At 44.5% G+C, this 144,179-nt stretch overlaps 1 protein-coding gene across 1 annotated transcript; it reads left to right on the top strand.

Annotated features, from left to right (window-relative positions):
- The first annotated feature begins 88,921 nt into the window (after positions 1 to 88,921).
- On the top strand, positions 88,922 to 142,354 carry LOC143975440 (uncharacterized). Its single transcript, XM_077477838.1, has 12 exons — positions 88,922 to 89,124; positions 100,882 to 100,936; positions 102,527 to 102,672; positions 108,793 to 108,946; positions 111,409 to 111,578; positions 116,982 to 117,135; positions 118,571 to 118,740; positions 125,443 to 125,593; positions 126,066 to 126,110; positions 129,258 to 129,393; positions 137,880 to 138,037; positions 141,223 to 142,354. Exons 2-12 carry the CDS (start codon positions 100,921 to 100,923, stop codon positions 141,243 to 141,245), a joined length of 1,323 nt encoding a protein of 440 aa, XP_077333964.1. The 5' UTR covers positions 88,922 to 89,124; positions 100,882 to 100,920; the 3' UTR covers positions 141,246 to 142,354.
- Positions 142,355 to 144,179: the final 1,825 nt, after the last annotated feature.

Here is a 144,179-nt window from a genome sequence, read left to right as displayed (position 1 = left end):
CCATGAGTCGGTTTGAGCGGTTCAATTGCCAACAATGGGGTGCGACTTGTCATGCGACAAATTGCACCAGTGTTAACGAGGGTTTAGTGTCACTTTAACGCTGTATGTTAAGACTGGCAACATTGTAGCAAACTGTGATAATGATTATCAGTGCTGCTGTGCTGAATGGTTGAAAGTTGTTGCAACTAAAGCAGAGCAGAACTTAATTCTGTATGTAGAGAAGACCAGCGACTTTGCAGCAACCTGTGATGAGGATTGCGGGTGCAGCTATGCTTAATGGACAACGGCTCCTACAACTTAGAAATCAGTGCAGTGGCTTGGCATTTAGGTGAATAGTAAAATTAACATGACTGCAATGATTTCCATTGAGGAATACGGAGAGTGATATTCTGGATGGAAGCGCTGATTGCCAAGTTTGATCGGAATAGGGTAGAAGTGGAAGCAGTAAGTGGCAGTGCCGACTGACACTTTCTTTAATGCTTGTGTTTTGATTGGATGAAGTGAAGGATCTATCTGGATGAAGTTGCCTTATTAAATGTTATTTTATGTGTATGTATGCGTGATTACATTTTCTGGAATGTGCGCTAAGTAGGTTGAAATCTATGCATGTGCTGTTGATGTGTTTTTGCAATGCATTTTCTGGCTCATTTTGCATTTTTCATGTGTTCTTAATGCATTTTGCGATTTTTGCAAAGAATTGATTTTGCTAGGAGGAGGTGTCTGTTATCATGAAGGAAAATATATGAAAATAGCATGTACATATTTGTACTAGGGTGGGAATTGGGTGACGTCAGTAGATCCGGCACCTTATCCCTGATTTAGTAAAGTACAAATATAGGGTAAGAGCTAGGGATTATAACGGTGCCCAGCATATAATGACAAACGATATTATTTATAGTATAAAATTACTTTTTATTACATAAAACCATCAAACATAGCAAGTCATAGGTGCATAAAATGCAGAGTATGCAATTGGTCAATACTGGCCAAGGTATCCATGTAACAGCAATTACTGGTAGCGATCCCGTGTTTCACCAAACAATGGCTTCTTCAGGGGATATGTAATTGCCAGTATGCGATATTGGCTCTAATGACAATAAATACCGAGTAACAGTTAACGCAGAAAATTATCACAAAATGTACATAACCATCAACCACATATTAAAGAGGGAGTCCGGCAAATTTTTTTTTTAAAGTCAGCAGCTACAAATACTGCAGCTGCTGACTTTTAAAAAAACGGGCACTTACCTTTCCTGGGGTCCAGCGATGTCTGCAGCCAAGGTCGAGCAATTGTTTGGCTCTCGGCTGCTGTCGGCGCCATTCTCGGTGAGGGAATCAGGAAGTGAAGCGCTGCGGATTCCCTACTGCGCATGCGCGAGCTGCACAGTGCAATGGGAATGGTCCGTGCTGTCTCTGGGACCCGTGTGTGTCCCAGCAAACGGGACAGGAAGAGGCACAGACTCCCATGGGAGGCAAATACCTGTCTTAGGCCGCGTACACACGCGGGGACCGTTCGCCCAACTTTGTCCGCTGAACAGTGTTTCGGCGGACAGTCCGCCCGTGTGTGGGCTTTCAGCGGACAGTTTCAGCGAACAGTCTGCTGAACAAAGTTTTTCGGAAATCCCGAAAAACTGTCCGCTGAAACTTGGTTTCAGCGAACAGTCCCCTCGTGTGTAGGCTTGTTCGTCAAACTAAGTTCCGCACATGCTCAGAAAGGATTTACACGCCGAAAGTTGTAATGCAGTGTATAGGACGTCGTATTTTCCGTCCCGTCGTACGTGCCGTTCACGTCATCGCGCACGGTTTCAGCAAACTGTTCGTTCGTCGTGTGTGGGCAAGTCCGTCCATGCTAATTTTGAGCGGACTGTTTGCTGAAACTGTTTGACGGACAAAGTTGAGCGAACAGTCCCCGCGTGTGTACGCGGCCTTAGAGGGTTCCAAAAAGCGGAGGTTCCATTTTTGAGTGAACCTCCGCTTTAAGTACTATATTGATCATATGGCATAGTACTTAATATGTGCTTGATTGTTATGTACATTTTGTGATAATTTGCTGGGTTACCTGTTTGTTTCTCTGTATTTATTGTCATTCAAGACATTATCGCATACTGGAAATTACATATGCCCCTGAAGAAGCCATTGCTTAGTGAAACATGTAGGGATCGCTACCAGTAATTGCCGTTACATGGCTACATCGGCCAGTATTGACCAATTGCATACTCTGTATTTTGTGCACCTATAGCCCCATACACACTATCAGATTTTCTGCAGATTTTTTTTTCCTTCAGATTCACTAAAAGCATATAATATGATGTCAAACCTTAGGAGTTTCAATTTGTATGTAATCATGCAGGTCCTTGCACTACATGGTTTTGGTAAATCTGAAGACAAAAATCAGCAGAGAATCTGATAGTGTGTATGGGGCTTATGACTTGCTATGTTTGATGGTTTTATGTAATAAAAAGTAATTTTATACTATAAATAATATAGTTTGTTATTATATGTTGGGCACCATTAAAATCCCTAACTCCTACCCTATATTTAAGCATGTACATGTGTTTTTCACATGTTTTTTGATGCAATTCCATTGAATTCTATGGAGCCAAAAACACACTGTGCTGCATGTAGAAAAAAATGCATAGCAGGAAACTGCATAGATGGGAACAAGGAAGGGACCCACAGGAAATACGATTAAATGGATTGTAGTGCGTTTCTGTGGCTCTGTAAACTCACAAAAAAATGCATAGATGTGAACCTAGCCTAAGGGGTTTATCTTCTCCATTTTATAAGGATTTTGGTCAGTTTTGTTTGATTTTTCAGACAGCTGAATTAGATGTGTGTGTATCGGTACCCCTGAACTTGTCAGACATAATCACTGGGGTAGGCATAGTGTTGGTAGAGCCTGTTGCCATTACTGATAAAATAGTCACTATGTGACTATTATGTATGTTGTACAACAGAGCCCTCTGCTGGGCAAAAATATTACTAATGCCAAAAGTCTCAGAATTACAGTGGATGTAAAGGCAGGATATTTCTTTTAGTTCATTCCCTGCATTCAGGCCCCTTTCATACTTGTACAGCCTGAAAGTCACGTGACTTTACCACGCTGCTTTCATGCAACTTTGGTGTAACTTTGACGCAACTTAAAGCAATGCCTGTGTAATCTTAAGGTCTGGACCTCAAGTCACATAAAAGTCAGACCAAACAGTGGCGGATGATGTGGGGGGGGGGGGATTGTTAGGCAAACAACCCCCCCCCCCCCGGGCTGCCAGTGGAGCAGCAGTAGCACAACTGCCTCTACCCCCATATGACACGGCACTAACACCCCCAGAAACCCCCACCCGCTGACTTCCTGTCAGTCCTTACCTGGATGCAGGTGGTGAGGGCATGCAGCCATCTTCCAGCGTAGTCACCCCTGTCCTTAAGCGATGTGGGTTCAGGGAAAGCTGCTCCAGTGTCCTCTCCTGGAGCAGCTTCCGTGGTGTGTCTCCTCTCTGCTCCTCCCAGCGCTAGGCATTCAATAGGATTGCCTGACGTTTTAACCAATCAGGAAATGGGTTTCATACCCGCTTCCCAATCGGCCGAGAGAAGCATCAGTGTTGTAACAGCGAATATTCATTCGCTGTTGCAACTAACCAGGGTGGGCTTCCTTCGCATTCTCTCCAGCTCAAGCCCACCCTATTTTGAAGCCTATTAGAGCCTCTGGTTCTAATCAGGTGCTTCAAAAAAAAACCCTGGGTGCTGCAATTCATGCTCCCAGTGCCCTGAAAGGGGCTGGACGTGTGAATAGGGGGTGGCCGCAGCGGCCGTTGATAGATTTGTGCTATGCATGAAGGGGGCAGCGCCAGGGGCGCCCCTAATGGACGGGTCTCCACTGGGACCAAAGTAGTGCAAGGACTATTTTGAAGTTGCTGCAACTTGAAGTCGCACAGATATGAACAGTACTCATTGGAAATCATGGGATGCGACTTGCCATGCGACTTTGCAGTCCCAAGTCGCAGCACAAGTTGCATTAGTGTAAAGGAAGCCTAAGGTAAAAAATGTCCCACAGGTTCTATCACCCCCTCACCTCCCTAAATACTTACCTGATTCCTATTTTGATCCAGAGCTGTGCCCATCTGCAGAGGTTCTCTCCTCTCTCCTCACAGGATATGGAGGCAGAAACGGGAGTCATTGACTCCTGAGGCTGTGAATCAAATCCTGATAGGAAGGAGCAGGGGGCATGGCTGAGTCGCTCTGCATGTGTCACTGGACACATACAGCCCAGCTCGGAAACAAGCCCACAGGTGAGCCCCCATAGGAAGCAGTTCGCTGCCCATCAGTGCAGCCTCATCAGCGCACATCATGAAGAAGAAAAATTACTTATTTGCAAAATGTTATAACAGAAACTAAGAAAAATAGTTTTTTGTCTTTTTTTTTTTAATCTGTATTTTTTTTGTTTGTTTAGCAAAAAACATGGTGATTAAATACCACCAAAGGAAAGTTCTATTTGTGTGAAAATTTTTTATAAAAATGTTATTTGGGTAAAGTGTTGCATGACCGCTCAATTGTCATTCAAAGTGTGAGAGCGCTGAAAGATGAAAATTGGCCTGGGCAGGAAGGGGGTGAAGGTGGCTGGTATTGAAGTGGTTTAAAAGAAAAGTAAAGGATTTTATTTATTTTTTTCAATATATACTTACCTAGGTGGATGCTGCATCTGTGCCCCGGCAACCTCTGTCATAGCTCTCTGCTCTGCCCTCTCCTTCCTCACTGGACAGCTCAGCTGTGGAGGAGGGGAGCGGCCGTCTCAGACTCTTGGCGGGTCACTGAGAGGCTGAGCCAGGTGTCAGACTAGGCCCCTGGCAGATCCAGACTCCATTGTCGGGATGACGGATTGATTTCTGTGATGTCAGCAGAGAGCGGACTTCAGGAGTGCCAATCGAATTGCACTCCTGTGACCCATAGGAGAAGTACAGCCAAACGACCTCATGCTATACTTCTCCTTTAATAATGGTCTTCTGGTCAGTGAATTCCCATACTTCCCAACTTTTTGAGATGGAAACAAGGAACACCTATTAGCAAAAGTATGTAGGCATAGGACACCCCTCCGTCACGCCCCCTTAAAGGAGAATTATATAATAAAAAAAATATTTGTTAGACCCACAAGTACTTTATTATACCACTAAGATTCCTTTATATTGGCTTTTGAAATTTATAAATGCAGCAATGTAGAAATAGGATGAAAGGTTGAGCACTGGGAAATACTCAAACACAGGTTGGACTTGATGGACTTGTGTCTTTTTTCAACCTCACCTACTATGTAACTATAGGAAAGATAAAACGTACATTTTATATACAACTATATGGATCAGACCATAATGAGGCACAAATGAGGAGGAAGGAGGGACAGAGGGAATTTGTTCCAAATCAGGGACAGTCCCTCAAAATCAGGGACAGTTGGGAGCTATGCATTTGGGAATAAAATATAGTGTAGCGCTCTAATAATCAAACTAAAGTGAACTAAACATGATGCAAGTCAAAAATGGGCAATGTACCCCAATACATTCAGTGATATAATGAAATATAAATTTATAAACATAAATAATAGTCCATGCATATAAGTAGTTGAATGTCTGTGAGGGTCAAATATTCAAAAAAAGTAAAAAAAAAAACTTCATACTGATATTCAAACGGTGACTGGGATGTGTGGCTAAAGCGAAGGGAGCCACCACCGATAAAAAGAAGGCTTACTGTAACGTTTGAACCCAAATGAACATACGCTCAGTGGGTCAAACGAGCTATGTTGTATGAACAACAATGGTAGATGGACTCTTTATTTCTCCAAATCACTAGACCAGGGATACCCGACTGTCCACAAGATGGAAGATGTCCTTACAAGGTGGTTTCATGGGAAACAATGGTCAAACATCCATGGAAATGGTGAGGGTGGTTATAAAGCAGGAGAACAAGAAGGGACACATAGCATAATTCCGTTTAAAATAGCAAATATATTTAATGAAGCTAGAATATTTACATTGTGTAGGTAAAACAATCACTTTTTATAAAATCAAATGGCGGCAGTGGAGTCCTTACCGAAGCGTTTCGTCTCCATAGACATTGTCTGGCGTGTCCCTCCACTGCAGCCCTCCAGATATATATAGATAATGTGACCCCAATCACGAGAGCCAAGCCCCCAATGTGTTTCTGACTGTTCTGAGAGTTGCTTCCGATTTTGGTCAAAATGGCAGACTGATGTGCGTTCCACGCCTCTATCTCAGAAAAGAATGCTGAACTTTATGTTTTAACATGGCCTAAAAAACACATGACGGCGTGTGGATCCCGCGAGCCGGGAGTGTGTCAGACCTTGTTGCGGTGGAACGCAATGCTGACCACCTGTCGCACTAAGAGGCGCCGCGTGACGTAATATCAAGTGCGAGTGGTTGGGGAGCTATGGATTTCCTAACACTGCCAACCCAACAGGAAATGGAGACAGATATGGGGTAAATATTGTGCTGGCCCAGATAGAAGCTAAGAGTGTGTGTAATCAAGACCATGTACATTCCAACTATTTCAAATCTTTTAACATGGAACTGCACTAATACATTGTTTAGCTTGAGAACAGAAAAAAAAAGTACTAAGTCTTTTGACATCCACGGCATTTGGTCCAGCAGGGAGCTCTGGCATACATTGTATTCAATAGTTTAGCAATATTTAAGATAAACCGTTCTGTCATTGTGTTGGAGCAGGCAAATATTCTATACATAGCATATCTTATTCATTTTGGGTAAAATAGAAATCAGAACTAACCTTTTACTAAATTAAAACAGTGAGAGTCTACTGCATTAGTGAGATAACTTACCTGTAATGAAGCACTGTATGTGCCACGATTTGCAGACTGCTGAGCTCTGTAGAAATCTTCACTGCAGGACTGCCCTGTCCTCTTCCTGCTGCTGACCTTCCAGCACTGTGGGGGTTAGCAGCATTGGGTCTTCAGGCTCAGCTACATTAAAGACCACTCCAACACTGCATCATTCACTTCATTCAGTGAATGGACACACATAATATATACATATATATATATATATATATATATATATATATATATATATATACACACACCATAGTTGCCACCATTATCAAAAGATTTATAGTGACACTTTTTTTGTCTCATAATTAGGAGCGGGGTATTTATTTGTAGGCGTGGTGTAGTGGGGAGTGAAATGGTGAAAAATTGGCATGGTTTAAACAAAATATTGGGCGTGGCGTTAGAGTCTGAGATGAACGAGGGATAGAGGGAGAAAGAAAGAGAGAAAAGGAGAAAGAGGGAGGGGGGAGAAAGAGATAAGGAGAGAAGGAGAGAGAAGGAAGGAAAGAAAGAGGAAAAAGAGATGGAGGGACTGTCAGAAACTATGAACCAGACCGAGACAGAAGTACAATTAAATCACACTTGTTTATAAATAAAAAATAAAAGGTAAATAGAGTCAGCGTAGTCAAAGCATAGCCAGAGTCCAGTAACTGGATCGAGTAGTCAGCCAGTCCAGAGTTCAATAACCAGATCGGGTAATCAGCCAGACCAGAAGTCAGGGATCCAAATGGAGCAACAGCAAGCATGATAAGGAGCCAGAAGGGATATCAGCAAGCCAGTCTTTAAACAGAACCGCAGGAGATGGCTTCTTGTGATGTGACCAAGGCGAAGGCAGAGATGAAGTGAGCTGGACAGCTTTAAGTAGGCAGGTCAGCAGAGCAGAATCAGGAACAGCTGGTAACTGTGGAGAGAGATGAGAGCTGGCAATTAGCCAACAGCTGAGCAGCCAGCCCAGAGAAGGAAGGGCTAAGCCAGCCCTGACAGTGACAGCAGGCCCAGATCCTACACTCCAATAGCAATGTGTGTGTAGCAGCCTCCTGGGCCTCTAGAGGCCTGATGGTGACCTCCAGAGTCAGGGAGAGCTGAAATCCAGAGTCAGGGAGAGCTGACATCCATCCTCAAGCATCACCCCCGCTAACCCACTGGGTCCCTGGCTTGGCACTTGCTGAAGCTTTCCCACTTATTCACTGTCCCTGGCTGGTGAGAAGATTTCTTTAAGCTTACTCACAGTAGTCATTGCTAATAAGGTGGATGGTCCCTTAATGGCAAATGCTTCCTCTTTACCACTGACCACGACTGGTTCCCCATCCGGCTGAACCTCTGTAACTCGGTTGGACTCCAATCCTGCAGTCCCAACTATACGCTGCTTCCTGGATAGGCCTCAGGCAGCCTAGCAGCCAGGTGTCCCCGGGATAGGCCGCAGGCTTCTGGCCTAGCAACCCGGGACGACATAGCACATCCACCCAAACAGCCATCCAGGTGGCACAGAACACTAATCACCTGACTCCAACCAAATAAATTGGCTCTCCCAGCAGGCCAAGGGACTAAAGAACCCCCCGCCAATTGGCTGAGACACCCCATCCATTAATGATCTGACCTTGCTATGCCCTTGTTCATTGTCACCAGCAACAGTGCCACCCAGTGAAAGAAGAGAAAAGAGTGCAGCAACCTCAGAATTAGAGAGGGATCAGTGAATCGTCTAACAATTAACCAGAACATTTACTATCTGGTAGTCTAAATTTGTGAGCAACCCTGCCTAACCAACAGAGCGCTATATGTGTATTCCAGAAAGTTTAACAATTAACAGATAAAGATATGTCAAACACCTGGTGCTAGAGCTTCAATCATCATGACACCATGGTTGATATGGTGTCAGGATGATTGAAGCGCATTATTTCTATTATTACATTGTAATATAAAATTAAATAGTTCAACTCATCAAAATGCAGAATCAGTGGGAGCCCTGAGCATGTCACTTGCCACGTCGCCTGCCACCATATACAGCTTCACTTACCACGTCACCTGACATCATATGCAGCTTGTCACTTGCCCCATTGCCTGACACCAGATGCAGCTTGTGACTTGCCACATCGACTACCATCAGAGGCGGATTGTCACTTGCCATGTCACATGCCGCCAGATGCAACTTGTCACCTGCCACGTCACTTGCCAACAGATGTAACACGTCACTTGTCATCAGATGCAGCTTATCACTAGATCAGCATGTAAAAAGATGCAGCTTGTCACCAGATCAGAATGTCACCATAGTTACATAGTAGGTTACATAGTAGGTGAGGTTGAAAAAAGTCCATCAAGTCCAACCTATGTGTGTGATTATATGTCAGTATTACATTATATATCCCTGTATGTTGTGGTCGTTCAGGTGTTTATCTAATAGTTTCTTGAAGCTATCAATGCCCCCTGCTGAGATCACCGCCTGTGGAAGGGAATTCCACATCCTAACCGCTCTTATAGTAAAGAACCCTTTACGTAGTTTACTGTTAAACCTACTTTCTTCTAATTTTAATGAGTGGCCACGAGTCTTGTTAAACTCCCTTCCGCAAAAAAGTTTTATCCCTATTGTGGGGTCACCAGTACGGTATTTATAAATTGAAATCATATCCCCTCTCTTCTCCAGAGAGAATAAGTTCAGTGCTCGCAACATTTCCTCATAATTAATATCCTCCAGACCCTTTATTAGCTTTGTTGCCCTTCTTTGTACTCGCTCCATTTCCAGTACATCCTTCCTGACGACTGGTGCCCAGAACTGGACAGCATATTCCAGGTGCGGCCAGACCAGAGTCTTGTAGAGTGGGAGAATTATCGTTTTATCTCTAGAGTTGACCCCTTTTTAATGCATGCTAATATTCTGTTTGCTTTGTTAGTAGCAGCTTGGCATTAAATGCCATTGCTGAGCCTATCATCTACTAGGACCCCCAGGTCCTTTTCCATCCTAGATTATCCCAGAGGTTCTCCCCCAGTGAGCAGATTGCATTCATATTTTTGCCACCCAAATGCATTATTTTAAATTTTTCTACATCGAACCTCATTTGCCATGTAGTTGCCACCCAATTAATTTGTTCAGATATTTTTGCAAGGTTTTCACATCCTGCAGAGAAGTTATTGCCCTGTTTAGCTTAGTATCATCTGCAAATACAGCGATTGAACTGTTTACCCCATCCTCCAGGTCGTTTATGAACAGATGCCGCTTGTCACCAGATCAGCTTGTCATCATATGCAGCTTGTCACCAGATCAGCATGTCACCAGATGTAGCTTGTCATCAGATCAGCATGTCACCAGATCAGCATGTCACTAGGGGCCGGCACTGGTGATTTGATCTCGGCCGCCATTTTACAGAGAAGATCAGCTCTCGAGGGGAAGAAAAAAGAGGTGGAGTCCTGGTGGCAACGAAAGCAGCTGCCAATAGAAATGGAGCTGCTGCCAACCCCCTGCCCCGCGGCCTTTCCCACAACAGGTCTGAGACAGGCAGCAGGCCGTGGGGTGGGGGGTTAGTGGCAGCTCCATTTCTATTGGCAGCCACCTGGGCCCCACTTCTTGTTTCTTCCCCTCGGCCTCCACGAGAGCTGGGCTTCTGTAAAATGGCAGCAGAGAAAATGTCCTGGGAAAATTGGAACTGTTGGCAAGTATCATATACTGTGTGAGTGTGTGTATACAGTTTGTATATTCAGTATCTCACAAAAGTGAGTACCCCCCTCACATTTTTGTAAATATTTTATTATATCTTTTCATGTGACAACACTGAAGAAATTACACTTTGCTACAATGTAAAGCAGTGAGTGCACTGGGGAGCTACAATTCATTGAGGGAACCATGAATGCCAACATTTACTGTGACATACATGTGAAGCAGAGCATGATCCCCTCCTTTCAGAGACTGGGCCGCAGGGCAGTATTCCAACATGATAACAACCCCAAACACACCTCCAAGATGACCACTGCCTTGCCAAAGAAGCTGAGGGTAAAGGTGATGGACTGGCCAAGCATGTCTCCAGACCTAAACCCTATTGAGCATCTGTGGGGCATCCTCAAACAGAAGGTGGAGGAGCGCAAGGTCTCTAACATCCACCAGCTCCGTGATGTCATCATGGAGGAGTGGAAGAGGACTCCAGTGGCAACCTGTGAAGCTCTGGTGAACTCCATGTCCAAGAGGATTAAGGCAGTGCTGGAAAATAATGGTAACCACACAAAATATTGACATTTTGGGTCCAATTTGGACATTTTTACTTAGGGGTGTACTCACTTTTGTTGTCAGCGGTTTAGAAATGAATGGTTGTGTGTTGAGTTATTTTGAGGATACAGAAAATTTACACTGTTATACAAGCTGCTTTAAAGTCCCAAACCCCCCTCTTTTTGCTGGGATCTAGCCTCGGTCCTGATGCAAGCAGTGAGTTGGTGCGTGAGATGAGTTATGCAAGTAACAAAATGCCTTCAAAGGTGGGTGTCAGTCTGAGGTGGTGGATGTTCCACTTTAAGACACTAAAAGAGAACAAATAACAGAATTTCAAAGTTAAAGCAGAACTCCAGGGGAAAAAAAACACAATGCATGGGTTAACTGTTTGTTTTGTCCAAGGGCCCACAGGCTATATTTAATCCTCCAGAATACAGCGCTTACCTACATCCAGCGGTGGAGTGTTCCTGCAGTCCTCACATCCAGAGCTGGTTTCAAGGAGCAGTTTTGCCAACCTCCCAAACTGAAATTTACTGGCAAGATGTCAAAAATTTATTGACGGCTACATTTTTTTTTCTGACAAAAACCTCATTGAATTTAATGAGCGAGCCAAATTTTTTACTGACACTTCAAACAAGTACATAAAATGACAATTTTCAGTGGAAAACATTGCAAATATCAATATTTAATTTGCGAACATACAGCTAGTGCTATTGGAATGTGTTTAAGGTATAACAAAATGCAAAAAACATTTCTCCATTTACATGAAGGTCAGGTTAAAATAACCCAACGCAGCATTGGAATTGCAAGGGAGAACTGTGCGGACCCAGATGCAAAGGAGACTCTGCTGTAAAGGGAAATTCTGATGTAAGGGGGCCTCCGGTCACTAGACCCACCACCATAAGAAAAATTCACAGAGCTCCCCTTAACATCAGACTCTACAAAGTTTCCCATTACATCACAGTCCACAAAATGTCTCCCTTGCATCAGAGTCCATAGAGTTCTCCGTTACATCAGAGTCCATAGAGTTCTCCGTTACATCAGAGTACGCACGGTTCCCCCTTACAGTGTTCATGCACCCAAAAATTGTATATCCTGTGTGTAATTTTCCATATATTTTTACAGGAAAACACAACTACATTAAAATTGTGTTTATCAGTTTTAATGGTCATCACACTGCAGGGCAGGGCTGGCGAAAACTCAGCTGCAAAATAAAATAAATTGTCTGCATTTTAAAAAAAAATATTTTTTAAAGATGTTAATGGAATCAGATTTTCCCTGCTCACTAAGGTGGATGTATCATCAAAGGTAATCTAAATCATTCAAATGAAAGGGACAGTCTCTTGAAAATGGTGGATTTACCATACACACTTAGACCCCATTCACACCTAAGCATTTTGTAGCTTGTCGCCTGAAGCTACAAAACGCTGGAGGGGAAAAAATACATTATTCTCAATGTAGATGGTTCACATCTCCACTCCAAGTCGCCTGAAGCCCTACGCCTGAAGCTCAAACAAGTTCCGGACCCTTTTTTGTCACGCGAATCGGGCTGATTTGGGCGTTTCCATTCCCATAGAAACTAATGGAAACGCTCGATTCGAGCGTTTAGCGCGACAACGAGCGTTTCTATGGGCGTTTTGACGCTGTATCTGCTCAAGAAAAAATATAATTTACATAATTTAAATAAGGAAATGACATTGCGGCCCTTTGCCAGCGTTCTAGCGGCCGCTAGCAGGGCAGTTTTAACCCCGCTAGCGGCCGAAAAGGGTTAATGCAGCGGTGCTTTGCATGCGATTTTAACCCTTTTTCGGCCGCTAGCGGGGGTTAAAACCGCCCTGCTAGCGGCCGCTAGAACGCTGGCAAAAGGTCGCAATCGCACACAAAGCACCGCTGCAGGGACCCTTTGCCAGCGTTCTAGCAGCGGCGCTTTGCCGGTGGTATAGCCACGCTGGCCCATTGATTTCAATGAGTAGGAGCGGTATTCACCGCTCCAAAGATGCTGCTAGCAGGACTTTTTTTACCGTCCTGCTAGTGCCCCGCTCCAGCACTCCTGCTTTCACAGGGCAGTGAAAGGAGTCGCTTTTTCAGGTGCTATACCGGCTCCTTTCTCTCAATTGTGAAAGCCGGAGGGCTTTCACACTGGAGCAGTGCGCTAGCTAGTGAATACACTGCTCCTTCACTGCTTCTGCCTGAACAATGCCACAGTGTGTAAGGGGACTATGCATGGGAGTATGAGTATAGTATTAGCAGAATGTCATAAATACATGATGACACACTCTGACCCCTAGTGGATATTGGAAGGATACTGCACAAAAAAATATATATATTTCTAAAAAAAAACATGGGACTTCTTGTCAATAAATCAAGCATTTTTAATAATAAATCAGTACAGCATAGTATATACAATGGTCGTATTTAAAAAGAACTAAAGTTTATTAGATTGCCTCAAGCTGCCATGGGACCTGTCCTGCTGGTGACATGAAGTAGGAGGTAAATTGATCCCTGACCTGTGTCCCTTGTCTGCTTCCACGAACACCGGTCCAATGAGCCCTTTCCATGTTCTCATGGACTGGGTCCTCAAAGTCAAATCCATCCCGCTGGCGAACAAAATTGTGCAAGGCACATGCAGCTTTGACAACACAAACTGCATTTTGCATGTTGAGAACAATCGGAGTGTGCAGTACCCGCCATTTGTTGGCCAATATGCCAAATGCACATTCGACAACGCGACGTGCTCGTGTTAGTCTATGATTGAACACACTCCTATGTTCAGTCAGGTTGTGCCCCGAGTAAGGCCGTAGAAGATGCTCACTCAGAGCAAAGGCCTCATCTCCAACAAAAACACTGGGTATGGGAGGGCCATTTGTGCCAGGGAGTGGCCTGTTTTCTGGAAGGTCCAGAGAATTGTTGCGCAGCAGGTGTCCAAATGATGAATGTGAGAAAATAGCAGAGTCAGCGCTGCTACCATATGATCCAATGTCAATGTAGCTGAAGCAATAATTGGCATCAGCCACTGCCATTAAAACAAAAGAAAAATATTTCTTATAATTGAAATACTGGCTTCCACTACCCATGGGCTTTACGATGCGAATATGTTTCCCATCGATGGCTCCAACACAGTTGGTGAAGTTGCAGCGTTGCCAGAAAACATCCGAGATCCTTGACCAATCTTCCGCTGTCGGTTTTTTGAATACAATATCCTTTAGTATGTCGTAAATAGCAGAGCAAGTGTCACGAATTATGTAGCTTGCTGTGGATTTTCCAACACGAAAGACATAGTGTATGCTCGCTAAAGATTGTCCGGTTGCTAGGTACCTACAAAGAAATAAACATATATATTTGAATGTGTTTTTTAACAGTTAAACTGCTCAAAATAAAGTGGAAGAGTATACGTGATGCCTACACTCGACATCTAAGACTGCAAAGGGAATTTAGGAGTGGATCTGGGGCATGTGCTCCGAGAGATTATCTGCATGCAAAAGAAATGGAATTCCTTCGGCCATTGCTGGCTTTGGGGCGGTAAGCTATCATCTGTGTACGAATGTCATTAAACAAAATTTAAAGAGAAAGTTATAATAATTCAATTCTATTTTCAGGACTAAAAACTGCTGGGAGGACAGTAATCCAAATGGGGTTTTGGACACAGATGCTAGTCAGCAAGCAAGCCAAGCATCAGGTGATCAAAGTCAGCAAGCAAGCCAAGCGTCAAGTGATCAAAGTCAGCAAGCAAGCCAAGCATCAAGTGATCAAGGAGGCCGAGATCTGGAGAGCCAATTGTCGACTCCAGCACGGTCTACATCTGAGACACATGTGCGAGATGAGGCGTCCCCACTATCCATTTCTGCTCGTGTACCTGCTAGAGCAATAAGAAGGAAGGCTCCTGATCCTGACTTCAACCGCATGCTGGACATTATGACCAGTATGTCAGAAAAAATTTGCAGCAACAGGTCTCATGTGCAGGTTTCTGCAAGATGTCTGGAAGGTCTGGTGGAGAAGGTACCATCAGAACTCCAGGCAGACATGTTGGCAGGTACAGTACGCTATATTGCGACTTTTATACCACCAACCCCCACATATAGGTCCTCAAAGCCTCCGCCACCTTATGGTCCCTATGCAAACCCCCCCCCCGCCCCATCTGCCAGCACCACCATCCTCTCATTACCTTCCTCTGCCAACACCACCACCTTCAAATTACTTTCCTCTGCCAACACCACCACCACCTTCTAATTGGCAGCAAAATGAGAATCCCTCTACCTCCAACTGGTCACAATATGGCCATGCAATGAATGTGGTGAATACACCCAATGAGGGAGTCAACTCCTCCCAAACATACCATCGCCTCTAATTTTTTTTTTTTTTTTTTGATTCATGAGCTACGTTAGCTCTATTTCTTTGTTGAGCTGTATATGTGCAAAACGCACAAACGAACAGAAAAAGTTATAACAGAAAAAGTTATATTTCAGTAATATTTTAAATAAAAAAAATAAAGTTTTTATTTGGCTTTAAAAATGTGTGATTGGTGTTTTTTTTAGGCATATAAAAAATTATTCATATTAGGTTCTTCATTAAAGTGGTTGTATACTCATTTTTGGGACTTTTACCTACAGGAATGCCTATAATAAGGTTTACCTGTAGGTAAAAAAAATATCTCCTAAACCTGTATGGTTTAGGAGATATTCCCCTCGGTATGCGCTGCTGACTGCAGCAGTGCATGCGCACAAGGGGATTCTCAGCCTGAAAATCCGGCAGTGGCTGGCCGGCCGGAATGAAATCTCCCGCGCGCATGCGTGGGAGTGACGATATCATGGCTCCAGCCACTCACAGCGCCAGAGCCGCGATACCCGGAAGAAACGCCGAGGGAGCATGTCAGCTCCCTCGGCGTGGATCGGGCTAGATGTCGGGGCCTCGTTCTAAGGTGAGTATTTCATAATGAGCTAGTATGCGGTGCATACTAGCTCATTATGCCTTTTGCTTTGCAGGGGTAAAAAAAAAAAAGCGGGTTTACTACCGCTTTAATCTCAGTTAAGCCCCAAACCAATTTGCAGCCAAAGAACCAGGCCCCTTTTTGTGATTCGGCACTGCGGCGCTACAATTGCGCGGACGTGCAACGTGGCTCCAAAACAAAATTTATGTCGTTTATAGGGGATAGTTTTATAGCATTTTTATCTTTTTTTTTTTTCTTTAATGGCGGCAATCAGCGATTTTTATTGTAACTGCGACATTTTTGCAGACACATCGGACATTTTTAACACATTTTTGGACACTGGCAGGAAGGTGTTAACCACTAGGGGGCAGTGTAGGTGTTATGTATGACGTTATGTGTTTTTTTATTTTAGTGGGCGTGGCCTGGCATGTGACATCACTGATTGTCTCATCGTCACTCATCTTTATAGTAGATATGGCGCAGGGAGCACAATGCTGAACCGGAAGTACATTAAAGTACAGTACTCAGGAAGCAGATGAAAAATATTTTTCCTATTGGCTGAAAAAAAAACGCCGAAGTTAAAAAACGCCGGAAAACGCTGTATGCAAATGCACATTGTCGCGCGAATACGCGCGACAAATCGCCGGTAAAAACGCTCAAACACGCTACGCTCAGGTGTGAATGCAGCCTAAAGCCGTGTACACACGGGCGGACTGTCTGGCCAACTTAGTCCGTCGAAACACATTTCAGCGGACAGTCCGCTCGTGTGTGGGCTTCAGCGGACTTTTTCAGCGTGCAGTCTGGCGGACTAAGTATTTCGGAATTTCCGTAATATTGTCCGTCCAACTTTGGTTTCAGGGGACAATCCGCTCGTGAGTAGGCTAGTTCGACGGACTAAGAATGGCGCATGCTCAGAAAGGATTTACACGGCGAAAGGTTGCATTGCTGTGTATTGGACTTCCTATTTCTAGTCCCGTCGTACGTGCTGTACACGTCATCGCGCAAGCTTTCGACGGACTGTTGTTCATCCGTGTGTGGTCAAGTCCGTTCATTCGAAAGTAGGACGGACTGTCCGTCGGATTGTCTGACAGACTAAGTTGGCCATACAGTCCGCCCGTGTGTACGCGGCTTTATACTTTCTTCTTTAAAAAAAAAAGTCACTTTTTGGAGAGAACTTTTTTAAAACAACAACCATTTTAATGCATTGGCTTTTATGAATTTTAAATAAATGGTGCCATCTAGTGGTAGAAAGGAGCACTATCTATCTATCCATCCATCCACATAAGTATTATAAAAGGAAGACAATGTGCTCCTTTTCACCCTCCAATTCAACTTCTACCTCTGCTGTTGTACAGGTTAAAGGTGGGGGGCATTCTGGTGATTCTATGGCATCGGCTTAGCCAAGAAGAACGTGGCATGCAGACATTGTAAGCCTCTTGGCAGGCCAGCTGTTGGCTCTTCCAGATTGGCCAAATTTGCCGTTACCGGGTCCCATCTCATATTCTGAGTGATTAGCGGTGGGAAGCAGAGGGTGAGTGGATGCTCCAGTCTCCCTTTGGAAGTGGTGCAGATGCTGTGATGTGGGTGATGCTACGCTGCCCCTGGGTGTAATCGCTCCCAGTTTCAGGCTCAGATTTCCACTAGTATAGACATAAAGGTTCCCTAGTTGTGGGACTTTATAGGCACTTCAAAAACATAACAGATACATTGATAAAAACAGATATTTATTATGAATCATCAATAAAAGACAATAAACATTAAATATACATGATATGAACAACTGAAAATACACCAACTGAAACAGCAAGATGAGGATACAATCTGGTGTCCTCCACCTGATGCATTTCAGAGACTATGTGGCTCCATCGTCAGGGTATAAGAGGTAACCTTGTAGTTGTTCAATGGTGTTTCAAAGAACATTTCATGTTTGGTTTAAAAACAGAGTCTCAGAACTTTCTGCCTTTTCACCCCAACCTTGGAGGTAACAAAAGTTTTACTGGATAAAAGAGCCAACCGTAAAGAGGAGCATCCAAAAAGTGCTACGCTCAACCTGGAAACACCAGAGGGCACTGAGGCCTGGCAAACAGGGTCCTGCACCTATTTACCCATTTTGGAATGGCAGACCTCACATTGAGTAGTACTATGAGTATGGGCTGGCTTTAGACAGCACAAATAAAACCTTTATGGAGGACACATCATAATGGATGCTCCTCTTTACAATTGGCTATTCTATCCAATACAACATATGTTACCTCCAAGGTTGGGTGGAAAGGCAGAAAGTTCTGAGACTGTTTTTAAACCAAACGTGGAAGGTTCTTTGATACACCAATGAATGACTACAAGGGTACCTCTTATACTCCTGATAAAGGAGCCACATAGTCTCTGAAACTTGCCGTGTGGAGGATACCCGATTGTATCATCATCTTGCTGTTTCAGTTTTGGTGTATTTTCTGTTGTTAATATCATGTATATTTCATGATTCTTGTCTTTTACTGATGATTCATAATAAATATCTGTTTTTATTAATGTATCTGTTATGTGTTTGAAGTGCCTATAAAGTCCCACAACTGAGGAACCTCTAGGGAATATTTATATTTGTATTTAGGGATGTGGCCAGGGCTGGACTTACCATTGGGCTTAAATGGGGTCAAGCCCATGGGCCCCACCCAATAGGGGCCCGGCGGGCCTGCGAGAGGACCCGAGAGCCGCTGTAACAACATATTCGGCGACCCATTGCAGTTTGCTGCGGAAGTGATGTTCCGTCGCCGCCATCTTGCTACACCCCACACTCCTCCATAGTAAGAATACACCAAGAAGGGGTAAAGCAGACATGTTGTTACACCCACCGGAGTTTTGCATTTTAGACGTATTTATAACATTAAAGTTAGTATATAGTGAAATTACGGGACTTAGAACTCCGCCTGGTTAGATGTTGAATTTTAAAAGCAGAGAACTTCTGTCAGATTAGCAAACCTGTGAGATGAGCAGAGTTGCCGCTGCTTTTAAAATTCAAGATCTAAGTAGTCAGACTGAGTTCTCAGTCCTGTATTTCACTATATAAACTGACTTTACTGTTATAAATACGTGTAAAATGCAAGACTCTGGTGGGTGTAACAAGATGTCCGCTTTCCCCCTTCTTAGTGTATCCTTCCTGTGAAAGAGTGTGGGGTGTACCAAAATGGCGGCGATGGAACGTCACTTCCGTAGTAAACTGCAATGTTTTTTTTCCCTTAAAATTCCCTCCTAAACTAGGGATGCATGTTATACGCCGATAAATATGGTAATGTATAGAAGGTAGGGCCCGAAAGTGACTCAAGCCCAGGGGCCCCCACCACCCTAAGTCCTGCCCTGGATGTGGCACACTCTGGAGTCTAATCACGATACCCCCATAGCTCTCCTGCTGGCCGGTGAATATCCAGACAGAGGTGCTCTCTCTCTCTCTCTCTCTCTCTCTCACTCCCTCAGTGTCAAGAGGAAGAACTTTCCAGTTTAGGTTAAAAAATTATCTCTGCACTCCTCTGACTGCCCAGTGCCTATCGGGATCTGTAGTGTAAAGAGTCTATTTACCCAATTATATGGCTGTCGTCTCAAACTACGACCGCTCAGCACTCTGCATAGAAGTCTATGGGCTTGCTTGGCTTTAGCTCTCCTCCTGCTGGTGCAGCATAACATCAGTATCTCAGTAGAGGGAGAGAAGAATAAAAGTCAATCCCATCTCCTTCTCCATTATGCTGTAGCCCAGCATCTGGTTTCATGTGCCATTGGTAAAAAAATAAAAAAAATGCTGCTCTCCAATTCCCAAAACAGATGGCCTAAATCACAAGATCTCTGGCTACCAATCAATACAACGCAAAGTCTATTGTTTCTGTTGATCAAAAGAGGCTGGCCCCTTGTACCTAGATAATTACATAGAAGACTATATATCCTCTTTCATAGCCGAAGGCAACATCAACAGAGACAAAAGACGCCTCCTATGTTCTGTTTTTAAGATTTTCTCTGTTTCTAAAGTGTGCAGGATCTAATAATGCCAGCTACTGGTCACCAACCACAACTTATTATTTGCAAGATAAAATTACAGGAAGCTCAGGAGCAAAGTCCAGAGTGCAGCCTGATGACAACACAGACCTGGAGATTGAATGAGACAAGGAGAAGGACAGCCGGGAGCAGGGCTGGTGCAAGGATTTTTTGACAGCTTGGCAAAACCTAATTTTGCCACCCCGGTTGGCTCCACCCATGACTCCACCCCCTTTCCCCTGCCCATGTGACAGAAGGCGCCACTATACAGGAAGCATCGGCTCTGCTTTCTCAAGTGCTGGCTCCAGTGCTGCGCTGCACCTCTAATTACACTACCAGAGTTAGTTACATACTGCAGCCTGCAGAGCATGCAGACGTGGAGGGAAACCAGCAGCTGGGCGCCCCTAGGCAGCAGTGCGCCCTAGGCGGCTGCCTAGTTAGCCTAGTGGTAGCACCGGCCCTGGCCAGGAGGGACACATAGGTAGCTACACCTATTCACATGACGCAGTAATGCTGTTCTGTTATATACTGTATGTCTGTATTTATAGCATATGTAAATAAGAGACCAAATCAGATTTCAGTTTAATTGAGCTACATAAATTGTGGGTGCATCACAGCAAAAAGCGTACTAAGCCGTGGTTCACACCTATGCAGTTTGTTTTTGTTTTTTTTAATATTCCTTTATTTAACAAAAAGTTGCATTTTCAAACATGTACAAAAATAATGCATAACAAGGTCACATGAATAGACAAACTTGCAAAATCGGTTGTAATGCAGTAAGCATTAGGTACAATAAGCATTAAGTACAGCATCAATGAGCGCAGTTTTCTATTGATCTGTTTTTGCAGTGCATTTTGGGTTTTTGCACACGTGGGTTTTTCACGCACTTTTTGATGCGTTTTGCTTTTTTTTGGCCAATTTGTTGTTGTGCAGATTGAAAAATTTAAACCAATGCACTACATGTTTTTTTGCAGCTTCTCCATCAAAGTCTATTGAACCAAATACGCACAGTTTTGCATTTAAAAAAGTCTCTGACCCTTTCCAAAATAGCAGTGACTGAAAAAAAAGCATAGATATTAATGAGTCCCATTGGAAACCATGCTAAATGGACTGTAGTGTGTTTCTGCAAAAAGTATGAAAAAACACATAGGCATTAACTAGGCCAAGTAAAAAACATGTCCCCTGCCAGCATGCAGTCAGCAAATCTCTTGTTTCCTGATATTAGAAATTAAGGATGAGCTCAGGCGTGTTCGCAACCCGCGCTGCGGGAAGTCGGCACTACACATCGCTAATCGCATGCAGTGAGACATTTTCCCAATCGAGGAATGTCTCACTGCCTGTGATTAGCTCAGTGCTGACTTCCTGGCAGGCTCTGCACGTGCAGGTTGTGAACACACCTGAGCTCATCCTTATTAGAGATCTTCAGTTCTGATTTATCCAAAAGCTTTTCAAGTATTGTAGGAGCACATGTAAGCTAAAACTGGCCATAGATATGTATCACTGACCCCCGAAGGAGCTGCTGGTTTTATTGGGCTTACCGTTACCTTCTTGAATGCTTCTCTGTCTAGGGGTTCCTGTAGTAGATGGCCCAAAGAAATGTGGAAACTGACACTGAATCTCCTTTTGGGTTATTTATTTGAAGCAGAAACAGAGTCTCACAGGCTAGGGTAGAGGGTTAGGAATAAGTTCAGGTACTTTGGACTGCAAAAATAGAAAGTCTCTTATAGAAAAAAATCCAGAGAATAGCAACCACTTCACAGCTGGATTTTACAACCCCCGTATAGACCTCCTCTCACTAGGCCTAGCAGCCGGCAGGGTGCTAAGGAAAGTCTCTTCCACAGACTTGAGCGTATCAATACTTGAGGGCTTCCCGCTGAATGTAAATAAAAAAACTTGGCGGCTAAAAAAAAAAACGAGAGAAGAAAAAATCCATACCAGACCCTTATCCGAGCATGGAACCCGGCAGGTCAGGAAAGGGAGGGGATGAGTGAGCGGGCAACATCCATAGATGTGAATCGAGACTTAGCCCTGGTTCACACCTATGCATGTTGCAGTTTGCATATTCCAGGTGCATTTTGCTTTTTTCAATACATGTTTTTGATTCATTGAAGTCTATAGAACCAAAAACCAGAAAAAAAGTCCATGGTCCTTTCCATAAAATGCTCAGATGTGAATTTGCCCCATAGGAAACCATGTTAAATGGACTGTAGTGTGTTTCTGCAAAACTGAAAATGCACTAAAAAATGCACGAGTGTGAACCAGGCCTAAAAGTGTGCCTGGATGGATTGAGGCGTTGTGTGGTCTGAGCAGCAGTAGGGGTTGGCGCAGCTGGCAGAAAAAATTTCAGCACACTGCAGCACCGATCACTGTCCAGCCCAGCGGTACCCAGAGCTCTCCCCAGACCAGCTCACATGCTCTTGATTCAAGCCATGGAATCCTCCATTAAAGGGGTTGTAAACCTTCATGCATCCTATGCATTAAGGTGCAAAAACAACTGGCAGTGACCGGCCCCCCAGCCCCCCCCCCCATTTTACTTACCTGAGCCCTGAAACTTGACTCGACGGGGTCATGTTGTCTCTCTGCCCAGGGTTCTCGGCTTCTGATTGTATAGATTGATAGCAGCGCAGCCATTGGCTCCCAATGCGGGGCGGGGCCGAGGCATACATTCGACGGCTATGGACGCCGAATGCTGCACTCGGGAGCGCGCCCACAAGGTAACCCCCTCAGGGGAGCGCTTCTCCTAGGGTGTTATCTGGGAACCCCAGAAGAGCAGGATCGGGGCCACTCTGTGCAAAACGAGCTGCACAGTGGAGGTGTAATATGTTTGTTATTTAAAAAAAAAAAAACTTACAATCACTTTAAGGTGAATTGCTAAAATATATTTGTAGAAAAAGCTGGGCTAGTGTCAGCAATACTAGAATTGTGAAACTTCCTGTCTGTCAGTCTGCAATCAGTGCAGTATCCAGCAACTCTGATGAGATCACAAACCACGACAGCGTCTCTACTTCCCAGGAGAAAGAAAATCTTTATTGGACATTTACTGATTGTTACGTGTTTTGCTTGCTTGCAAAGAAGGTGAGAGTCTGCATGAATTCATTTCCAAGCCTGTTATCAGTTACAATTATTTTTTAATGGCAATTAGAATATCTAAAAAATCTCTGCAGTGACTATAAATGTATAAATGATTTTGGGATATCTGTATGTAGCTGCTAATATGTTACAAGAATGTATATATTCACTTCAGTCCCTGCCTCAAGGAGCTTACAATATAATGTCCCTAATGCTGGCCATACACGGTTAGAAAATTGTTTGAAAAAGCGATCGATATGCTCGATCATTCGAATCTCAAAACATTAGTGGGCTAATTTCAATAATCGAAATGCAAATATTTTTGCAAAAAAAAAACGAACCGTCATGTTGGATTTCTTTAGTCTACTCGAAACGATTGTTTTTTGAAACATTAGTAGTGGAATCAATCGAAAAGAGTTTGAAAAATCGACAGTGAATGCGCATCTTAAAATGTAACCACAAATCGATCGAAAGGAAAACCTACCGTTTGTGTGGTTATTGATTGATATTTTGTTGATAATTGGGGAGACATCTATTGCTACAATGAGGCGTTATTGTATGCATGTACGAAAGATTTTTTTTCATTCCTAGTTTTCTAACTGTGTACGGCCAGCATTACTCACATACTAGGGCCAATTTAGACAGAAGCCAATTAACCTATCGGCATGTCTTAAGATTGCGGGAGGAAACCCACGCAGGCACAGGGAGAACAAGCAAACTCCAGGCAGATAGTGTTGTGGTTATTATGATTCAAACCGATAACCCTAGTGCTGCTAGGTGGAAATGCTAACTACTTAGCCACTGTGCTGTTGATCAGTGTATTCTGACAGTGGGGAGGCCCACTATCAAAATACAATGGCATGTGGTGGGGGGGGGGGGGGTTCCTATTGGATAGAAATCGATTGGTAGACTTCTCTCAAACAGTCTTTCTTTCGATCAGTGGCCAAAGCCAAATGGCTGCAGCCACTGATCAGTGTATTCTGATAGCGGGAAGTCCCACTGCCACAATACAATAGCACAGAGGGGAGGATTCCTCCATCCACCTCACCTGTGTGGATAGGAAGAATACCTTCATTTTTATTAATTTTTTCCACCCACCTGCTGGACAATAAGAAAACTAACTGTGTGTGTTCCCCTTTAGACATATACCCCAGAGGCAGGGGCATATTTTCCTTCCAGTGACAACACCAAAACGCAGGCATTTTTCCTCACACTCACTTTCTTCACTGTTACCCCAATCTATTACTGCAGGGTAGAATGTCTACTGCCTTTAAATTCATATGTTATATATGTTTTGATGAGGCTTGTTGCATGTGTCGCCAAAAATGGCATCCTGCCCCCTACGCCATCTGTAGGGGGGGCGCAGTTTAACATCCTCACCCTAGGCACTAGATAGGGTTGCCACCTTTTCTTGAAGCCAAACCCGAACACTTTAGCGGAATAAGGCAATTTTTATTCATAGTAAACATTTTGGAATTATAAAAGAAAGTGAACAGTGGGTGTAGCCAAATTGCTCTTGCTGACAACATTGCCCCGCCCTTCAGTGATGTAGAACCTGCCCCCCGGAAAGCCACCCACAGCTCATATACGGCAACAGATTTGTGTGTGACTATCTCAGTCACTTGGGGAGCAACAGCCTGATCTGAATATTGTGTCTGGGTTTCAGGCAGACTGAAACCCGAAAAACATGATTCAAAACCCGGACTGTCCGGGTGAATCCTGGACAGGTGGCAACTAGAGCTGCACGATTCTGGCTAAAATGAGAATCACAATTTTTTTGCTTAAAAGATAGATCACGATTCTCTTGGCGTAACATCATCTTTCACATTAAAACAAAAAAAATGGTGCTAACTTTACTGTTTCATTTTTTTATTTTTATTGAAGTGTATGTTTTCCAAAAAAATTGCATTTGAAAGACCACTGGGCAAATGCAGTGTGACATAAAATATTGCAGCAATTGCCATTTTAGGGTCTCTGCTAAATATATATATATATATATATATATATATATATATATATATATATATATACATATAGAGTGCGGGTTCCAAGTAATTTTCTAGCAAAAAATATTGATTTTAACTTAAGAAAGAAGTGTCAGAAAAAGATTTAGACTTTAAGTGGTTAAACTTCCTGCATTTACATGTGGTTGAAAGCTTGGCAGACTGCCCAGATTATTTGTTTACACAAGAAGTTCTATCCCTTTGATCTGAAAAGTAAGTTAGTTACAATGTTTCAAGTTCTAAACTTGGCAGATTGGCCAGGATGTTTTCTTTTGACAGCTGAGATAATCTCTCCACTTGTTTATATGATAGCCTACTCTCAGGTCAGGAGGGTGAATCGAGATCCAGATTTTTTAACAATTAATCGTGCAGCTCTAGTGGCAACCCTAGCACTGGATGACCCTGTCCCACCACTGCCAGAAAGTATTCCAGGAGTTGAATTTGGGTAGGCACATTTTCATGGACCAGACTGAACTTGTGCACCTGACCCTAATGCCAACCATATTGTTATACAGATTGGACACTGGCACCCAAGCATGGGAGAGTGGGTTAGCTACCTAATCTGGCTTATTATGTTTGATAATGTAAACTGTTGTTTACTTGTTTGCATGTTAAAGTTATTTATGAGGAGGCAACTAATCTTTTATTGGAGTTCATAAATATGTGTTAGGTCTATAGTCCAATCTTAAAGCGGGAGTCCCGCAAAATTTTTTTTAAAAGTCTGCAGCTACAAATGATGCAGCTGCTGACTTAAAATAAGGACACTCACCTGTCCCAGGGTCCAGTGATGTCGTCACCCGAGGTATCTGCACCCCGTCCCCCCTGAAAGGTGCCAAATGGGACACCGGAGGGGGGGAGGGCTCCAAAAAACGGAGGTTCAATTTTTGTGTGAACCTCCGCTTTAATACTGTGAAATTTTGCATGTGCTAGTTGCAACTTGTTGAGTCTTAGTTGAGGGCATAGTATATTTATGTGGGTAGGAGCAGAGCTGGGAGAAGGGGTGGGTAGGAGGGGCGGCTGCCATGGTCTCAAAAGTTAATTGCAGGGAGGTGGGCACCCTGACAACCCTGAGGGAAGGGGCAGGAGCAGTTTGGCATCTTTCTCTGAGTGCTGGGTAGCCTTGTCCCAGCACTTGGTAGGAGTATAGGCAGGTGCCTAAAATGTTATGTGATGTTGCATTTTAAGGGTTAATTACATAGTTACATAGTAGGTGAGGTTGAAAAAAGACACAAGTCCATCAAGTCCAACCTATGTCTGTGATTCTATGTCAGTATTACATTGTATATCTCTGTATGTTGTGGTCGTTCAGGTCATTATCTAATAGTTTCTTGAAACTATCGATGCCCCCCGCTGAGACCACCGCCTGTGGAAAGGGAATTCCACATCCTTGCCGCTCTTACAGTAAAGAACCCTCTACGTAGTTTAAGGTTAAACCTCTTTTCTTCTAATTTTAATGAGTGGCCACAAGTCTTGTTAAACTCCCTTCTACGAAAAAGTTTTTTCCCTATTGTGGGGTCACCTGTACGGTATTTGTAAATTGAAATCATATCCCCTCTCAAGCATCTCTTCTCCAGAGAGAATAAGTTCAGTGCTCGCAACCTTTCCTCATAACTAATATCCTCCAGACCCTTTATTAGCTTTGTTGCCCTTCATTGTACTCACTCCATTTCCAGTACATCCTTCCTGAGGACTGGTGCCCAGAACTGGAGAGCATATTCCAGGTGCGGACAGACCAGAGTCTTGTAGAGTGGGAGAATTATCATTTTATCTCTGGAGTTGATCCCCTTTTTAATGCATGCCAATATTCTGTTTGCTTTTTTAGCAGCAGTTTGGCATTGCATACCATTGCTGAGCCTATCATCTACTAGGACCCCCAGGTTCTTTTCATCCTAGATTCCCCCAGAGGTTCTCCCCCCAGTGAGTAGATTGCATTCATATTTTTGCCACCCAAATGCATTAGTTTACATTTTTCTACATTAAACCTCATTTGTCATGTAGTTGCCCACCCCATTAATTTGTTCAGATCTTCTTGCAAGGTTTCCACCTCCTGTGGAGAAATTATTGCCCTGCTTAGCTTAGTATCGTCTGCAAATACAGAGATTGAACTGTTTACCCCATCCTCCAGGTCTTGGTGACCATGGCGTTAATGGTGAACGGTGGAGCGTCAGCCTGAGGTTGTGTCACTTAGGGGGTATGTAGGAGAGAGAAAGTTATTCCCTGGGGCTTTTTCCATGGGAGGCAAGAGAAAGACCACACATCTCATTGGCCATAGTTTGGCCCCTCTAAAGCCTCAAGGACAGTAAACTGGCCCTTTGATCAGAGACCCCTGTGTTGGAGTGAAAAAATGTTTATGTAGCAGTATGCCCCTTCACCCCCTTTATACTTACCCGATCCCTCACTCGATCTAGTGCTATGCCTGTTTGTATCAGCTCTCTCCCTTCTCCTAGCTCTCACATGCTTGGCTGGGAGCAGCAGGAGCCATTGGCAGTCAAATCCTGTGATGAGGGAGCAGGAGACGGGGCCGTGCCGCACTGTCTGTGTCTATGGAAGAGGGACCCGAGAAGAGGAGGAGGGTCAGGCTGCTCTGTGCCATTCCATGGCAAAGAGCAGGGAAATACAAATCAGTTTATTTAAAAAAAAAATAGCATTTACAAACACTTTAGAGTGTTACTAAACCCACAACAGTAAAATCAATCTGTTAATGCAGTAAAGCGTGCTTGTTATACTCACTGTGGATCCTAAGGAGTTAATCTTCCACATTGTGTAAAAAGGGATGTTTAATCGTGTCTTCTCTGATCCTCCCCTTCTTCCATTGTCCCCTGATCATTTTCTGATAACAGAGTCTATAAAGTCAGGCTGCACATGCTCAGTTTGGTGTGTATTGCTAAACAGTTTTTTTCTTTTTCTTTGGAGAGTGCATGTGATCAGCACAGGGCCAATCAGCACTGTCTACATAGAGCAGGGATATGCAATTAGCGGACCTCCAGCTGTTGCAAAACTACAAGTCCCATCATGCCTCTGCCTCTGGGTGTCATGCTTGTGGCTATCAGAGTCTTGTAGTTCTGCAACAGCTGGAGGTCCACTAATTGCATATCCCTGACATAGAGGGTCAGGGGTCTTGCAGTCTCATCGGAGATCAGAAAACTCCTCCTACATGATTTAACCAGTACTTGGCTGGACACTCATAGAAGTCAAAAGACTATATACTGGTGATGAGAAAAGATCATTTAGCAGTTTATACTGTATTTAGTAAAATAATGTAATTTCTATGTTCTGTGTTACTGTGAGAGACCAGATATAGTGAATGGATTTAATAACACTTTAAAAGAGTTGTAAAGACAAAATATTTTTTATCTTCCTACATTATCTGCATGAAGATAAAAATCCTTCTGTATGCAGCAGCCCCCCAGCACCCCTTAATACTTACCTGAGCCCCATCTCTGTCAATTCCCTTGAGTCCCATGGCTCTCGGACACTCTTCCTCCTGATTGGCTGAGGCACAGCAGTGGTACAATTGGCTCCCGTGGCTGTCAATCAAAGTCAGTTCACCAATCAGGAGAGAGAGAGGGTGGGGCCGAACATCAGCTCCGTGTCTGAACGGACACACGGAGCTGCAGCTCAGCTCGGGTGCCCCATAGCAAGCTGCTTGCTGTGGGGGCCAGGTGCAGCAAGGAGGGACCCAAGAAGAGGAGGATTCAGACTGCTCTGTGCAAAACCAACTGCACAGAGCAGGTAAGTATAACATGTTTGCTATTTTTTTTTTTTAACAAGACTTTACAGTCACTTTAAGTAAAGAGTGGTTACTTTTCCTGCTTTGACCTCAATCTGTCACTTTGCCTACTAGACAAATTAGGAGTTTGAGATAATAAATATTAGACATGTGCAATTCGTTTGCAAATTCATTTTTGGACAAAATTCATTAATTCGGAAATATTCTAATTAACGAAACCCCATTTAACGCATTTTTCAGAGATTCAGAAATTTGAAAATTCGTAAATCTGAAATAATTAACTAGCTAATAATAACTAACTATTAAATTATAGGTATAGGAATTTCCTTTCAAATTTGGCTGTTAGTGAATGTAATGAACACAAATTTATCCAAAGTTAAAAATGATCCAAAATAACGAATGATGCTTAGATTGTTAGATTCCATTCATGTTAGATTCCATTAATTTAGATGCAGCATTCGTTATTTCGGTTAATTTGTAACTTTGGATTAATTTGTATTCGTTACGTTCACTAACAGCCAAATTTGAAAGGAAGTTCCAATACCTATAATTTAACAGTTAGTTATTATTTCTGATTTCCAAATTTATTCGAAATAACAAATTTCGATCATAACGAATCACCCGAAAAACAAACAAAAAAACAAATAAAACAAACAAACAAATTTTTTGGCAGTGCACATGTCTATTAAGAGCATCAAAACTTACAAAAAAGCTATTCCATATGCATTAGATGGGGCATGCCAAGTCAGAGTTTTTTAGAATGGTGTTTCTATAAACGCTGATGACTATCAGTGCAAAAATGATATGTTTACAATGTTTTTTTTTTTGTTTTTTGTTTTTTTAAAGCCTGTGGGGTGCAAAACACACTCAAAAACTTCACCCGGTGCATAAAAAATGCACACACATAAAGAGTTGACACAAAAAAGTGCAGACGGGTACACAAGCCCTCTGAATCCCCCGGAGCGTTAGGCTCCACACAGAGACAAGGACACTTAAAACTTGGTCTTTCTGGCCGAAACTAGGCAGACCCCATTCTTTGGAAGGTCTGCCGAAACAGACCCACCCAAATACTAGGTGAGGCTCCCCCAAAGGGAGACCCCAACCCTAAGGAAGAGGGTGAACTAAGCCAGAAGGCCATGTCCACCCCCTCCCCAGACTTTCAGGACAGGCCCTGGGACCTGTGACTCTACTCATCACGGCAAACAGTGAAAGTGACAAACAAAGACGTGACACACACAATAAAATAAATAAATACAGTGAGGAAGGGATAGTGAAGAGGAGAGTGAAAAGGTGGCCATTGTGTGAAACAATGACCAGGCCCTCCGGCCAGGAATAAAAAATTCCTCTGGTCCCAGCCAAAAGGCCCGGCCCAAAAGGCAGGTGCTAAAAAAGCGTGCTATTGGTGCAGTGACCATGGTGCCCAAAATCAATGTAACCCACACTCACAGTGATCTTAAGGCACCCCTGGTCTGCCACTCCAGGGGAACATACTCCAACGGCTTTTAAGACCGCCCTGACCCACAGTCCAGACCACAGCAGCCCCCACCCCAGGCAGGAAGGCATGAAGATCAGGAAGCTTGGTGAGAACCCTTTGCCATCAGGCTCCACCGTCGCTCCCATCACTCCTACCTAATTACATTCGGGAAGTACTAACCGCTCCTCTCCCACAGCAGAGAGAGGAGCCGGTATTACCTCCTGAAAGACTGTCCAGGGCTAGAACTACCGTAATCCAGGCCAGAAGGCCCGCACCTCTTCTGGAAGAAGCGATCAGCCAGGAAATGGTCAGAAGGATTGTGCAGCCGGAGGACTGTGGGGATCTCCCACTGAGACGCAGCTTGTATATGAATAGCCGGCCGATGTCAAAGTCCCACCTCTGGACTGGCATTGGACCAGTATGCCGATCCTCACGATTCCTCCCTGGTGCACTGCTGGGCACGGATGACTGATGAGGCTGCACTTTTGGGCAATGATAGGCTGCACATATGGGCAATGATGAGACTGCATGATAGGCTGCACTCGTGGGCACTGATAGGCTGCACTAATGGGCACTGGTATACTGCACTGGTGGGCACTGATAGGCTGCACTGATGGGCACAGATACACTTCACTGATAGGCAGGGATATGCTGCACTGATGGGCACAGATATGCTTTATGTTAATATTGTTAAAGTTGTTGTTAATGTTCCTTTTTGGAACTTAATTCTGCATAAAATATTTAACAGTGTAATTTCATGAGATCATTTAGGAAGGTATGTTTAGGGGCGGACTTAGGGCGGGGCAGGGTAGGGGTTGGGTGGGGTAACTGGTGGCAAGCCACTCTTAAGGCCTGGCTAGTGACTTGAAATTTTGAGCCCTATACTAAATGCCCTGCTGAATATATGTTATTCATCCTATTACAGACAAAGCGCAAATGCCTAGTGCATTACCCAATGTTTCTTAACCATTTAAAGACCGCCCACCACATATATACTGCGGCGGGGTGGCTCTATTGCGTGAAACAATGTACCTGTACTATTGTATGTATTGGGGAGCCAATCAGCAGGTCCAGCGAGCCGAATGATCGCCGGCCACCCGCGATCGCTCCACAGAGGCAGAACGGGGACCTGCCTATGTAAACAAGGAAGATCCCCATTTTGACAGGGAAGTACACAGAGATCTTTTCTTCCTAGTAAGCAGGAACACAAATCTCTTTTCTTACGGTCATTCCATCCCCCACACAGTTAGAAAACACTTTGAACTCCCCCGATGTTAACCCCTTCCCTGCCAGGGTCATTTATACAGTAATAGTGCACTTTTTTTTAGCACTTATTGTATTGGTGTCACTGGTCCCCAAAAAGTGTCACTTAGTGTCAGATTTGTCCGCAGCTATGTCACAGTCTTGCTAAAAATCGCTGATCACCGCCATTACCAGTAAAAACAATAAAAGTCTATAAATCTATCCCATAGTTTGTAGACGCTATAACTTTTTGCACAAACCAATCAATATACGCTTTTTGGGATTTTTTACATGTTGTTTATTTCTCAAAATTGTCGGTCTTTATTTATAGCGCAAAAAATAAAAACCACAGAGGTAATCAAATGCGACCAAAAGAAAGCTCTTTGAAATACTTAGGCATCTGGGTGCATTCCAAAATAGAGGAATATTTGAACTATAATTTGACCCCTATATTAGACAAGTTTGGGATATAGAGTAGGATTTGGACCAAATTACCTGTCTGTCTGTCTGTGGTGGGACAAGCAAATTTAATAAAAAATGTATTTATATGTTTTGCATAATGCACCCCTTAAAGTGAAAAATGATTAAAATTCCTAAAAAAATTAAAAATAAAACATTTGGAAAAAAATTTTTTTAACTCACCTCCAAATGCCTGTTGCTAGGGGGTCCCTTGTAGTCTGCCTCCTTTAGGGCCTAGGTGACATCACTTGGCACAGGAAGGGCTCGGCACAGGAAGGGCTTAGCTCTGCCCCCTCCCTCCTGTCAGTCATCTGGGACATGTGACAGGTCCCAGATAACTGCGCGGCCAATCACGCTTGGCAATATCCACAAGACCAGATTCTTTCGGTAACTTCAGTCCTTCCAGGCTCTTGTTAAGAAAACCAACCCGTACGTGGTGTTCTTCTAAAGAGTCCTCCTCTGGAATGCTCAAAGTACAATGGGTCTCTCCCGAACCGGAGACGGCACCCAACCACCTCAGAATCCTCCTTTAGTTTCCTTGCCCTGGGCCAGCCAGCCAGCCCAGAGGCATTAAAGTCGGGTGGATCCACACCCCAGGCCATAGCCTTCCTGGGGGCTGGTCAGGAGGACCAGGACCATGTAATCAGCACATCATACTGGACCGGAACCCTGAACCACGTGACGCCCGCATCTTAAATACCCTCTCCCAGAGGGCACAGCGAGAGGGCCTGTCACGTACCTTACAGCAGAGTCAGACTGCTGGGGGTGGCCTCTAGCACGGTTCCGGTCTCCACACCCCTGGAAGTGGGAACAGGGAGTGTGGAGGCAGCGAAAGGGTGCAGGTGCCTGCGGCTTAGAGATGAAGACCTGAAGATACTGGGTCCTCCCGGATGAAGAGGCATAGGCCGGTCACTGGTGGAATACAGTGGGAGCCAAGCAGGTGTGAGGAAGACACTGCACGTCAGGAACAGGCTAGGTTGGCAACTGGCTGGCAACGAGGTACAGAAACAAAAGGCAGGTGCGTAGTCAGGGACGAGCAAGGGGTCTGGTAACGTGCTGGCAGTGAGGTACAAAATCAGGAAGCAAGCCAAAGTAGGAAGTCCAAGCCGAGGTCAGAAATAGTCCAGGAAACAGTAAACAGGGATGATCCGAAAGAATAGTCGAGCAAGCCGGTAGTCAGGAACAAGGTCACAGGTACAAGAACGATCAGGTATTCCAGGGACAAGCTGAAGACGATCCAGCACTGGTATCAAGTCAGGATCCTGTTTATATAGGGCGAGATGTGCCCGGATTGGTGGACGTGGTCGTGTGTGCGTGAGTACGTGCATACGTTCGGTTGGTGCGAGTGCGTCCACGTGTTCGTATTGGCGTGCGTCAGTTCGTACCGGAACTCGCACGTATCTGACGGGGACACGCGCATGGTCCTTGGGACGAAAGTGAACCGCTGCTACATGGGGACGGACATTCATATGGTGAGTTCTCTGACAGGGCCACTCCCACTGACCTGGCTCAGAGAGAGAGAGAGTAATTTAAACACCTGACCAGACCATAGTTCCACGCCTGCCACCAGAGACAGTGCCCCCTGTGGCCAGGCTGAACATCACACAGTCCAATCAGACTGATACAGAAGTCAAATTTAGACAAATAATACTTAAACCTAACTGCAGTTGAAAAACGCATAGTGCGTGCTCTTCAGGAACCTGCCGCTACATATACATCTTAGCAACTCAAATGCAAGAAGTTGCAGGATGGGGATTGATAAACTGGGCAGATCCTGTTCAATCAATGCTTTTGAGTAGATAATTTCGCTACAATTTAATAACCCAAATAGAATCCGGGTCCTTTGTATATGCTACTCAAAGCCCTTCTCTACTACTCATTTACAAAGTTTGGCAGGAAGTGAGGCATATTATACAATATGAGAACATATCAACATATGCATCAATATGGGGAAATACAAGCTATCTAGAATTATGTAAATTAGAGGGGTTTGAGTCTTGGCCCGCACTGGGAATCCATTATATCGCACATTTATATAAAGATAATATCTTTAGAACATTTCAGGATCTCCAGCTGGTGTACCCACTACTCTCTCATGCTTTTTTCAGTATTTACAGTTGTGACACGCTACACAGTCTTAATTTAAAGATAAAAACCTATACAGAATATGCCACTTATAGATATATTTGCTACCTCACGGGTTAGAAAGGGCCTTATTTCTTTTATATATAGCCACTTGATTGGACAATACCAGAGGAAAGCTGCCTACCCGGGTAGAAGGGCTTGGGAAAAAGATCTGGGTGCACTGCCAGGTGAAATATAGGGGGATGTATTAGAACAAGTACCCATGGTGTCTGTATCACCCCAACAAAGATTATCTCAGCTATTTATAAACAATAGATCATATAGGACTCCACTTAAACTGTATCAGTGGGGTAAGTGTGATACATTGAACTGCCCGAGATGCTCGCGATCCCCTGCAGATTTACTGCATATGTTGTGGAAATATCCTAAATTATTTAGATATTGGCAAAGCTTGGTAGACACCAATAATGGTATTTATCAAACCCGCATAGAAATGGACCCTAAGGTATGTATACTGGGCTATTTAACCACTTGCCAACCAGCCGACATCATAATACTCGTTCCCCCAAATTGCTGAAGCTGTACATCGGCTCCTTTAAGAGCCATAGCAGGCATGCACACGGGCGGGGGACCTGATGCGCATGGCCAGCGGCCGCGATATCTGCCAGGCCACCCGCGATCATGGGAAAGAGAGCCAGAACGGGAATCTGTGTATGTAAATAGACAGATCCCTGTTTTGACAGGGGAGGAGAGGGGGATCTGCTGTTCCTAGTGATTAAAAACAGCGATCTCTCTCCTCCTCCAGTCAGTTCCATCCCCCCACAGTTAGAAACACCTCCCCGGGAACACTTTTTACCCCTTTATCGCCCCCTAGTGTTAAGCCCTTCCCTGCCATTGTAATTTACACAGTAATCTGTGCATTTTTTATAGCACTGGTCGCTGTATAAATGTCACTGGTCCCAAAAAAAGTGTCAAAAGTGTCCACCACAATTTCGCAGTCCCACTAAAAATCACAGATCGCCGCCATTACCAGTAAAAAAAGAAAAATAATAATAAAAATGCCATAAATCTATCCCCTATTTTGTAGATGCTCTGTGAGCAGAGAGCTCTGGACTGCCAGTCACAGCTCTCTGCTCTTCATCCTCCTCGCTCAATGGAGCGCCGAGCTGCGGAGGCGGCAGCTGGCTCAGGCCCTCAGAGGCTCGCTGAGAGGCTGAGCCGGGTGTCAGTCCAGGCATCTGGCAGATCCAGACCTTATCGACGCGATGACGCGGTGCCTGGACTGACTTCTGAAACTTCCGCAGAGAGAGAGGACTTCAGCCCGCTCTCTGCTGATGAAAATGGGTCACAGGAGTGCAAAACGAAATGCACTCCTGTTATCAATAGGAAAAGTCCAGCCAAACGAGCTTTGGCTGGGCATCTCCCTTAACTACTTGCCGACTGCCGCACACAGATGTACGTCGGCAGAATGGCACAGGCAGGCAAATGGGCGTACCTGTACATCCCTTTAAATTTGCCGCCTGTTGGTCGCACACGCCCACTGAATGCAGCGGGTCCCAGGAAATCGATGTGTGCCAGCGGCCTGCGATTGTGGTGTGGAGAGGTAGAACGGCGAGATGCCTATGTAAACAAGGCATTTCCCTGTTCTGCTTTGTGACATGACAGATATCACTGCTCCCTGTCATCGGGAGCAGTGATCGATGTCATGTGAGTTGGAGCCCATCCCCCACAGTTAAAAACACTCCCTAGGACACACTTAACCCCTTGATCGCCCCCTAGTGTTTAACCCCTTCCTTGCCAGTGGCATTTACACAGTAATCAGTGCATTTTTAGCACTGATAGCTGTATAAATGACAATGGTCCCAAAATAGTGTCAAAAGTGTCCGATGTGTCCGCTATAATGTCGCAGTCACAATAAAAATCGCAGCTCGCCGCCATTACTAATAAAAAAAATAATAATAATAAAAATGCCATAAAACTATCCCCTATTTTGTAGACGCTATAACATTTGCACAAACCAATCAATATACGCTTATTGTGTTTTTTTTTTAATCAAAAATATGTAGAAGAATACATATTGGCCTAAACTGAGGAACATTTTTTTATATATATTTTTGGGGGGTATTTATTATAGCAAAAAGTAAAAAATCTTTTTTTTCAAAATTGACGCTCTTTTTTTTGTTTATAGCACAAAAAATAAAAAACACAGGAGTGGTCAAATACCACCAAAATAAAGCTCTATTTGTGGGAAAAAAAGGACGTCAATTTTGTTTGAGTACAACATCGCACGACCGCGCAATTGTCAGCTAAAGAAACCCAGTGCCGAATCGCAAAAAATGCTCTGGTCAGGAAGGGGGTAAAATCTTCCTTGGGTTGAAGTGGTTAAGATACAGGGGGATTTAGGAATGATAATTATACCCAAATAGGCCCTAAACATCTAGGGGAGATATATGTTCTGTAGGAGGGTAGATAGGAAGGGATAACCATATAAATTGATGTAATATATAGATGTATGGTGAAAGTAAAGTGAAAAATAAGGAAATAGAGAGTAAAAATTTGCTAATAATGAAATGTTGCTATGATGGGACATGCTTGGGAATAATAATTTTTTTTCTTTTTTTCTTTTTTTTATGTTTTGTTTTTAGTCTGTGTTGTTTGTTTTTATAGGTTGTAATGGAAAATTATGTGTTTAATAAAGAGGAGAATTGAAATTAAATGGGAAAATGTATTGAGCCTGGGCTTTGTTTTTTGTATCACAAATATTTATTTTTCTCTTAATAAAAAATAATGAATTTAAATTTTAAAAAATTGTTAATTTTGATTGGAAGTGTTTAGTTACGCTTTAAAAAATGAGTTCAACTTTGCATCCAGCCCTGTTTTTCTAACTTTTTTAGTCTCTTCAAGAACCTAACCATGTTTTTGAAATCTAACCTTGAAGAGATACTAAGCTGGGAATGCTGTATGACAAATGAGAATATAAACATCAGAAATGTTGGATGATTATCATTGGGAATGCATCCAATTGCTGAAATCTTTATACCTAGAATGGGATTAGCGGGATTTTGAAGCAATGGAAAGAGAGTACTGTATGGCATATTTCTATACCTGCACCTGTTTTTTGTCCTGCCCTCTAAGCCCTTGTACACACGGTCGGACATACCGACAACAACAGATTTTGTCCGGAACTGGTCCGAAAATCCGATTGTTCGGAACATGATGATGTTCGTTCGTTCGTTACGATGGGACTACGTTCAGGCTAGTAGCCAATAGCTTCGGTCTCGTAATTTTATCTGAGCATGCGTGGCACTTTGTCCGATCGGAATTCTCTACAAACGATCGCACAAAGCCCGATTGGATCATGTTGTCGGAAAATTTTATATCCAGCTCTCAAACTTTGTTGGTCGGACATTCCAACGGAAAAAGTCTGATGGAGGCCACACACGGTCGGATTATCCGACAACGCGGTCCGATCGGACATTTTCCGTCAGAATTTCCGACCGCGTGTACAAGGGCTTAGAATATCCTTTGTTTAGATGTTCATTTGTTTTTGCTCTGAATTCCCTGGGTACTTTATATATATAAAAAAAAAAATCTTCTGGAAAAAGAAAATGATGTTGTGGCTCAGGTCCTGTACCCAGTGCCATCCTAATAACATCATGGGCCCCTGAGCAAAGTAATGTACTTGGCCCCTACCAGGGAGAGAGTGACCCGCGGCACACATACATAGCAGCAAACGGTGGGCGTGGCTAAATTACGCCATATATTGGGCATGGCTTTTTAGTCTGATTAGAAATTTTTGTCTGATTTTAACAATTTTAACTGCTTCCGTACTGTGCTATAGCCGAATGACGGCTACAGAGCAGCTCTCCAGTTCTGGGAGGACGTCTATGGATGTCCTCCCACATGCAGCACATCGGGAGGGCTTTGTGACCACTGTGTCCTTTGACCCTTTACCATGTAATCACATGTGTCCAATCACAGCTGGTTACCAGGGACATGTGGTGAGGTCAGTGGCTGGTGAGGCATTGACTAGTATCAGAGCCAGATACACACAGGTTACATACGCTGCAAACGTTAGAGTTAAAACAATAATTCTAGTGCTAGATCTCCTCTGTAACTATAAACATGTAACCTAAAATGTTTTTTAAGGGGCTGTCTATGGAGATTCTTAAAGTGGGGTGCCCCCTAAAAAAAAAAAAAATTAAAATTCAGCAGCTACAAATACTGCAGCTGCTGACTTTTAATAATCGGACACTTACCTGTCCCAGGGTCCAGCGATGTGGGGGAACGAAGCCTTCCTTCGTTACCCACTCTGCTCGCAGCCCCGGCATTCTTACTGTGGGCACCCGGCTGTGGCTTCACAGCTGGGCACCCACTGCTCATGCGCGAGCGGCGCACGTGACAGGTCCCAGATGACTGTGCGGCGCGAGGGGAAGTGATGTCACCAACCCGGGCATTGAAGAAGGCAGACTACGAGGGACCCCCTAGCAACAGGCATTTAGAGGTGAGTAAAAAAATTTTTTTCTCCAATTCGTTTTTTTTTTCTTTTTTTTAATGAATTTTGAGCAATTTTTTTTTTTTGGGTGGCAACACCACTTTAAGTACTGAAGTTTAGCACCATTCCACAAATGTGCACAATTTTAAAGTGTTAGGTATCTATTTACTTGGCGTAAACATCATCTTTCACATTATACAAAAAAATCGGGCTAACTTTTTTTTCAAATAACAATTTATTAAGTTTTCGTGGTCGCAGAACAAAAGTAGTAGTGCAGGCATACAGCAATAGTAGCATGGCTTCCAAAACACAGGAGGCCCAACATGAGTGTGCAGTGCAGAAAAGTACAGTACCGGGAAATACAGCGGGATCAGACCAACCGGCCCAGGATGCATAGCAGGACGGAAGACACCAAAAGTCAGTTATCCGTGCTGGGGTCCGAAAGGCCACCCGGGGTCTGCTGCGTAACTTACATGCCAAACTTAAAACAAAATAAGGACCATCAGTAATGCGAACGAGAAGAGTGGAGGAGAAAAGAGGAGAGAGAAGGAAGGAAAGAGGGAAAGACAGAGAAAAAGAAATAGAGTGCCAACGGTCCACTTCACCATGTCCACACCGGTACACCATCAGTCCTCCAGCAGCCGCCACCTCCCCCAGACCAGGTCATGCTCTTCCAGCCTGTCCCTCACCCTGGCAGTCATCTTCTCCATGAGCTCGACGTCCTTGATCCTGGAGTAAAGGGCCTCCCTAGACGGGGGCAGTGGATTCTTCCAGTTAAGGGCTATCAGGCAGCGGGCCGCTGTCAAGATATGCCGCAGGAGCTTCCGGCTCGGCTTAGACAGAGCGGGTTGGGACAGGCCCATCAAGAAAAATTTGGGGGAGTGGGGTACAGGAACGTCGAATAGACGCTGGAGCAGCTCACGGGTCGTAAGCCAGTATGGGGCAATCAGGGGACAGGCCCAGTAGATATGGAACAGGGAGCCCCGCTCCCTCAGACACCGCCAGCAGCAATCCGAGGTAGAGGGGTATATCCTGTGGAGAACATCCGGGGTCTGGTACCAGAAGAAAAGAATTTTGTAGAAATTCTCCTTGTACAATGTGCACAGAGAGGATTTGGCTGCCTGGCGCCACACCGCCTGCCAGGTCTCAAGGGGGAGCTCCTCACCCAATTCCCCCTCCCAGCGTTTCATGTAGGAGTGCTTCCCCTTCGTTTGAAAGTGGTATGCGTTGAGGACGCGGTATATGTCTGAGATCAACCCTCTGCGATCCCGTCCTGCCAGGATTATCTGCTCAAAGGGGGAGGGTGGGGAGAACCGTAAGTGAGGGGCCCTAGATTGTGCAAAGTGCCTAATTTGTAGGTAGCTGTAGAACGTCTGACGGGGGAGGTCATGCTTAGCCTGAAGCTCCGAGAAGGACATCAGCCGTCGTGTTCTGGGGTCCACTAGGTGCCCTAAGTGGAACAGGTCACGCGAGGCCCAAGGCCAGGACATCTGGTGGGTCAAGCTGGTCGGGATAGTCGGGTTATAGAGGAAGGAGGTCAGTAGGGAGAACTCCGAGTGGAGGCTGTGGTCGCGGGAGAGCTTCCGCCAGAGGAGACGAAGCTGGGCCATCGGCCCCAGTAGTCGACCCGAGTCTATATCAGTCTTCGCCCCCCATAAGAAGCTGTTCGGATGTATAGGAGCTAGCCAGATCTTTTCAATCTCCGACCACCTATTATAAGACTTCTGCGGAAACCAGGAAGCTATGGCCCGCAGCTGAGTGGCCTGGTAGTAGCGGACTAGGTCAGGGAACGCCAGACCGCCGTCAGAGCGCGAGGCCGTCAGGACAGAGCTCGGGACCCGGTGTTTTCTGTAGTTCCATACGAATTTCAACAGGTCCTTCTGGAGCGCGCGTAACTGTGCGTACGGGACTGGGATCGGCAATGTCTGGAACAGATACAGGAGCTTGGGGAGGATCACCATTTTAATAGACGTGATCCATCCTATGAGCGATATGTGGTGGGCCTTCCATTTACGTAGTAAATCCCTAATCGCCCGAAAAAGGGGGGGGAAATTAGCCTGATACAGGGAGTGGAATGATGGTGTAAGGAGGACCCCCAGGTATTTAAGGGAAGAGCTTTCCCATTTGTACGGGAAAGCGGAACGTAGGCGGGTCGTCTCTGACGCCCCCATGTTTAGGGGGAGGGCCACCGATTTGGACGGGTTAATTTTGTAGCCGGAGAGTTCCCCATAGCGGTCCAGCTCAGAGTGGAGGTTGGGGAGTGAGATCCCGGGCTGAGCCAAGGTAAGGATAACGTCATCTGCGAAGAGCGAAATCTTGAATTCCTTGCCTCTGACCGGGATCCCCCGAATATCGGGGTTGCTTCGAACGGCAGCCGCCAGAGGCTCCACACATAGAGCAAAAAGGAGAGGAGAGAGCGGACAGCCCTGGCGGGTGCCATTGGTGATAGTAATAGTAGAGGACGTGGCGAAGGGGGTTTTAACCTGCGAGGAGGGGGTGGTGTAGAGGTGCCGTACCGCTCGCAGATACGGGCCCCGGAAGCCCATGCGGTGTAGCGTGGCCTCCATAAAAGGCCAGCTGAGGCGGTCAAACGCCTTCTCGGCGTCCAAACTGAGAACCAAAGATTCTAGGTTATCCCTGTTCGCCACGTCAATAAGATCAATGATCTTTCTAGTGTTATCCCCTGCCTGTCTCAAGGGGACAAATCCCACCTGGTCCTTGTGTATTAGGGAGGGGAGGATTGTGTTAAGGCGGTTCGCTAGAAGCTTCGTAAAGATTTTCAAATCAGCGTTCAGCAGGGCTATAGGTCGATAACTAGCGCAAACCGTCGGGTCCTTGTCTGGCTTGGGAATAAGGGAGATAAACGAGCCTAGCATGTCGGTCGGGACCGGGGTCTGCTGGAGAAAGGAGTTAAAAAGCTTGGTCATGTATGGGCTTAAAAGGGGCATAAACGCCTTGTAGTATTCATAGGGGAGGCCGTCCTGTCCCGGGGACTTGTGGGCAGGGAGGGTCTTCACAGTCTCCAAGAGCTCCTCTTCAGTAACAGAGGCATTCAGCTCTCGGAGGTCTGCGGCTTGCAGTCGGGGTAGGACTATATTGTCCAAGTACTGGGTAATGCGGGCGGACTGGTCCGAGGTCGGGGGATTGTGGGGGATGTCCGGTCTGTTGTACAAGTCAGTATAATAGTCCGCGAACGCATCCACTATCGCCTGGGGGTGAGTCAAAAGGTCCCCCCCCTTGTTTTTAATTTGGGCCGGGGCAGAGGTCACCGTACGGTCCGCCAGTTTCCGAGCCAGCAGCGACTGTGCCTTGTTCCCCTTGTCATAGTACAGTTGTCGTAAGCGGACCAGAGCTTTCTCAACCGATCCCAACGCCAGGTCCCTAAGTGTCTGCCTAGTCTGGACGATTCGCTTAAGGGTGGGGACGGAGGGGGAGACCAAGAGACGGGCCTCGAGGGTCTTAAGTCGTTTTTCCGCCAGCAGCCTGGCGGTCCGTGCGTCCCGCTTCAAGGCTGAAGACAGAGCTATACAGCGCCCCCGGATGACAGCCTTATGGGCGGCCCAAAGGGTAGTAAGGGAAATGTCTGGGGTGTCGTTCTCGACAAAGTAGTGCCGGAGCGAAGACTCCAGCACTGCCTTTGCCGGAGCATGCTGTAGGAGATAGTTATTCAGCCTCCAGGTGCAGGGCTTATAGAGGGGGGAGTCCAGCGCTAGAGTCAGAGTTATGGGGGCATGATCTGACCAGGAGATGGGGAGTATATTTGCAGATTGGACCGACCGCAGTGTCGTGTTATTAACAAAAAAGTGATCAATGCGCGAGTGCGTGCCGTGGGGAGCGGAGAAGAAGGTGTACTGGCGGTCTTGCGGGTGCAAGGCTCGCCAGGCGTCAAAAAGACCCCGCCGTCTGGTAATTTGGCGGAAGAGCCTGGAGTCTCTCAAAGTCCTAGTCTGAGGCGTCCGGAGGCCCACCACCAGGCGATCATGGAGTGCGGACTGAATAAGGTTGAAATCCCCCCCTATCACCAGGAGCCCGGGGGGCGTCTTAAACAAACGGGAAAACACCTTAGATAAGAAATTATGTTGATGGACATTGGGGGCGTAGAGGACGCATAAAGTCAGTGCCTGCGTGCGCCACAGACCACGGAGTATAATGTAGTGGCCCCGTGGATCTAGGTGCACAGAGGTACAAGTAAAGGGGACTCCCTGCCGGAAAAGAATGGCTACTCCTGCTCTCTTCCGCGGGTTGAAAGCCTGGTAAACCTGAGGGAAATGCCTGGAGGCAAACGCAAAGGAGTCTCCCTGGTTAAAATGCGTCTCCTGGACCATTACTATGTCCGCTTCCGCCTGTCGAAACTCCCTAAGTGCCAGGTGCCGTTTTTTGTTGGAGTTGAGGCCATGAACGTTAAGGGACAGGATCTTAGCCATGATCAAGTAGGGGTAGAGCACAGGGCATACTTAGCTCGGTCCGTTGGAGGCCCAGGTGCCTCGGGAGGAGCGACGACCACCGGAGGAGGGACGGCGACCGAGAGGACCACTGGCAAGGCACTCCTGAGGAAACAAAAACAGAGAAGAGCCTAGAGAGAGAGGAAAAAAGAGAGACAGAAACACAGCACAAGATAAAAGAAAACATTGTCAAGTAACAGGTCCGGAGGTCCTATAGGGACACCGGATCCGCACGGTTCCTTATCGGCTCCCCAACCCAAAAAAAAATAAAAGTCGGGTTAGGGAGGCACCAACAGTCCACTCCACCAAAGAAACCAACAAGTGGAAAACCACAGGGGGGGGCAGTAACCCGGGAGTCGATCCGGTTCGAGACTCAACCTAGGCCAGCCCGAGAAAAAAAAAAAACTGGGAAATCATGTAGCTCCGGCAATCGGGGGGAAAAAAGTAGCAAAACCCCTAAAAAACAGGGGAAAAGAAAAAAACGTAGAGGGGAGACGTCCGTTGGGCAGGGCCAGTACTTCAGTCACGCTTGGGTGACCCGCGGTGGGGATCCGGGCCTTTGCGCCGTTTGGCCGAAGGGACTTTCTGCCAGATCACCGGCATCGGAGGGGGAGAGGCGACCAGATCCCAATCAGGCAGATGGGGGACAGGGATGTCAAGAGTGTCACAGAAGGGGACAAGATCTTCCGGGTAGCGGAGAGTTGCCGACTTTCCTTGGTGTCTTGCGGTCAGGCTGAAGGGGAAGCCCCATCTGTATAAAACGTGCTTATCTTGCAGGGCTCTGAGAAGAGGCTGCAGCAGCCTCCGTTTTTGGAGTGTGATCCAGGAGAGGTCCGGATAAAGCTGAATCGGTGAGTTATCGAAGGCCAGATTTCGGATGGTGCGGGACTTGCGCATAATGTCTTCCTTAAGCGGGAAGGAGTGAATTCTGCAGATAACGTCTCTGGGTTTGGAGGCCGGGCCTTTGGGTCTCAGGGCCCGATGGGCTCTATCCATTTCAATGTGCTTATCCGGGTCTTCCCCCAACATCTCGTTAAATAGCGTTTGCAGTGAAGACTGAAGGTCCTCGGCGCCCTCCGACTCAGGCAGGCCGCGAATGCGGATGTTGTTTCTGCGGCCTCTATTGTCGAGGTCTTCTACGTGGCGTTGCATATCCCGAAGCATGAGGCGGTGGTCCGAGGTCTCCACCTGAGCACGGTGGACTGCCAGCTTGGTCTCCTGGACCTCCTCTTCCACCATCTCCACACGGTCAGATAGATGTTTGAGGCCAGTGTGCAGGGACTGAATCTCAGCGCGGCAAGTGGCCTGTACCTCCGTAATAAGCTGTTTAAAGTCCTCTTTCGTTGGCATAGATTGCAGGTACAGCTGCCAGTCAGGGCGGGCTGCCTCATGGCATCGGGATGAAGACAAGGAGGGCTGAGAGTGGAGGGGCGGCCCACCCCGCTGCAGTTCCCGGGTGGGAGAAGGGGGCCACGATGGCATAGGTCCCCTGGGATCAGCCCAGGAGGTAGCATGGGGGGGGCAGGGTGAGGGGTCCAGTTGGGCAGTTCCTCGGAGGTGGCCAGGGGCCCGGGCCACCTGGGCATAGGAGGGGGTGACATCTGGGCGGATCCTGACTTCGCTAGAGTCCCGAGAGCTGGGGGGCCTCTGCGCCTTAGGAGAGGCAGGCCGCGGCCATGTCCCCGGGGCCCCCCCCACAGCTACCAGGGGTGCTCCAGCATCCCCACTAGGGAGACAGTCCGAGCGCTCCCGAGAGTCCTCCAAAGTGCCCAGGGATGGGGGGGACAGGGATAAGCTGAGGGCCGGGCTCGGGAGAGGAGCTGAGCGTAGCAGGCGGGGGAAGGCCTCTGAACACTGGGTATCCAGCAGGGATGGTGGTGGATCCTCGGCTCGCTCCCCCCAGAGCACAGAGGGGGGGGTGGGGGATGGGGAGTCCTGGGTGGCCTCTCCTGAACAATGTCTGCCCTGCAAAGCATCCTGGGAGAAGGCAGGCTGGGACAGGGGTTGAGCGGTTGCAGGCAGGGGAGAGGGCTGGCGTACCTGGGAGGACGTTGGGCGCCCGATCCGCGCCATCTTGTCACTGCGGCCTAGCGCGAGGAGTGGATCCCTGGCCGGCCCCTCCGGGGCCTCTCGGCAGTCCAGGGCAGGGTCCGAGGGGTGACAGAAGGCTTCCCGCTCTACCGCGGGCTCCGGGGGGAGCGGGGGCTGATGTGCGGCATTCGTCCGGGGTGCAGAGGGGGCCGGAGGAGCCCGTCCATGAGGCTCCGCGCCGTCCGGCGCCATCTTGCTTCCGCCGCCCGGCAAGGCCTCGGGCGGCTGGAAGTAGTTTTTGAAGGCCGCGGAGGGTCCCGGTGGAGGCTGAGGCGTTCCCCGGAGTGAGGAGGAACGAGTGGCCCGCGATCTCCCCATCAGGCGCAGGTAAGTCCCCGATTCAGTGCCTTGTAGCGGCGGGCTGGAGGAGAGCACTCAGAATGTGCGTCCTTCCAGGTCGGCTGCCGGACACGCCCCTCCGGGCTAACTTTAATGTTTTTATTTTGTTTTTTTTATTCATGTCTTTTAGACACATGCCCCCTTCTATGAGAGGCGTGCCTCCACTGCAGCAGTTTTATTGGACAACTTGGGCCAATGGTGCTTTACCATGGATCCAAGACTCCAAGCAATCTATTGAGCTCAGTGCCTGTGACAAAAAGTGAGAGGCACTGTGAGCTCAACCTCTCAGTCTGCTACAAACAGAGTGTCAGCTTGTATTTAATCGCATGCCGACCAGCCGCCGCAGTCATACTGCAGCAACATGGCTTGGCCGCATGAATCACGAATCACGTGTCATGGTACCATAGACGGCCACTAGCCCACGGAGCCGATGCAAATGCCCGGTGGTCGCGATCACCGCCTGGCTCCTGCGATAGCTCGGGGCACACCAAGAACCAAGATCTGTGTGTGTAAACACACAGTTTCCAGTTTTCTGAGGGGAGAACAGACAGATCGTCTGTTCATACAGAGTATGAACAGCGATCTGTCATCTCCCCTGCACAGCCCCCTCCCCCTTTCAGTTAAAACACACCAGTTCACAGCTCCTTCACTGCCCCCTAGTGGTTAACCCCTTCACTGCCGGTGACATTTTCACAGTAATCAATGCAATTTTGTAGCATTGCTCGCTGTAAAAATGCCAATGGTCCCAAAAATGTGTCAAAATTGTCTGACATGTCTGCCATAATGTCGCAGTCCCAATAAAAATCAGAGATCACCGCCATTACTAGTAAAAAAAAAAAAATAATAATAATAAAAAAGCCATAAAACTATCCCCTATATTGTAGAAGCTATAACTTTTGCGCAAACCAATTAATATACGCTTATTTTTACCAAAAATATGTAGAATACATATCGGCCTAAAGTGAGGGAAAAAAAAGTATTTATATGTTTTTTGGGGATATTTATTATAGTAAAATATATTTTGCGTTTTTTTCAAAATCGTCTCTCTTTTTTTGTTTAAAGGGCAAAAAAATAAAAACCACAGGGGTGATTAAATACCACCAAAAGAAAGCTCTATTTGTGGGGAAAAAAAGGACGTCAACTTTGTTTGTGTGCAATGCTGCATGACCACGCAATTTTCAGATAAAGCAGAGCAGTGCCGAATCGGAAAAATTGCTCTGGTCAGGAAGGGGGTAAAATCTTCCGGGGTTGAAGTGGTTAAACTGACCGCTCGGTATGTAGCTTTCTGACAGGCTGCACAAGGAGCCTCGTATCTCTGGAACCATAGATGATAACAGATAACAAATTTGGAGTCTCTGTGACCGCCGAGTTACGACCCTCAAAGTCGATCGTGTTTCGGATTTTTTTTTTTTTTTATGTTCATGGCCTCCCCTGACTGCATGTCTCTGCTGGTCACATGTAAAAAGACTTGCTGGTTATCGGCATTGTTTTCCTCACATGCTGACAGGGCAATTCTGAAAGGGCACAGTGAGTACATTCTTTACAGATTATCAGTGCAGTCCCCTCAGTGCCTCCTCATCAGTGTCCAGCAGCGCAGCTTATCAGTGTATCCTTATCAGCGCACATCAGTGAAGAAGAAAAATGACTTATTTGCAAAATTTTATAACAGAAACAAAGAATGTTGGGTATTTTTGTTTTTTGTTTTTACATTTTCAGTCTTTTTTTTTGTTTGTTTGTTTAGCAAAACATAAAAAATCCAAGTGGTGATTAAATACCACCAAAAGAAAACTGTCTCAAATAAATTATAATGTCATATGGATACAGTGTTGCATGACCGTGCAATTCTCATTCAAAGTGTGACCGTGCTGAAAGATGAAAATTGGCCTGGGCAGGAAAGGGGTGAAAGTGGTTAAACATCATCATTTTAAAGTATCACTTTGGAAATGCATACCCCAGTCACTTTCTCTGCAGCCTCAGCTGCACTGCAGATGAATGAACAGGAAACAGAGGCTCCTGTTCATTCATAGACTGAATCATAGTAAGCATAGTTTACTATGCTTCCGCTATGAATGAACACAGTTAGTGATTGGTACTAATCACTCACTGTGTTCATTCAGAAAAGCAAGGGCCAGTAAATTACATAGTAACATGTAGCTGCCCATTTAAAATGATTGTAAAGTCTTGTATTTATTTATTTACTGTATTTATTTTTTATTAAAAATAACAAACAAGGTGGGATTTGCTTTCAATATTAAAAATGAATAAAAGCCAGGATCCTCCTTTTTTTTTGGGTGCCACGCCAGTGCTCCTGTCTGCTCCCTCCTGCCGGGTGCCCTCACAACAAGCAGCTTGCTCTTGGGGCACCTGAGCTGAGTCACTTCACACACGGAACTACGGTTCAGCTCTGACCCCTGATTGGCTCACTAAGCCCTTGTACACACAGTTGGAGATTCCGACGGAATGTGTCCTATCGGACCGTTTTGTCGGATATTCCGACTGTGTGAGAGGGGCTCGGGTAAGTATTAGGAGGGCTTGGGGGGGGTTGCTGCACACAGAAGGTTTCTTCTAAAAAACCTTGTGCCTTTACAACCACTTTAATGTGGAAATACACTGTATCTGAGCACCACAAACCAAAAACACTATTTTATTAATTTTTAATATTCAAAGCAAACTCCCCCATCCATCCATATCTCCATGCTTTACATTGCTGACAAATCATTTACAAAAATACCCCCTAGCATTTCTGGCTGCGGCCATCTTGACTTCCAGGATTCCATCTGCCCTTAGCTCAGACATGCAGGTATGAGGGTGTTCTTAGTTGAGAAAACCCCTCCTCCCCTCCTGAAGAATCCTGGGATGTATGACATAATTTTCTTAGGCATGGAAACCAGAAAATAACTGAAGAAATGTTAACAAAAAAAAAAGGGTAAAACCTAGAACGGTATACTTTATTTATATCGATTTACGAAGGCTAGCAGCATAAGGGTTAAAAAATAGTTATAATAGTCAAAATGTTGATTGAGAGAGCGAAGTTCCACTTTAATGTACAGTATACCTTTGTCTAGAATAAGTTTTACTGCAAATTACATTACATGCTTGTCCATTAGTCCTAATGACTTATGCCCCGTACACAAGAGCGGAATGTCCGACAGAAAAAGTCAGACGGAATCTTTTCATCGAATATTTCGATCGTGTGTATGCCCCATCTGACTTTTTTTATGTCGAAAATTCTGACGGACCTAGAAATAGAACATGTTCTAAATATTTCCCACGGAACCAATTCCTATCGGGAAAACCGTTCGTCTGTATGCTGTTCCGACAGACCAAAAATGACGCATGCTCTGAAGCAAGTACAAGACAGAAGCTATTGGCTACTATCTATTGAACTTCCTTTTTATAGTCCTGTCGTACGTGTTGTACGTCACTGCGTTCTTGACGGTCGAAATTTGGTGCGATCGTGTGTATGCAAGACAGTTTCAGCGGAATTCCATCGGCACTCTGTCGGAAAAACCTTCAGAGTTTATTCCGACGGGAAAACCGTGTACAGGGCATTAGTGTGCCCTGGCAGGGTTCCCTAGGAGTCTACAGCACTCCCCCTCCTGTCATCCAGGGAGTGTCTGTCTGTTCTGGGTTGTGTAGTGGTCCTATCATGATTCGCATTCAATATAGCATGAGGGGTGGGGCTGCAAAAAACACAAATATGCATCTATCCCCCTGGTGGCATGCACAGATTCCCCTGGCTGATTACCCTGGAAATCATTGAGGTAGACATCGCTACTCAACTTGGTTCTGGGTCCTGCACCAAGCAGCTGCCCTGCTGCATTCAGAAGATAGGAGGTTGGCTGCTCGGCACGGACACCAAACAGAGAATGCTTTGCATTTTCTAAATCCATGGTCTCCAAACTGTGGCCAGGGGGCCAGATGCAGCCCTTTACTTGCTTTTATCTGCCCCTTGAGGCATTATTCCCCCCACTGTCAAAAACAGTGGGGCATTAGTTCTTGCCAGTTACACTGACAATGGTGTAAGATTCAACTCACTGGCACCTATGATGAGGCTCTATCCCTTCTATTGATAACAATGATGGGGCACTTTTACTCCCACTGACCCCAATGATGTGGCACTATTCCTCCCACTGACCCCAATGATGGGGTATTATTCCTCCCGCTGTCACCAGTGATGGGGCATTATTCCTCCCACTGACCCCAATCATGGGGCACTTTTCCTCCCACTGACACCAGTGATGGGGCATTATTACGCCCACTGACACCAATTATGGGGCATTATTGCTCTCAATGACACCAATGATGGGGCATTTATTCCTTCCATTGCAACCAATGATAGGCACTACTCCTCCCACTGCCACCAATGATGGGGCACTACTCCTCCCACTGCCACCAATGATGAGGCCATATTCCTTCCACTGACCCCAATGATGGGGCACTATTCCTCCCACTCACCTAAGCTATGATTAAGCAACGATGATGTTGTGAAATGCGTCAGCTGTCTTACCCTGCTTCTGCTGTTACATGAACTTTGACTATCTGCTACAATAAAGGCTTATATTGGAGTGCCGTTGTCCGGATTCCTTTTCTTCATTATTGTGTGTGCTGAGCCAGCACTAGGGATGAGCTTGGTGTTTGAGTCGAACATACATTCGACTCGAACATTGGCTGTTCGCACGTTCGGCAAATAACGAACGTTATTAATTCGTGTGGCGCTCACGGCCCACAATGCACTGCGCCATCGCAGTGCATTGCTGGCTCATGATTGGCCAAGCATGCACTGTGACCCCGCATGCTTGGCCAATCACAGTGCCGGCAGCGAGGAGAGCCATGATTGGCCACAGGCAGGATGCCTGTGGCCAATCATAGCTCAGGCTGTGTAGTACACGCCCCACACTATATAAGGCCGCCAGCGTGGCGGCCTTGTGTAGTGTGTTGGCGTCTGTAGGAGTTAGTTGGTGTTCTCTGTGTACCTTCAACACAGTATACACCGTTCGTTATCGACCGATTTAGCGTTCTTGCTTGGATAATGGTGTATACCACCTATATAGCTAGCTATATTGCTCTTCTGTAATTGAGCTTTCAGTCAGCTATAGGATTTTGTGGGTGTTGTCTGCGTGCCCTGACCGCAGTATACACTATTATCCACCTATATAGCTAGCTATATTGCTCTTCTGTAATTCAGCTTTCAGTCAGCTGTAGGAGTTTGTGGGTGTTGTCTGCGTGCCCTGACCGTACTATACACCATTATCCACCTATATAGCTAGCTATATTGCTCTTCCGTAATTCAGCTTTCAGTCAGCTGTAGGATTTTGTGGGTGTTGTCTGCATGCCCTGACCGCAGTATACACCATTATCCACCTATATAGCTAGCTATATTGCTCTTCTGTAATTGAGCTTTCAGTCAGCTGTAGGAGTTTGTGGGTGTTGTCTGCGTGCCCTGACCGTACTATACACCATTATCCACCTATATAGCTAGCTATATTGCTCTTCCGTAATTCAGCTTTCAGTCAGCTGTAGGAGTTTGTGGGTGTTGTCTGCGTGCCCTGACCGCAGTATACACCATTATCCACCTATATAGCTAGCTATATTGCTGTTCTGTAATTGAGCTTTCAGTCAGCTGTAGGAGTTTGTGGGTGTTGTCTGCGTGCCCTGACCGCAGTATACACCATTATCCACCTATATAGCTAGCTATATTGTTCTTCTGTAATTCAGCTTTCAGTCAGCTGTAGGAGTTTGTGGGTGTTGTCTGCGTGCCCTGACCGCAGTATACACCATTATCCACCTATATAGCTAGCTATATTGCTCTTCTGTAATTCAGCTTTCAGTCAGCTGAAGGAGTTTTTGGGTGTTGTCTTCGTGCCCTGACCGCAGTATACACCATTATCCACCTATATAGCTAGCTATATTGCTCTTCTGTAATTGAGCTTTCAGTCAGCTGTAGGAGTTTGTGGGTGTTGTCTGCGTGCCCTCCGTATACACCATTATCCACCTATATAGCTCTTCTCTAATTGAGCTATCTGCCATCTGCAGGAGTTAGTTGGTGTTGTGTGCCTCCAGCACAGCACAGTATACACCGGTATCTACCCTTTAATTCCTGTTGTTCTATAATAAAGGCATCTGCCGGAGTTAGTGTGTGTTGTGTGCCTCCAGCACAATATACACAACCCAATTGCTGGTTTTCCCATCTCCCTTCAGGCCATTACCATGTCTGGAAGGCCAACAAGGAGAGGCAGACAGGCACAAGCCGATAAAAGAGGGCAAGCAGGCTCTGTGTCTAGAGACAACAGTGCTGGTCGTGGACGCGGTGCATCGTCATCAGCACGTGGCCATGGGACACGCTTGTCCTTATTTTCGGCATCTGGACGGGTTGAGCCGCATCATGCCGAAGACTTGGTAGAGTGGATGACCAAGCCCTCTTCATCCTCCTCATCCTCTCTCACCCAGGCTCAGGGTACTAGCAAACAGCTGCCAACGCATCATCTTCCCTCGTCTCAATGTCATCATCAGCGACTCCTTCCCTAGACCCACCACGTCCTCCTGAGGAGTCCCCTGAACTCTTTGAGCACAGTGTTGGGTACATGCTCCAGGAGGATGCCCAGTGTTTTGTAGGCTCTGATGGTGATACTCAGCTAGAGGAAGGCAGTAGCGTTAGCGCAGAGAGAGGGGATGCTCAAGAAGGAGAGCAATCTGGCAGTCATGTTCCACAAGCTGCAGCATACTGCCAGGTTTGCTCCAGCGATGAAGAGGGAGGGGATGATGAGGGCACTGACTCCATGTGGATGCCTGGTAGGAGAGAGGAGGAGGAGGAGGCACATCTCCAACGAGGCAGGATGCCCTCCGGGGGCCAGCTTAGGGGCAGCACACCAACTGAATCACACCGCAGAGCTCCGCCTGTGCAGGGCGCTGCCTCTGCGCGTTATTCTAAAAGTTCTTTGGTGTGGGCCTTTTTTGAGAGGAGTGCATCAGATCGCACCGCTGCTATTTGCAACATATGTCTCAAGCGTATCTCGCGTGGCCAAAACATCAGCCGCTTGGGCACCACATGCTTGACCAGACATATGTTGACCTGCCATGCAGCTCGTTGGCAAGCATACCTCAAAGACCCACACCAAAGAACAAAGCGGACCTCTCCTTGCTCCTCATCAGCTGGGATCTCCAACCCCAATAGACCTTCAGTCCTCTCTGAAACCTGCTCTGAGAGGAATGAAGGTGTAGAATTAGGTGTGTCACAGCCAAGTGCTTCCGGGCACTCTGCTAGCAGTACACCCACGTCCGATTATAGCAGGCAAATTTCGCTGCCCCAGCTGCTGGACCGTCAAAAGAAGTTCACTCCCAGCCATCCATATGTCCAGCGGTTGAATGCTAGCTTGGCTAAATTGCTAGCACTTCAACTGCTGCCTTTTCAGTTGGTAGACTCGGCCCCCTTCTGTGAGTTTGTACAATGTGCGGATCCTCAGTGGCAGGTCCCAAACGTCACTTTTTCTCACGGATAGCGATTCCGGCTCTCTACCGGCATGTGGAAGGCAATGTCCTTGCCTCACTGGACAGGGCGGGCAGCGGTAAGGTGCATATTACCGCTGATTCATGGTCCAGCAGGCATGGACAGGAATGATACCTGTCTTTCACGGCCCATTGGGTCACTCTTCTGGCAGCTGGGAAGGATGCAGGACAAGGTGCAGTAGTGTTAGTTGTTCCGCCATCACGCCTCCAAAATGCTACTACTGGTTGTGACACACCTCTCTCCTCCACCCCCTCCTCTTCTTCTTCCTCCATGGCCTCTTCTAGTGCTCTGTCCTCAGAACCAGCGGTGCTCCGTAGGCGTTCAACGGGCTATGCAAGTACGCAGGCAAAATGATGTCATGCCGTGCTTGCGCTGGTTTGTTTGGGGGACAGGAGCCACACTGGGGCAGATATTTTGTCAGCTCTGCAGGGGCAGGCCGAGAGGTGGTTGACACCATGCCAGCATAAGCCAGGATTGGTGGTTTGCAACAATGGCACCAACCTCCTCTCTGCCCTCCGACAGGGACAACTGACCCATGTGCCCTGTGTGGCTCACGTCCTTAACCTGGTGGTGCAGCGGTTCTTGGGCAGGTACCCGGGCTTACAGAATGTCCTGAAGCAGACCAGGAAAGTCTGTGTGCATTTCCGCTGATCATTTAATGCCTGTGCTCGGCTGGCTGAGCTCCAAAAGGAGTTGAACCTGCCCAAGAACCGCCTTATATGTGACATGCCCACCAGGTGGAACTCAACGTTGGCTATGCTGCAGCGGCTGCACACGCAGCAGAGGGCCATCAATGAGTACCTGTGCGACTATGGCACCAGGATAGGGTCAGGGGAGCTCGGTTTTTTCTCACCACACCAGTGGGGCATGATCAGGGATGCATGCACTGTCCTGTCACCATTTGAGGAGGCCACAAGGATGGTGAACAGTGACAGTGCATGCATCAGTTACACTGTACCTCTTTTACACATGTTGGAGCATACGCTTCATGGAATAATGGACAGGGCACTTGAGGCAGAACAGAGGCAGGAAGAGGAGGACTTCCTTGCCTCTCAAGGCCCCCTTTATCCAGACAGTGTTCCTGCTGTCCCACCCATTACACAGGACGAGGACAAGGAGGATGAGGAGGATGATTGTGTCAGCATGGAGGTGGAGGCTGGCACTCAGCATTAGCAGCAGCAGCAGTCTTGTAGGGATGATTTACAGTCCCAAGAAACCCGTGGACTTGTACGTGGCTGGGAGGGGGTATCTGCGAATCATGTTGTCCTTAGTGACCCAGAGGACTCCGGACCGAATGCCTCAGCTAACCTATGCTGCATGGCCTCCCTGATCCTGCAAAGCCTGCGTAAGGATCCTCATATTCTTCGGATCAAGGAGAGGGACCATTACTGGCTGGCCACTCTCCTTGATCCAGGGTACAAAGGTAAGGTTGCCGACCTTATCTTGCCGTCGCAGAGGGAGCAGAGGATGACACATCTCCGGGAGGCCTTGCAGAAAGGTCTGTGCAACGCATTCCCAGAGGCTGGGAGGTTACAAACTCCTGATCCTGGACAACGTGTTGCTGAGGCATCAGTCAGAAGGAGCAGTGGAGAAGGTGGCCATCTGACCGATGCGTTCAGACAATTTTTTAGTCTGCAGCCCCAAGGTATGATCGGTTCCAGCAACCATCGCCATAGTCTGATTTACATGGTGCAGGAATACCTAGGGGCAAGGTCAGACTTGGACACCTTTCCCACCGAAAATCCTCTGGCTTACTGGGTCTTGAGCATGGATCACTGGCCAAAGCTTGCACAGTATGCAATTGAGCTACTAGCCTGTCCTGCATCCAGCGTTCTTTTGGAACGCACCTTCAGTGCTGCTGGTGGCTTTGTTACCGATCACAGTGTGCGCCTGTCCACCAACTCGGTTGATCGACTGACCTTCATAAAGATGAGTCAGTCTTGGATCACCCACAGCTACCAAGCACCTGAAGCTGATGTAACCGAATAATTTTTTTTTGAAATATCACATCCCTTCAAGACTGCCTATGCTGATGCTGAGTGACTGTCCTGTTATGTTGATTGTCTATCCTCTTCCTCCTCCGCAATGGAAGAACATTTTTGCTTCTGAGTGATGCCACCAGCCCAATTTTTCTGCCCCTGTTTAACAGGGGCGTTTAATTACAATTTTTTAAGCAATGCTTTGCAGCAGGGCTCATTCCTGCACCACAACTAGAGTATATGGGAGAGGTTGCAGTGTTGTGGCACCAGCACCAGTGCCTAAGGCCCAATTTTTCAGCCCCTGTTTAACAGGGGCGTTTAATTACAGTTTTTGATGCAATGCTTTGCAGCAGGGCTCATTCCTGCACCTCAACTATAGTATATGGGAGAGGTTGCAGTGTCGTGGCACCAGCACCAGTGCTTAAGGCCCAATTTTTCAGCCCCTTTTTAACAGGGGCGTTTAATTACATTTTTTGATGCAATGCTTTGCAGCAGGGCTCATTCCTGCACCACAACTGAAATAAAAACCACAGAGGTGATTAAATACCACCAAAAGAAAGCTCTATTTGTGGGGAAAAAAGGACGTCAACTTTGTTTGTGTGCAATGCTGCATGACCATGCAATTTTCAGATAAAGCAGAGCAGTGCCGAATCGGAAAAATTGCTCTGGTCAGGAAGGGGGTAAAATCTTCCGGGGTTGAAGTGGTTAAACTGACCGCTCGGTATGTAGCTTTCTGACAGGCTGCACAAGGAGCCTCGTATCTCTGGAACCATAGATGATAACAGCATAAATTTGGTGGGGTAGGACTTCAGCTACCTACCCCCCAAATTTGGAGTCTCTGTGACTCCAGATCGCCGAGTTACAACCCTCGAAGTCGATCGTGTTTTGGATTTTTTTTTTATGTTCATGGCCTCCCCTGACTGCATGTCTCTGCTGGTCACATGTAAAAAGACTTGCTGGTTATCGGCATTGTTTTCCTCACACGCTGACAGGGCAATTCTGAAAGGGCACAGTGAGTACATTCTTTACAGATTATCAGTGCAGCCCCCTCAGTGCCTCCTCATCAGTGTCCAGCAGCGCAGCTTATCAGTGTATCCTTATCAGCGCACATCAGTGAAGAAGAAGTGGGGTGCCCCCTAAAAAAAAAAAAAAAATTAAGTCAGCAGCTACAAATACTGCAGCTGCTGACTTTTAATAATTGGACACTTACCTGTCCCAGGGTCCAGCGATGTGGGGGAACGAAGCCCTCCTTTGTTCCCCACTCCGCTCCACTCGCAGCCCCGGCATTCTTACTGTGGGCACCCGGCTGTGACTTCACAGCCGGACACCCACTGCTCATGTGCGAGCGGCGCCAGGTGCCGTTATACGCTGCACAGTCATCTGGGACACGTGACAGGTCCCAGATGACTGTGCGGCGCAAGATGAAGTGATGTCACCAACCTGGGCATTGAAGAAGGCAGACTACGAGGGGGCCTCTAGCAACAGGCATTTAGATGTGCGTAAAAAAAAAATTTCTCCAATTAGTTTTTTTTTCTTTTTTTTATGAATTTTATTTTTTTTGGGTGGCAACACCACTTTAAATACTGAAGTTTAGCACCATTCCACAAATGTGCACAATTTTAAAGTGTTAGGTATCTATTTACTTGGCGTAAACATCATCTTTCACATTATACAAAAAAATCGGGCTAACTTTAATGTTTTTATTTTGTTTTTTTTATTCATGTCTTTTAGACACATGACCCCTTCTATGAGAGGCGTGCCTCCACTGCAGCAGTTTTATTGGACAACTTGGGCCAATGGTGCTTTACCATGATCCAAGACTCCAAGCAATCTATTGAGCTCAGTGCCTGTGACAAAAAGTGAGAGGCACTGTGAGCTCAACCTCTCAGTCTGCTACAAACAGAGTGTCAGCTTGTATTTAATCGCATGCCGACCAGCCGCCGCAGTCATACTGCAGCAACATGGCTTGGCCGCATGAATCACGAATCACGTGTCATGGTACCATAGACGGCCACTAGCCCACGGAGCCGATGCGAATGCCCGGTGGTCGCGATCACTGCCTGGCTACTGCGATAGCTCGGGGCACACCAAGAACCAAGATCTGTGTGTGTAAACACACAGTTTCCGGTTTTCTGAGGGGAGAACAGACAGATCGTCTGTTCATACAGAGTATGAACAGCGATCTGTCATCTCCCCTGCATAGTCCCCTCCCCCTTTCAGTTAGAACACACCAGTTCACAGCTCCTTCACTGCCCCCTAGTGGTTAACCCCTTCACTGCCGGTGACATTTTCACAGTAATCAATGCAATTTTGTAGCATTGCTCGCTGTAAAAATGCCAATGGTCCCAAAAATGTGTCAAAATTGTCTGACGTGTCTGCCATAATGTCGCAGTCCCAATAAAAATCAGAGATCACCGCCATTACTAGTAAAAAAAAAAAAATAATAATAATAAAAAAGCCATAAAACTATCCCCTATATTGTAGAAGCTATAACTTTTGCGCAAACCAATTAATATACGCTTATTTTTACCAAAAATATGTAGAATACATATCGGCCTAAAGTGAGGGAAAAAAAAGTATTTATATGTTTTTTGGGGATATTTATTATAGTAAAATATATTTTGCGTTTTTTTCAAAATCGTCTCTCTTTTTTTGTTTAAAGGGCAAAAAAATAAAAACCACAGAGGTGATTAAATACCACCAAAAGAAAGCTCTATTTGTGGGGAAAAAAGGACGTCAACTTTGTTTGTGTGCAATGCTGCATGACCACGCAATTTTCAGATAAAGCAGCGCAGTGCCAAATCGGAAAAATTGCTCTGGTCAGGAAGGGAGTAAAATCTTCCGGGGCTGAAGTGGTTAAACTGACCGCTCGATATGTAGCTTTCTCACAGGCTGCACAAGGAGCCTCGTATCTCTGGAACCATAGATGATAACCGCATCAATTTGGTGGGGTAGGACTTCAGCTACCTACCCCCCAAATTTGGAGTCTCTGTGACCGCCGAGTTACGACCCTCAAAGTCGATCGTGTTTCGGATTTTTTTTTTTTATGTTCATGGCCTCCCCTGACTGCATGTCTCTGCTGGTCACATGTAAAAAGACTTGCTGGTTATCGGCATTGTTTTCCTCACACGCTGACAGGGCAATTCTGAAAGGGCACAGTGAGTACATTCTTTACAGATTATCAGTGCAGTCCCCTCAGTGCCTCCTCATCAGTGTCCAGCAGCGCAGCTTATCGGTGTGGCCTTATCAGCGCCCATCAGTGAAGAAGAAAAATGACTTATTTGCAAAATTTTATAACAGAAACAAAGAATGTTGGGTATTTTTGTTTTTTGTTTTTACATTTTCAGTCTTTTTTTTGTTTGTTTGTTTAGCAAAACATAAAAAACCCAAGTGGTGATTAAATACCACCAAAAGAAAACTGTCTCAAATAAATTATAATGTCATATGGATACAGTGTTGCATGACCGTGCAATTCTCATTCAAAGTGTGACCGTGCTGAAAGATGAAAATTGGCCTGGGCAGGAAAGGGGTGAAAGTGGTTAAACATCATTTTTTACATTTTATTTTTCACAACGCTGTTGTGAAATATGAAGGGTCTAGACCGTGACCTAAAGTATCACTTTGGAAATGCATACCCCAGTCACTTTCTCTGCAGCCTCAGCTGCACTGCAGATGAATGAACAGGAAACAGAGGCTCCTGTTCATTCATAGACTGAATCATAGTAAGCATAGTTTACTATGCTTTAGCTATGAATGAACACAGTTAGTGATTGGTACTAATCACTCACTGTGTTCATTCAGAAAAGCAAGGGCCAGTAAATTACATAGTAGCATGTAGCTGCCCATTTAAAATGATTGTAAAGTCTTGTTTTTATTTATTTACTGTATTTATTTTTTTATTAAAAATAACAAACAAGGTGGGATTTGCTTTGAATATTAAAAATGAATAAAAGCCAGGATCCTCCTTTTCTTTAGGTGCCACGCCAGTGCTCCTGTCTGCTCCCTCCTGCCGGGGGCCCTCACAGCAAGTAGCTTGCTCTTGGGGCACGTGAGCTGAGCCACTTCACACACGGAACCACGGTTCAGCTCTGACCCCTGATTGGCTCACTAAGCCCTTGTACACACAGTCGGAGATTCCATCGGAATGTTTCCTATCGGAGCGTTTTGTCAGATTTTCCAACTGTGTGTGGTTTGCATCGCACTGTTTCCGTCGGAATATGCGTCGGACCAACTTTTCCAACTTGCTGGAAATATTTTCCGACAAAATGCTCCGATCGGACATACTCCGATCATGTGTAGCCTACTCCGACGGAAAAGGTGCCACGCATGCTCAGATCAAATTCCTAGACCAAAGCTATTGGCTACTAGCCTGAACGTAGTCCCGTCCTAACGAAATAACGTCATCACGTTATGTACAATCGGATTTTCCGACAACTTAGTCCGACCGAGTGTATGCAACATCACTCCCGGACCTCTTCCGGAATTAATCTGTCGGAATCTCTGACCGTGTGTATAAGGGCTAACTGTGATTGACAGCAGGGGGAGCCAATCAGGTATGTGAATCCCTAGAGAGGCAAGGCTCTTGTGGACATCGCTGGGTCGAGAGGGGCTCGGGTAAGTATTAAGAGGCTTGGGGGGGGGTTGCTGCACACAGAAGGTTTCTTCTAAAAAACCTTGTGCCTTTACAACCACTTTAATGTGGAAATACACTGTATCTGAGCACCACAAACCAAAAACACTATTTTATTCATTTTTAATATTCAAAGCAAACTCCCCCATCCATCCATATCTCCATGCTTTACATTGCTGACAAATCATTTAGAAAAATACCCCCTAGCATTTCTGGCTGCGGCCATCTTGACTTCCAGGATTCCATCTGCCCTTAGCTCAGACATGCAGGTATGAGGGTGTTCTTAGCTGAGAAAACCCCTCCTCCCCTCCTGAAGAATCCTGGGATGTATGACATAAATTTCTTAGGCATGGAAACCAGGAAGAAACTGAAGAAATGTTAACAAAAAAAAAAGGGTAAAACCTAGAACGGTATACTTTATTTATATCGATTTACGAAGGCTAGCAGCATAAGGATTAAAAAATAGTTATAATAGTCAAAATGTTGATTGAGAGAGCGAAGTTCTACTTTAATGTACAGTATACCTTTGTCTAGAATAAGTTTTACTGCAAATTACATTACATGCTTGTCCATTAGTCCTAATGACTTATGCCCCGTACACAAGAGCGGAATGTCCGACAGAAAAAGTCAGACGGAATCTTTTCATCGAATATTTTGATCGTGTGTATGCCCCATCTGACTTTTTTTATGTCGAAAATTCTGACGGACCTAGAAATAGAACATGTTCTAAATATTTCCCACGGAACCAATTCCTATCGGGAAAACCGTTCGTCTGTATGCTGTTCCGACAGACCAAAAATGACGCATGCTCTGAAGCAAGTACGAGACAGAATCTATTGGCTACTATCTATTGAACTTCCTTTCTATAGTCCTGTTGTACGTGTTGTACGTCACTGCGTTCTTGACGGTCGAAATTTGGTGCGATCGTGTGTATGCAAGACAGTTTCAGCGGAATTCCATCGGAACTCTGTCGGAAAAACCTTCAGAGTTTATTCCGACGGGAAAACCGTGTACAGGGCATTAGTGTGCCCTGGCAGGGTTCCCTAGGAGTCTACAGCACTCCCCCTCCTGTCATCCAGGGAGTGTCTGTCTGTTCTGGGTTGTGTAGTGGCCCTATCATGATTCGCATTCAATATAGCATGAGGGGTGGGGCTGCAAAAACCACAAATAGGCATCTAGCCCCCTGGTGGCATGCACAGATTCCCCTGGCTGATTACCCTGGAAATCATTGAGGTAGACATCGCTACTCAACTTGGTTCTGGGTCCTGCACCAAGCAGCTGCCCTGCTGGATTCAGAACATAGGAGGTTGGCTGCTCGGGACGGACACCAAACAGAGAATGCTTTGCATTTTCTAAATCCATGGTCTCCAAACTGTGGCCAGGGGGCCAGATGCAGCCCTTTACTTGCTTTTATCTGCCCCTTGAGGCATTATTCCCCCCACTGTCAGAAACAGTGGGGCATTAGTTCTTGCCAGTTACACTGACAATGGTGTAAGATTCAACTCACTGGCACCTATGATGGGGCTCTATCCCTTCTATTGATAACAATGATGGGGCACTTTTACTCCCACTGACCCCAATGATGTGGCACTATTCCTCCCACTGACCCCAATGATGGGGCATTATTCCTCCCACTGTCACCAGTGAAGGGGAATTATTCCTCCCACTGACCCCAATCATGGGGCACTTTTCCTCCCACTGACACCAGTGATGGGGCATTATTCCTCCCACTGACACCAAAGATGGGGCATTATTACGCCCACTGACACCAATGATGGGGCATTTATTCCTTCCATTGCAACCAATGATAGGCACTACTCCTCCCACTGCCACCAATGATGGGGCACTACTCCTCCCACTGCCACCAATGATGGGGCACTACTCCTCCCACTGCCACCAATGATGAGGCCCTATTCCTTCCACTGACCCCACTCACCTAAGCTATGATTAAGCAACGATGATGTTGTGAAATGCGTCAGCTGTCTTACCCTGCTTCTGCTGTTACATGAACTTTGACTATCTGCTACAATAAAGGCTTATATTGGAGTGCCGTTGTCCGGATTCCTTTTCTTCATTATTGTGTGTGCTGAGCCAGCACTAGGGATGAGCTTGGTGTTTGAGTCGAACATACATTCGACTCGAACATTGGCTGTTCGCACGTTCGGCAAATAACGAACGTTATTAATTCGTGTGGCGCTCACGGCCCACAATGCACTGCGCCATCGCAGTGCATTGCTGGCTCATGATTGGCCAAGCATGCACTGTGACCCCGCATGCTTGGCCAATCACAGTGCCGGCAGCGAGGAGAGCCATGATTGGCCACAGGCAGGATGCCTGTGGCCAATCATAGCTCAGGCTGTGTAGTACACGCCCCACACTATATAAGGCCGCCAGCATGGCGGCCTTGTGTAGTGTGTTGGTGTCTGTAGGAGTTAGTTGGTGTTCTCTGTGTACCTTCAACACAGTATACACCGTTCGTTATTGACCGATTTAGCGTTCTTGCTTGGATAATGGTGTATACCACCTATATAGCTAGCTATATTGCTCTTCTGTAATTGAGCTTTCAGTCAGCTGTAGGATTTTGTGGGTGTTGTCTGCGTGCCCTGACCGCAGTATACACCATTATCCACCTATATAGCTAGCTATATTGCTCTTCTGTAATTCAGCTTTCAGTCAGCTGTAGGAGTTTGTGGGTGTTGTCTACGTGCTCTGACCGTACTATACACCATTATCCACCTATATAGCTAGCTATATTGCTCTTCCGTAATTCAGCTTTCAGTCAGCTGTAGGAGTTTGTGGGTGTTGTCTGCGTGCCCTGACCGCAGTATACACCATTATCCACCTATATAGCTAGCTATATTGCTCTTCTGTAATTGAGCTTTCAGTCAGCTGTAGGAGTTTGTGGGTGTTGTCTGCGTGCCCTGACCGCAGTATACACCATTATCCACCTATATAGCTAGCTATATTGTTCTTCCGTAATTCAGCTTTCAGTCAGCTGTAGGAGTTTGTGGGTGTTGTCTGCGTGCCCTGACCGCAGTATACACCATTATCCACCTATATAGCTAGTGTCAAGATATGAAGACATATGTAACACATATCTGTATATAACCCAGAGTTCCCCTTCAATATAAGAATGTATTTCTTTATATGATGTTTTTTAATCCTTCTTGGGTATTCTCAATATTGCAACACATATCTTGTTATTCACTTGTTATTGTTATTGTTATTACTTGTTATTTGCTTCACATGAGATTATTCCCAGAAATGATGTTCAAATGTTTTTATGGAAAATACCTGTTGATAACATAACTTACCAAAAAGTCAGAATGACCTTTAAAATTGTTATTGTGTTATGGCGAAAATGACCATGTGAAATATGAAATAGATTATCCTGGAATGTATTGTGTATTTTCTATTTTCACTCTTTCCCACACATAGACTGTAATGTTATAATTTTCTTATAAAAACGCTGTTACAAATTGTAATATCATCACTTTCATCACTTTCCCTTTGGAAAGGAAGTGACGTGATCCTCTGTACGGAGATTGATTTTCTGAGTAAATATACATTGATGAATGCAACTTCGTAGAGGTCTTTTAATTCAAGGCTGTACATAACATTTGGTGACCCTGACGTTCTTCTTGTCTGCATCCCTACCTCCGGCTCTCAACCCGCAACAGGAGGGACAACAAAGAGACCTCAGGTGAGAAAAATTTTATTTCTCATTATTATAAAGTACTATCTTTCTGTGCGGTTTTGAGGAGCCGGGTGGGGCTTGTGGAATACAGAAGGTAACACGTTCCTTTTTGATTTCAATGCATTCTGTCTATGTATGATTACTGAGAATAATAATGGTACCAATTATAGCTGATGCATGCAAATGTACGTACTTGTGTTTCTTTTTGTTGCCCTCAGAAATGACAATGTATATAGTTGTGTTATTAAGGGATGTGTAAGAGGCAGGTGCCACAATTTCTATGAGTGCATAGAAGGTGGTGAATGTTGAATTTTTTGTGTGATTTTTTGAGAAACGTTTGTGGTCCTAAGGCGGATAGGTTTGCCTTCAGCGGATAGCCACAAATGGGTGAATGACCTGCTGTATGTTCTCTGGAATAGGGAGTTGAGAGAGACTAGCCTATTACCACTCAGAAAGGAGACGTCCTTCTGAGAGTAGAACAAAGTGAGATATCTCAATATATGTACTGGGCTGCTGGTACACAGCCGTAAGAAGTAAAAAGTAGAGCTCTCAGTCCCGGAGCTCTAAACTATTGTCATTTCTGAAAGGGGTAACAGGAAAAACATAAAGAAAATGGGAAATTTGCTTGGAAAAAATATTTTACCGGTAATGAATACTTTTGGGTTAACAAAAAAAAGGGCAAAGAAATTATTAAAAATAGCAAAGAAAACAGGGTTAAATGTATCAAAGTTGCATCCAAGCGCTCCTATCATCAAGATGATGGTAAGTGGAGAGCCGGATGCTTTAAAGCATCATGTAAAGTGGTGTAAAATTACAAAAAGGGAATACAAAAAGGACCCGTCTAAATGGTGGCCTCCACAAGGTGCATTTGACACCCCAACAATTGATGCGTTATTTAATTTACTTTTCAAAATGTCTGATTGTGGGGGGATTGAATGTTTGGCTGCTTGGGAAGAAGAGTCCCGAAAGAATCTAAAGCCACCCCCTTATAAAATGTGTACTGAAAAAACTGCTCTGCATCTGGAAGATGAAGAGGAGCTTCCCAATGCTTGGGCATCCCCGTATGAGTTTGCAAGAAGGGATTTAGAAGTAGCATCTAGAGCAGCATCTGCCCCTATAGGTGAAGTTGATCCTGTAGAGGAAAGGGAAGAAGACACGGGAGAACAAAGTGCTCCCTACCCGCCTTTTCAGGTTACCCCTCAGCAGCAGCAAGCTGTTTCCAGCTTCTCACAGGAGGGAAGGAGTCGAAGGCTAGAGGGAGCCCAAGGGACTTCCCAGCGGAGGAGTAGTTTGGGATCTTCATTAGATAGAAGTGAGGGGGTAATATTTGATAAAGATGGACAAATTTGGCAGTACACTCCATCAAGGCCAAATGCTTTAGCAAAATTCACAAAGGTAGATCAATCACATAGCCCCCTAAGACAGATAAATCAAAAGTATAGCCCAGTAACTACAAGGCAAAAGGCAGCAAAACAGAAAACAACTCTGGGGGTACTGCATACTCCAGAAAGAAAAAGAGAAACAAGAGAGTTGCTTAGGTCTCTATTAAAAGAAAAGCCACTAGAGCAGATGCCCCTAAGGGAAGTAGCCCTGCCAGGAGGGATAGTGGGAGATCACTATGTAGCTAATATGGCCCAGGTTTATGTCCCGTGGAAGCCTAGTGAAATAAGAGCTATTGTAGCAGAATTGCCCAACATGGAAAAATGCCCTAAGAAATGGTATAGAAAAATGATGTGGATGGAAAGGACTCAGCAAGCCACATATATAGATATGTGGATCTTGATTGATTGTGCAATACCTGAGAAGTATGTGGATGTCTGGAAGGTTTTTGCTCAAAAGAAGGGTGCCTGTCAGGAGGGAGTATTGAAGGTAGAAGAAGATGGGGCGGAAGCATATGAAAAAGCTGTTGATAGATTGAATGAGATTTTGAAAGACTGGGTTACAACTACGTTTGATAAGGGACAAGATATGCGAGTGTTAATGGATGTTGTTCAAAAGAAAGGTGAGGATGTATTAGATTATTGGAATAGGTTCAAGGATGCTATACAGAAGCACACAGATTGGATGGTTGATGATGAAGCTGATATGAAACGTCCTGAGTTAGTGAATGTGTTGGTAGGAGGAATGTTGCCTGAAATAAGAGAAGAAATAGAGCTTAGAACTGTAGGATGGAGAAAGAAGGCTGCCCCAGATTTGGTTGATATAGCACAAGCAGCCTATGAGGTGCTCCAAAAGAGAAAGGATAAAATAGAGAAGAAAGAGAAATCTAAAATAATGAATGTGCAAACTCCCGAAGTCAGAGAAAAGATCTCTGAGCCCAAAGGAATACCAGTTTCTACGGTGCAGGTATCACCTCAGGGTATGCCTGTAGCTGATCCTCCCTATCCACCCTCAGGTGTAGTATACATTTCTAATTATGGTGTTCCACAAAATAGACTAACTAATTGGAAACAAAATGAAATGCCCCGCAGGAATCCTAAAATACAATCCAGATATCAACAGATCATTCCAAATATACCTAGACCTGCGGCTCCCCAGCTTCGTGCTCCACCCACCTGCTTTAAGTGTGGTGTGGGGGGTCACCTGGCACGGGATTGCCGGAGGCGCTAGGATGAGGCGGAATGTGGTGATAATACGGAGGACCAAACAGTGTACCAGGCATTGGCAGCTATTGAAATTGATTCAGGTGAAGAGCCGATGATCATGATAAATGTCAATGGCGTTAACCTGTATAGCTTAATTGACACAGGTGCTTCGAGATCCCTTTTGAATGTCCTTGACCTTGACCTTCCGCTCTCTAATGAGAAAGTCTCATTGGTGGGGGTGAGTAATAATGTTATCTCAGCAGAGGTTACTAAACCTGTGCGAGTAACTTTGGGTGGACATTCAACAGAGCATTCCTTCGTATTGTCTCCACATTCCCCCTGTAATTTAGTAGGTAGAGATTTGCTGTCAAAAATGGGAGTGACCATTGCTTTATCCCCAGGGAAAACTATAGTGGATATACCCAGTGGAATGGAGCAGGAGGCTGCTGATCTCCTGTTCATGCCCTTATCAGTGAGGGAAATGGAAAAGGAGGGGGGGATACCAGAGGGAGTAAAGCAACAAATTAACCCCTCCATTTGGGTGACTGGCGCTAACACGCCTGGCCTCATGCAAGTTTCTCCGGTAAGACTAAAAACAGACCCTACACTGCCAGTACCTAGACTACCTCAATACCCCTTATCCCCAGATTCAGTAGAAGGTATAAGGCCAGTGATAGAAGAGCTACTACAGGAGGGGGTACTCACCCCCTGTAGGAGCCAGGCTAACACTCCTATTTATCCAGTACCAAAACCCATGAAAGCTGGTGAGGGGAGTTGCAGGTGGAGGTTGGTACATGATTTACGTGCAGTTAATAAAGTGATTGTTCCATCTGTACCAGTGGTACCTAATCCTTCGACAATTTTGGCAACGATACCTCCCTCTGCTACTCATTTCACAGTAATTGATTTAGCTTCAGCATTCTTCAGTGTCCCTGTTCATCCAGAGGACCAATGGCTTCTAGCTTTCACGTTTGAGAAAAAACAGCTAACCTGGACACGGTTACCTATGGGATATCATGACTCCCCTAGCTGTTTTTCTCAGGCATTAAAGGACAAACTGGATGGGTGGCAGCCGCTCCATGGGTCCATCCTAATACAGTATGTGGATGATCTTCTATTGGCCTCATCGGATGAGGAAGCCTGTACTGAAGATTCTATATCCCTAATGAACTTTTTGGCCACTATTGGACAAAAAGTAGATGCTACGAAAGTGCAATGGGTTAAAACGAAAGTGCAATACCTAGGTCACTGCATCTCTCATGGCATAAAACACCTCACCGATAAAAGGAAACAGGTAATTGCTAAACAAAAAATGCCTGTAACCTTAAAACAATTAAGAGCATTTTTAGGACTAGTGGGCTATTGTAGACAATTTTTACCACAATATTCCACTATAATAGGTCCATTACAAGACTTGTTGAAAGGTCATACGAAAAGCAATTACAAATTTACCACAGAAGAGTTAACTCCAGCAGTTAAGGAAGCGTTTAAACAGATAAAGCAATCCTTGCTAACTGTACCGAGTCTGGGTTTGCCTGATTATAGCAAGGATTTTTATCTGTTTTGTACGGAGGTTAATGGACACGCCAATGGGGTTCTAACTCAACATTTCTGTGCCAGGCATCGCCCGGTAGGGTATTACAGTTACCCACTGGACAGTGTAGCCAGAGGTTTGCCTGGTTGCCTAAAATCAGTAGCGGCGGCTGCCCTGCTGGTAGAAAAAACTACTGACATTGTACTTGGAAATGACTTATACTTAATGTGCCCGCATGACTTGGAAGCTATGTTAAACAGTGCTTATACTAAACATTTTTCTGTCCAGAGAATAACCCACTATCACTTGATTTTGCTGTCAGCTTCTAATCTAAAAATTCAACGTTGCCAGACCTTGAATCCGGCCACCTTCTTGCCAGAAGATGACACCGAGGAGATTGAGGACTCATACTTGGCACATGATTGTGCTACCTCAATTGATGAAGTGACCAAACCCAGACCCGACCTATTGGATGAACCCATCTCAGGCCTGCCTCTGTGTGCTGACCTATTTGTAGATGGCTCATCCCTTAGAAGACCTGATGGATTGAATCTAGCTGCCTGTGCAGTAGTGAACGGAGAAGGTAAACTATTGCATGCTGAAGTCTTGCAAAATTCTAAATCAGCACAGGCAGCTGAACTTACTGCTATTTGTGTGGCTTTAGAGCTTGCTGAAGGTGACACTGTGAACATTTATAGTGATTCAGCTTATGCTGTGGGTATCTTGCACAGTTTTGCACAACTTTGGCAGGAAAGAGGTTATCTTACAGCTGCAGGAACTCCTATCCAACACAAAGAATTGATTGTTAGACTACTTACTGCAGTACAGTTACCCTTCAAAGTTGCAGTAATCAAGTGCAAAGCCCACACCAGAGCGGAGGATAGTGTGTCTATTGGGAATGCTTTAGCTGACGAACAGGCTAGAACTGTTATACATTCCTATGATGCATCTAACCTGGTTTCTACTTTCACATTAATGGATCTACAAGTTGATCTAGCGGTACTATCAGCCTTACAAGACAGCTCGCCTCACAAATCTTCTTGGATCGCTAAAGGAGCGATCTGTGTAGAGGATGGATTATGGCGTTTCCATGGGAAATTAGTTGCCCCTCCGACTCTTTTTCCTTCTCTGTTTGCTTTGAGCCATGGGCCTTGCCATGTCTCAACAGGAGGGATGTGTCGGACGGTAAAAAAACATTGGTGGGCTCCAGGTTTCCACACATATGCTGTTAAGCAGGTTCAGGAATGTGTAACATGTCAAATGCATAATATTGGTAAACCAGTTCCCACTCCTATGAAGCATATTCCACATACTGAGGAGCCATTTCAAATTGTGCAAATTGACTTCTCAGATATGCCCCCTTGTGGCCGTTACCGGTATCTTTTGGTGTGCGTGTGTCAATTTTCAAATTTCGGGCTATCACCCTTCGACATACTATTTGGAAGACCACCTCGGAGACTTCCTGCACCTTTGGCACCCCCAGAGACAGTAAATTTGAGAAATGGTCAAGATACCATGATAGACTATGTGCGCAGACTGGCAAATGTGTTTTCTGATACTTTTTCCAGAGCCAAAGCAGGACAACCAGTGGACACAAGTGACGGAACGCATGGACTAAAGTCAGGAGAGTGGGTGTACATCAAGAATCATACACCCCGGACCACTTTGTCTCCTAGGTGGAAAGGTCCGTTTCAGATCATTCTTGTATCTCCAACTGCAGTGAAGCTGAAAGACTACAAGTACTGGGTTCATGGTTCCCATTGTAAAAAGACTGTAGCTCCGAAGGAACATACAGATCAGTCTGCTGGTAGCAGGTATTCTTCTTTACCCTTGCATTCTAGGTCATCACCGCCAATTACTCGTGCCAGAGCCAGAAGACTCCAGAATGAATCTCCTGGGGCCTAGACCGAATGTGGTGTTATGGAGCGTTATCCTCTGTGGTGGAGCGGTGGTGTGGATCACAGTAATGGCATTCGAATGGACATACCATAAAGAAAAGGGTAAGATACATGACACCTACCCTTTCAATGCCACTGTGACAAGTGAGAAATTGCAACCTGAAGAAAGCCGTAATCCCAATCAAAGAGCAAGAAGAGACACTCATGAGTATCATGTTAAATTGGGTGAACCCTTTCATAACTCCTTTGTGTCCATGCACCTACAGGCAGCAAAGAAACTGAACATTTCTAATTGCTGGATATGCACACACGCACCTATATCACATAAGACTATACCATTATTAGGTGTTCCCAGCACATTGGCTGAAATAGAGAACAGTGCTCACTTTGAAGATGTAAGCAGAACTATGGTTGACGGAGTTGTTTCACTCCTGTTGTTCACTAATGCTCCAATGACAATCCCCTCTGTCTGCATAAACTTCACTCGAGAATATTCATCTGAGCTGCTTACTCAAGGTTTTCAAAGTACTACCAGACCTATTGGGAACTCTAACTGTATGGACAATGCTGAGATCAGATATTGGTTTGATGGTAAGGATACAGCATGGAGCACGGATCGGTATCAGGAACTACATGACTACACGCATCGACAACATTCTAGGCAAAACAATATGAAATTATTAATGTGTTTGCAGGGGTATAATTTCAAGAAGGCTTGTGCAGCTCCCCCAGGTTATTACTTTATATGTGGGAAGAAAGCATATAATTGGATCCCTTTAAATTCTATGGGGGTTTGTTATTTTGGGAGAGTAATACCTGCCACTTGGTATATGAGTAACGATGAGTTTAACCACTTGAGATCCGCGCTATAGTAAAAAGACGTCTACAGCGCGGATCTCAATTTCCGGGACTACGTCTGTTGACGTCGTCCCCTTTAAGAGTTCCCCGCGCGCTCCCGGGAGCGCGCATCGGGGAAAATCTGTGTTGGCCGTGTCCGCTGGACACAGCCAATCACAGATCGCTGTAAACGGCCAATCACAGCGGCCGTTTACAGCGCGATCGCCTCCTCCAATGGGTGATGATCTCAAATGTAAACAAATGAGATCATCACCCATTGCCGAACGTGTCTCCTCACACAGCGATAGCGTGTGAGGAGACCGAAGGTGTTAGTGAGTTTTGAACATATAAAAAGTGACAGTAAACCTATAAAAACCCCACCTGTGCCCAGATCTACCCTGCCAGTGCCCAGATCTACCCTGCCAGTGCCCAGATCTACCCTGCCAGTGCCCAGATCTACCCTGCCAGTGCCCACCTGTGCCCACCTGTGCCCACCTGTGGCCACCTGTGCCCACCTGTGCACCGCCAGTGCCCACCTGTGCACCGCCAGTGCTCCATCTGTGCACCACCAGTGCCCGCCAGTGCCCCGCCAGTGCCCGCCAGTGCCGCCAGTGCCAGCCAGTGCCAGCCAGTGCCAATCAGTGCCCATCTGTACCAATCGGTGCCCATCTGTGCCTCAGCAGTGCCCATCTGTGCCGCCTAAGCAGTGCCCATCTGTGCCGCCTCAGCAGTGCCCATCTGTGCCGCCTAAGCAGTGCCCATCTGTGCCGCCTAAGCAGTGCCCATCTGTGCCCATCTGCTGCCTTATCAGTGCACATCCGTGCAATAAATCAGTGCACATCTGTGCCGACCTATCAGTGCCCATCTGCCGACTCAGCAGTGCCCATCTGTGCCGACTCAGCAGTGCCCATCTCTGCCGCCTCAGCAGTGCCCATCTGCCGCCTCAGCAGTGCCCATCTGCCGCCTCAGCAGTGCCCATCTGCCACCTCAGCAGTGCACATCCGTGCAATAAATCAGTGCACATCCGTGCAATAAATCAGTGCACATCTGTGCCGACCCATCAGTGCCCATCTGCCGCCTCAGCAGTGCCCATCTGTGCCGCCTCAGCAGTGCCCATCTGTGCCGCCTCAGCAGTGCCCATCTGTGCCGCCTCAGCAGTGCCCATCTGCCGCCTCATCAGTGCCCATCTGCCGCCTCATCAGTGCACATCCGTGCAACAAATCTGCACATCTGTGCAATAAATCAGTGCACATCTGTGCCGACCCATCAGTGTCCATTTGTGCCACCTCAAAAGCGCCCATCTGTGCCACCTCAAAAACGCCCATCTGTGCCACCTCATCAGTGCCCATCAGTGCTACAATGGCTAAACGCGTCTTTTCCGCTGAGGAGGCGTACCAAATTATTTCCGCGGCCGACGAGAGCAACGGGGAGCTCTCCTCTTCCGATTCCTTTTCGGATTCGGATTCTGAAGACGTAACTTATGAGCCAGTCCTCAGCAGTGAAACACTGACTGATGAATCCGAGGAGGAAGATATCCGGCCCATCAAGCGAAGGCGTTCTAGTGAGGCAATGCCGTCCACCAGCACCGCAGTGCCGTCCACCAGCACTGCAATGCCGTCCACCAGCACCGCAGTGCCCCAGCAAGAAAGGCCAAGTACCAGTGGGGTGTCATCTCAGCCCCAAAGGGTTAGGAGCCATGCTGGCCTTCCCTATGCCCTTCAGAACCCCTTGTGGCTTCCTCCTAATTCAGGAGAGGCCAATGTTCCCCCTTTCACCGCCCAGCCAGGAGTCCAGGTGGACACGGAGAATTTTAGCCCCATCGATTTTTTTCATTTAATTTTTACGGAGGACATGTTGGCGTCAATTGTGGCCCAGTGCAACCTGTATGCACAACAATTTATTTTTCAAAATCCGACCTCCTATTATGCCCGTCCCTACGAATGGAGAGACCTAACGGTGGAGGAGTTCAAGCTTTTTTTAGGCCTCACATTTAATATGGGACTCAACAAAAAAAAACAATTACGTACCTACTGGTCAACCCACCCCCTCCACCACTCACCGCTCTTCTCCGCGGTAATGCCCAGAACCAGGTATCAGATGATCCTGAGGTTCTTACATTTCAGTGACAATTCCCAATGCCTTCCACGAAATGATCCAAATTATGACCGCCTTTACAAAATTCGACCAATACTAAATTATTTTTCTGAAATATTCCCCAAATTGTTTACCCCGGACCAACACATATGTGTGGATGAGTCCCTTATTAAATTTAGTGGCAGGCTTAGGATGAAGCAATTTATGCCCAGCAAAAGGGCCCGCTATGGGGTGAAGGTCTACAAATTATGTGACCGAGCCACAGGGTACACATATTCCTTCAAGGTGTACGAAGGGAAGGACACCCAGCTACAGCCCCCTAATTGTCCGGATTATTTGGGATCCAGCGGAAAAATTGTTTGGGACCTCATATACCCCCTACTGGATAAAGGCTACCACCTCTATGTAGACAACTTCTACACATCTCTGCCCCTGTTCCACAACCTTCACCGGAAGAAGACGCCAGCATGTGGCACTGTAAAAAGGAATCGGAAGGGCTTTCCTCAAAGTCTGGTGAACAAGAAGCTGCGGAAAGGAGAAACCGCAAGTCTAAGAAACAAGGAGGTTCTCGCAGTGAAGTGGAGGGACAGAAGAGATGTGTACATGTTATCTTCTATCCACAACGATACCTTCGTAGAAATCCCCAGAAGGAATGGCCCCGTAAAGAAACCCAAATGTATTTCAGAGTATAATTTGTTCATGGGAGGAGTCGACTTCAACGACCAAATGATGGAACCATATCTGGTCTCAAGACGGACATATCATTGGTACAAAAAAGTAGTAATTTATTTTTTTCAATTGGCCATTTACAATTCATATGTCATTTACCGCAACGCCACCCAAAACCCCAAACGTTTCTTTGGCTACCAGGAGGAAGTTTTCACAGCCCTTATTTTCCCAAACGGCCCCCCAGAAAATATCAGATCAGACGTTGTTAGTCGACTCTCCGAGCGCCACTTTCCGGATAAAATTCCCCCCACACCAGCAGGCAAAAGACGCCAAAAAAGATGTAAGGTGTGTACCAAAGCAGGAGTCAGAAGAGACACATGTTATTATTGTGCACAATGTCCTTCCCAACCAGGCCTCTGTATAGGTGACTGTTTTCGGCGTTACCATACTTCAATAAATTTTTAGTGAAGTATGGTAAACATAATCCTCAGTTCCTGCCTTCATACACCTTCACACCCCTTATGCCACTGCCTGCTCTGTAACGGACCCTGGCTTGTTATTTGACCACTCTTATGCCTGCCGATTCTGTACATACCGCTGCCTGATCTGGAACTGACCCTGGACTGTTATTCGACCACGCTTCTGCCTAACGATTCTGTACATACCTCTGCCTCATCTGGAACTGACCCTGGACTGTTATTCGACCATGCTTCTGTCTAACGATTCTGTATATATCTCTGCCTGATCTGGAACTGACCTTGGACTGTTTGACCACGATATTTGCCTGCCTCTTGGACTGATCTTGTATTCTGCAACTGGACTAGTGGGATTCAACACGGGGTCTCACATATGTGAGGGGCTCCAGTATAGTTTTTCTGGAAGAAGAAAACCATTTTCTTTGTTTTCTTATTCCTAGATTAGGGTCTGGAGACTCGGAGGCTTCAAAGAGATTTGGGAGGGAGAAGCCTCTACCCCTATCCCCATTCTGTCCTGAACGAGGCTCTACTTTTGTCTGCTGCCTGTAGGACTTACTGCCATCATGCCGCACTGACCACACCACAAGGACCTGCCTACTACCAGGACCAATATTTTTGGCACTGCTGACATCTCTGCACTAACCCTGGACTGTAATATGGACAGTATCCCTGCCTGCTGCCTGAAAAACTGTGTTCGCTGTTGCTGACCAAGTCCCTGCCTGCTGCCTGGACCAGTGATATCCTCCTGTGGACAACTGCGCTTCTAAAACCACAGGTAATCTTTTCTTTACCCTTTGCTCAGCATAATGTATTTGGGGGTGTAATTCTTGGTATGTGCAGGCTATGTGTCCCTGGAACGCCGACGGTGTTTCTTGCATGTTGCGCCTCTGTATTTGGTCAGGCTGTGTAAAAGTCTCACACATGTGGTATCGTTATACTCAGGAGGAGTAGTAGAACGTATTTTGGGGTGTTATTTTTGCTATGTAAATGCTATGCGTTGGAAATATCTTATAAACGGACAACTTTGTGTAAAAAAAAATGCGTTTTCATTTTTTTCCACATTTTCCGAAAACTTCTGGAAAAAAATGAACAATTGAAAAGACTCATTATGCCTCATAGATTATACGTTGGGGTGTTAGCTTTCCAAAATGGGGTCATTTTCTGGACGTTTCCATTGCCCTGGTGTTCCAGGGCCTTCAAAACTGTAATAGGTGGTTGAGAAATGAAATGTGTAATTTATGCTCCTAGAATGCCTGAAGGTGCTACTTCAAAATTAGGCCTCTGTATGTGGTCAGGCTGTGTAAAAGTCTCACACATTTGGTATCGTTATACTCAGGAGGAGTAGTAGAACGTATTTTGGGGTGTTATTTTTGCTATGTAAATGCTATGCGTTGGAAATATCTTATAAACGGACAACTTTGTGTAAAAAAAAATGCGTTTTCATTTTTTTCCACATTTTCCGAAAACTTCTGGAAAAAAATGAACCATTGAAAAGACTCATTATGCCTCATAGATTATACGTTGGGGTGTTAGCTTTCCAAAATGGGGTCATTTTCTGGACGTTTCCATTGCCCTGGTGTTCCAGGGCCTTCAAAACTGTAATAGGTGATTGAGAAATGAAATGTGTAATTTATGCTCTTAGAATGCCTGAAGGTGCTACTTCAAAATTAGGCCTCTGTATGTGGTCAGGCTGTGTAAAAGTCTCACACATTTGGTATCGTTATACTCAGGAGGAGTAGTAGAACGTATTTTGGGGTGTTATTTTTGCTATGTAAATGCTATGCGTTGGAAATATCTTATAAACGGACAACTTTGTGTAAAAAAAAATGCGTTTTCATTTTTTTCCACATTTTCCGAAAACTTCTGGAAAAAAATGAACCATTGAAAAGACTCATTATGCCTCATAGATTATACGTTGGGGTGTTAGCTTTCCAAAATGGGGTCATTTTCTGGACGTTTCCATTGCCCTGGTGTTCCAGGGCCTTCAAAACTGTAATAGGTGGTTGAGAAATGAAATGTGTAATTTATGCTCCTAGAATGCCTGAAGGTGCTACTTCAAAATTAGGCCTCTGTATGTGGTCAGGCTGTGTAAAAGTCTCACACATGTGGTATCGTTATACTCAGGAGGAGTAGCAGAATGTATTTTGGGGTGTTATTTGTGGTATGCACATTCCGTGTGGGAGAAATAAGCTATTACAATGAAAATTTTGTGAAAAAAAATAAATAAATAAATAAATCGTAATTTTGCAAAGAATTATGGGAAAAAATGACAACTTAAAATAACTAACCATGCCTCTTACTAAATACATTGGAATGTCTACTTTCCAAAAAGGGGTCATTTGGGGGGCATTTGTACTTTCCTGGCTTGTTAGGGTCTCAAGAATGGAGATAGGCCTTAGTACATCAGATGTGATCTTTTTTTGCAAATCTTTATGATTTGCACCATAGCTTGTAGACTCTATAAATTTCACACAGATCATATAATATGCAAAAATTTGGGTTATTTTTACCAAAGATGTGTAGTAGTATAAATTGTGGCCAAAATTTATGAAGAAAAATTGCTAATTTGCTAAATTTTGTCACAGAAACGAAGAAAAATTCATTTTTTTTCAAAATTTTCGGTCTTTTTTCATTTATAGCGCAGAAAATAAAAAACCGAGAGGTGATCAAATACCACCAAAAGAAAGCTCTATTGGTATGAAGAAAAGGACAAAAAAATCATTTGGTTACAGTGTTGCATGACTGAGTAATTGTCATTCAAAATGTGAGAGCACTGAAAGCTGAAAATTGGTCTGGGACTGAGGGGGGTTTAAGTGCCCAGTAAGCAAGTGGTTAAGGAGTCCCAAATCCGTAAAATCCCCATACATCTTTTAAAAAGAGATTTAGATTCTCAGTCAGAACCTGGGGGGGAGGAAGAGAATCATGATGAGGTTGAAGATCCTGACATGAACAAGGAGGGTGAGACTAACATTGAGGTACCCCTAGTTAATGTTGAGGAAAATACTAATAACATTTATAATAGTGACCTTGGCACTAATATAGAGTCCCATGACAGGGAGATAAAGCCAATATTCTCCATACCATGGGTAAATAGATGTTGTATCAAAAAGGCATTCAGTTTCATCATTGATTTAGCTGACTTGATCGATAATATTACAGCATTGTATGATATGAACTTTGTGATGCTTGCCACTGAACTAAAAATGGTTAAAAAGGAGATGTTGCAGCACCGTCTGGTGCTGGATTATCTTACAGCGAGCCAGGGAGGAATATGCACCATAGTGGGAACAGGCTGTTGTAACTACATTGGAAATGATACTAAAGCAGAAGATGCTATCATTTCACATGTAGAACAGGTACAACAGCTTAAGCTCAATTTTCGGAAAGAGCATACTGAAACTGCTTGGGTTGAAGGAAGCTGGGAAAGCTGGACTTCCTGGCTTAATCCTGCCAACTGGTTTTCAGGCATTGGAGGTTGGTTTGCTGGTATATTACATGGTATCCTATATATTGTTGGTATCATAGTACTTATAATCCTTATAATCAAATGTGCACCTATGTTATTCAAATGTTGTTTTAAAGTAAAGTACTAACACTGGTTCTTTTGAGCCCCAAAGGTCAAGAGTTAGAACTGCTCATGAGATGGTGGCTCGTATACCTGGAGGTCAACCCAGAGCCATAGAGGAAGTTTAAAGAGGAATACCCACCAAGGAATTATAAACATAGGAGGGATGTCAAGATATGAAGACATATGTAACACATATCTGTATATAACCCAGAGTTCCCCTTCAATATAAGAATGTATTTCTTTATATGATGTTTTTTAATTCTTCTTGGGTATTCTCAATATTGCAACACATATCTTGTTATTCACTTGTTATTGTTATTGTTATTACTTGTTATTTGCTTCACATGAGATTATTCCCAGAAATGATGTTCAAATGTTTTTATGGAAAATACCTGTTGATAACATAACTTACCAAAAAGTCAGAATGACCTTTAAAATTGTTATTGTGTTATGGCGAAAATGACCATGTGAAATATGAAATAGATTATCCTGGAATGTATTGTGTATTTTCTATTTTCACTCTTTCCCACACATAGACTGTAATGTTATAATTTTCTTATAAAAACGCTGTTACAAATTGTAATATCATCACTTTCATCACTTTCCCTTTGGAAAGGAAGTGACGTGATCCTCTGTACGGAGATTGATTTTCTGAGTAAATATACATTGATGAATGCAACTTCGTAGAGGTCTTTTAATTCAAGGCTGTACATAACACTAGCTATATTGCTCTTCTGTAATTGAGCTTTCAGTCAGCTGTAGGAGTTTGTGGGTGTTGTCTGCGTGCCCTGACCGCAGTATACACCATTATCCACCATAATCCACCTATATAGCTAGCTATATTGTTCTTCTGTAATTCAGCTTTCAGTCAGCTGTAGGGGGTTTGTGGGTGTTGTCTGTGTGCCCTGAAAGCAGTATACACCATTATCCACCTATATAGCTAGCTATATTGCTCTTCTGTAATTGAGCTTTCAGTCAGCTGTAGGAGTTTGTGGGTGTTGTCTGCGTGCCCTGACCGCAGTATACACCATTATCCACCTATATAGCTCTTCTCTATTTGAGCCATCTGCCATCTGCACGAGTTAGTTGGTGTTGTGTGCCTCCAGCACAGCACAGTATACACCGGTATCTACCCTTTAATTCCTGTTGTTCTATAATAAAGGCATCTCCAGGAGTTAGTGTGTGTTGTTTGCCTCCAGCACAATATACACTACCCAATTGCTGGTTTTCCCATCTCCCTTCAGGCCATTACCATGTCTGGAAGGCCAACAAGGAGAGGCAGACAGGCACAAGCCGATAAAAGAGGGCAAGCAGGCTCTGTGTCTAGAGACAACAGTGCTGGTCGTAGACGCAGTGCATCGTCATCAGCACGTGGCCATGGGACACGCTTGTCCTTATTTTCGGGCATCTGGACGTGTTGAGCCGCATCATGCCGAAGATTTGGTAGAGTGGATGACCAAGCCCTCTTCATCCTCCTCATCCTCTCTCACCCAGGCTCAGGGTGCTAGCAAAGCAGCTGCCAACGCATCGTCTTCCCTCGTCTCAATGTCATCATCAGTGACTCCTTCCCTAGACCCACCACGTCCTCCTCCTGAGGAGTCCCCTGAACTCTTTGAGCACAGTGTTGGGTACATGCTCCAGGAGGATGCCCAGTGTTTTGTAGGCTCTGATGATGATACTCAGCTAGAGGAAGGCAGTAGCGTTAGCGCAGAGAGAGGGGATGCTCAAGAAGGACAGAAATCTGGCAGTCATGTTCCACAAGCTGCAGCATGCTGCCAGGTTTGCTCCAGCGATGAAGAGGGAGGGGATGATGAGGGCACTGACTCCACGTGGGTGCCTGGTAGGAGAGAAGAGGAGGAAGAGGCACATCTCCAACGAGGCAGGATGCCCTCCGGGGGCCAGCTTAGGGGCAGCACACCAACTGAATCACACCGCAGAGCTCCGCCTGTGCAGGGCGCTGCCTCTGCGCGTTATTCTAAAAGTTCTTTGGTGTGGGCCTTTTTTGAGAGGAGTGCATCAGATCGCACCGCTGCTATTTGCAACATATGTCTCAAGCGTATCTCGCGTGGCCAAAACATCAGCCGCTTGGGCACCACATGCTTGACCAGACATATGTTGACCTGCCATGCAGCTCGTTGGCAAGCGTACCTCAAAGACCCACACCAAAGAACAAAGCAGACCTCTCCTTGCTCCTCATCAGCTGGGATCTCCAACCCCACTAGACCTTCAGTCCTCTCTGAAACCTGCTCTGAGAGGAATGAAGGTGTAGAATTAGGCGTGTCACAGCCAAGCACTTGGCTAGCCAAGCTAGCCAAGTGCTTCCGGGCACTCTGTTAGCAGTACACCCACGTCCGATTATAGCAGGCAAATTTCCCTGCCCCAGCTGCTGGACTGTCGAAAGAAGTTCACTCCCACAGTGAACACAGGGCGGTCAGCAGTAAGGTGCATATTACCGCTGACTCATGGTCCAGCAGGCATGGACAGGGATGATACCTGTCTTTCACGGCCCATTGGGTCACTCTTCTGGCAGCTGGGAAGGATGCAGGACAAGGTGCAGTAGTGTTGGTTGTTCCGCCACCACGCATCCAAAATGCTACTACTGGTTGTGACACACCTCTCTCCTCCACCCCCTCTTCTTCCTCCCTGGCCTCTTCTAGTGCTCTGTCCTCAGAACCAGCGGTGCTCCGTAGGCGTTCAACGGGCTACGCAAGTACGCAGGCAAAATTATGCCATGCCATACATGCGCTGGTTTGTTTGGGGGACAGGAGCCACACTGGGGCAGATATTTTGTCAGCTCTGCAGGGGCAGGCCGGGAGGTGGTTGACACCACGCCACCATAAGCCAGGATTGGTGGTTTGCGACAATGGCACCAACCTCCTCTCTGCCCTCCGACAGGGACAACTGACCCATGTGCCCTGTGTGGCTCACGTCCTTAACCTGGTGGTGCAGCGGTTCTTGGGCAGGTACCCGGGCTTACAGGATGTCCTGAAGCAGGCCAGGAAAGTCTGTGTGCATTTCCACCGATCATTTAATGCCTGTGCTCGGCTGGCTTAGCTCCAAAAGGAGTTGAACCTGCCCAAGAACCGCCTTATATGTGACATTCCCACCAGGTTGAACTCAGCGTTGGCCATGCTGCAGCGGCTTCACACCCAGCAGAGGGCCATCAATGAGTACCTGTGTGACTATGGCACCAGGATAGGGTCAGGGGAGCTCGGTTTTTTCTCACCACGCCAGTGGGGCATGATCAGGGATGCATGCACTGTCCTGTCACCATTTAAGGAGGCCACAAGGATGGTGAACAGTGACAGTGCATGCATCAGTGACACTGTACCTCTTTTCCACCTGTTGGAGCATACGCTGCATGGAATAATGGACAGGGCACTTGAGGCAGAACAGAGGCAGGAAGAGGAGGACTTCCTTGCCTCTCAAGGCCCACTTTATCCAGACAGTGTTCCTGCTGTCCCACCCATCACACAGGAAGAGGACGAGGAAGAGGAGGAGGAGGATGATTGTTTCAGCATGGAGGTGGAGGCTGGCACTCAGCATCAGCAGCAGAAGCAGTCTTGTAGGGATGATTTACAGTCCCAAGAAACCTGTGGACTTGTACGTGGCTGGGAGGGGGTAGCTGCGGATCATGTTGTCCTAAGTGACCCAGAGGACTCCGGACCGAATGCCTCAGCTAACCTACGCTGCATATCCTCCCTGATCCTGCAAAGCCTGCGGAAGGATCCTCGTATTCTTCGGATCAAGGAGAGGGACCATTACTGGCTGGCCACTCTCCTTGATCCAGGGTACAAGGGTAAGTTTGCCGACCTTATCTTGCCGTCGCAGAGGGAGCCATCTCCAGGAGGCCTTGCAGAAAGTTCTGTGTAACGCGTTCTCAGAGGCTGGGAGGTTACAAACTCCTGGTCCTGGACAACGTGTTGCTGAGGCATCGGTCAGAAGGAGCGGTGGAGAAGGTGGCCTTCTGACCGATGCGTTCAGACAATTTTTTAGTCCGCAGCCCCAAGGTATGATCGGTTCCAGCAACCATCGCCAGCGTCTGATTTACATGGTGCAGGAATACCTAGGGGCAAGGTCAGACTTGGACACCTTTCCCACCGAAAATACTCTGGCTTACTGGGTCTTGAGGATGGATCACTGGCCAGAGCTTGCACAGTATGCAATTGAGCTACTGGCCTGTCCTGCATCCAGCATTCTTTTGGAACGCACCTTCAGTGCTGCTGGTGGCTTTGTTACCAATCACAGGGTGCGCCGGTTGATCGACTGACCTTCATAAAGATGAATCAGTCTTGGATTACCCACAGCTACCAAGCACCTGAAGCTGATGTAACCGAATAATTTTTTTTTTAAATATCACATCCCTTCAAGACTGCCTATGCTGATGCTGAGTGACTGTCCTGTTATGTTGATTGTCTATCCTCTTCCTCCTCCGCAATGGAAGAACATTTTTGCTTCTGAGTGATGCCACCAGCCCAATTTTTCTGCCCCTGTTTAACAGGGGCGTTTAATTACAATTTTTTAAGCAATGCTTTGCAGCAGGGCTCATTCCTGCACCACAACTAGAGTATATGGGAGAGGTTGCAGTGTTGTGGCACCAGCACCAGTGCCTAAGGCCCAATTTTTCAGCCCCTGTTTAACAGGGGCGTTTAATTAAAATTTTTGATGCAATGCTTCGCAGCAGGGCTCATTCCTGCACTACAACTAGAGTATATGGGAGAAGTTGCAGTGTCGCGGCAGCAGCACCAGTGCCTAATGCCTGATTTTTCTGCCCCTGTTTAACAGGGGCATGTAATTACAATTCTTGATATAATATTTCACAGCAGGGCCTGTCCCTGTGCCCACCGAGAGTAACTGTGAGGACTTATAGTGTTGTGGCACCAGCACCACAACCACCAAAGGCCCAATTTTTCTACTACTGTTCAACAATGGCATGTAATTACAATTCTTGATATAATCGTTCACAGCAGGGCGCTCCAGCGCCCACCAAGAGTAACTTTGTGGGCTTACAATGTTGTGGCAACACCAACACCTTGTTCCGCCATTTCTGCAGAGCATATAGGGCAGGCTCCTACTTTCAAACATCCAACTTACAAACATCTCCTACTTGCAAACGGAAGGAGACAACAGGAAGTGAGATGAAAAAAGACGGATGGCAAAACAAATTATACAGGGGTGATAACCCTTCCCTATGTTTTCCAAAAAGCTTAAAAATAGATTTTTTGACTGGAGCTACACTTTAAAAATGTACCAGTTAAAAATTACAAACAGATTCTACTTAACACAACAAACCTACACAGTCCCTGTCTTGTTTGCACCGCCTGTATACTGCTGTTCTGAGTATATAGGGCCTGGGGGCCCCACGTCTTTCCTTTTTGTAATATGGGTACAGGGTTCCCCTTAATATCCGTACAAGACCCAAAGGGGTAATGGGCAGGGGGGGGGCTACCCATGCCATTTTTCTCAATGATTTTCATCTATATTGCCGGAACCAGATATAACATTAAAACCGCAAGCACTTTTAAATGACTTTTTTTCCGTTAAATGTAATTTTGTGCAGGGACTGTTCTAAACACGGGAAACACGTGGCACTTCACAGGCATGCTATAGACACCCCCCAGGCACGATATTTAAAGGAATATTTCACTTTTTTTTTCACTTTAATCATCATTAAAATCAGTGCTCCCGAAAAAACTGGCATTTTTCAAAACATTTTAGGCATTGACCCATGTCCCCTGGGGCAGGAGCCAGGTCCCCAAACCCTTTTTAGGACAATATCTTGCATATTAGCCATTACAATTAGCACTTTTTATTTCGAACGTTCGAGTCCCATAGACTTCAATGGGGTTCTAAAGTTTGTACGAATTTTCGGTCCGTTCGAAAGTTCTGGTGCGAACCGAACTGGGGGGTGTTCGGCTCATCCCTTGCCAGCACCTGTTATTTCCACACTGGGGAAGGCGTCACTCTCAGTTCATAACCTGGAGCGGTTCAAACTCTTTTATGGTAAATTCATAGTTACTGTACATTGGTCAAAGCTAGACCATGTTTAAAATATCAATGCATGGAATTCTTCTTTATAGTGGTTCAAAAGGCTAAATGTTGTTTACCTTAATATATTTTCTGCATTAACCATTTGACCTCTGAAAGATTTACCCCCCTTCATGACCAGGCCATTTGCAATATGGCACTGCATTACTTTAACTGACAATTACACAAGCTTTGTGGAGAAAGAAAATCCATTACTTCCCTGCTGACAGGACAGGGCTCTGCCTTGTTTACATAGGCAGGGCTCTGTCCTGTGTAAATTCAGAACAATTGGCGGGTGCCAGCAGTAATCCATTGGCCGCCACCTGCTGATTGATATTTGTTGTGTTTTAATCACAGCACAGCTGGGTCACCGCCAGTGTCCCCCCTTACCAAAAAGTTCCAGATCACGTACTAGGTACATGGTCTGGCGCAAGAGAGACACTTATCCGCCATATATGTTATATGATCGGCAAGCGGTTATGGTAAAAAACATCACAGGTGCAGCTCCCCCAAATACTTACCTGAGCCAGATCTTGGTCCAGCGCTGTGCACGGGAGCAGTTGGCTCCCTTTGCTGTCAAATTCAATCTAGATCAAGATCTAACGGAAGCTAAGATGGCAACTTCCTTGGCTCAAAACGATAGGAGGGTTTATTTCCACTTTACTAGACAGCTTCTTAGAGCTCATTTACACTTGTGGTTGGGGGTGGCTAAAGCATACGATTGAGGAGCATTTTTACCTCCACCAACCTTTTCCCCTTAGGCTGCAACATGTATGTGTGCGTTTTTATGTCTTTTCCATGCACTTTCATTAACCACTTGACCTCTGGAAGATTTACCCCCCTTCATAACCCAAGGAATTTTTTTTTTGCGATATGGCACTGCGATACTTTTTCGGGGACCAGTAACACTAATACAGTGATCAGTGCTAAAAACTATGCACTGTCTCTGTATTAATGACACTGGCAGCAGGGCTGGTGCAAGGATTTTTGACACCCTAGGTGAAACCTCATTTTTCTGCCCCCCCACTCCACCTCTGATTCGACCCCTTTTGCCCTGCCCATGTATACCCAACATTTTTAATGAAGCGCCCATGAAATGCAGCCTCACCAGTGCCCATCAATGCAGTCTGCCAGCACCCATCAATGCATCCTCTCCAGCGCCCAACAAATGCAGCCAACCAGCACCCATCAATGCAGCCTACCAGTACTTATCAATGCAGCCTGCCAGCGCCCAACAATGCAGCCTACCAGTGTCCATCAATGAATATGTGCTTTCTTCCATTCATACAGGAGTCGGGACACAAACACAGTCCTCCGCGGCCACTGTGCCTCAGACACTGTGCGAATGGAGCAGCAGCTGCCTGCTGATGCTGAGAATTAGTTGCTTGCTCGGAGAGAAGAGAATAGGAACGCCAGTGGCCGGGCCCCCTAGGCAGAAGTGCGGTCTAGGCGGCTGCCTAGTTAGCCTAGTGGTAGAACCGGCCCTGACTGGCAGGGGAGGGGTTATCAGGGCCGATCAAAGGGTTAACTGTGTTCCTAGCCTGTGATTTCTTACTGTGGGGAAGGTGCTTTGACTATGGGAAGAAATTGATCCTTGTCCCTGCTTTGCAGGAACACAGGATCGATACCTTCCCTACTGACAGAACGGCAATCTGCTTTGTTTACATGGGCAGATCGCCTTTCTGACTGTGAACAGTACAGTGGGTGGGTGTTGACGGACATAGAGTCTGTGGTACCCACTGCTGGGCTCCTGCTGTGATCACAGCAGGAGTGGGACACCGGCGGCACGCCAAACGCCCCAGACTCAGAATTGTCAGATCATGTACTAGGTACGTGATCTGGGACAGAGCGGCCGCCCTGCCACAATATATCTGCAGAGGGTGGTTGGGAAGTGGGTAAAGTCTCTGGGGCCAAAATTGCACCTTCCTGCACCAAAAGAAGGGCCCCACCTCTTACAAAAACGCACTACAGGAAAATGCGTAGATGTAAACAGGCTCCCTAGAATAGGGTGACCAGACATCCCGGGTTTCCGGGGACAGTCCCCGGATTGAGGACACTGTCCCCGGAGCCAGTCTGTCCCCGGATTTGTCCCCGGATTGCAGTGGTATGGAAGGGGGGCATCTGTTACTCTCGCCCTGGGTGAAACATTTGGGGGGGCGCACAATCATTACTGTGCCCCCCCCCCCGAGTGTGCTGTGTTGCTCCCCCTACCCAGAGACTCCTGTAGTCTAGCCTGTCCCCCATGATCCCCCTGGTGAGGGGGACCCATGTGTGTGTGAGAACAGTGGAGGGGCAGTGCAGAGCATACGGCGGCTATTGGAGAAGCTCTTGGCAGGGGATACTGAGGAGCAGCTGGGTGTTGGGAACAGTACCTGGTGCTGAGGAGAGCCCTGCTCTGATAGATTATCATGGAGGCCATGGAGAGGTGAGCAAAATCAACCAATCTACGCTGTTCAGGTAGGTTAGTGTAGTGGTCAGTATAGAACTCAGGTAGGTCAGTGTAGTGGTCAGTATAGAACTCAGGTAGGTCAGTGTAGTAGTCAGTATAGGAATCGGGTAGGTCAGTGTAGGAATCAGGTAGGTTAGTGTGTACAGGATAGTGTAGGAATCAGGTAGGTCAATGTAGGGATAAGGTAGGCCAGTGTAGGCATAAGGTATAGAGGTCAGTGTAGTGGTCAGGGTAGGAAACCAGGTAGGTTAGTTCAGTGGGCAGGTAGGTCAGTGTAGGAATCAAGTTGGTCAGTACTACTGTACTAGTGGAAGGGACTCAGGGAGTGCTAAAAGTCTGGCGGGGGTTGCACATTTCTTGCCTTGTCCTGGGCGCTGACAACCCACGCTACACTTCTGACTGCATATATAATTTAAGGAAAATATGCGTAGAAAATAGTTTACAATTTGCCAATAAAAAATGTCCCCGGATTTCATTTTAAAAATCTGGTCACATTACCCTAGAAGACAGTGTTAGATGGATTGTGGTGCATTGTTGCGGTTCAGCAACCATGTCAAAAATTGCACAGGTGTGAACCAAGTCTGAAAGAAATGTAATGCAGGCCATACATGAGTCGAATATCTGAACGAAAATGTTGTGCGTTTTGTAATCCGATGATGCCACCATGGATTTCCAAATTCAACCAACCAAGCCTTCAATGCCACCTCATGTTACAGAAAAGAAAATTTGTGGTCGGGAATCTTTTTTTTTCCAGATCACAACTCACGTGCATTTCTTTTTCAATTATATTTCTCTCATGATTCTCCCATCATTGATTAGAAATTTGTTTTGTTTTTCCCAAAAAATTCAAACATTCCCAATCACTCAAATTTGATTTCTGCACAAAAATCGGCCGTTGTTGCAACCCCATAATGGTTGAAAAGCAAAAAATTATTCAAAGGTGCTGTGACTGCCACCCAATTTGCAATCGCCTAGAATCAAGGCGATTCCAATTCCTAAAACTGACTCAGGTTTTTTTCCATTCAAACTTAGCGATGTGGAATCAATTCCAAATCGATCGGCAATCGTGACGAAAATGCACAGCGCGTGTTTTGAATGGCACCCCAAACGCGGTGCAATTTTGCTGTGATTGTCATGTGACAGAATTGCGCAGCAATCTTGGAAAAACATGTGTTTAAAAATCCTACAAAGCTTTTTACCCAGAAAAGGGGAAAGGAAATTCTTTTGAGCAACAAATGCACGTTGAAGTGAATGGTCTGTCCAATGCGTGACACGTGGAAACATCACTTAAAAATGCATGGAACGCTCATTCAAAGGTGCGATTTTTCAAATGAAAAACTATTCAGAATTCAACACGTGTACAGACATCCCAACCTGCAAAAACTCATTTCAGGGAGGTGGGCGTGGCTTAAACCGTGCTACATATTGAGCGTGGCTTAAAGGGGGTGTGGTTTTACAGAGTCTGTGATGACTTACAATGTAATGTTAAATAAGGACTGTACAGTGCGGAGTGTATGGCGGTGGGTAGTATGTGCAGAAGAGTGTGGAGTGTACAGCATTGAGTAGTATGTGCAGGATGGTGTCAGTAGGGCATGGAGGTCCTAGACGCATGGATGGTGTCAGTAGGGCATGGAGGTCCTGCACGCATGGATGGTGTCAGTAGTGCATGGAGGTCCTGCACGCATGGATGGTGTCAGTAGTGCATGGAGGTCCTGGACGCATGGATGGTGTCAGTAGGGCATGGAGGTCCTGGACGCATGGATGGTGTCAGTAGGGCATGGAGGTCCTGGACGCATGGATGGTGTCAGTAGGGCATGGAGGTCCTGGACGCATGGATGGTGTCAGTAGGGCATGGAGGTCCTGAACGCATGGATGGTGTCAGTAGTGCATGGAGGTCCTGGACGCATGGATGGTGTCAGTAGGGCATGGAGGTCCTGGACGCATGGATGGTGTCAGTAGGGCATGGAGGTCCTGGGCGCATGGATGGTGTCAGTAGGGCATGGAGGTCCTGGACGCATGGATGGTGTCAGTAGGGCATGGAGGTCCTGGACGCATGGATGGTGTCAGTAGGGCATGGAGGTCCTGGACGCATGGATGGTGTCAGTAGGGCATGGAGGTCCTGGACGCATGGATGGTGTCAGTAGTGCATGGAGGTCCTGGACGCATGGATGGTGTCAGTAGGGCATGGAGGTCCTGGACGCATGGATGGTGTCAGTAGGGCATGGAGGTCCTGAGCGCATGGATGGTGTCAGTAGGGCATGGAGGTCCTGGACGCATGGATGGTGTCAGTAGTGCATGGAGGTCCTGGGCGCATGGATGGTGTCAGTAGGGCATGGAGGTCCTGGGCGCATGGATGGTGTCAGTAGTGCATGGAGGTCCTGGGCGCATGGATGGTGTCAGTAGGGCATGGAGGTCCTGGACGCATGGATGGTGTCAGTAGGGCATGGAGGTCCTGGGCGCATGGATGGTGTCAGTAGGGCATGGAGGTCCTGGACGCATGGATGGTGTCAGTAGGGCATGGAGGTCCTGAGCGCATGGATGGTGTCAGTAGGGCATGGAGGTCCTGGACGCATGGATGGTGTCAGTAGTGCATGGAGGTCCTGGGCGCATGGATGGTGTCAGTAGGGCATGGAGGTCCTGGGCGCATGGATGGTGTCAGTAGTGCATGGAGGTCCTGGGCGCATGGATGGTGTCAGTAGGGCATGGAGGTCCTGGACGCATGGATGGTGTCAGTAGGGCATGGAGGTCCTGGGCGCATGGATGGTGTCAGTAGGGCATGGAGGTCCTGGACGCATGGATGGTGTCAGTAGGGTATTTTTTCATGATTTTTTTTACAATTAAATTTTTTAAATTATTTTTTACAATGAATTTTTTTATTTTTTGTTTTTCACAATGATTGGGGGTGGGGCCAGTGGACAGTGTCAGTAGAGCATTGTGTCAGTCGTTTTTTGCTGTTATTATTTTTTTCTATTATTTTTTACAATTTTGTTGTTTATTATTTTCTTTCAATTATTTTTTTAAATATTTTTTTCACATTGCTTTCAAATATTTTAGGTTGGGGGTTATCTATATTTATGTATTATTACATATTTGTTTTATTTATGATGATTTTTAGTTATTTGTGTATTTATTTTACATTTTTTTTATTCATTCATTATGACTGTTTTTATTATTTTTTTATAATTTTTTTTCATTTGAGCAGCAAATCATGCGTGAATGTGCACAAAAACTGGGAATAAAAACGGGCTAAAAACGCACAAATCTGCCTGATTTGAGCTACAAAAAAAAAACCGCTCCTGAACTTTTTTTGCGCTTCAGACATTTGGCTTCACATGACTTGGAGCAGAGATGTGGCCGGCTCCATACAGAATAATAGATTTTGTTTTTTTTCTCCTCCAGCATTTTGGAGCTTCGAGCTAAAAAAAAAAAAATGGCTGGGTGTGAACGGAGCCATAATAAGTGATGGGATTGTAGGGGTGTGTGTTGGTGATGTTGTGACTATGAAGTAGGTTGTTCTGGTACAGGATGTGACCTGCAGTGCAGGCAGAGGGAATGCTGGGAGTTGTAGTTCTGTACAGCCAGCAGAGGGGGAAGTTTGGCATTGTGATGTAATAGAAATCCTGGTAGCTACAATGTTTTCTCTCAATGGAAGGCCAGTACAGAGGAGGGGGATGGGGACTGCCCCATAGATCTGTGTGTTGCTGACTCTAATTTCCGGGGGAGCTGCAGTCCTCCTTCCTCCTTCTATCACAGCACACAGGCTGCATGGAGAGCACAGTGAGTAATGTAAAGTAATGTGATGTGCATGCTTCCTCTTTGTTGTGTTGCACAGTGCAGCTCACATGATGTGTGCCAGCACCCCTCTGTACATGGCCACAGTCTGATCACAACTCTGTGTATCACTGTGATTGGTGTACTGCTATCAGGACAAGACTTGCTCCTCTATGAGGACACATTGGGGCTCATTTACTAAAGCAATAGAAGTAAAGTCACATGGGCAGCTGGGGGAGGGTAAAAACAGGAGGTGCAGTTTTAATTTACCCCCCCCCCAAGCACCCACCTATATTCTACCTTTACAAGCAGACAGGGTAATGAGGAGGAGGAGGAGGAGGAGGACATGCAACTTTAACTTTTTTATTTATTTCTCTTATATGAATTTAGATCCTTCTTGAATATTTTGTGTGACATTTAAAGCGGTGATATTAAACCCCAAATCAAACATTTTATATATTTATTAGATGTGGTGGCTGCATTCTTTTTTTCTTTTCCTTTTTTTAAGTTTTTTTTTCTTTTCTTCGTTTTTTTTTTTTTTCTTTTCTTTTCCTCTTTTTTCCTTTTCTTCTTTTCCTCTTTTTTTCCTTTTCTTCTTTTCCTCTTTTTTTCCTTTTCTTCTTTTCCTCTTTTTTCCTTTTCTTCTTTTCCTCTTTTTTCCTTTTCTTCTTTTCCTCTTTTTTTCCTTTTCTTCTTTTCCTCTTTTTTTCCTTTTCTTCTTTTCCTCTTTTTTTCCTTTTCTTCTTTTCCTCTTTTTTCCTTTTCTTCTTTTCCTCTTTTTTTCCTTTTCTTCTTTTCCTTCTTCTTTTTTTCCTTTCCTTTTCTTCTTTTTTTTTTTTTTTTTTTTTTCTTTTGCTTTTGACATTCCCCCCCCCCCCCCCCCCTCAGTTTTCACCTGGTAATCTGCCCAGTAACACAGCTTCTTTATTATAGCGCCCCCACTCTGGATGACCCTTTGAACAGCAACATTGTCACTTCCATACCGGGCCTATTCTGGTACACCTCTCCTACATATAAAAAAAAAAATTATATATATATATATATATATATATATATATATATATATATATATATATATATATATATATATATATATATATATATAATTTTTTTTTTTTTTTTTTTTTTTTTGCTAGAAAATTACTTAGGACCCCCAAACATTTATATATGCTTTTTTTTTTTTTTTGCTCAACAATTTTTCAAAATCTGAATTTTTTTTTGCTAGAAAATTACTCAGAACCCCCAAACATTATATACAGTATGTGTTTTTTTTTTTTTTTTTGCAGACACCCTATGAAATAAAATGATGATCGTTGCAACTTTTTATGTCACACAGTATTTGCGCAACACTTTTTCAAGCACGTTTAAAAAAAAAACTGCTTTATGAATGAAAAAAATAACAAAACAGTAACGTTGGCCCAATTTTTTTGTGTAATGTGAAAGATGAAGTTACGCAGAGTAAATACCCAACATGTCACGTTTTAAAATTGCGCACACTTATGCCCTGTACACGTGCTCAGACTTTCCGATGGAAAATGTGCGATCGGCTCTTGTTGTCGGAAAATCCGATCGCGTGTGGGCTCCATCGGACTTTTTCTGTCGGAATTCCCAACACACAAAATTTGAGTGCTGGATCTAAAATTTTCCCGACAACAAAATCCGTTTGTTTAAATTCCGTTTATAGTCCGTTTATAGTCCCATCGTACGTGTTCTCTGGCTCTAATGCATGCGGCAATACCTCACATGTGTGGTTTGAATGGCGCTTACATATGTGGGCGGGACTTGTGTGTGGACAGGGGCGCTCTAAAAATTTTTTTTTTTTTTTTTCTTTTCTTTGCTTATTTTACTTTATTTGTTTTATTATTACACTTTTTCTCTTTTCGTTATTTTAATTTATTTTATCACTTTTATTCCAATTACAAGAAATGTAAACATCCCTTAATAGGAATTGTATGTGACAGGTCTTCTTTATGGAGAAATGCAGGGTCAATAAGACACCACATCTCTCCTCCAGGCTAGAAAGCATGAGATAAAAAAAAAATAAAAAAAATTCACGATCGTGGCTTTGTTTACAAGCGGTTGAACTGATCATTCTTACGGTGCACAAAATCGATGGCTGAAAAAGAGGCTATCTGAATGATGCCTGTAGCTGCAGGCATCATTCAGATATTCCCACTGAAAGTCAAGGACATCATATGACGGCCTTATTATTTTTATTATTATTATTTATTATTATCATCATCATACAGGATTTATATAGCACCAACAGTTTACGCAGCGCTTTACAATATAAAAGGGAGACAATACAGTTATAATACAATAAAATACAAGAGGATTAAAGAGGAAGTAAACCCTTTCAAACCACTTTGACCTACAGGTAAGCCTAGATTAAGGCTTACCTGTAGGTCCAAGCAATATCTCCTAAACCTATATGGTTTAGGAGATATTTGCCCGAAAATGGGCACCGCTGTCTACGGCGCATGCGCCGTAGACAGCGGCGCGCAGGCGCACTAAATGCGGCAAGTCCAAGAATGGATTTGCCTAATTTGTCGACTCCCATGCGCGGGAGTGACGTCTTCGCGGCTTCGCCGAATGGCAGCGGCGGAGCTGCGAGACGCGACTCCCGTGCGCATGCGCGGGAGTGCCGTCATCGCGGCTTCGCCGCTGTGATTCGTCGGAGCTGCGAGACGCCACCAGCAAGATGGATGCGGCGGACTACAGGGGACAGCGGCGACTTTGCTGGCTCCTGTGTCAGGTAAGTGACACATAATGAGCTACTATGCGATGCATAGTAGTCCATTATGCTTTACCTTTGCAGGGAAAAAAAGAGGAAGTAAACCCATCAGGGTTTACTTCCTCTTTAAGAGGGCCCTGCTCAGAAGAGCTTACAATCTAATGGGGTAGGTACACTAATAGATTGAAGCCCAACTCCAGCTAACACTTTATAAGCAGTCACAGCAGTTTCTTTCCTTTTTGGGATTAAGGTTTATATATAAATGAATAAAAGCTGATCGTTTAACCACTTGCCTACTGGCCACTTTCACCCTCTTCCTGCCCAGGCCAATTTTCAGCTTTTAACGCTGTCTCACTTTGACAATTGCGAGGTCATACAACACTGTACCCAAACTACATTTTTATCATTCTTTTCACACAAATAGTGCTTTCTTTTGGTGGTATTCAACCACTTCAGCCCCGGAAGGATTAGTGACCAGGCCAATTTTTGAGAAACAGCACTGCGTTACTTTAACTGACATTTGCGCGGTCGTGCGTCTCTCTACCCAAACAAAATTGATGTCCTTTTTTTCCCACATATAGAGCTTTCTTTTTGGTGATATTTGACCACCTCTGCGGTTTTTATTTTTTGCGCTATAAACAAAAAAAGAGCGACAATTTTGAAAAAAAAAAAAAAAAACAATATTTTTTACTTTTTGCTATAATAAATATCCCAAATAAAAAAAAAAAAAAAAAAAAAAGTTTAGGCCAATATGTATTCTTCTAAAACACCATCGACTTTGAGGGTTGTAGCTCGGCGATCTGGGGTCACAGAGACTCCAAATTTGGGGGGTAGGTAGCTGAAGTTCTACCCCACCAAATTGATGCTGTTATCATCTATGGTTCCAGAGATATGAGGCTCCTTGTGCAGTCTGTCAGAAAGCTACATGCCGAGCGGCCAGTTTAACCACTTCAGCCCCGGAAGAATTTACCCCCTTCCTGACCAGAGCACTTTTTGCGATTCGGCACTGCGTCGTTTTAACTGACAATTGCGTGGTAATGCGGCATTGCACACAAACAAAACTGACGTCTTTTTTTTCCCCCCACAAATAGAGCTGGCTTTTGGTGGTATTTGATTACCTCTGTGGTTTTTATTTTTTGTGCTATAAACAAAAAAAGAGCGACAATTTTGAAAAGAAAAACAATATTTTTTACTTTTTGCTATAATAAATATCCCAAATAAAAAAAAAAAAAAAAAAAAAAGTTTAGGCCAATAAGTATACTTGTACATCGCAATAAGCATATATTGATTGGTTTGCGCAAAAGTTATAGCGTCTACAAAATAGGGGATAGATTTATGGCATTTTTATTTATTTTATTTTATTTTATTTTTTTTATTTTTTTTTACTAGTAATGGCGGTTAAACTTATCATAGATTTTTTTTTTTTTTTGCGGGACTGCGGCGTACAGATTTGACACTTTTTTTTTTTTTTTTTTGGGACCAGTTACATTATTACACTGCAGTTTTACGCCGGCTGTTTGAAGGATTATATCATTGTTATGGCAGCAGCTAGCTGCCCTAACCCCAGTATTCCCTTCTTCAGAGGGTGGTCCGCGACAAGGTAAAAGTGGTCTCTGCGGCGGATTCGCCGCAAGATCACTTTTATCAGTGGTGGGAGAGGGGGCCCCCCACCCGCCGCTTACCGAAGCCGTCTGCAGAGGCGGAGGCGATCGCGTCTTGTCTCCTGCTTGGTATGGAGACCATACAATTGCTGGGCGGAAGCGACGTCAAAACGTCACTTCCGCCCACAGCTCTTAAAGGGATGATTTTTTTTTAAATTACAAATTTCTGGGGGGGGGTTTTATTTATTTATTTTGCGTTATAGTCTAAATATGAGATCTGAGGACTTTTTGACCCCAGATCTCATTTAAGAGGACCTGTCATGTCATTCTATTACAAGGGATGTTTACATTCCTTGTAATAGGAATAAAAGTGACTTTTTTTTTTTGTAAACAGTGTAAAAATAAAAAATGAAAGGTAAAATTAATAATAATAAAATATTTTTAAAAGAGCCCCATCCCACCAAGCTCACACGCAGAAGCGAACACATACATGAGTAGCGCCCGCATATGAAAACGGTGAGGTATGTGTTCAAACCACCATGCTCGTTAGAGCAATAATTCTAGCCCTGGACCTCCTCTATAATACAAAACGTGCAACCTGTAGAATTTTTTAAACATCGCCTATGGAGATTTTTAAGGGTAAAAGTTTGTCGCCATTCCACAAGCGGGCACAATTTTGAAGCGTAACATGTTGTGTATCAATTTACTTTCTGCACTGATAGGCGGCACTGTTGGGCACAGATTGGCAGCACTGTTGGGACTGCACTGATAATTAATGCCCTAATTATCTGTGTAGATGTCCATTTTGGAGAAGCCGTTTAGCTGTCAGCATGTGCCGATAACCGGCATCTGTTTACCTCCGTTATCAGCTGTGATTGAACACAGCTGATCATGTGGTAAAGAGCCACTGATTGTCTCTTTACCTCAATCTGTGATCAGCAGTGTCAGGAGGACGCTGAAATCAAAGAGCGTGCCCCCCAACAGCCAGCAGCCATAATATGACAGCATCCCAGAACTAGACTACCGTGCTGTAGCCGTCATCGGCTTTAGCGCAGTCGACAAGTGGTTAACTGCTTCCCAAGCACCTCACACAGATATACTGTGGCAGAAGGGCACATATAGGCAGAATCACATACCTGTACATTGACCTTTAAGTGGCGGGTTGCTGGCGCGCTCCGCCAGGAGCTTCATGAGCAGCATTGCGGGTCCCGCGAGCTCGATGTCCATGGGGATACCCACGATTGTCTCACGGAGAGGAAGAACTGGGAAATGCTAAACAAACCTTTAATCGGGAGCAGTGATCAGTGTTGTGTCACACACAGCCCCTCCCCTCTACAGTTAGAATCACTCCCTAGGACACACTTAACCCCTACAGCGCTACCTGGTGGTTAACCTCATTCACTGCCAGTCACGTTTACACAGTAATCAATACATTTTTAATTGCACTGATCACTGTATAAATCTGAATGGTCCCAAAATCACGCCCAAAAGTGTCTGATCTGTCCGCCATAATGCCGCAGTTGCAATAAAAAATTAATGATCGCTGCCATTACTAATTTAAAAAAAAGCCATAAATCTATCCCCCATTTTATAAACGCTATATCTTTTGCGCAAACCAATCAGTAAACGCTTATTGTGTTTTTTTTTTTTTTTTTTTTTTTTCTTCTTCTTTTTTTTTTTTTTTTTTTACCAAAAATATGTAGAAGAATACATATCAGCCTAAACTGAGGAAAATTTATATATATTTATATATATATATAATTTTTTTTTTTTTTTTTTTTGGGGGGGGATATTTATTATAGAAAAAATTGCAAAAAAATAAATAAGCAGAGGTGATCAAATATCAAATCCACAGAGGTGATCAAATACTGCCAAAAGAAAGCTCTATTTGTGGGAAAGAAGGACGTCAATTTTTGTTTGGGAGCCACGTCGCACGACCGCGCATTTGTCAGTTAAACTACGCAGTGCCAAATCGCAAAAAAAGTTGACAGAAATGACACTTGGTGCTCTGGATAGAGACAAGCATACACTACAGAGAGATATGCTTTGTTCATATTTCATGTCTGAGTTTTACAACCACTTTTATGAAAACGCAACCCTTCCTATTTATCATTACTGTGCTCCTAGTCTCATTATGCTCCTCTCCTAAATCACCTTTCCCTCTTCCATCATCTCTCATCTTCCCAAAATACTACTAAGCTTTCTTATGGAATGTCTGATGGCACCTTCTCCTTTAATTAATCACTTGCCGACTGCCTTCCACAGAGGTACTCCATGCATGAGATGGTGTGGGCACGCGCGCCCGCTGCACCCTGAGCGATTTGGTGTAATCTGTTTCTCAGTTTCCCACCAAATGTACTCGTTTTCTTAAAATTTTATAAAAACTGTGAAAAAAGACTGTGGCAGCCATGGCAATAAACAGCTGCCTTCTCTGTGTTTTTTTTCTTACTTCAGTTTAGGTCCACTTTAAATATGGATATCTGTAAATTCATACGCCTTTTAGGGCTTATTCACACCAGCAGTCTTGCTTAATGCATGGTTGCTGGTGTGCTCTCAGGGGAACAGGAGCAATGCACCAATTCCAGTGCAATGCACTTTATGTGCAAACGGCTACAATTTATGTGATTATAAACCCTTACATTTACCCAGTGACGTTGTACTTTTTTTATCTGCAGTATTCTCTTCTCTACATCTGTTAAAAGTCCAGAATGTGTAAAGCTTGTCTGAGCTGTGAAAAAACAGGAGGCGGAGAGCTGAAATTACACCCTGCCAGCAGTTTAGACATTAATGGCTGTGTGTTGTTGTTTTGAGGGGACAGCAAATTTACACTGTTATACAAGCTGTACACTCACTACTTTACATTGTAGCAAAGTGTCATTTCTTCAGTGTTGTCACATGAAAAGATTTAATAAAATATTTACAAAAATGTGAGGGGTGTACTCACTTTTGTGAGATACTGCAGGGCTCGACAAACCCCGGGCGCCAGGTCACATTTGCGACTAGAATTTGCGTCCTGGCGCCTGGGCCAACACAGCTGGGGTATCCTGTCTCCGTGTGGACCCCGAACTCCGCCATGCGATTGCATCGGGCCGCGCCGGCCAGTAATTGAGGCCGCGGCTTTGCGGCCTTCTAAAATCTTTCCGTAGTCTGGCGCCATCTTGTGGTGGATGTTGAAATTACAACCCATCCAATAATGCTAATCCTAATGGAGCTTCAAAGCCCTGCCTGGCGCCTTTTGCCCAACGATGAGTGTGGTGGTATATATATATATATATATATATATATATATATATATATATATATATATATATATATATAATATATATATATTTTTTTTTCATAATAGCTTTTATTTTTTAAAAGTAAAAAAAATAAATTTTAATTAAGGAAAAAAAAATTATTATTTGTAATCCTACCTGCTTGGGCTGGTAGTTTTTCAGGCGGACCTGATCGAACCCTTAGCAGAGATATGGCAGTAAATAAGCGGGAATATTGCGGAAATAAAAGAAGTCACATTCTTTTTTAACCACTTCGTGCCCACGCTGTAGACTTAAGATGTCTACAGCGCGGACACCAGTTGCCTGGAGGGCGTCCCTGAACATCCTCCTGTTTACTTCCCCTCTGCACGCCGCCATGGGCACGCATCGGGGGAAGTTCTGTGTTGGCCGTGTCCCTTGGATACAGCCAATCACGGATCATGCTAAATGGCCAATCACAGCGGCCATTTAGCACTCGAGCGGTGTGTCCAATGAGAGGTGATCTCATATGTGGGGGGCTGGGAGCTATCTTCCCCTCACTCGTCTCCATATCAGGCCAGGGACAGGTCCAGATCGCCGTCACGGACCTGGCTCCTAACTTTTTTAGCTGGCTCCTAGATTCCAAGCAAATTTGTCAACCCCTGAGATACTGTATATAGTTAAACTGGTTCAAGCCGGATCAATGTAACTGGAGACAATTTCCATACTTGAAATCAATCTTTAACGTCTTTTGTGATGTTTGGGGGGTTCTTAGCTCAACTGTAGTGCTCGGAAGTGAGCCCACTCCAGCCGAGAAGTACAGTTTTAGGGCTTGCGGCCTACTTTTATTGAAATGGAAAAGTAAACGATCCTTGCCTCAGGATTCCCGCACAGGGATTTCAGCTTCACACAGCATCACTTGCACAAAAAATGTTCATCCTCCTGGCTGTTTCTCTCCGGCCCCCTGCTTTTCATAATGCCTCTCCTTCATTCAGCTAGTGTCCACTGACCCGCACTGCACCACACTGACCCGCACTGAACTGCACCACACCACACTGTATTTGCCAGATGTCCAGTTGACAAAGCACCCATGACACTGGACCGACCCCCAACACACACATATGCTGTCCCTGCAGTCTCCTGTCCCTTGGTGGATTACCTGTCCCGTCAACAGGGCACATTCATCTCCGGGCTGGAGCCCTAAGCTATGCCCAAAATGTGCCTCAGCTGCCATTCTAACCCTGTATGGTACATTCTTTGATGGCACACTTCCGGTTGAGAATACACTTTCCAGTACTTTACGCTAGCCATTTATAGAACACTTCCCATTCATTTACAAGAACCTTTTAAGACTCAGTTCACACCGCCATGGCTTGTTATGCAGCTTGAGATTTCAAAATCGTGTGACAAGTCACACCTCATGAACTTCAATGGAACCATTCTAATTGTTGCGACGCATGTCACAGGAACTTAGAAAAAGGTTCCTGCACTACTTTGGGGGCGACTTTATCACAACTTACGTTGACTTCTGTTTAATTAAGTCGCAAGCAACGCGAATGGACTTTCAGGTCACGGCAGTGTACACCCAGCCTTACTGTGCAACTCCCATCCACTCCATATACACTGTGCTGCACGATATACACTGCTGGCTGTGTACACTGTGATTGTACAATATACACTGCTGGCTGTATACACTGTGCTGTCTGACTGTATAGAAGACATTGTTTATAAAGAAAATAAATCTTGACTAAGGGCGAACCGATGGAGGTATGGTGACGTGGATCTCTGGCTCTTCCCTATCCTTCTCTCTTTTCTTTCTCTTTCCACCTTCTATGTTCATACAGCGGACTTTCTCTGCTGTGCTTTTAGTTTTTCGTGTAGGCCGCATACTAGACCCTGTCGGGCTATAGGGGTCTGGGCATGGACAGCTAACTTATGGTGTCTTCTGTCCCCCAGTACACCGCCGGCCAGTTTACTCAATGTTGTCACATATGCCCGTGAACTAATACCACAAACTGCATGTTTAACCTTGACCTTGCAATATTTTGAAGGCATACTGCTTTTACTGTATACATGTACCTTCCTACGAAACAACGAAAAATAAATAAAACGTTATTTGAAAATAAATCTTTTCAATTTTTATAATTTATTCTTTCAATAATCTTTTAAAGCGGTATTAAACTCTGCTAAATTTTCTTTTTTTATAGCCCCCCCCCAGGAGCTTTATGCCATAACGTACTTCACTTGCACCACATATGTATGCACCATATATTGGCACAATATGGCAGACTTTCCTGTCAAACCAGCCCTCCAGTGCTGTCCTGTCACCGCTCCAGCTCCTTCTGGGTGCTTTCTTCATCTCCCGGTCTTCTTTCTAGGTTCACCCTCCCCAGCTGCTTGAATGGCCGAGCCGTAATGACATCACTTCTACATATGGGAGGCACTTCAGCACAGAGCGGTACCGTAAATGTGGTCTGAGCTGCACATGCGTCACTCGGATTACATTATTGCCGACAATTAGGCCCCACACCTGAGCGTTTTGTAGCTTGAAGCCTGAAGCTAGAAAACTCTGGAAGGGGAAAAAAAAATCAATGATTCTCTATGGAGATGGTTCACATCTCCACTCCAAAAGGCCTGAAGCTCAAACAAGTTCTGGAACTTTTTTTTTTTTTAGGCTGATTTGGGCATTTTTCTGCTTTTTATATTGGTGACCTTTTGACCTGTGCAAAATCGTGCGACTTTCTGCCTGAAAACGCTACGCTCAGGTGTAAATGGGGCCTTAGGGAGAAGCATTTACGATAGAAGAGACCACTAGGTCTTTTAAAAAAAAAAACTGCCTTTTTTTATGTGATGACTTTAAATATGACTTTAATTATATGAGATGGACTTGACCCCTTCTTACCCAACTCCAGTGTTCCAGCCCACCCTCTTTGCTGCCACACATGTGTGCATTACTTGAGTGGCAATAGGTTAATGTTCAGTAAAGTAATATTTACCTCTGTCATTAGTGACAATATTACACATTAGTCATGGCATTTTAGGGCTCGCCACACTTGTGGCATCCCCTGCCACCCAGGTGGTTGATGGGTGGCTGGGAGGGGATATGTCACTGTAATGGAATGTCCCACACTCCGCTTGAGTGCTTTTGTCATATAGTGCTTCCTCCCTGTCAGAATATAGATATCAGATATTCCAACCTCTCACAGGCACAAGATGATACTTGTTTAGTTGCTGAACATGGACTCTCTTTATTATAACCAAAATACAAGTCTTATATACAGTAGAAGAGGTTGTTCCCCCCCCCCTCCCCCTGCTCATATTACTCTAACAATACAACTGTAACCAGAAACAGAATTAACAAGAGCTAATTAACTAATCCCTTAAAGCAGCCGATGTGACTCTATGCCCTCCTGAGCATTGTTCTGATTAATCATGATTTCACTACAGGTCAGACTTGTCACTGAGCTTCACACAGTAGATTATACATTATCATAAACATCAACACAGAACTCCTTCATACAATAGCAAGGTTAATTAGCACCAACAACAATGGGTGGAATAATCTTAGAAGCTGTGGCAAGCCAGACTAGACTCATTTACATTATAGAAGAAAACAGACAGGTGGCTGGAGTTGATGATATTAGCATCTATCAGTATGTGTCCCAACAGTAGGAATCGGTCACCATTTCTAATATGGCATATACAGGGTTCCTAGAGGCTGTGCGTCTTGGGGGGCATGGACCTGAATCTAAAGTAACACCACCTCAAGGGTCCCCAGGCATACAGCTCACAAAGAACACCGTTCCCCCCAAATGCCAGGACCCATAATCGGTAGGCAAGAAGCTAGCATTTAGTCCCTTTCAAAAGCCTCTGTCTCGACTAGGTCTGTCACAATCGCCTTCTCACCTACTGTTTTAACACAGAAAAGCCTGCACCACCACATCAGGCAATTGCAGGATGGCTGCAGCATGGCCCCATTCAAACACAACATAGGGAAACATGTTGCCTTTTTTGCCTTGTGCACAACCCTGTCTGGCCAATTTTGTAGCTAGGGGGGTGTTCGAGGAAAGGTCAGATGGCAACTCTGTAAATGTATGAAAAAGCTGTTCTTCATTGTTTTTATTGGTGTTTTATCAAATATCTTTGAACTACATAAAAAAAACTTGATTACCAAGCTGTCCCTGTTTTTCAGGCATGAAATTGCAACAAGAATTGTGACCTGGCCTAGACAATGGAAATAGTATATGGTACGTGATTCATTTTAGTCAATTACCCCGAAGTCTGTTTTAACAATGCCATTTATACTGTATGTGTTCTTTCTGGCTTCTTCACTGCAAATACACAAATAGTTGTTTTTCCTAAATGGTCTATCAAACCTGAAATGGGAATAAAGGTATGCCAAGATCTATGAAGGAAGAGAATGAAAGGGTTAGTTCACCTTTCTAAAAAAAAACTGTTTATGTAGATAAGGGGCGTTTGTAGATAAAAAAAAAAATAAATTAAGAATAAAATGATACAAATCTGACTTGAGTTGAATATTGCCCTTGTGGTAGGTGTAGGCCATTTACATACCTCCTGAAGCCTGACTGGAGTACTACCAGTCAGTGACTTATAATGGGACTGCAATAGTGCGGCGGACAATCTGACACCAACTGACTGCCTCTGATACTAATACAGTGATCAGATGCTAATAAAATACACTGTCACTATACTAATGACACTGTCTGAGAAGGGGTTAACATCTTGGGAATAAAGGAGTTAATTGTGTGCCAAACAATGGTTAATGTGTGATATTTTTACCAAGCCATGTGCTGGTTTTTACTCCCTGCTTTGCAGGGAGAAATAAAAACATCACATCACTGCTGTCAGTAGAGAGCCCTGTGTGGTTTACCCACACAGTACTCTCGTCTGTAATTTGCTCAGCCGGTCAACGGGTTCCGGGCATAAATCATTGGCTGAGACCCGCTGATCGGCTCGTGCTGTAGAGAATGACGACACAGCCGGGGTGGCGGGTGCATGTGCGCCCCCCCCCCTTTACACAGATAAACCAAATCACTAACATGTATGTGATTTGGTAAAGCAGGGCAGCCCTGCCTCAGTAAAAGTGTGGTGGGCAGTCTTGAAGTGGTTAAAGTTGTGTAGATGGTCACAACGCTTTCCTAATTGGTGGAACAGATGGGGTGATTGGGAGGGTAGTTATTGGGAAGAAGTGGTGTAGATTCACTTGCAGATCAGAAGTTGTTGGATGGACTTTCCTCCCTGCTGCCTGATTTGTGTGTGTGTGTGTGTGTGTGTGTGTGTGCAGTTTTTTGTTGTAGCATTAGGCAAGAGTGTTGTCATGCATTAATATGCGTTTTCATTTGTGCATCCATTTTTAATTTTGCATTGGATAGGGTTAGCTGCCCTACACGTTGTAAAGCTCTGCGTAAACTGTTGGCGCTATATAAATCGTGTATAATAATAATTGTTTTCAGTGTATCAAAACATATATTCTATGTGTGTATGCTGTGACATTGCGTTTTAGTCCATTGGGTCTCAGAACGCACTAAAACACACAAAAAAAAAAGTCTTTTTTTTTTTTTGCAGTGCTGAGATGGCAACAGACATTATCTGTATTATAGGGAACTGTGGTTGTGACACATAAGTTTTAGCTCATTGGCGCATGTGTGTTAAAATGCAACTGTGTAAATGGGTTCCAAGTGTTTCTGACAGTTGCATGCTCTCATTATCGCTTTCTAGAGAATAAAGTACAATGTATGAATGTATACATTTAAAAAAAAAAACTGAACCAGAGCACAGGCAATGCTGCTAACCATTAAACATTGTTTTCTACGCAGGGCACAATGGCCAGAAGGTATCCCTTGCAGATCTGCAGTGGTTTTTTGCAAAGTCAAAGGTCTCTATCAGTCTGGCGGTTACCGAATACTCTTCGTTTTTGGCTGGTTTAAAGGAGGAAAGTTTTCTGTCTGAAGAGGAGTCGCTGGTAATGTGCTTTTATTCATTATACTTCACATCTGGAAGAAATAGCAGCTACAGGAAATACCTTCTATGCCCACAAGAGGGCCCTTGAGTACAGCTAAAATAATGCCTACAGTGCCTTGCGAAAGTATTCGGACCCCTTGAACTTTTCAACCTTTTGTCACATTTCAGGCTTCAAAGATAAAACATTTTTCTTTTTTGGGAAAAATCACCAACAAGTGGGACACAATTGTGAAGTGGAAAGAAATCTATTGGATTTTTGAAACTTTTTTTTTTAACTAATAAAAAAATGAAAAGTGGGGCGTGCAAAATTATTCGGCCCCCTTGCGTTAATACTTTGTAGAGCCACCTTTTGCTGCGATTACAGCTGCAAGTCGCTTGGGGTATGTCTCTATCAGTTTTGCACATCGAGAGACTGAAATTCTTGCCCATTCTTCCTTGCAAAACAGCTCGAGCTCAGTGAGGTTGGATGGAGAGCGTGTTTGAACAGCAGTTTTCAGCTCTTTCCACAGATTCTCGATTGGATTCAGGTCTGGACTTTGACGTGGCCATTCTAACACCTGGATACGTTTATTTGTGAACCATTCCTTTGTAGATTTTGCTGTATGTTTGGGATCATTGTCTTGTTGGAAGATAAATCTCCATCCCAGTTTCAGGTCTTTTGCAGACTCCAACAAGTTTTCATACAGAATGGTCCTGTATTTGGCTGCATCCATCTTCCCCTCAATTTTAACCATCTTCCCTGTCCCTGCTGAAGAAAAGCAGGCCCAAACCATGATGCTGCCACCACCATGTTTGACAGTGGGGATGGTGTGTTGAGGGTGATGAGCTGTGTTGCTTTTACGCCAAACATATCGTTTTGCATTGTGGGCAAAAAGTTTGATTTTGGTTTCATCTGACCAGAGCACCTTCTTCCACATGTTTGGTGTGTCTCCCAGGTGGCTTGTGGCAAACTTTAGACAAGACTTTTTATGGATATCTTTGAGAAATGGTTTTCTTCTTGCCACTCTTCCATAAAGGCCAGATTTGTGCAGTGTACGACTGATTGTTGTCCTATGGACAGACTCTCCCACTTCAGCTGTAGTTCTCTGCAGTTCATCCACAGTGATCATGGGCCTCTTGGCTGCATCTCTGATCAGTCTTCTCCTTGTCTGAGCTGAAAGTTTAGAGGGACGGCCAGGTCTTGGTAGATTTGCAGTGGTCTGATACTCCTTCCATTTCAAAATGATCGCTTGCACAGTGCTCCTTGGGATGTTTAAAGCTTGGGAAATCTTTTTGTATCCAAATCCGGCTTTAAACTTCTCAACAACAGTATTACGGACCTGCCTGGTGTGTTCCTTGGTCTTCATAATGCTCTCTGCGCTTTCAACAGAACCCTGAGACTATCACAGAGCAGGTGCATTTATACAGAGACTTGATTACACACAGGTGGATTCTATTTATCACCATCAGTCATTTAGGACAACATTGGATCATTCAGAGATCCTCGCTGAACTTCTGGAGTGAGATTGCTGCACTGAAAGTAAAGGGGCCGAATAATTTTGCACGCACCACTTTTCAGTTTATTTGCTAAAAAAGTTTAAATTATCTAATAGATTTCGTTCCACTTCACAATTTTGTCCCACTTGTTGGTGATTCTTCACAAAAATTTAAAATTTTATATCTTTATGTTTGAAGCCTGAAATGTGGCAAAAGGTTGAAAAGTTCAAGGGGGCCGAATACTTTCGCAAGGCACTGTATAGCAGGGGTCTTGAATTTTACAGAGGTTCGGTCAGCAAAATTCCCTTCTGGCTAGAGCGGTACGATTAATCGTAAAAAAAAAAAATCATGATCTTTAATGAAACCCCCCCCCTTCACGATCTTAATACATCATTTCCTCGAGTCCATGTAACAATTTCTCTGCTCAGAGCTGTCAAATTATTTTTTTTTTAAAAAGCTGGCAAATGTTTATTAACATTGGTCAGCACAGAGAGATAGAGAAGAGATACAAAGTATCATTCAGATCAGATCAAAGGGATGAACTTCGGTCTGTAAATGAGGTCAGTTTAACCAATCAGACTTCATGTATACTGCTGCTGGTAAATGGACGTTTAGGAGCAGTTGGGATTTTTTTTTTTTCAGCTGCTCCTGAACTCTCCTTTGTTATCTTATCAGTACATGTACACAGGGTCGTTTATAGTCGTTTCCAGGCAGTTGAGTTTAGAAGAAGTTTATGGAAAGCAAAAAAAGCGTTCATGATGGATGTTCAGAGGCATTTGAAATGACAAACGCCTGTAACAGCTTGTAAACACGGTAACTCGCGCCACGTTTTGTTTACAGGAGTCTTTCAATTTTTGACTATTTGAAAAAAAAAAAAAATGAAAAACGTGGCAAAACATGTGTTTTTAAACGTTGGTTACTATCTGTCTAGTTAAATCATTCAGGAGAGGTTGTATAACGTCCCGTGTACATTAAGCCTAGAAGACTAATGCCGCCTACACACGACCAGACTTTGTCAGAATAAACTGACGGTCTTTCCGATGGAGTTCCGACCGAACAGACTTGACTACACATGATCACACCAAATTCCATTAGTTTCTGACGCAGTGACATACGACGGGACTAGAAAAGGAAGTTCAGTAGCCAATAGCTGCCCTTGCGTCGTATTTGTTCCATCGGACTAGCATACAGACTAACGGTTTTCCCGATAGGAATTACTTCCGTCGGAAAGATTTAAAACATGTTCTATTTCTAGGTCCTTGGGACTTTTTGAAAAAAAAAAAAGTCCACTGAAGCCCACACACAATCAGAATATCCGATGAAATGATTCCGTCTGACCTTTTCTGCCGGAAAGTCCGGTCGTGTGTATTGTGGCATACGGTAAGTCTTTTTTTGACACTTGTTACTTACAAGGTAAAATTTTGTATTTTATGCTAAAAAATTACCAAGAACCTCCAAACTTTATATATATATTTTTAGCATAGACCCTAGAGAATAAAATGACGGTCATTGCAATAATTTATGTCACACGGTATTTGCACAGCGGACTACACTTCCATGCATTAAAAAACGAAACTGTAAAGTTAGCCCAATTTTTTTGGATAATGTGAAAGATGATGTTGTCCTGCGAGAGTCGTGAGCGAATCGTGATCTTTATTCTGAACAAAAATTAGATTCTCATTTTATCCAGAATCGTGCAGCTCTACTTTCGGCCGAGGTCCCAATCTCGTTAGCGCTATAACACATCACGGAACCCCCCCCCCCCCCGGTACGTTATCGTCTTCAGTGTACCTTTCATATCTTGGTCCCCATTACATCACAGTCCCCTCTTTAAAGCAGTCGCACAGACCCCCCTACATCACATCACAGAGCCCCTTTTATGCAGGCCTCCCCTGCACAGCCCTACAGTACCTTTTGGCAGGGCAGAGGCACTAATCATCCTGGGGTGTCCTCTCCCAGCCCTCCAGCCAGCCCCCGGTGCAGATCGGGACTGAAGGGGACAAGCTGCCCAAGTTATATGTTAAAGCGGGGTTCCACCCTAAAGTGGAACTTCCGCTCATCGGAACCCTCCCCCTCTCCGGTGTCACAGTTGGCACCTTTCAAGGGGGAGGGGGGTGCAGGTACCTGGTGCAAATACCTGTCTTAGACCACTTCCGGGCATAGACTCCCACGGGAGTCTATGCTTCTTCCTGTCCCACAGCGCTGTCTGCTGGGACACACACGGGTCCCAGAGACAGCGCGGACCGCTCCTATTGTGCTGCGCGACCCGCGCATGCGCAGTAGGGAACCGGGAAGTGAAGCCGCAACGCTTAACTTCCTGATTCCCTCACCTAGAATGGTGGCGGCAGCAGCCGAGAGCCGAGCGAGCGATCGATCGGCCTCGGCTTCTGACATCGCTGGATCCTGGGACAGGTGAGTGTCCATTTATTAAGTCAGCAGCTGCAGTATTTGTAGCTGCTGGCTTTTAATATTTTTTTTTTTTTTACAGTGAAATCCCTCTTTAACAAGCGGGTAATTAACCGATTAAAAGACTCCTGTGCTCTGTCCCAATCTGCAGCACCGAGGCCCGGGGCGAAGACACCCAGCTGTGGCAGTGGCAGGGCCACGGTCCAGACAGGACTGTCACTCGGTCTGGTTCCAGACTGCAGTCCGCCGTTTAGTGACCGCTGATCTATAGGATATAACGTATATTGAGATGAGATATTCAGCCACACAGCAAGTGCATTTTTTTTCAATGAGCAAGGGAATATGGGTATATCGTATTATGACACATACATGTCTAAACACAAAAATATAAGATATTGTAGCTTACTAGTCCTTAGATGTGGTGGCTGCATTCATTTTTGTTTTTTAGGCAATTTTTCCCCCAATTTTTATCTGATAATACCACAAATTCAACACTTTCTGTTCCTTCATGGATAAACTTTTATTTATAAACTGTGTCTATAGAAGGAGCCTTGGTTGTCGCACAGGCTGGACTACAAACATGTCCGCCTTTGTTTATCTCCATTACATGGTGCTTTGGATTGATGGGATTAGTAGTTTACACAACATGGACTTTTTCACGTTTGCGGTTGACTGCCCTCTCATGAGCAAAGGTGTCATCTCTCCTCACTGCCAGATTTACCCTGAAATGACACACTACTGTGTTGTGTTGCAGTGTGGCCCCATTAAACGAAGTATCTGAGTATTACAGTTGATACCACCAGTCAAACTCCACACCCCATGTTAAAAATGCTGCGACCGTGAGTCCCATCATTTTGGCAGTTACATGTGTACAGCCCCATCCAGCTGTACCTTCCCAACTCTTGTGGGCAGCCAGGGGTCTGTAAAAGCGCTGCTCAACTGCACATTTTTACCGCCCATCTGAAAGAGACCTAAAGATAAGGTTTGTTATGCTTTCTTTTCAGCCCACAGCAAGTGTCAAGGACCCTGCATTTCTGGCAAGATTAACAGGTCATTTCTGTACTTGCTGAAAATGTTCTTAGTCTGAAAATGAATGCAGCCACCATATCTAAGAACTGGTAAGCTTTTCTTTTTTTTTTTTTTTTTTTTTTTTTCAATGCTGTGATTTGATTTGCCTTTCTTTAGCCAAGGAATTGATTCAAACTTCTTTTGAAGTTGATTTTGCATTCACATTGACTTGTAGTTTAGTCCCAAACAAAATCCTGCACACATAATATGCACTACGTTAACGGACTTGCATTTTAAAACCGTAATAAACCCAAAAGCAAACCGTTATTATATTGCAGCATACCAATTCTTCGATGTTGTGGCTGCATTCGTTTTTTTCCCTTTTATTTTCACCTGGTGATACTGCCAGTAAGGCTGTTTTTCAAAAGAACAAGCTCTCCAGCATTATAGAGACAAGACAAACCATTTACCACAGAGAGGTGTTCTTACAATGATCAACTTTTCATGTAAAACCTTTATCCCAAAAAGAAACAGATTGCTGTAACTGCTTATAAACTGTGAGCTGGAGTTTGGCTTCAATTTGTTAGTGTATTGAAATCTGCTAGTATATTTAATGCTCCCCTCCCCCAAAACTAACAATGCTGCTGTCCAAAGGAACCCCACTGTGCTTCTTCATCCAGAGTGAGGGCACGCTAATACAGGAGGTGCGTTACTGGCCAGATCCCTGGGTGAAAACGGGGAAAAAAGCCTAAAAAATAAAACGAATGCAGCCACCAAATCTAATGATAGGTAAGCTGCAATATTTTATATTTTTGGTTTGGGGTTTAATACCTCTTAACCCTAGGCTTACACTTCTGCTTGCGGGTGCGGGAGTCGCAGTGATTCAGTGAAAACGCACTGCTCTGCGAAAATTCTGAATGGCACCCCCACGCATGTGAAATTGCAGTGCGGGAACCAAAGGGAGTTCTGGTCAAAAAGACCGTGCGATTTTTCGAAAAGGTGCATGCACAACGCGGCACGCAAATGTGCAGCGATGTGAACCTAGTGGATAAGGAAGAACAGTAAAGAATGACGAATGACTGTAGTGCTAGAAGAGATTGTGTATGCAGAGTGTGAATATGACTGTCCCACGTGTCAATATATAAATATATATGATACATAGAAACAGGAATGCATTGATACGGTTAGATATGTCAGGCTGATGGATTTTACAAAGTCGTCTCTCATCTAGGAGCTGCAGGCCGATACGAAGTCTGTCCACCGAATTGTATACGACTGTCTGTGCTGCATAGAAGAAAAGCACTTGCTGTTGCAAAATTTCTTTTGGCACTTATTGCAGAAACCCATGCGGAAGAAATATCCTGATCTAAAACCCATTTATAAAGGTAGGTTAAAAAAGAAACCCCTTCCTTTACCATCAAAGTGGTTGTAAACCCTTACCTATATCCAGTGAAGTAACTAGTCTTCAGGTGATACACAGAGAAAAAAAATAATCTATTCTACATAAGTTGTACCTGTGTATCTTCTCTTCTTTCAAGCCATTCAAAATGCTGAATTTATAAAGCTTGTCTAAACTTTCAGAAAACGGGGCGGAGAGCTGAAATTACATACTGCAGATCTCAATGAGGAGAGCACTGAGAGCTGATTGGAGGGAAAGGACGCACCACCCTTTACACAGCACACAGGAACAAAGCTGAGGCTGTGAATCGCAGGCTGTGTGCTCCCTCCCCGTCACCTTTTTTCTCTTGGTGTCAGGAAAACTTGTCAGAAGGGACTCCTGCTGATAGCAGAGGAATGAAGCGGCAGACAGAAATTACTTAGTGCTCTTAATTGAGACAAGTGCACACTACAGAGGGATGTGTTTTTGTTTATATTTCATTTATAAAGGTTTACAACTGCTTTAATCGTATTGGATTGAAATATTTTCAGGTGGTATATTTTATATCAAATAAAATGATGATTTAAAGCTGAACTCCAGGCATGATCGTGATAGCATATTCACATCGGTGCCGCTTGGCCATCACTCCAGAGATGGCTTTGTAAATGTTTTTCAATGAGTACAAAGCATTTTCTGATTAGACAAGGTGGAGATCATGCTGGCACCACCCCTCATCTCCACCTTGTCCAATCAGAGAATGTCTTGTATTCATTAACCCCTTGCCGACCGCCCCAAGTACATATACTGCGCAGAATCCTAAACAGGTACATGATTCTGCACTTTTTAGGTCTGCGGTATGCACACAAGCCACCGACAACCCGCTCCCACTTTGGTTGGACACAGTGGGAGCCAATCATTGGGTCTGCCGGGACACGCCGATCGTTGCTGACAGAGGCAGAATATCGGTTTGCCTATGTAAACACACAATCAAACAATCCGGAGGAAAAGTCCGGCGGACTAAAAGTAGTTTTGCACACCAATCTGTCCGCCGGACTCTCATTTCTGCAGACAGTGCGGCTGTGTGTGTGCCAGTCCGCCCTACTTTTGAAATAAACAGACTTTTCCCACCCAGATAAAAGTCCGCTCATTTTGAGCACGGCTCCAGGTAGCCGGGGGCCAGCAAAGGAGGCGTTGCTGGCCCCGTCACCTGGTATGGACTTAAAGAGGAATACCTACGCCGAAAAAATCGGCGTGGGGGTCCCCCCTAGGTCCATATCAGACCCTTATCCAAGCACGCTACCCGGCCGGTCAGGAAAGGGGGTGGGGACGAGTGAGCACCCCCTCCTGAGCCATACCAGGCCACGTGCCCTCAACATGGGGGGTGCCTTGGGGAAGGAGGGGCCGTGTGGCCCCCCCCACCCCAAAGCACCTTGTCCCCATGTTGATGAGGACAAGGGCCTTTTCCCGACAACCCTGGCCGTTGGTTGTCGGGGTCTGCGGGCGGGGGGCTTATCGGAATCCGTGGGCCCCCAGCTATAGCTGATTGAGGAAAAAAACCTGACAGGCTGGTTATACTGAAGTCGTTCGGTGTACTGAAGTCGATCCAATCAGCCTGCCCATTGATGGATCAAATTTCGTCCAGTTCCTGCTGAACTGGCAAAATTTAGTTTCATCTATCAGCAGCTTAAGTCTCCATTAGCTTTTAATAAACTTCAAAAGTAAATAATAGGCCGGACAGCAAAGATGCATGAATGTCAACCCATTTTGTGAACTGATATATGAACTGGCTCAAAAAAACCCAGGCACCAGGTCGCAATGGCGACTGGAAATTGAGTCCTGGCGCCTGGGTTGCACCGCAGCAGCGGCCGGGATCCTCACATGTGGCCCACCTGCGGGTGTGCGCATTAGCGTTGGGCTGGCCGATAATTGAGGCCACGGCTTTACAGCCTGCTGGAGCACCATACACGCTCCTATGTGAGAACCAGCACCCTCTGGTGGACGGTGCTGTGATCAGCATGGCTTGCTCTCGCTACCCGCCCACCTCTTCCCAGGTTGACAGGGGTTGAGGTTGCAGGCTTAATCGGTCACCTGCTGCTGAGTGGACAGGGAGTGCTACCTCACCAGTGCAGCCAATCAGTGCCCATAAGTGCTGCCTATCGGTGCTTATCAGTGCAGCCTTGGTGCTGCCCATTAGTGCCGCCTATCAGTGCCACCTCCTCCCCGTTTGGCACCAGGCATGAGCAGTTATTATTGGCTGACACCCTGGACAGGCAGTTCTGGGCGCTGGGCAGCTGATTTAAAAAAACCTAGCTCCTAACTTTTTTTAGCTGGCTCCTAGATTCTAAGCAAATTTGTCAAGCCCTGCTTTTACATATACAGTTGCAATATTTATTTAGTATCTGTTTTAACCATACAAAGTTTGTGTCTACAGTATGGGGTTTTTTATTTTTTTTTCTGTTCTTCTTGCAGAATACAAAGAAGGAAAATTCAGGAAAAGTGCCCTGGTCACTGCAGACATAGATAAAGACCTGATAATATTTACTCAGGACAAAGTAAAGATATGTTTAGCAGTAACAGATCTTTTCCCATTTGTACATGGATTGCAGGATCTGACTATTCTCTCTGAAGTCGAATCACTGGTGAGTATTTTTATTTCTGTTAGTTTACTAAGCAATATTTTGCTTACTGCCACTATGCAAAGAAGAATGCTTAAGCAGTATTAAACCAAAAAACAAGCATTTATTATATTGCAGCTTACCAATCCTTCGATGTGATGTCTGCGTTAGTTTTCTTTTTATGATTTTTTTTTTTTTTTTTAACCTGGTAATCCAGCTAGTAAGTCTTGTTGTTGTTCAACTTCCTTTACCATACCAAGCTGTGCAGACAAAGTAGCAGTTAAAGGATTGGGACAAACCATTTACAACTGACAGGTGTGCCTACAATCGTCAGCTCTTTATGTAAACATTTTATCCAAAAAGGGAAAAAAAAACAAATATTGACATAATTGCTTGAAAGTGTTAGCTGGCGTTTAGCTTTAATTTGTTAGTCAAGTCCATCTAAATCTTCTAGCGCATATAAAGCCACATACACATTATCAGATTTTCTGCTGATTTTTGTCTTCAGATTTACCAAAACCATGTAGTAGAAGGGCCTGCCTGATTGCATACACATTGAAACTCCTAAGGTTTGACCTCATATTATATGGTTTTGGTAAATCTGAAGGAAAAAATCTGCAGAAAATCTGATAGTGTGTATGGGGCTTAACACTAACTTCTCCACAGATTAACAATGTTGCTATCCAAAGGTGTCTCCATAGCTCCTCCAGCCAGAGCTGAAACACCCTACCTATATTACTGACAGAACCACAAGGTGAAAATAAAACAAAAATCCTAATGAAAAGTAAACTAATGCAACCTCCACAGTTAAGGATTGGTAAGTTGCAATATATTAAAGTTTTATTGTTTTGGGGTTTAATACTGCTTTCAGGATCTTCTAGAATACATTTTCTAGAGTAAGGCTGAGCACACACTAGCACTACCCGCTCTGCTCTATGGGCGGCTGGGTGTAAATGGGCTCCACTGTCTATTTACACCTGACTGCCCTTCGATCCAATCCATCTAAATGGACAGATCCCTTTTTCTTTTTTTGCGGACTGGATCTGACCTGTTGGTAGGCCGGTGTAAACGGACACAAGCTTATTTACACCCGCCTGTCCATAGGATTGCATGGTCCTGATCAAAAAATGAAAGGCTGTCCTGATTGGATTGCCCGTGTGAAAGGGGCCTTAAGCTGGACGTAGATGGATCGACTTTCTGCCGAAATATATGTTCTGTGGGTATCCCTGGTTTTGTTTTAATTTACTTTTTTTTTTTTTTTTTGTCAATGTAGCTGGCAGGAAATTCTCAGCTGGACAGTGCCCGATTTCAAGGCATTGGTCATATAGTCCTCTGTTGAAGGGAAAGATCCATGTTCCAGCAAAGCAGCCAATTCTATGACTCTTCCAGAATGCCGGCCCTCCAAGAAAGAACCTTTTTCAGTGACCATGCCATGTCTTTTGGCCATGTGATTGCTGATGGAGGAAGCACCTTTCTAGGGTTTCTGGTCAAAAGATACAAAAGTGTATCTAGCACCTATTTATATATGTTGGCATTTCTCTGGTTCATCAGTGCTTCTCCAATCGGTATTTACTGAGCCATTTATACAGATTATTTAAACATATAATATAATCTCTCAGATAAATAAAGCAGGGTATACAAAAAAAAACCCCAATCAGATTCCTGCATCAATACAAGCGATGTTGATGTAGGGATCTGTCCCACTGTTCTGTTGTATTCTGACAGCAGGGACAATGGCGTTGATTTACTAAACCTGGAAAGTGCCAAATCTGGTGCAGCTGTGCATGGTAACCAATCGGCTTCTAACTTCAGCTTGGTCAATGAAGTTTTGACAAGAAGACCTGGAAGCTGATTGAGCCAGTGTTGAACAGACCGTGGTACACATGGACCAATCCTTGACCACTTCAGCAGAATTTCTAGTCTGTGTATACCTGCTTAAAGTGATTGTAAAGGTAAAAATATACCGACTTGCTATGGGGGTACTCATGTGGGCTTAATCCCAAGCTGCGCTGTATGTGCATTTTCCCTAAGCCAGATGTAAATTCACGGGTTGGGATTGATGGCAGCCAATGGCTCCCGCTCCGGCCTCTGAGCCCGTGAAGAGAGAGAAGCGACACTGCTCTCCTGCACAGTCGATATCAGGCTCAGGTAAGTATTAGGGGACACAAAAGTTCTTTTTTTTACCTGAATGCATAAAACCTTTAGAACCATTTCAGCCCCGGAAGATTTGGCTGCTCAATGACAAGAGCATTTTTTTGCGATACGGCACTGCATCGCTTTAACTGACAATTACGCGGACATGCGACGCTGCACCCAAACAAAATTGATGTCCCGTCATCTCTCTCCCCCCCCCCCCCCCATAAATAGAGCTTTCTTTTGGTGGTATTTGATCATCTCTGCAGGGTTTTTTTTTTTTTTTTTGCGCTATAATCAAAAAAGCATCAATTTATTTATTTTTATTTTTTACTAGTAATGGCGGCGATCTGCGATTATTTTATTTTTTATTTTTTTTATCATGACTGCAACATTATGGAGGACATATTTTTAGGACGATTGACAATTTATACAGCGATCATTGTTATAAAAATCCACTGATTACTGCATAGATGTCACTGGCAGGGAAGGGGTTAACACTAGGGGTCGATCGAGAGGTTAACTGTATTCCCTGACTGTGTGTCCTAACTGTGGGGGGAGTAGATGACAGATCGTGGTTCCTAGCTATTGGGAACTCACGATCTGTCTCTCCTCACAGAACAGGGATTTGTGTATTTACACACACACACACACGTCCCTGTTCTGCCTATCGTGCCCGTGATCGCTCGTGGCTGGCGCTAATCAGGACCATCGGCCAGGAACATCGTTGCCCCCCCAGTGCAGTGGGCGCCTGCTATTCTGCTTAAAGGAGCTGATATATAGCTACAACGGCTCCTGGGATCGTGTCGACCTGCCGCTGTATGACGACGGCAGCTGGTCGGCAAGCAGTTAAAGTACGTGCCACATCAGTCTTTACTGTAGAACAGGGGTCAGCAACTTGCGGGCCGCACCCAGCCCACCACTGCTAAATGTCTGGCCCGTCAGTGCCGTTATCAGTTCACGTGCAAACTGCATTTTCGCCGCTCTTCTTTTCATTGGACAGCGGCCAGCATCACAGGGCTGGATGGGGGAGGGAACTGCTGGAGTTAACTTTTCACATTAAACAGCAGGTTATTAGCTGCCTGGCGATCCTAGCAACCAATCGCCAGCCTGTTAATGTGAAATGTTAACTTCGGCAGTTCCTGCCCCCATCCAGCCCTGTGATACTGGCCGATCTCTGGTCTACTGTACACCTGTGTAAGGTAGGACAGTTCTACCTACACAGGGTGTGTTTGTGTGTGTGTGCGTAGGATAGGGTGCAGGAGGGGGCAGAGGACGCTGTGGGGGGTACAGGTGACACTACAGTGGGAGGGTGCAGGGGACAGAGGACACTTGCTATGGGGGGAGGGGGGCAGAAGACACTGGGAGTGATGTGAAGGGGGACAGAGGACACTGCTATGGGGTACAGAGGACACTGTGATTGAGCGGGACCCCATCACCCCTGGAGATGGGGCCCCCATCTCTCCTGGCTGCGGGGACCCCATTTTCCCTAAGGAAAGGAACGCCATCTCCATACCATGCTGGCTGTTGTCAGCCACCCTTGGGTGCCAGGATGGAGGAGGGGGCAGTAAAATCCGAATCCCCAGCCACACGCTCCCTCAGGGTGAACTGGCTTTGTATTAGTGAAGCACCTTTTTAAAGTGAGGTAAATCTGTACTGTTATTACTATGTTAGAATTATTATCTTCATTTATTAGCAGGTGAATGTGGCCCTCTATGCATTCACATACACTGAATCTGCCCTTAAGGGAAAAAGGTTGCTGACCCCTGGCACTGTAGAAAATGAGCAATTGGGTATCTTGCATTTCCCAGTGATTACCGAATAAAGACCTGACAACTAACTCATATGACACTAACTCACAATCCTCACAATACATAGGTACTCACAATACAATACATGAGTGCTGCCAGCATTGCTGTAGAGGTTGAAGGGGTGGGGGATGAGCCTGTCGGTGCTCAGACCATACGCCGCACACTGCATCATATTGGTCTGCATGGCTGTCATCCCAGAAGGAATGATGATGCACAAGAAAGCCCGCAAACAGTGTGCTGAAGACAAGCAGACTAAGGACATGGATTATTGGAACCATGTCCTGTGGCCGATGCGGCCAAGATAAACTTATTTGGCTCAGATGGTGTCAAGCGTGTGTGGCGGTAATCGGGTGAGGATTACAAAGTGTGTCTTGCCTACAGTCAAGCATGGTGGTGGGAGTGTCATGGCCTGGGGCTGCATGAGTGCTGCCGTCACTGGGGAGCTACAGTTCATTGAGGGAACCATGAATACCAACATGTACTGTGACATACTGAAGCAGAGCATGAGCCTCTCTCTTCAAGACCAGGCCTTATGCAGTATTCCAACATAACGACCCCCCAACACACCTCCAAGACGACCACTGCCTTGCTTAAGAAGCTGAGGGTAAAGGTGATGGACTGGCCAAGCATGTCTATAGACCTAAACCCTATTGAGCATCTGTGAGGCATCCTCAAATGGAAGGTGGAGGAGTGCAAGGTCTCTAACATCCACCAGCTCTGTGATGTCATCATGGAGGAGTGGAAGAGGACTCCGGTGGCAACCTGTGAAGCTCTGGTGAACTCCATGCCCAAGAGGGTTAAAGCAGTGCTAGAAAATAATGGTGACCACACAAAATATTAACAATTTGGGCCCAATTTGGACATTTTCACTTAGGGGTGTGCACACTTTTGTTGCTAGCAGTTTAGACATTAGTGGCTGTGTGAGTTATTTGGAGGGGATACAAGCGGTACACTCACTACTTTACATTGTAGCAAAGTGACATTTCTTCAGTGTTGTCACATGAAAAGATATGTAATAAAATATTTTACATTATACCTTTACAAAAATATGAGGGGTGTACTCACTTTTGTGAGATACTGTATATAGAAGCAAGAGACGATTGTTACCAAACTGGCCTGAAATCACTATTTACGGGTAAGCCTTTTTAAGGGAACATGTGCTTAGTTTTCCATGGATGACATGCCAGCTCCTTTCCAAAAAAACAGAAAATGCACACTTGACTATAGGTGTGTCCTTATTAGTGGAACAAACAATGGAAAAACAGTTGTTTGGTGATCAGATCGTGCCTGCACATCTATATGCTATTTAATGTCTTCAGCCAAGAAACAATGGCAGTGCAAATGTTAGATGATGTATAACGTCTAGCAACCAATTTTCTTAGATTATTGTAGAGTAAAATGTGAAAATAGATTGGTTTCAAATTGCCCCGTCAGTGTAATAATTCACATTAACCCTTCAAATCTGATTTGTCATGTTTTACAGAAACTGCAGGCTGATCGGAGGCCAGTGTCACGAGTCATATATGAGTGCCTCTCTCTGATTGAGAAGAAGGATATGAAGTTAAGCATTGTCTTTGAATATATATTCCAGGAATGTTACCTGAAGTTATACCCAGGTCTCCAGGAAATATTACAAGGTTCTTTTTGCCAATATTTATTTTTTTAACTAGCAAAAGTGTGTCCGTTCCAGAATGGGCAAGGTTGGACCTATGACAAACAATTTGCTTGTTGCGTGATGGGACTACACACACACACACACACCATACACACATCTCCCCGTTCCTGCAAACGGTATAAAGCCCTGGTGCCCAACCTGTGGTCTTAGCGCCACATGCGGCCCTTTGGTACATGATATATGTGGCCCTTGGACCTCAGCAGTCTGTAGTAGGGAACATTAATTAAGGTAATCGCATTCATCGTAATAGCCTCATGTATTATGTTCCCAGTTTCATATTATCTTCTGCGTTTTACGTGCTGTGACCAAAGCAGTGCAGTGTTGCCATAGTGGTACTGTACTAATCTGGGCAGGTTATCACGATTTTTTTTTTTTAACACTGATTGCTTCCAACAGTGATCACTTGTTAGAAGCAGTCAGTTTAATGAATGGCATCCATTCATAGCCATTATGCACTATTGGGATTGCTGTGATTGGCCACAGCTATCACATGGTACAGTGCACTGTGATTGGCCCTGTCTGTGACCAATCGGAGATCATCACATTAGTACACAATAAATGACTATGAATGAAAGCCATTCATTGTGTACAACTGTCATACATCATATGATACCGAGGCCAGCCCGGTACACTGATCTGTCATCTGCTGTATTCAGTGAACACAGTGGGCGACAAATGAAGCTGCAGTGTGGTTGCCAGAGCGCACAGGAGGCGCGTGACTAGGAGGAAGTCATATGTTGTCCTCCCAAAACCAGGGATCTCCCGCCCAGCTGTCGTATATAGGCTGGGTGGGAGGCAATAAAACCACACTCTGTGTCTCCTCTTGCCTTGGTTTACTAGAATCCACATAATCCAGATGGTACAGAAAACCCATATAAAGATCTTACAAATCACCAGCACCACAACAGAGGGCCATCTGCATGAAGTTTGTTTCGTCTCACAATTGCAAGGTTTTCCTGTCTTTTTGGCAGTCTGTCAGAGTTATGTAAAAACTTGTTGGTAAGCCACTGGGGAAAAGTGGAAAAAATACAAGCGGGGCCACAATACTAACAGAAAATATCACATTTGAGGACATTTTTGCCTCCAATACCACCTGTAGGCTCCACTCATTGGTCAGTCTAGAGAATATACATGCTCCCACTTTTATCCCACAATGCAGTGTCTGGAGCCTGAGAGTCCTATCGTCAGGTCTGGTCATTATTGCATGAGATGCTTATACTATATGTACTATATACTATAAGCAGAAAGTCACTGTTGGTTGGTCCAGTTTGCTTAGCAGACCCACTCTGCGACCCTTATTATTTTACATCTTGTAGCAGTTATTATCTAATCCTATCTCAGGCAAACAGCCAGATTTTGTACTTAATCATTTATTCTTCTTTGCTTTCACCATGCAGAACCCGGCGAAGAACAAGTGGAGCTGTTCACTGGGTGGAAAAACTGTTCTGATTATATGCAGAACCTTTTTCAGGTTACGAAAACTGGCATCTGCCAAGCTATAAACGAACTGTTTCCATTCCTATATGGCCTGCATGATATTGGACTGCTATCGAGGCTAGAATTACTGGTAAGAAGCATGCAAGCAAGTCTATTGTGAGTTTAACCCTAAAATTTTTATAGTATTTGATATTGTAAGGCAAGTCAATCCCAGAAATTTTATAGAAAAATGTCTTCCAACCGCTACGCTGAAGTAAAAGCATTAAATAAATGGAGTATTACCCACCAAATGGATCACAAGGTCCCTTAAAACACAACTAAGGAATATCTTTCTTAATGATCTATTCTACAGCTCACCTTTTAGTCTAGCACTTACACCACTTGAGTGTATTAAGGGTGCAGTCAGTGTGCTTTCGTGCCTTCCTGGGTAGCAGGGTGTCAGTGAAAGTTGCTGTCAGTTTTCAAAAGCAGATTGTGGGAAAAGGAGGATTACATACACTTTAATAGAATATGTCACGCTTACCCCTACTGAAAGTGGTTTGGCACTATAGCTAGCTTCTGTGTTCTTCACCTATAGTGCCTGGCTACCAATCCAGGGCAGGCACAAAATAAGTACAGCAAACAAGTACTTGCAGTTGGTAGACAGGCAGGATCCAGTTGACAATCCAGGTACAGTACAAGGCAGGCAAGGTTCACAATAGTCGGGTCAAATTCATAGTCAAAAAAAGGCAGGCTGAGTTCTAAGCATATTCAATATCTTATCTGAGGTCATCAACAAGGGAATCCAACCTAGCGGCAGAGCAGACAAACATGGAGCTTGGATCACGTGATAAACACAATATCACAAGCATTAGACTGTAAGGGTTGGCTGGTTTAAATCAGGTTTGGTCTCTACCCAGAGACTGGCCATAATCACCTTGCAGGTGGACAAACAGACAAGGAGAATGCAACGCAGCTAAACCTGCTCATTACTTCTAGAGGTAGAGGAAAAGGCTGTAACACTTACCCTGCCTCTTCTTACCTCTAAAGTGTAGTCTGCAGTCCCCGGATGTGACGTCACATCTGGGTACTGCACTCCACACTGGTTCTGGCAGCATGGCGGATCTTCCAGGGTGTCTGACATGCACCTGCACATCTCTGGCCGGATAGGAGACTCACTGATTGGATAACCTGGGGAGAACCTCTCACTGGGCGTCCCATATTATTTTAATAGCCTGTTTACTTATCCCCCCGTAAGTGTTTTTTAATGTTTTGGGCAATTTTAAAAAATTTTGTTTTTACTACACTTAAAAGCGCCTTTTTTCTGTTCCACTATTTACTAGGCTAGTCTGGGCTCATATTATTGCTGTACAAAATGGTACTGACCTGACATTGCTGCCGCTGTTTTGGGCAGGAATAAGAACTGCCAAATTCTGGCAATGTATACAAGAAGGAGAAAGAACCATGATGTCAAATAATCTGTCAGAAAACAGCTGGGAATAAAAAAAATATTGGGGGGGGGCTGGGTTTCAAGTTTCAGAGATGCCAAAAGCTGGGATGGGTTTTAATCCAACTTGGCATGTACAATTATGTTTTTTTGGCTTTCTTTAAGTTAAAATGACTTCCATCCCCTGTTCTTGTGTACTCTGCAAAGGCTGAGGCTGAGCTAACTGTCATGGTGAGGTTGGAAGTAGCAAACGCCACATCCCAACACCAAAACAGGACATAGGAACATAGTGGCAGCACACCGATTAGTAAAAGTAAGCAAAGAAAATCCCCTGGAATGTGAGAAGATTGAAGGTGTAATATTGGGGGTTACTTAGCTTCAGTGTAACGTTTACCAGTGAGCTGAGTCTGTGCCAGATATGCAGTTTAAGGGCTTTTTTGGCCCATGTTTATTGAAGTAAAAGAAAAAACAGTCCATCCAGGATTCCCATGCAGGATTTTCAACTTCAAAGCAGTAATGAAATAACAAATGGAAAATACCGAGCCACCTGGCTCTCTGGTCAGCACTGCTGTTCAGGTGTTGACCTCGGTCCTCTTGACCCTGTAACTGTGTGTCCCTGCTTGGTACACACTCTGTGCCTGTGGTGACACCCTCTCTTACAGCTTCCTGGCTGCTTCAGCCCACCGGCTTGGGCCCTCCATTCTCCCTTGCACACCTTGACTCCTCGGGAGGGTGGAGCCCAGAACCCTGGTCCTGGCTCGCCTGCACAATCAACAAGCCAGACTCCTGGCTGTTCCCAAAACCTGGTCTCAGGATTGGAGGTTCTATCCCACCCAGATCGCTATGAAATCTCCAGGCTCCATACTGTCACAAAGGATATGGTTAAAAAATGGCTATTTTCACCATTCTGGAACAATATAATTCACCAATAGTCTGTCTGCAGGAAACTCGTCTCGCAAAAGACACTGTCTCTCTATTACAAAATGCAAAGTTGTCTACTCAATACCACTTGGTGTTCTCTACATATTCAAGAAGTGTTGGCATGTTAATATCAACTAAGATACAATTTTCCTGCAGACAGATTTTGATAGATCCCCAGGGTAGATATGTTCTATTGGTATGCTCCTTATTTAGTACTAAATGCATAATAGGAGCTGTGTGTGTGTGTGTGTGTGTGTGTGTGTGTGTGTGTGTGTGTGTATATATATATTATGGCTGGACATCCTGGTATCCCAACAATGATAATGGGGGATTTTAATAATGTGATGCGAGTATGGATCAATACCCAAGGGGCCTAAAATCGGAGACCCCCTTTGCCGTCCATCTGTGGGAGATGGGACTGTGTGATATGTGACGCCTTTTCAATCCCGGAGTATATGATTATACTTGTTGCTCCTCTACTTATGGTACATTATCCAGGCTTGACTTGGCTCTGGGCACGGAATTAGCTTTTCCCCTGGTTTCTGATATACGGTATTTGGCAAGGGGGATCTCGTTCTCCAGTTTTGATGACCATAAGAGAAATGAAACCACATGACAAAGGTTATTGGCTCATGGATGCCTCATGGCTGCAGGTGATCCAGGAGAAGTCCATGCGACAATTATTTAACTTTTTTCTTGAAAATATAATATATATATATATATATATATAACAAATTCTCAGGTGGTATGGGATACTATGAAAGCCTTTCTCAGAGAGTTAATGATACAAGCTATAAGTAGTTTTAAAAAGACAAGTAGGGAATGTGAAACTTTACTGGCAGTAGAAGTGCGACAAAAAGAATTTCAATTTGTTAAGAATCCTAGAATCCTACACCTGCGAACTAAGCTATATGGAAGGATGTACAACTTCTATATAAAAGAACAGCTATGGAAAAAGCTGAAAGGGAACAATCTTTAGCAAGAAGTAAATATTTTGAGGAGGGTGAAAAAAATGGTAAAATGTTAGCATTTATTCCTAAATCCAAGGCTGACTCTAACTTCATCCCCCGTATAGACATATCAAATCGGAATATCTCCCATAGCCAAGAGGATATATTATATTATCCTCATTTACTACTTTTTATAGAGATCTATATCGGAGTAAGGCCGTTTATTATATGAATGAACTTTAAAGATTGTTTGCACCCTTTTATAATACCATATATTTCAAATGAGGAAAGCGAATATATGAATGCACCTTTTAACATTAGATGAATGAATTAGTACATTCATCTAATGTTATCATGCTGAAAGTACTGAATCGTGCACATGCATCATCTAAGTTACCGGAAACCATGAATGATGCTTGCACAATAGTAATACCCAAGTCAGAGAAGGACCATCTATTGCCAGAATCTTATCTTATCCAATTTCACTATTACCGTATTAAATAGGGGCAAATCAAGGGTGCGTGTTAAACGCCAACATCATACCTCGGAGGGGAAGGAGGGAGACGAATGCCGCCAGAATTCACAAGCCACCATCTCCTGTTTACTCGGCTCTCACTCGTCTCCCACATCACACACACAGTCCTGCCTCCGCCACTGGCATTGGACCAGTGTTCTGTCTATCACAGGAGCTGGTCCAATGGTAATGGCGGAGGCAGGACTGTGTGTGTGTGAGAGCCAGGAGAAAACAGGAGAAGACGGCTCTGTGATTTCCTGCACTGTGCAGGCTGCATCGATGGTGAGGCTGCAGATGAGCATTGAGGCTAAAAAGGGGCATTGATCAGGCTGCATTGATGAGATGTGCTGCAGATGGATGGGCATTGATCTGGCTGCATTAAGGCTGCGGATGGGCATTGTTCAGGCTGCATTGATGGGAGATGAGGAGGCTGCAGATGGGCACTGACCCTTACGTTAATTCAAAGTTGTTTCAGAAAAAATATATATTTTAAATAAACTTCCCACTTAAAATTTAGGGTGCGTGTTATACGCCTGTGCGTGTTTTACGCTGATAAATAAGTTAAATTCTAATGCTAAGATCCTGGCAAGGGTCTTGGCATATAGGCGAAATAGGCCATGCATAGTTGGTGCATGTGGACCAATCAGGTTTAATACCAGGTAGGTCCACAACAACGAACTTAAGACTCTTTAAACCTACGGATACCATCAGATAATATAGGGAAGAGAGCCATAATATCACTAGACACCGCCAAAGAATTTGATTGCATCAAGTGGGCATCACTATGGGAGGCTATGGGAGAAATTCAGGTTGGGTAAAGGATTTGTAAAGTGGCTATGCGTTATTATTTTTGGGAGACACAGATCAATCCCTAACATGTGATATAGTTGATTGAAAATTTTGATAGATTCCTGGGTTTTGTTATAAATTGGGAAAAATCAGTACTACTTCCTGTTGAAGTTAACAGTGGCTTTACCACAAATAGAGCATAAAATACAGGTTGATACATCCTTCTTAATTATTTATGATAAGGCTCTCTTCAAATTTAAAGGAATATATTATAACCTAGCCCCCATATTAGATAGGTTTTTAAGATGAAGAGTAAAGTATGGTCCAAACTAACGTTCGTTGTAGGGTGAGCAAATTTTATAAAAATGGTGTGCCCCACAGTTACTCTGTCTTGCACAATTCACCGATCTGGATGCCGCTTAAATGGTTTAAACAAAGTAGACTCCCTGTTTCCAATCTTGCTATGGAAGGGGCAAAATGCTAGAATTTAAACTTAATACATTACAACTTCCCAAGATAAGGGTGGCCTTGCTGTTCCAAATGCTAAAAGTATTTTTTTTAGCAGCACAACTACAACAGGTCGCAGGATGGGAAGTAATAGATTGGACAGACCATATTCAGTCAATTCTGAGTAGATCTTCACAATACCATTTGATAGCTCAAATAGAATCAGGTAGCCTGGTTGATGGGCAATGCCCAACTCTTGGACTTGTACAGAAGGTCTAGCAGGAAATGAAATGTATTATGCGATATTATTACATATCGGTGTGTATATATATATATATATATATATATATATATATATATATATATATATTGGTATTAAAAATTATAAGGAACTAAATACATTTAAAAGGATTTGGAATATGGAAAGAAAAGGGAATAAAATATATTGCACATCTTTTATACCGACAATTTATTAAAAACATTTCAAGATTTGCAGAAAACATACGTACTGCCTTCTCATACTTTTTTTTTTCCATATTTACAATTGCACCATGTGCTACAGAGTCAGTTTAAGGATAAAAAGGTTAAGATACAAAATATGCCACTTATGGATACCCTAGCAAAGAAACAGGTTAAGAAGGGTTTGATCTCCACTCTTTATGGTCGCCTAACTGAGCAGACAAGAGATACAAATAGCTGCTTGGGTAGAAAAGGATGGGAAAAAGACCTTTGAAAAATGGCAGATGAAACATGGCAGGGTATATTGGAATCCATACAAACTGTATCCATATCTTCACACAATGCATAACCCAATTATACATAATATATAGAGCTTATAGGACACCAGCTAAACTATATCAATGGGGTAGACGGGGAAACCTCAGAATGTCAGAGATGTTCAAGGGTATCTGCTGACTTAATGCATATGTTTTGGAATTGCCCTCAATTGTTTAGATATTGGCAGACAATGATAGAAACAATTAACCAGGTATACCAAACCCAGATACAGATAGATCCAAAAATATGCCTGTTAAGATACTTAGAAAAAGAAGTATATACTCCGGCAACAAGATTAATCATTAATAGGATATTATTGCAAAAAAATCAATAGCAGCAAAATGGATATCCCCAGAAGCCCAACATATGAGGAATGGTGGATGCAGGTGATGTATTGTTAAAAGAATGGAAGGTATATAAGAATAGGGGTTTAACAGATACATTTGGTGAAATGTGGGGACCCTGGCTGTTACTAGGGTTGACAACATTTATTTTAGGACTAGATGGAAGCATAGGGCTAAATAGATAATTTACCAGTTATAGAATAATTAAGGTATGATGACTCAAGAAGAAAGGGTGAGGGGCGGTAATGGACGGAGAGGGATTGGGGATAGGGGGGGGGGGGGGGGGAGTAGGAAGAGAGAAGGGGAAATCGGGGGTGGGTGTGTGGTTTTGTTTTTGTTTTGTTTTTTTCTCTCTTATATATTAATATGTTTGGTATGTAATATGTTTATGTTGTTTAAATTATAGAAATGTTTTTTTTGTTTTACATGTTGTTCCATTGTTTTATAATGTATATTTGATGAAGAAAATAGTAATAAACAGATTATACAAAAGGAAGTTGCATCCAGTCAACAGTATAGGTTGAATGATCGTAGTTTTTTATTATTGTCATTTATTGGATTTCACCTTGTCTTACATCTAACAAGGGATTTTTTTTTTTTTTTTTAACATGCACACTGTCATTATAATTTATTCATTATATTTAAAGAACTGTTTGTTTGACAGACGCTGCAGGCTGACAAGAGACCCACAAAGGATGTATTGTACGAAGCTCTGTGTCTCATTGAGCAGAAGAATGACACACAAGCACTTTGTGCCTATGTGTTTTGTGAGTTCTACATAAAGCTGTTTCCTCATCTCAAGGTCATCCTGCAGAGTAAGTTTCATAGTTTCTAGTTATTTCTGCCGCACCATGTGTGTGTATAGCCCTAAGCGGTTCCATGTCAGTGTTCAGGTGGGCAGTTAAGGGGTGGAAAAACCACAGCTCAGCTGCCTGGTTTTACCACCTCCCTGGCCATATGTGTGAAGGGAGCCTTAGTGTTGTGATAAATTAAACAAATTGGAAAATAGAATACTTAGTATATATAATATCAGTATACTACTTTAAAAAATGATCACTGACTATACTCCAAAGAATTTTTTATTTTGCTCCCTTTTACAATATATAGGAATTAAATCATTTATTCCTACCAGAAGAAAGTCTTGTTCATCCTCCTCCCTAAAATAAAGAACAATATGTATCATCTCTATATGATAAGTAATAACGTTATGGCCAAATTAATAGGTTCACAGATGAATGTGAAAATGGCTCTGGAATCTACCTGAATTTTTTTTCTTGTTTCTTGCAGGGTTAAATGAAGCAATAATGCTGGATAAGAGTCTACCCTCAGCAGGTAATCTACTACAGAACCACGTGTGGAATTGTCTTTTAAATAAAGAGAAGAACATATAAGAAATAGACTCAAAAACAGACCAACAGTAGGTCAAAGTGTATACCAGGACAAAAAAAACACAGATCTAGTACATCTCTGTAGTACATGTGCATTTGCCCGGTTTTTCTTCTTTTAACCTCTTCGCTATACTGTATGCATCCCGTATGTCTTGGCTTTGAAAGAGTGAAGGCTCAGGGCTATTTAGTCAGTGATCTGGACCAGCCAATCCAAAAAATGTTAAAATAATACAGTAAATAAAAGAATAAAATGGAAAGCCCATTTTACCCCCTGCCTTCTGTTACAGCAAAAGCAGAGTCTACAAATAAGCTCATTGTTTCAGTGAATCGCATTGTTCAGGTGGTTCAGATGTATTAAATCAGAACTTTACCCATAATAACTTGATAAAAGGTAATGTTCCCCTATCCCACTGTATAAAATTCAAAATGCTAAGCACAACACACAAGGCCTTCCACAACATCTCCCCCAGCTACATCACCAACCTCATCTGCAGATATCGCCCAGATCGTCCCCTCCACTCCTCCCAGGATCTCCTGCTCTATAGCTCCCTTGTTACCTCCTCTCATGCTCGCCTTCAGGACTTCTCCAGAGCCTCTCCCATCCTCTGGAATTCCCTGCCCCTGTATATCTAATCAGCCCCTAACATGTCCACCTTTTAGGAGATCCATGAAAACTCGCTTATTCAGGGAAGCCTATCCCACACCCACCTAACAACTGTCCCCGAGCCATCCCCCACCATATCATTCCCCGCATCTATTAGCTTTTGTACTACCACCCCATCCCTTTTAGAATGGAAGCTCTACAAGCAGGGCCCTCCTATCCCTTCTGTATTGAACTGTACTGTAATTGTGCTGTCCTCCCTATACATTGTAAAGCGCTGCGTAAACTGTTGGCGCTATATAAATTGTGAATAATAATGTTCTTTAGCAAGGAACATACATTCCACATTAATAATTATGCTACCAAAATGAGTGTGTGCTTTAAATTGCCTTCAGCATGGTTCCTCTTTTTCTTCTTGCTAGAGGCTGCCATTTTGCTGAAGCCCAGAGCCCCTGAGCAGCAGTAAATCTTTAGGTTGTCAGCAGATTGGCCTCTACATTTTTGCCACAGTGCAAAAAAAGAGCAACTGAGCATGTGCAGAGCAGGATGAAACAGTGTATTGCTGGATACTAAACAGTATAGGCCCCCTATTTTTAACGTTTTATATAGCTATACCAGTTTTTAGGCCTTAATCACACTTGTGACTGGGGCCAGTGCCAATACAGCTAATTTTAGGTGCTCAGGGGTAATCGTTTCATGAGCAATTACATGTGAGCAGCTGACTATCAGCCTCCAATTATTTTTAATGGGGCTGCCACCTTCAGCTAATTGCCAACAACCCCTGCTGGGTCTCTTGCATGTAATCAGTAATGGCCCCCTTCCAAGCGTGAATGAGGTCTTATTCCAGAGGGGTCTCCTTCTCTCTTCCTCGTGGTTTATATTTCAAGCGAACGATGGATCTCTGATTGAGCACCTGTAGTTTGGAGTAGGTAGATGGTCAGTAGTGGAGCGTTGCTTTACATACCATAGGGATGGGCTCAGGCGTGATCGGTTTGTAGTCCCAACCCACCATCGCCACACACCGCCAATCATAGGCGGCGTGTGTATGTGCTGCTGCCGGCCAGGAAATGCCACACTGACTATGATTGGCGGTGTGCAGTGAGGGCTTCCTGGTGGGATTGCTCAGGTGGGTTGGGACTACGATCCGAACATGCCTGAACCCTTCCCTACATATTGGATATCACCCTGCAAGCTAGAGTGAAAGAAATAATTCTAGGTCCCTCATTTTATGGTTAACTCTAAACTTATGAGCCATAAAGGCATTTAAAGTGGTTGTAAACCCTTACACATCACTTTTACCTATAGGTAAGGCTATAATGAGGCTTACCTGTAGGTACTGTAAATTTCTCCTAAACCTACACAGTTTAGCAGATATTTGGCATATTCCCTTGCGCCAATGTCATCGGCACATGCACACTGAAGAGAGCGCACAATCGTGCCATTTCTAAAGGGCCCTTGTCGTCGGCTCCCATGACTCCGGCCAGTCGCAGAGCTGGAGTCCACGGCCCCTGATGGAAGAGGGGTGAAGATGGACTCAGCCACCAGCAGGGACATTGCGGGCTTCATTTGCAGGTAAGTAGCACATAATGGGCTAGTATGCAATGCATACTAGCCCATTATGCTTTTATTTCGCAGGGAACAAGAGAAAGTAAAACCCATCGGTGTTTACTTCCTCTTTTAATGAATTGCCTATTTATAATTATGGGTAACATAATGTATCTCCGCTTTGCATGGGCCTGGTATCTTTTTATTACTCAATACTACCTCATCTTTTATTATATACAAATTGGGGGTTATATTTGTGTTTTATGTGCACTTCATTTTAATGTATATTTGACTGAAAATATATATTTGATAAACAGTTGAGCAAATATATTATAACTACCATCGTTTTATTCTACAGGTCCTTTCCTATTAGAAATTAGACAAAATTAGTTTACTCTGCCCATGGTATATGAAAAATAAAAATAAATGCTCTAATAGCAAAAGCTGCAGGTACAACAAAATAGCAGTTGATTTTGATTTATAATACACTCCTAATTTCCTGCTGTGGGATAACTGCACAGTGTCTTTCTGGACTGAAACCATAATGCATGGCGTCACCCCTGCCCAGCTTTGTTTTGCTGAGCTACAGAACACCTCCACCCCTTCTCATCTTCATATAGGGGGAGGTGTTTTTAGTCCAAGGGAGAAATCAGGAGGGCTGATTAGACTCCTTGAGATAACACCATGGACAGGAAAGCTAGTGGTCCCTTTTAGGACCACTAACTATTTTTTGGTACTTCTCTAGCAAACATAACAAGACACTTTAGACTGTAAATATTCTATAGACCGTAATTGAGCAAATAAAGGAAGGTCATGTTTGGGGTGTGCATAGACTTTTAGCCTGTGTGTTTCTAACATCATTGTAGGTTTAATAACCCTATAATGTGTTGTATGAATATAGTTAAGTCATGCTATATAAACGCCATGTCTTTTTTTTTTTCTCAGGTTCTATAGCACCTCCTGGACATATTAAAAAGTCAAAAGAGAGGAAAGATAATCCTGACCCTGAAAAACACAGAGCAGCTGATAACTCAAAGCCGTTTTCACAGAATGGCCCAGCTCCAAAGAGAGCACTCCATAAGTAAGTAATTTTAGTTTCAATCCACGGAACAGATACAGTATATGCATCTAATTACATAGTGTAGTGCTGTTGTAAACCTCAGACATAAAATATGAACAAAGCATATCCCTCTGTAGTGTGTACTTTTCTCAATTAAGAGCACTAAGTGTCATTTCTGTCTGCTGCATGGTTCCTCTGCTATCAGCATGAATCACTTCTGACATGTTTTCTTGACACGGAGAGAAAAATGGTGACAGGTGAGGGAGATCCAGCTGATTGACAACCTCAGCTCTGTTCCTGTGTGCTGTGTGGAGGTGGGTGTATCCCTTCCTTGCAATCAGCTCTTAGAGCTCTCCTTGTTGAGCTCTGCAGTGTGATGTAAGCCCCTCACCCCCTTTTTCTGACAGCTCATACAAGCTTTATAATTTCTGGACTTTGAACTGATTTAGGGAAGACTAGGAAGTAGACTGCCTCACATTGTATAGACCTGGGAGGGGACTCCAAGGCCTTTAAGTGGGGTGACCATGGTGGTCTGAGCTGTCACTTGGTCCATTTCTGGAACACAGTCTGCCATTTAAAGTGAAAGGCAAGTCATAACTAAGCTTACATTTATTCCCACCCCCATTCTAAGCTTATTCTATCTATTTTGTAAAAGCAAAGATGTGTATAGTTATGGTGAAGTCGCCCCAGTCCGGTCTCTAGCAGCGGCTTTGGTGTAGAGTAGAGATCCCTGACCATGACTGCAGAGGCTAGGCAATGTCACCCATAGAGGCATACTATGGGGCATCTGTTGTTGGCCTCAGCTCTGTTCCAGTGAGCTGTGTGGAGGGGTTGTGTCCTTATTGAGCTCTACAGAGTGTAACTTCAGCTCTCCACCCCCTGTTTTCTGACAGCTTAGACAAGCTTTATAAATTCTGGACATTGAAGAGATGTAGAGAAGAGGTGTTGATAAACCAATGCAACTGATGTAGTAGGATTAGTTTAATCTCTGTGTATCACCTAAGGCTTGTAACTTCACTGAATAAGAGAATAACATACAACACAAGCTTATTGGGCATACCCAGTCTGAAATGGTTGCAGACCATACACTATACACATACTATTAGCAAACAATCCCTCCCGCCCCACCCCACCTCTCACTCCCCTGTGCAACCCACCCATCCCCATAAAAATTGTATTAAGGCATTCCCACTAGCCATTTCTATCATCAGGAAGATAGTAACTCAGTCTCTCCCCACATTATCCATCAGATCACCTATTTATTAACCATCACCTCCTCTGGTTAAAGTAGTCAAAGTAATCGTACTATTCATGAGGAACCTCAACCCACAGTAGAGAAATCTGTCAGCCACACCCTGTCAAACTTTTTTTGACATCCATAAGCCGCATTGACCATACCCTTCCAAAATGCAAGTGATGATGCCTCCTGTTTTATACAATAAAATTGATAACGTTCTTTGTGCCCTCTTCAGTACCAAATCCTCCACCAGCCCAAGAAAACATACCAGAATGGTGAGAGGAATCGGCACTAACAAAAGTTCCCCCAAAGTGTTTGTGACCTCCTCCAAGAAATTTTGTATTTCCCGACGATGGCAAAAAATATGGTCAAAATATGCTGGAGAGGCTTCCGCCAGATTGGATCCATGCATTGAGGCAAGCCTAGCTTGTAATACATTTTGTGAATTAACTTAAATTGGATAAGGAGATGCCTGACCGACAGCAGTGCCATAAAGGGTACCTCCCAAATGTCATCCCAGTCTTCTCCCTGAAAATGTATCCAAAAATTTTCTACATTTATCTAGTGCTTTTGGCCTAACTGTAAATAATTCTTTATACATTGTCAACATAAGCTTGGTGTCAGAAACCATGAATCAGACCGAGGCAGAAGTACAATTAAATCACACTAGTTTAGTAAATAAAAATAAAAAGCTAAATAGAAAAAGCGTAGTCAAAGCATAGCCAGAGTCCAGTAACTGGATCGAGTAGTCAGCCAGGCCAGAGTTCAATAACCAGATTGGGTAATCAGCCAGGCCAGAAGTCAGGGATCCAAGTAGAGCAACAGCAAGCAGGATAAGGAGCCAGAAGGGATGTCAGCAAGCCAGTCTTTAAACAGAACCGCAGGAGATGGTTTCTTGTGATGTGACCAAGGCGAAGGTAGAGGTGAAGTGAGCTGGACAGCTTTAAGTAGGCAGGTCAGACGAGCATGATCAAGGAACAGCTGGTAACTGGAGAGAGATGAGAGCTGGCAATTAGCCGACAGCTGAGCAGCCAGCCCAGAGAAGGAAGGGCTAAGCCAGCCCTGACACTTGGTCAAATCACCATTCAATAGAAGTTTCAGTGCAGTCAACCCAAAGTCCAGGGCATCAGAGCAAAACTGGGATACAAAAGCATGTCTCAACTGGAGATATCTGAACAGATAGATACCAGTTTGGCAGCTGATACCTGGCCCTGAGCCGATCAAAGGTACACAGCTTCCCCCTTTCCACTATATCCTGTATTCTCTTGATCCCAACCCCTGCCCAAATGATGGGGTCTGGGATCCCTCTAAACTGCGATAGTTTGGGGTTAAACCATAAGGCAATTGATGGAGAGGCAGGTTGTGTTCCAGGGGTCATAATCGCCTGTACCCTATCCCATGCTCGTATTGTTACTTTTATAGAGCCCATTATTGGAGACTGCACCCGGGAACTTCTATACACTAGGTTAGCAAGACCCTCATAAGATCCAAGGATCGCTGCCTCCAATACTGTGGCGGCATCTGCATCGTCCCTCGTAAGCCATCTCCATGCAAACACCATCTGCCCTGCTAACAAATATTTATATAGGTCAGGCAATGCCAGACCCCCCTGTCCCGACGGCTCTTGTAAAGTATGGATACTAATTCTAGGATGCGACCCAGGCCATAAAATTGTGCTAAAGAGGTTATCAATACGTTGGAAATAGATGCTTGGAACCCATATCGGGCAATTTCTAAGGAAATTTAAAAATAAAGGCAGGATTTTCATTTTTAGGAGATTCACCTGCCCAGTCAAAGATGGTGGTACATTTTGACAGGCCTCTAGTTTACGCTTAAAGCGGAGTTCCGCCTATAAAAAAAGAAAATTTAAAGTCGGCAGATACAAATACTGCAGCTGCTGACTTTTAAAATAACGACACTTCCCTGTCCAGGGCGCCCGTGATGTGCTCACCTGAAGCCGTCCCATTCCTCGGCTCAGGGTGGAGGCGCCGGCATTGCTAGTAAGGGATTTGGGACGTGAAGCCTTGCAGCTTCACAGCTTGGTTCCCTACTGCGTAGGCATGAGTCGCACTGAGCATTCTGAGTGGTCCCTGCTGTCTTGGACCTGTGTATCTCCCAGAAGGCTGTGGGGGGGGGGGGCGGAGGAGGGGCCAGACATGGCATAGATCGCCACGGATACTGTGGCGATATTTTGCCGGAAGTGGGAGCAAATACCTGGATTAGACAGGTATCCTGTCCCCCCTGAAAGGTGCCAAATGTGACACCAGAGGCAGGGAGGAATCCGGACAGCTGAAGTTCCATTTTTGGGTGGAACTCCACTTTAACGAATGAAATCATGGGTAATAAATTGAGTGACATATAGTCCCCCACTCTAGGAGATATCTGAACGCCCAAGTAAGCAAATTTATTTACCAATACTATGGGAATAATAGAATCCACTGAAGACTGAGCCCCAGCGTCAATTGACATTGCACTCGACTTTTAGACCCGAAAACTTTGTAAACTTCAATTAGTATGTTAAAAACCTCCATAAGGATGGACCAGGGTCCTGTAAGAAAAGTAACGTCATCTGCATTAAGAGGCGTGCATTCACGGATACCTCCAATCTCTAGGTCTCGGACCTTTGGCGAGTTTCATAAGACTATTGCCAGTGGTTCGATCATTAAAGCAAGTAAGGAGGAAGACCAGGGGTACCCCTGTCTCGTGCTTCTACCCACCAGAAAAAATTCTGACGTAGCCATTCCAATACAAAGTGCTGCCGCTAGTCTACTATATAATAAAATGATCCATGTTGGGAACCTAGGCCCAAATCAATGTTAACTAGTGTGGTAATTACTTGAGATAATGTATTTGCCAACACTTTTGTCAGAATTTTCAAAACCTGATTCAGAAGGGCAATTGGCCTATAAGAACACTCAAACAGGTCCTTACCAGGTTTAGGTAGTAAAATCATGTGAGCCTCCATCAAAAATGAGGGGAGCACCTGATTTTCAAGACAATAGTGAAATAATGATCTAAGTTTGGGAACCAATAGTGTCATGTGTTATCTATACCATTCAATAGAAAATCCATCAGGTCCAGGAGCTTTATCTGGGGAAAAACACCTAATGGCTAGGCTGGCAGGGACAATGGAGCCAGCGCCTGCTCCAGTTCTGCCTTTGAATATACAGGAATTTGTGAATATAGCTCGGAATAATATTGTACAAATGTATTCATGATGTCAGCAGTATCAGTGCCCCAAACTAGTGGAGGTGCGGCAGTATCTACATTGGTTTGCCAATAGTGATCAAGTTCTGGTGCAACTTGCTTTGTTACTGCCTCCACCTCCAGCCAGCCCGAGTTTAAACGCCATGCAGCTCCCCTACATCTGGATGGAAACCCAAGAGTGACTGATGGAGGTGTGTGGTCCGAGAGTCCCCCTGGTAAGTAACACACTCTGTCCACAAATTGTAATAGCTGGGCAATCAATCCTAGAAGAGGATATATGAGTTTTTGACAAGTGTGAATAGCTCCTCATCATTGGATTTTTCCAGCGCCATAACTCGGTCAGAGCTGCCGAATCTATCTAGGTCAAGAGTTTGGCAGAAGAGGCTCTGGTGAGATTGGAAGCATCCAATGCAGAGTCCAGAATCGCATTGAAATCCCCCATCAACCATAGGTAAATGCATGAAGAGGACCAATTTGCTGAGCAGGTCATACAATGGATGTATTTGAAAAGGTAGCAGTGAGTAGACATTAACCAACACTGTTTTATAGGCATACATCCGCGACCACTATTTAAATGCCATCCCCCTGGATCAGAAACCACTTGATGAATGGTGCTAGGTACAGCCTTGCTGATCAGTATAGCCACCCCCTGGCATAGGTAGAGTATGTAGCATGGAGTGCTCTAGAGATCCAGGGGCGGCGCAAGGCTAGAGTCCTGTTACCATCTAAGTGCATCTCTTGCAGAAACACTATATGAGGTTTCAAGGGTTTCAGATATTGAAACATCGGGGCTCTTCTAAATGTATCATTTAATCCCCTGATGTTCCAGGATGTTCCAGGAAATAACATTAAGCATTAACGCAGCCATCAGGCAATTTGAGAGACATTCAACCTCCCCCTCCAGGGGAGAGGGCTACTTCCAGGTTCCCTACTCAGGGAATGTAGTCCATAAAGAACAAAGTACTTTAGAAATAGATGGTTGCACAAGAGATAAAACCCTGGGGACTCTGAGCTCTTTCCACCACCATGTAGGTGGCATGTCAGACATTTCCAGCAGCTTTTTAAAGAACTGTTCAGTGAATATTGCTGACTGGGGCCCCTCTTCTCCCTGTGCAGACCCACCTCTTTAATTGAACAAGCAGAAGCTGATTGACTACCAAGCACAGCTACACCAGATTTTGCACTCTCCAGTTTTAGCAAATTGACCCCCTTGCCTCCTTAAGGCCCCTACACAAGATCAGAAAATCGGATGAAATAAACTTCTTTAACTACTTCTTGACCGCCGGCAGTCAAATGACGGCCAGGCGGCGCACCTATTATGGCCTGTTGTTTAAACAGGAATTGTGCGCGATCGTGCGCAAGCATCCCTATTTCTTCGTGGCGGCGTGTCACGGAGACACCACTCGCCACCGAAGGAGGTGAACAGCCATTGGTTATGGCTGTTTACCACGTGATCGGCCATGATGAAGTCACGGCCGATCACAGATGGTCACACCCCCACTGTGCACGGCGCATGATCATGAACGCTCTGCGCGTGCACGTCGGAAGCGGCGTGTTCCCCGGGAACACTGCTCGTCATCGACGCTGGTAAGCAGCCATTGGCCAGCTGTTTACCCACGTGATCGACTGTGATCCTTTCACAGCCGATCACTAAAATGTAAACAAATCACGGTAACGAGATGTTACCGGGTTCTCCTCCTCACACACAACGATCGTGTGTGAGGAGGAGATTGCGATAACATCTCGTTACCACCCACAGTGTACACCAATCACACTGATTGCCCCCCCCCCCCCCCAATAAAGAGGACCTGTCACCACCCCTCATAGTACCTGTCAATCCCAGTCCATCAGAGTACCTGTCACAGTCCATCAGAGTATTTGAGTACCTGTGCCAGTCCATCTGAGTACCCGAGTACCTGTCGCAGTTCATCTGAGTACCCGAGTACCTGTCGCGGCCCGTCAGGGTACCCGAGTACCTGTCGCGGCCCGTCAGGGTACCCGAGTACCTGTCGCGGCCCGTCAGGGTACCCGAGTACCTGTCGCGGCCCGTCAGGGTACCCGAGTACCTGTCGCGGCCCGTCAGGGTACCCGAGTACCTGTCGCGGCCCGTCAGGGTACCCGAGTACCTGTCGCGGCCCGTCAGGGTACCCGAGTACCTGTCGCGGCCCGTCAGGGTACCCGAGTACCTGTCACCAGGCCATCAGAGTACACGAGTACCTATTTGCAGCCCATGTCTCATAGATAATACGTTGGGGTGTTTGCTTTCCAAAATGAGGTCATTTTGTGGGCAATTTCACTGTCCTGGTGTCCAGGACCTTCAAAAGTGTGATGGGTAGGATTGAAATGAGATGTGTCATTTATTCTCCTAGAACGCCTGAACGTACTACTGTTCGGCCTCTCTATGTGGCCAGGCTGTGTAAAAGTCCTACACATGTGGTATCGCCATACTCGGGAGGAGTAGCAGAATGTGTTTTGGGGTGTCACTTTTGCTATATACATGCTATTTGTTAGAAATATCTTATAAATTGACAACTTTGTGTAAAAAAAAAAAAAATGCGTTGTTAATTTTTTTTCCACATATTCCAAAAACTTCTGGAAAAAAATGAACCGTTCAAAAGACTCATTATGCCTCGCAGATTATACGTTGGGGTGTTTTCTTTCCAAAATGGGGTCATTTTATGGGAAATTCCATTGTCCTGGTACTCCAGGGCCTTTAAAAGTGTAATAGGTGGTTGAGAAATGAGATGCGTCATTTTTGCTTGTAGAACCTCTGAAGGTACTACATCAATGTTGGTGCTCTGTATGTGGCCAGGCTGTGTAAAAGTCTCACACATGTGGTATCGCCGTACTCGGGAAGAGTAGCAGAATGTATTTTGGGGTGTAATTTGTTGTATGCATATGCCGTGTGTGAGAAATAACCTGATAATATGACAATTTTGTAAAAAATAATAATAAAAAAAATCTTCATTTTGCAAAGAATTGTGGGAAAAAATTACAACTTTAAAAAAACTCGCCATGCTACTTAATACCTTGGGATGTCTACTTTGTAAAAAGGGGTCATTTTGGGGGGTATTTGTAATTTCCTGACTTGTTAGTGTCTCAAGAAATGAGATAGACCAGAAGGCCTAATCAGATGTAATCAATTTTCAGCGATTGGCACCATAGTTTGTAGACTCTATAACTTTCACAAAGACCAAATATATACTAATGTGGGTTATTTTTACCAAAGATATGTAGCAGTATAAATTTTGGCCAAAATGTATGAAGAAAAATTACTAATTGGCAAAAACTTATGACAGAAACAAAGAAAAAGGCATTTTTTTTTTTCACAAAATGTATGTTTTATTTATAGCACAAAAAATAAAAAACCCACTAGTGATTAAATACCACTAAAAGAAATCTCTATTTGTGTGGAAAAAAGGACGCAAGTTTCATATGGGTACAGTGTTGCATGACTGAGTAATTGTCATTCAAACTGTGAGAGCGCTGAAAGCTGAAAATTGGTCTGGTCAGGAAGGGGGTGTAAGTGCACTGTATTGAGGTGGTTAAAAGCGTTCGTATGATAATCTGATTGTTAGTACACAGCTTTTGAGACTGTCCGAATTTCCTTTGATCAGTGCAATTTTAGTCCGACAATGCAATACAATACATCCAAATTTTTGTCCTGTCTTTGTAGAATTTTTCTAACTTTAAATTCTTCATTTTTGATATGAGATTAGCATGCAAATAAAAACAGGCGATCATTCGGGTGTACCAGGCATTGCAATACTGGAAAAAATGTTTTGTGCTGTACTTATCTGAAGCAAAAATGCACTGGATTTAACATCTGTGTTTTATTGTATAGTTAAGTTGACTGTGGCTTCTGTCAAATCAACAAGTGGCTATACTATCCACACAGACTGGGTCTAAGGGGGCATGTCATTGCATACTGTATATTGGCATCTGAAACAGAACACCAGTTAGCTGTTTCTTTTTATTATAGTCATGAAGTCTGTTGAAGTGCAAAATACACAAAAATAGGAATGCTTAAGTAGTTGTTTTGTCTTTTTGTCTCCTTGTATAGACTGCCATCCGTTACAGGACTTCCAGAGAAAAGGCCATTGGCAGCTGGACCCTCGGAGATCAAAACTGTAATAAAAATATACAAATGTGATTATGGCCACTGCAGAAGGGCTTTCAGCAATCTTTCCAAATTTAAAGCCCACAAAAGCAAACATAAAGGTTAGTGCATATTACTGAGAAAGGATACATTTATGAAAATGAATATTTATTTAAACCCCAATTATAGGCATAATGAAAATTCTCCCTTGCTGAGTGTTTACTGCTAGGGGGCATAGAATTTGATGTCAGTGCTACCAGTACTTATGAAGATTGTAGTGTACATGTGGAAGCTTCTTATTTAACCTTTTCCTTCCCCAGAATATTTTACCAGCTGCCCCTGACAGCTTTGGTCCCCACTGATGATTGGGAAACCGAGAATGTGCTTTGACTTTATTCACTTACTGAGTGTTTAAACTTTCAAACTCGATGGTAAAAGTTCCACCATTCAGAGCTTATTCTCCGGTGGAAGGGTTACACCACACCACAGGTCACATTACTACCACTAATACCACCACTTCTGCTCAGAGTTCTTATAAGGTAATGAGGAATGTCCTGGAAATACCTGCTTTAGAAGTGGTAAACAAAGAGGACATTGAAGAAGACCTGGAGGCAGTGTTAGAGGAGTCCTTGAAAGATTTCTCCTATGCACCTGATGTTATGGCTTCATGCAATATACTCACTCCTGCTGTGTGCAAAAGCCTCTTTATTGTCACATTTGATCATCCTCTGTCTCGTCATGCCCCTTTGGGTATGAAGAGACTTGCAAAGTCAAAAAAGAAAATTTCCCATTCATGAGTAAATACAATTGGCTAGTTACCATGATTGGGTTTCTGCCAGAGCACTTACGTTTCACTATAGTTTTCTGTGTTGATGTCCTAGAAGAGTGTTCTTCAAAATGTGGCCCTTGGGGCACTAGTCCTCCCAGCGACACCAATGATGGAGCACTGTTCCTCCCAGTGATGCCAAGGACGGGGCACTATTCCTCCTTTGACAACAATGACTAAACGCTATTCCTCCCACTGACACCAATTATGGGGCACTATGCTCCCACTGAATATGCCAGTGTTAGACCATGGGTTAAAGGCTGTCCTCAAGGGATATGTATATGGTATGAATAGCCAGCCTGTGTCCTGTACTGTACTCCAAGATATGTAATTTACAGGCAAGTCAGACCTGCTATGCAGGAATATGAATGAAATGCCACTGTGTGACACTTCAGCTAAAACTAGAAAATGCATTTCCTGGAGAAAATCCGTGGGAATGCTGAATAGCATCAATATAGCCCCCCCATCGATATAGCCCCCCCATCGATATAGCCCCCCCATCGATATAGCCCCCCCATCGATATAGCCCCCCCATCGATATAGCCCCCCCATCGATACTGACCCCATCATATTGCCACCATCAATACTGACCCCATCACATTGCCACCATCAATACTGAACCCATCACATTGCCACCATCAATACTGACCCCATCACATTGCCACCATCAATACTGACCCCATCATATTGCCACCATCAATACTGACCCCATCATATTGCCACCATCAATACTGACCCCATCATATTGCCACCATCAATACTGACCCCATCATATTGCCACCATCAATACTGACCCCATCATATTGCCACCATCAATACTGACCCCATCAAAACTTCCCATCATATTTCTCTATTATAAATCAGTACATGGTGTGTCTGTGCTCTCCCCTGGGCTCTGTAATCTGAGATGCTCCAGCCGCCTCCCCCCCCACTAACCATCACTGTGTATAAGAAGCTTTGGTAACCATGGAAACAAAACAGACAACAAAAGTCTGAAATGATCACTAAACTTAAACCGCTTTTTCACAAAATCTGTAAATTATTTTTTTTCAAAAATTATTTTAAAAAAAAAAATTTTTTTTTTAGAAAATTTTTTGTTGTTGTCGTTTAAAAAAATAATTTTTGAAAATAAAATCATTTCAAGCTTCTTATACACAGTGATGGACAGTGGGGGGGGGGGGGGGGCAGCTGGAGCATCTCAGATTGCCCCATCAAAACTGCCCCATCATATTGCCACGATCAAAACTGCCCCATCAGAATTTCCCCATCAAATCTGCCCATCATATTCCTCTATTATAAATCGGTACATGGTGTGTCTGTGCTCTCCCCCGGGCTCTGTAATCTGAGATGCTCCAGCCGCCTCTCCCACTGCCCTTCACTGTGTTTAAGAAGCTTTGATAACCATGGAAACAAAACAGACAACAAAAGCCTGAAATGATCACTTAAACAGATTTTTCACAAAAAACTGTAAAAGATATAAGAAAGAAAATATATAGCCAGATAGCTGAATATTTTGTGAACATTTCAAAGTTTGTTTGGCGTCTGTAGGTGAAAGTATGAAGGGGCTGAAACTTTTGGTAGCGGAAGAAGATTTTAAGGATTTTAAAAGCATGCTCTCATTGACTTCAATGTTAAAAAAAAAGTGTTAAAAAGCTTAATATTTTAAAAAGTATAAATAGTAGAGGTCCTCAACCTCAGCCCTCAAGTATCCCCAATAGGCCATGTTTTGGGAATTTCTCTTAGATAAAATAGCTGTCCAAAATACCAAGCCATTGACTGATTTAAAGCACCTGTGCAAGATGAAGAAAAACCTGCAAACATGGTCTGTTTTTGGGGGTACTTGAGGACTGAGGTTGAGAACCACTGCACTAGTACACACAGTAAAACACTCCCTATTACTGTGCAGGCTAGGGTGGAAGTAGCCTAAATGTATACCAGTGCTTTACCTACGCATGGCAAAGTAACAGGTTCACTTTAATTTCAGCCCACCCCAGCTGCTTGTACTTGGCTTCATTTTACTCTCCTCCACTTTGTCTGCAACCAGGAGCAGAGACATACCTGATACCTTGTAGATTATGTGACTCATACCCTTTAGGCACCATCTTTGTCACAAGGGGTAGAGAGGAAGTTCTCTGCCGCTAGTAAACTCTTTGTACAATCAACTTGGTGCCTTCAAAGTGCTTCTTTTCCCTGCTCCCAGTTGGTTAGATAAATATAAAAGGCTGGGGGTGAGCTTCAAAGTGAACTTGTTGGATTTGCATAGGTATACTTTATTGCCTTCTCTGGTGTGGTGGACCTTCATGGCAGTAGACAATCATTATCTCAGAGCACCATTGTAGGTGGTATTCATCTCTTTCTCAAGCTAACCTTTTTATAGTAGCCATGTACAAACAGAATAAATCACAGCTAAAATCCACTATATGAATAAAGAAATGGCAGCAGCACTATTGACTCATTTTTATTTTGTGTTTAATCCCCCAGGTAAAGGCAAGGATCCCGTCTGACAACCTGTATTAAGTCCTTAACAGTTATGTGCACTATTGTGGGGCAAACTAATTTGACTTGTTTCAGGGACTTCCGTTTTTTTGCTGCTATACAGCGCTAGAACCACTTATTTGAGAACCAAGAAGATTCTAAGCACAAGCAACAAGAAGAGCTGTTCCTTCAGTCACATCCGATCAGAGGGTCCAGTTTTCTTTTAGACATTTTAAATGGTGCACGAGCTTAACTTTTATGGAAAGAAAGTCTCATCGTATATATGGGAAGTATGAAAACGGACATGTTGTTTCTGTACACGTGCTAGAATCCAGCAGGCCATTTAAACGTGACAAATGCTTCTTCAACTTTAATTCGGACAGAATATATTTTATGCTTATTTTTACTATATACTACATGTTTTTTTTTTTTTTTTTTTTTCTTGGGTAGAGTTGTATATACAATGTTTATATGGTAAGCTAACCAAAAAGTAGCTTCACTTATTTGGTCCTTTTTGGTCCGTTTCTTAATAGAAAAACAATTGAATAGAACATTTCCTATAATTACTGCCTCAGCTGCAGCTTTACCCATGACAGTGTTCCAAGCTAGCTCTGAAAACTACCAGACCCCTACCCTCTATGTTGTGGAGAAGGGACAACCAGTGAACTCTTTACTTGCAGCCCTGTTTTGTGTCAGTGACTCACAACGTAGTGAAGGAATGGTGAGGACCATGGCCAGAATTTGCATCTGATCTCAGTACTTTCCTTGTGCCAGAACAAGCATGCGGCAAGTGAATGAGAACGAAAACCTGAGTCTGTACGTGCTCTGGGTAAGTGCCTAAGAAAGCACTGGAAATTTTGGATTTACATAACTGTTTAAAAGGGGAGTTCAGCTATGGAAATCGCCTATATTGTTACAGTTTTTCTTTGTAAATAATGTTCTACACCTGGGTTAGCATTTTTAAAACTTTTGTAATTTTTTATTTTTTTACATTTTAAAGAAGTTCCAGTTTCTAAAGCGCTTTTCATAATTTCCGGTTACAGATAAATCGTAATCACAATAATATTCATGGTAGTACTAGAATGTCATTCATAAATGAAATTAAAATAAAAACAATAAAGTTGCAGAGTTAATCAAAGACGTCTGGTGAATAATTCCTACTTATAGAGGTAACTGGATATCATGGAGGTCAGCACTTCCGAAGTCCCAGCTCCGTGCTATCCAACAGGGTCAAATTCTCATTCTCTGTCCATAGGATGTTGTTCCAGAACTGGGAAGGCTTTTTAAGATATTGTTTGGCAAACTCTAATCTGGCCTTCCTGTTTTTTGAGGCTCACCAATGGTTTACATCTTGTGGTGAACCCTCTGTATTCACTCTGGTGAAGTCTTCTCTTGATTTGTTGACTTTGACACACATACACCTACCTCCTGGAGAGTGTTCTTGATCTGGCCAACTGTTGTGAAGGGTGTTTTTTTCACCAGGGAAAGAATTCTTCGGTCATCCACCACAGTTGTTTTCCATGGTCTTCCGGGTCTTTTGGTGTTGCTGAGCTCACCGTTGCGTTGTTTCTTTTTAAGGATGTTCCAAACAATTGATTTGGCCACACCTAATGTTTTTGCTATTTTTCTGATGGTTTTATTTTTTCAGCCTAATGATGGCTTGCTTCACTGATGGTGACAGCTCTTTGAATCTCATATTGAGAGTTGACTGCAACAGATTCCAAATGCAAATGGCACACTTGAAATTAACTCTGGACCTTGTATCTGCTCATTGTAAATGGGATAATGAGGGAATAACACACACCTAGCCATGGAACAACTGAACAGCCATTTGACCCATTACTTTTGGTCCCTTAAAAAGTGTGAGGCACATATACAAACTGTTGTAATTCCTACACTATTCACCTGATTTGGATGTAAATACCCTCAAATAAGCTGAAAGTCTGCAGTTAAAGCACATATTGTTTGTTTCATTTCAAATCTATTGTGGTGTAGAGAGCCAAAAAGATTATAATTGTGGCGTTGTCCCAATATTTATGGACCTGACTGTATACAGCAGGTAAAATAAGTGTTGAACATGTCACCATTTTTCTAGGTAAATATATTTCTAAAAGTGCTAGTGACATGAATTTTTCACCACCAGATTTCAGCTGGTGTCTTGGCTTTCCATGCCTTTTTGCACCCCCCTTTTTTAATGTGTTCATGTGCTTTTTCCCTGTCTCGTTCCATTTCATTACACATAGCTTCATTTCTGAACCTATTTGTTTTGGTGTCTTTGTATATATGGATTGCATGGGTTGTTACCGACCTGTGGTGAAAATTTCATATCAATAGCACCTTTAGAAATATATTTACCTAGAAAAATGGTGACGTGTTCAATACCTATTTTGCACGCTTTATCAGCAGAGAAGAGAAATTGTACAACTATATTGTATGAATGGACAAGATCTTGCATCAGATTATCCAAAAGAAAGGGATTTACCCCCAAGCCATTGATCAAGTGCGACTCGGTCAAATTCTGCAAGGAGCCTGCCCCATCCATCCCATAGTTCTGAAATTCCTGTTAAATGGCTTCCGAGACCTGCCTGCATATACAGAGGTTAAAATAAGTAATCAAAATAAGTACTGTAAGGCCACTTTCACACTGAGGCGTTTATGTGCTAAAAATAGCACCTGTAAAGCACCTGAAGGTAAAGTATGATAAATGGGGGTATCTATGCGCAAACCAAAGGGAAAAGGAACTAACAGGTAGCTGCCAACATCAGGGTGTTCCCACACCAAATAAGAAGCTGATACTAATAAATTAGAATGTAGCACTTACCACATTCTAATTTATTAGTATCTGCAAAGCACCTGAAAACTGCCTGCAGCCCCAGTGTGAAAGCCCGAGTGCTTTCACACTGGGGTGGTGCGCTTGCAGGATCTTTGGGGAGGTGCGGGAGCAGTGTATACAGCACTCCTAA

This window comes from Lithobates pipiens, unplaced genomic scaffold (assembly GCF_037356315.1).
Source record: "Lithobates pipiens isolate NorthernLeopardFrog02 unplaced genomic scaffold, aLitPip1_a1.2 Scaffold_13, whole genome shotgun sequence".
NCBI lineage: Eukaryota > Metazoa > Chordata > Amphibia > Anura > Ranidae > Lithobates > Lithobates pipiens.
This window is presented reverse-complemented; position numbering and strand designations above follow the sequence as displayed.

Bases quoted from the DNA above. Each gene is read 5' to 3' on its own strand.
- LOC143975440 (XM_077477838.1), top strand. The intron at 118,741-125,442 runs GTAAGAAGCATG...TTTGTTTGACAG, and splicing joins TATCGAGGCTAGAATTACTG to ACGCTGCAGGCTGACAAGAG. The intron at 129,394-137,879 runs GTAAGTAATTTT...CTCCTTGTATAG, and splicing joins CCAAAGAGAGCACTCCATAA to ACTGCCATCCGTTACAGGAC.